The 144179-nt window shown below is 31.7% G+C and overlaps 10 protein-coding genes and 2 long non-coding RNA genes across 12 annotated transcripts; 4 read left to right on the forward strand and 8 right to left on the reverse strand.

The window, feature by feature from the left end:
- Positions 1-22261: 22261 nt before the first annotated feature.
- Positions 22262-22738, forward strand: LOC138342130 (uncharacterized). The gene has a single exon (XM_069294319.1). It carries the CDS (start codon positions 22262-22264, stop codon positions 22736-22738), a length of 477 nt encoding a protein of 158 aa, XP_069150420.1.
- Positions 22739-27344: 4606 nt separating this feature from the next.
- LOC138342301 (uncharacterized) lies at positions 27345-30634 on the reverse strand. Its single transcript, XR_011215152.1, has 4 exons — positions 30577-30634; positions 30227-30258; positions 28659-28751; positions 27345-28570 (listed from the first exon to the last, which is right to left on the reverse strand). It is a non-coding gene; the product is annotated as an uncharacterized lncRNA (long non-coding RNA).
- A 286-nt stretch (positions 30635-30920) lies between these two features.
- LOC138342131 (ubiquitin domain-containing protein DSK2b-like) lies at positions 30921-32815 on the reverse strand. The gene is made up of 4 exons (XM_069294320.1): positions 32518-32815; positions 31886-32073; positions 31647-31736; positions 30921-30953 (listed from the first exon to the last, which is right to left on the reverse strand). The coding sequence occupies exons 1-4, from the start codon at positions 32813-32815 to the stop codon at positions 30921-30923; spliced, it is 609 nt and encodes a 202-aa protein (XP_069150421.1).
- Positions 32816-52098: 19283 nt separating this feature from the next.
- Positions 52099-53419, reverse strand: LOC138342132 (ubiquitin domain-containing protein DSK2b-like). Its single transcript, XM_069294321.1, has 4 exons — positions 53026-53419; positions 52396-52583; positions 52158-52247; positions 52099-52107 (listed from the first exon to the last, which is right to left on the reverse strand). Exons 1-4 carry the CDS (start codon positions 53417-53419, stop codon positions 52099-52101), a joined length of 681 nt encoding a protein of 226 aa, XP_069150422.1.
- Positions 53391-55273, reverse strand: LOC138342133 (ubiquitin domain-containing protein DSK2b-like). The gene is made up of 2 exons (XM_069294322.1): positions 55027-55273; positions 53391-53749 (listed from the first exon to the last, which is right to left on the reverse strand). Exons 1-2 carry the CDS (start codon positions 55271-55273, stop codon positions 53460-53462), a joined length of 537 nt encoding a protein of 178 aa, XP_069150423.1. The 3' UTR covers positions 53391-53459.
- A 10200-nt stretch (positions 55274-65473) lies between these two features.
- Positions 65474-67789, reverse strand: LOC138342302 (ubiquitin domain-containing protein DSK2b-like). Its single transcript, XM_069294638.1, has 2 exons — positions 67182-67789; positions 65474-65920 (listed from the first exon to the last, which is right to left on the reverse strand). The coding sequence occupies exons 1-2, from the start codon at positions 67426-67428 to the stop codon at positions 65763-65765; spliced, it is 405 nt and encodes a 134-aa protein (XP_069150739.1). The 5' UTR covers positions 67429-67789; the 3' UTR covers positions 65474-65762.
- A 13581-nt stretch (positions 67790-81370) lies between these two features.
- LOC104644318 (ubiquitin domain-containing protein DSK2b-like) lies at positions 81371-88330 on the reverse strand. The gene is made up of 6 exons (XM_069294323.1): positions 88183-88330; positions 86087-86803; positions 85457-85644; positions 85219-85308; positions 83507-83562; positions 81371-81452 (listed from the first exon to the last, which is right to left on the reverse strand). The coding sequence occupies exons 1-6, from the start codon at positions 88328-88330 to the stop codon at positions 81371-81373; spliced, it is 1281 nt and encodes a 426-aa protein (XP_069150424.1).
- A 10154-nt stretch (positions 88331-98484) lies between these two features.
- On the forward strand, positions 98485-102275 carry LOC138342135 (G2/mitotic-specific cyclin-2-like). Its single transcript, XM_069294324.1, has 9 exons — positions 98485-98559; positions 100064-100147; positions 100244-100372; positions 100502-100565; positions 101156-101268; positions 101363-101584; positions 101659-101757; positions 101848-102026; positions 102134-102275. The coding sequence occupies exons 1-9, from the start codon at positions 98485-98487 to the stop codon at positions 102273-102275; spliced, it is 1107 nt and encodes a 368-aa protein (XP_069150425.1).
- Positions 102276-111650: 9375 nt separating this feature from the next.
- Positions 111651-118024, reverse strand: LOC112940981 (ubiquitin domain-containing protein DSK2b-like). Its single transcript, XM_069294325.1, has 8 exons — positions 117778-118024; positions 115789-116514; positions 115157-115344; positions 114919-115008; positions 113887-113942; positions 113537-113568; positions 111976-112068; positions 111651-111886 (listed from the first exon to the last, which is right to left on the reverse strand). The coding sequence occupies exons 1-8, from the start codon at positions 118022-118024 to the stop codon at positions 111822-111824; spliced, it is 1497 nt and encodes a 498-aa protein (XP_069150426.1). The 3' UTR covers positions 111651-111821.
- An 8190-nt stretch (positions 118025-126214) lies between these two features.
- LOC101258726 (ubiquitin domain-containing protein DSK2b-like) lies at positions 126215-127328 on the reverse strand. Its single transcript, XM_069294326.1, has 4 exons — positions 127154-127328; positions 126512-126609; positions 126274-126363; positions 126215-126223 (listed from the first exon to the last, which is right to left on the reverse strand). The coding sequence occupies exons 1-4, from the start codon at positions 127326-127328 to the stop codon at positions 126215-126217; spliced, it is 372 nt and encodes a 123-aa protein (XP_069150427.1).
- A 7808-nt stretch (positions 127329-135136) lies between these two features.
- On the forward strand, positions 135137-138611 carry LOC138341716 (uncharacterized). The gene is made up of 4 exons (XR_011214586.1): positions 135137-135247; positions 135611-138200; positions 138294-138377; positions 138474-138611. It is a non-coding gene; the product is annotated as an uncharacterized lncRNA (long non-coding RNA).
- A 798-nt stretch (positions 138612-139409) lies between these two features.
- Positions 139410-140791, forward strand: LOC138341715 (G2/mitotic-specific cyclin-1-like). Its single transcript, XM_069293342.1, has 5 exons — positions 139410-139502; positions 139606-139827; positions 139902-140000; positions 140091-140269; positions 140377-140791. Exons 1-5 carry the CDS (start codon positions 139440-139442, stop codon positions 140537-140539), a joined length of 726 nt encoding a protein of 241 aa, XP_069149443.1. The 5' UTR covers positions 139410-139439; the 3' UTR covers positions 140540-140791.
- The last annotated feature ends 3388 nt before the right edge of the window (positions 140792-144179 follow it).

The raw sequence follows: 144179 nt of genomic DNA on the forward strand, positions 1-144179 counted from the left end.
ATCCTCCTAAAAATTGAAAGTTGTGTGTCAAAACATATATATTTTATAGAGTATGCAACCCCAAAACATTAATAGTCTAATTCCAAAAAATGGATTAGAGGGAAAAAGAGTAATCCGTAGCGGCTTGAAAAAAATAGCCCGCAATATTTGGATTCAAGAAGTGCAAGAGTCATAATTGAGTTCAGGAAGCCAGAGGTGGATTTAGGAAGGTAGAAGGGGGTGTCACGTGACACTACTTCGCCAAAAAAAAAGGCTAAATCATATATACGGTTATGAAACAGAAGTAAAGACACAAGGTCTATTTAATAAAAGTGACACTAGTTGAACCAATAGAAGTGTGTAGCTCAGATGCTTTTCCTGCTGAAATTTATTATGCAAGCTTACATGTTCAATCCTACATAGCCATATTTTGTATGTTTTTTTCTTTGATCTTCTTTGTTTAGTAATTTTTTGGTATTTTATTTATATAAACAAAAAGTATAACTTACATAAATCCCATAATATAACTCTTAATTAACTTCTACCCCTATTAATTTTTTAATTACACAATTCCATGCTTTATAGGTATTTCGGATACATAATTAAGGATCAGGATACAGTATGTATCAATTTGTTGTACTTATTAAGGAAATAATATTGAAAAATTAAATTAAGATCTTATCCATCTGCTACACTAATTAAGGGAGGGGGGGGGGGGGGGGGGGGGAGTGGAAAATAATATTAAGTCCCATAAATTGTGTTATTTCCTTCCATATTGTCAAAAAATCAACCATAGAGTGTAACTATCCAAAAAATTCAAAAATTAAATTTCTTCTTGTTCCTCGTTTTCTCTGTTTCATAGAAAAATTTGTCGAAATTTTGGATAAGCAAGGTGAGTTATGAAGGATACAAAAGTGATGAAATTGTTGTTGGATAAACGATTTCTTTTGTGAATATTCAAGTTCATCTAATATCCTTTCGATTTTGATACAAGATTGCCAAAAATTTTGAGAATCAAAATTCTTCTCTGGTTCATTCAAGAACCTTTCAATTTTTATTAATAATTATCAAAAAAAATTAGGAGACACATCATGAAGATCCTCAAAATCAAGAGAAAATAAGTTGTAAAAATACTTAATTAGAAGGTTTGTCCAATAATTGAGGGAATTGACAGCAGGGACGTCTGTGTCTATGAAATTTAAAGAACGAAAAAATCTATATTTAGTTAATTTTTTTCCTGTTAAGAAATTTTGAAAAGAACCTATGTAGCAAAAAGCTCTTGTTTTTGCTGCAGACTTTGTTTTCTCAGTTTGTAGTCATGGGAAACACTTATTTCTTGATCATTTTTCTGTTAATTCTTTATTCGTATGTTTCACTTTCTTTGTACTGATTCAAATAAGTTTCGTATTTTTACTAGATACATTCACTACAACAAATTCGATTATTAAGAACAAATAATTTCATCATTAATAAATCATATTTCGTCACTAAAAATCTTGTGTAACGAAAAATAATTCGTCACTCAGTCGTCACTAAATGTGTGTCTCTAAAAGTATACAAAGACGATTTAGTGCTTTCGTCGCTGAAACTATTATATTAACTACAAAAAAAAAATCGTCTCCAAATTCTTAAACATTTGTGACAAATTTATTTATCGTAAAAAGTATATTTTTTGTAGTTAATAATATGATTTATCGCTAAAAGGTTATTAATACTGACAATTATATCGTCGCTAATTATTTTACTTCAATAAGTATCGAAATCAATTGTCTCTTCTAAAGTTCTATGTATTTCGTAGTTGGACAAAATCTAATTTCGTCACTAATGATTATATTTTATATACAAAAAATTATTTTGTTCTTAAATGTATATATGATAAAAAATTTCATTATAAAAATTATTTATATATATATATATATATATATATATATATAATGTATACATCTCTCCTATCTCAATTTTTATCAACCCTGACCAGGAGCTCGCACATTATGCTGCCTTGCGAAATTGAACTCACAATCTTAAGGCTCGAACTTTATTGGAAAACTACAAACTCAAAGAGTATTTGAACGTACTTTCGATAGTGACTTGATATTTATGCTTAAGGATTTCTAAAAAATATTTTTCGAGAATGAGTAGGCTAAAACATCTCCGACAGCATAATCACACCAACAGTTATAACAGAAAAACAATTATTGCGCGTTCTAAACAGCTATGTGACCCTTTTATGCCAAGGTTAGGCCTAGCGATTTGTGGAATGTATACGTCATTTGAAACATTGCATTGCCCCCAAAACTCAAATTTATACAAATTTTATGGATGATACTAAATGAGGATACATAATTAGGGAAAACAGGATACAAAATGATCAGTCCCACACAGGGGTACAATTCTAAACTATGTTTCCATGGAAGGTCCTTCGTTCTTCATCTCTTCTCATCTCCGGTTCCCACGTCTTAGGATGGACTAGTAACTTGTGAGCTCTTTCTTTGACTAGAATAAGCTACAATCTACTCCCAACCCCGAGGAAAATTATTTTCAAATGACTTATACATTCTCCAAATTTAAACAAATAAATATGATCACTCGTTCAGGCCGTTGACCTTTTTGGACTCAAGGTGGTCTCTCTAATCGGCCCAACACACCTTGGGTGTTGGGTCATCTTAGTCTAATACTTATATCTGGATTTGGTTTTGCTCTATCTTAGGTTGACTAGAATTGGTTTAGATGTGACGATTATCCGAGTCGGACAAACAAAAGGGTGAAGCTAATAAATGACATTGGATGACCGCAAGCCATCTATTCGTTTATTGCTTCCAAAGATTAGACATGTGTGTTTTTCTAAAGGAAATCATGGTAATCTACGTAACTATCTTTTCCTTATGTAAACTATTTGCCATTTGGCGGAGTTAGTGCCATGAAAAATGCAGCAATTCAATAATACAATAAAGAAAGCAAGTAAAGAATTATTTTACATAGCCAAATAAGTTTAGTTTTAAGGTTAGAATCCTTCAAATCCCCAGCAGAGTCATCATTTTGTTTTAACACGTTTTCTCAAAATATAAATTTTTATGGACTCTTGACTTTTTAGAATCGCCACTTAATTTTAAAAGAAAAATAAAAAAAACTATATTTTCAAAAGACTTAAACAGAAAATTGTTTTGAAAACTTAAAGGTGTTCGGAGATTCTTATTAACGTCTTATGAAGGTTTTGAAAGCACTTAAGACGTCCGCTTACTTGCGGTTATCCGATTACGAACTTGCTTGGCTAAATTTTGAAACTTAAGATTATTTTGAATTGAGAATTTGTTTAGAATTTGTTAAAAGTGAAGTATTAATTGTACTATCTAACCGAAATTTACAAATTTATTTTTTAAGTTTATTTATACTTGATTGATTAAAAGGTGGTTTTTTTATATAAAAAAAAACGAGATGGCGTCTTGCAGGGAATGCGAGTATTTTAAACCTTAAAAACTATCGACAGATATGTAAAGCAAATAAATATACGATGAAAATAAAGAGAGAGAGAGGGAGGAAGATGTTGGGTCCAAAGCCAGGTTCTGTCTGCCTGGACCGGTACTTGAACCCACCAGTTTTGGGTTTTTGACCCACTTCACTTATACCTGTTCAAGACTAAACAAATAATTAATACAACATAAATACAGAACTTCAGGTGTCCATTGGCAGTGCATTACAAGTCTAAATATCTATGATGTAGTACTTACTGATTTTCAATAGAAGATAGTGTTATATCTTTGTTGTTTCTATATTATTGTAGTTTTAAAAAATTAATTTCAATATTTTGCTAATTACCAATCCAATTATGGATATTACTTCTGTACTTCCTCTTCTGTTTAGTTTTAGCAGCAATAAGTTATGTACAACATTCTTGACTGTTACTCTTATTTCTCTCCCTTTAGATAGTTAATTACAGCTTAAGTGAAAGATAACACATTTCTTATTTTTATCTTTTTGAAAGTAGAATTAAAAACTCAATCCTTCTTACAAAATCAACTAACAAATTTTAAAATGTGCAAGTTAAATGTGAAATTAACGAATGTTTCTTTTACAGTTTGTTCCCTTTCTTTTATAGTAAAACCCCTAACAACAACAATCATAAATTAAATTTGTTGGCATTTCGAAAATAAAACTTATTAGAACCTATTAGAATTAAATTTTGATTTGTGATTTATAAGTCAAACCTTATAAGTTAGAACATTAGAGTTATGTATCTACCTTAAATACTAACATGATTCATTGCATACAACAAAGATTATTGTAACAGTGTATCAGATCAATGATAACACTAACAAAGACTAATTTAAGACTCAGAATAAATAAGATACATTAAAAATATGTATCTTTGACAGTGATAGCGTGCAATGGTCGATTAAACATTTTTTTTTGGATGTTTTCAATTCTAGATACATTAAAAGAAAATAAATATTTTTCAAAAAAAAGTTTCAACAACGATACGATTAACTAAAATGGCAAAGGTTTAATAAGATTTTAATGGGGGCGGGGAACAGAGATAATTTTATTTTTATTTTTTAAGATGAAAAAATTAAAAAATAATAATAAAAGAAATCGGAAATTGAAGAGATGGAAAGAAATCTTTTGAATAATTTGAAATCATTTGGAAACAAAAAGATTTAAAATTCAAAAATACATTAATTGATGTAATTATAGAGAGATTTGTGGTGTGAAAAAAGAAAAGAAAATCATGGGTATGAGATCTCAAGTTACATATCAGGTAAAGGAGATGATGAAAGAAAAAAAATGGATTTTTGATATTTTTTGAAATAGTAGGAAAAATAAAAAAATATGATGATAAATGATGTGTAATTAAGAAATTTTTCCTTACATAAAATTAGTATAATATTATCAAAGAAATTAATTTGAATACATTTCATTAAAAAAACTCATGAAAAAAAATATAATGTGATTTTTTATAAAAATTATAGCAACATACATGAACTGTGTTTTGTTTGTGTATTTTTTTTTAAAAAAATATGGTTTATATTTTTTTATTTATTTCTCATTTAGTGTTAAGTATGGACATACGTTATGTTAAATTATTAAAATTTAATATTTATGAAGGGTATAGTAATAGCTTGTTATAGCTTAATGGGTTATCAATTTACCTAATAATCCAAAACTAAAACCGATAACACAATATTTTTTTTATATAAAATCATTAAAACACCATTAACCCAATAAGCCAACAATAATGACCCAATAACATTATTTTTATTTTATTTTATTGATCATTTTGATTACTACACACCCCTAATTTTGAGAGATTGTTTTTAAAAATTATGTGTGTCTTACCCCACCATAGAGGTCCCATCTGTTATAGCGACAGTGCTGCAGTGGGCTCTCACTCTATAACATGAATTAAATCCACCGTCAGAGCAACATGTCACCTGCTATAGAGGCTTGCACAGGATAGAAACTTAAAAATCCTCTAAAATAGTTTACTTTGTAACGCACCTTCATACCTAGACGTTCCAAACCAAACCTTTCACGCCAAGATCGATATTGGCTCACTTCCAAAAAGTTCTACGAACTCCTTAGCATCTCAGAACCTAGAAAATTAGACTTTACCTAAGCATTTTCTACAATACTTTTCCCGAATTCGCTTAGACCTTGTCTCACTCAGATTTTATCAAGGTTTTAGCCTAACCTGAAATTTTTATTCACTACGCCAAAAGTTTCTCACTCATTTTCGATGAGGGAAGTCGCTATAATGACTATATTAGAATTTGAAATTTGACACATGGATATATGTGATCAATCATAAGTGACATAACTTTCTAAAACTAGAAAAAAAAAAGTTTGAGTTAGTTTTAGACTAACGGAGGATGTAGAATATCTATTATGATTTTCTATATGTTTGGAATATTTTTGTCTTCTTTTTCTTTGATTTAATGATAAATCTTATCTATATTTGAAATAAGGACGGATCCACGTGAGAATCAATGGTGATCAAAGACCATTGACTCTAACGTGGATTCTCTAATTTGTATAAACAATTAGTAAGTACTACGCTATAATTAACAAAAACTCAAAGTATGACAAGTTCTTTTAAAGAAAATTATCAAGCATAAAGAGTTGATAATATATATTTAATGTATTGGTAAATGTTTTATTTTGGTCCTTAAAATATTTTACGTGATTGAAATGGTCCATGGTCCATAGTATATAAAAAAAATATTCATTTTGGTCTGTCATATGTTTCATTTGATTGAAATGATCTTTAATGTATAACAAAGTGTATTCATTTAGGTTCTTTAACCTAAAACTAACATATTTATCGATAAAAAAGTGTCAAATTTAATTATGACCCTTAGTAGTTAGTAAAATTTACCATTATTGTCTTCTTTGTTAGCTCCAAAGAAAGAACTCCATAAAATCTAACAGTACTATCTCTACTTTCTTTAACAAAATTTAATTTTCTATTGCTTAAAATATTTTTGCACTAAGCATATAATTTTTTGAATCTTGAAGTAAATTTTGTTGGAGAAAAGTTGAGAAAATAGTGTTAGGTTTGATGAGTTCTTTCGTTTGGATTTAACAATTAAGAAGATAACAATGATAAATTTTGTGAGATTCATATAGTTAAATGTGACATCTTTTTGGAAAAATTTGTTAGTTTAGGGTAACAAAATCAAAATAAATACCTTTTGTTATATGTTAAAAATCAATTTGAATCAAGTTTATACTAAATTTTAATATACGTGATAACTTTGATATAAATTGTATATGAAAGAGATTGACGTTGATGATAAGACTAGTGACTAAGCTAAGAAAGTAACTAAGGTAATGCTAATATTCTGTGAAGGACTAATGTAAGAGGTAACATATGATTAAGAAGTCAAATGTGATATAATTGTATTGTTGTTTCCGTTGGTTTTATGATATTTTACGTGAATTTAATCTAGGTTGATTTATGATGTCTACTCTATACGTGTGACGTACTTACACTACTATTGTTACACCTTTTGGTGGTGTAAGTAAGTTTGTTTTAGATTGATTGAAGCGTGAGATGACAGTTATTCATCAACTTCTACATACTTTGTCCTCAAGTAAGAGTTGGGTCAATTTCTTGTGTATTTTTTTTACCGATCTAGACTAGGCCCTTGGAAGTTGTTAAAGATTTTATAATGTTGAGTGATTTTTTTTTATCGTTATGTTTTTTCAACCCAGATTCAACTCTTTAAATAAAATTTTCCATTTAATTAAGAATGTGTGATAAGAATTTGTCTACCTAACTAAAAATAGAGCAAATTTTTGTACGATCCCGTAATTTAAATTGTGACAAAGTGTACGTGGATTCTTCAATTTGTACAGACAATTCCTAGGTAATATATAATTAACAAAAAAAACAAAAAGTTAATGAAGCAATTTTCCTAATTAATTTACAAGATTTTCTCTAACCCAAAGTCAAAGAAGATTAAAAGTGAATATCCCAAACTAAAAAAAATCAAAAGTTCCATTTTTCCAATAACAAAAATTTCATTATTTGTAGTGCAAAAATCTACGGATGTACTATGATTAAGCTAGGTTGTACCTATTCTTTGATAACCAGAAATATTCAAAATTGGAAATTCTTAATATTTAAAATTAAGTAAAAATTACATTAATCAATTCCTTAAAGTACATCAGTTAACTACACTTATTGAATAGTGATATGTATTTATTTCAATAATCCATATAATATAACACAATTAAAAGTCATGACCATTCAAATATAATAGGCACCTTTTCATTTATCCTTTAAAAAATAAATTCTAAGAAACATTAATAAGTCTTTCTGTATAAAGATAATAGAAACTGTAATTAATCCTAGTCTAACTCTGATTGAAAATAATTTCACATGGATTTTTAAAAATTTAAAATCGGAAATTAATGGTCAATATCTCTGCACATTTTAATAGTATAAATTATGTAAGAAAACATTGTATGCTTAATTGAATCAGAAATTAATTCAAAGACAAAATTTGTTTGTCTAATTACCCAAATTCAATTAAAGATGTCAAACATTGTGCCAATTAATGAAAGAGTTTCATTTCAAAGGAGTAGTTAATAGATCTGAGAAAAAAATTATATATGGTCAAGAAATCTTAAATCCCTTGGTAAAAAAAACATTAATATTTCAGTAAATATAAAAGACAATAATATATAGATAGTTTTTTTTTTTTTAAAAAAAAAAAATAAAGAACCCTAAAATATAGGTGCGCCACAATTGTAAGAAAGTAAAAGATTTGACTTAAATTCAGCAAAGAAACTCAAAATGAAACATCAAATTCCAACAAAATCCAAATGAAAAATTAACATCCCAAACTAAAACATCATATATATGTTTGATCAGATGATTGGTAGCTAATTTTTTTTTTATCCTAACTGATCAATCCATATATCGATGAATTATTATTATTAAAAATAAAACAGACATAATTAAACGAAACAAAGATGAATCGGTTCATAATAAACACGATTCAGTACTACTCATCATCCACATCATCCTCGTCATCCTCGTCCTCATCCTCTTCTGGTGCTGGGAGATTCAAATCTGGCAACAGATACACCGGCTCCCTCGGAGCAGCAGGAACATCGGCATCAGCAGCACTAGCATCAGCATCAGCGGTCTCATCATCAACACTAATGTCACTGGAGTTGTCATCATCAGGTGATGCAATTGCTTCATATGGTGGTGTCCAGTTCGGAACCTGGTCCTGGTTCAAGTCAGGTACATAGGAAGTCTCCAGCACCTGATGGGTCTGCATGTGACGGAGAAATAATATCATGGTGTCAAACACCATATCACATGCAAAGCAGGTTCTTTCTAGCACGGGTGGTTCTGGTGCTGGAGCTGGAGCTGGTACTGGTGGTTCAACATTTGCCCTTTTGGCCCTGTCCTCCGACGTTCCTTCCCCTCCGTTCACCATGAGTCCCCTCTTTCGAGGAAGAGCACCGACTGAGGGGACCTCAGTTCCAGTTGGTGGTGTAGCCTCCTCGTCGCAAACTTGAGGAGGGGAGGGAGGAGGGGAAGAGAGAGGAGAGACATTCTCAAGAGAGTTGGCCATAGAGAGAAAAAGATAAATGAGGTTTTCTTTTCTGTGTGAATAAAATGGTTAAGAATAGTGTCGTATATATAGTGAAAAATTAGAAAAATTTAAGATTTAAAGTTTTTCATTTCCCACCTATGAAAAAGGGCATATATGGAATGTTTGTTAAAATTAATTGCCTATTTAGCCAATGTAATAAATATTTTTTTCCAAAATATATATTTTGATGCATTATGCATCCTTTTTTAGATTTCCTGAATCATCCTACTTTGACCATAATTTATGTTTTAGAAAGAGTTAAAAATATGTTTTATAATAGGCAAAATTGAATCAAAATATCATTAGTTAATACGTTTGGTCTAAATATATCTTTGTCAAACAATTTCATGTCTTGGCCTAGTTAGTCTAATAGTTGGATCGGGAAATGCACCTGTTAATTAATGAGTCAAAAAACCTTTTATTATTATAAGTATATTAGTTTTTTTTTAATAAATATATTTTATTTTAATAAAAGTATTACTTCTAGAAACTTATTTTTAGTTCTTTTCTTTTAAAATCACTTTACCTGATAAATAAATAGAAAATAATCTTTGTTTCTTCTTAAAATCATTTTAACAATCAAAATAGAATAAGTTATGTATTTAACTGATAATTAGGGTTGTTCATGATTATTATTTATAAATCAAATCGAACCGCGATCAGAAGCAAATCAATTAAAAAGATAGATATTTTAATTTGGCTTTGTTAGGTTTGGTTTTAAATTTTCATAATTGATAATATTTGGTCTGGTTTTTATTTTACTAAAGAAAATCGCAAGAATAACCAAACCGAACCAAGAAATTATATACTAGTATATACAATTTCTAATTCTTTGAAAATAAGATATAAATAATTCTTTTGTTTTAATTAACTTAAGGTTTTTAGTTTACCATTTTCTCAAGCATGACACTCAAATTTTAATCCAACGATTAAAATTCCAAGTCCAAGTTCATCAAAATTCATGACTTTAATTATTATCTACCATACATCACATTAGATAGCTACACTTTCTCTTAATTAAATCATTTTATTCGTGTAATAACATGTACTAGGTGCATGTGTCTATCAAGATATGTATGTCCTCAACAAATGTATTACGTTCAAATCAAATAATGCAAAAAAATCGAATAAAACTGAAAACAACCAAACCAACAATTATTTTTTCGTTTAATTTGGTTTTGAAAATTTAAAAAATGACTAAATTGGTTTTGATTTTAACTAATATCCAATCTAAATTGAACCATGGACACCCTAACTGATAATATGAGTCTCTCTCTCACACCCACATATATAGTAACCTCATCATTAATTTTCAATTATATATTGACAAAAAAATTCTAAAATATTATAAGCATTTTCTAATCATAATTAGGAAAAGAATGTGTTATATATATATAGAGAGAGAGAGGGGGGTATTGTGGATAAAACTATTCAACAACAACATTTTTGAATCAAATTATAAATTGAGGACATTTTATTCAATGTTACATAATTTACGGATTTTTAAAATTATTTTTTCGATTTCTTTTTTTGTGTGAATACAATGAAGATAAAAAATTGAAATAACATTTTTATAAGGTAGTTCAGATTAAAAGAGATTATTTACTCAGATATTGAATCACACAACTAAATAAACAACTTTTATGTAATAATCTTATAAATAGTTCTTATAAGATGGTCAAATTTTCTTGGGTACATGTGATGAAAAGAATATAAATTTTGAACCTAGTTTAGATGGATTTTAATACAGTATTCAACTTCCAAAGTACGAAATAAAACTAAATAAAATATATTTCCTATGTTAGCTAATCATGTTAGAAATAGATATACATGAACAAGATAAATAATACATTTTTGGTTTGTGAAAGAAATTGAGATGTCCTAAATGAAAGACAATAAATGAATTTGCAAAACTATATATAGATCATCATTTGGTAGATTTTGATGCTTTGAATCATAAATACAACCCCCCAAACACTTAAACCTTCTTATGCTGTTATCTTACGTAGTAATATAATACTTCGTTTACTCAACCATCATTTTTGTGCTATTTACCTTTTTTATGTTATAATATTATATTTTATGTTTAACCTAGGTGTATATGAATTTTTTAACTTTAGGATTAAGTAGAACGTTATTGAACAAAATATTATAAGTATATAATAATCCTTTTGTGATGTTGATTAAGTCCTTATAAGGAGGTTCTTTTGAGATATTAGGAGTTTAGAGGTGTCAGAAATAAAGGACAAGTGGAATGGAGTCAAGACTTGAGTTAGAATGGGTGAGGGTGATTTTGAACACTTCTCGATCGTGATTGGTTGTATCGGGGATCAATCATTACCTTTTTTTTCTTGGGAGATATATGAATTGACACGATATATTAAAAAAAGGTTTTACGGTGTATTTTATGTTATTTGCAAATGACATGACTTGAAGAGATGCGTTCGATGGAGTTAATGATAATAAGCTGGATGTTCGAAGACATACCTTGGAGTCTAAATGTTTTAGATTTAAGTAGAACTGAAGTCAAAAGTTTAGTGACGTAATATATGAAACGAAAGTATAAGTGAAGATTAACACAAAATTCATATTTAAGTTTATGGCTCCATATATAATTCAATATAACTGGAAAAGTAATGATGTCACACACCGTATTGAAGTGGGCGGATGAAATTGAGGCATACATTCTTTATTCTATGCGATAAAAATGTGTCCCTATAGATGATTAAATGTAAGTTATACATAGTGGTTGTGCTGGGGCTAATTAGATTAACATTATTGTTATAAGAGGCAAAGTGTTGTCCAATAAAGGCAACACATGCAAAAGATGAATGTAGCTAGCGTAGATGAGGACGACTAGGTAGATATATGAAACGGAGTTTATATATGACACATAAGATAAAGACGCAACATTGAGATAGTTCAAAAATATGAGAAGGAAATGTGTGAATGCGTTAGTAGGAAAGCGTAAGAAGTTGATTATAACAAAAGTTAGAAGAGGTAAAGATATAAGCCAAACAAGAACCGGAAGGAGGTGAATAAATACAAAGTGATATAGTATCAACTTACAAAGGACCTCACCTTAAATAAAAAAATTTGAAAATCGAAAATTAAAATAGAAAATTAACAGTAAATAGTTGAATGTTGTTGCATTTTTCGTAACTAAGATAATATTTTGATAATTCATTGCTTATAGATCCCTAAAAAGAATAAGCATCCATTTTTATTGTTTTACATTTTGTCAATAACTCATGTTTAATTTATACTGAAATAAAATAAAATAATATATATAAGAAAAAATTGAGAGTTTTCACTTGTTAGAATATGTGTAACAAATTAAAATAGTAATGACAATTCCTTTAGACATAAATAAGTTTAATGGGATAATGCCCAAGTACCCCCTCAACCTATGCCTGAAATCTCAGAGACACATTTATACTATACTAAGGTCCTATTACCCCCCTAAACTTATTTTATAAATAATTTTTTACCCCTTTTTGACCTACGTGGCACTATCTTGTGGGCCCAACAATGGTTGATTTTTTTTAAAAAACTAGTGCCACGTAGGATAAAAAGGGGTAGAAAATTACTTATAAAATAAGTTCAGGGGGGTAATAGGACCTTAGTATAGTATAAGTGTGTCTCTGGGATTTCAGACATAGGTTGAGGGGGTACTTGTGCATTTTCCCTAAGTTTAATAATAATTTTATAAGTGCTTACTTTTTGAAACTGTTGGAAAGGATTATTAATTAAATTAATAGGCATAATTAAATTAAATTTTGATACAATGTTGATGTTAAGATATTTTGTCAAATGGAATTTTTTAAAGATTTATATTTTGTCCTAAAATTGTTGTTTTAAGGATTTACTTCTTGTCCAAAATTGATATTTTAAGGATTTATTTTTTGTCCTAATTTTTTTTAAGGATTTATTTCTTGTATTAAATTGTTCTTTTAAAGATTTATTTCTTGTCTAAATTGTTTCCTTTTAAGGATTCATAAATCATGCCTTGTCCTAAATTGCTGTTTTTTAAGGATTTACATTTGTCCTAAAATGTAGTTTTAATAGGATTTATTTCTTGTCCTAAATTGTTGTTTAAAGGATTTATTTCTTGTCCTAATTTGTTGTTTTCAAGGATTTAATGTGCTGTCCTAAATTTCTGATTTTTTAAAGGATTGATTTCTTGTCCTAAATATATCAATGTAAATATTTTAACATTTTAGCACAATATAAGCGGGATAGTGCTTAAAAATAATAGTTAAATAATAATTTAAAACATGCAGTAAATTCTTAAGATTACTATAACTTCCCTGACCAAAATCAATTTACATAAACCAATTATAATTATTAAAATAACATAGTAGAATTTTGATGGCCGCTAAATTGTTAGAGGAGGCTTGGATTAAGTTAAAAGTTGAAAACTCATTTTTAAATACCGGCCTTTAATTTTAGAAAAATGTATATTGTTTTTATATCGTAGTATTTGATTATCTTAATTAATTTTATAGGATATTTGTTATCTTCCATCAACAATATGATATCATGTATTTTTTTTCCCCATTAATATTAGAAACAATTAGGGAAAAATAACCTATTATTTTTACTTTTATTGTATTTTAAAATTAAAATATCGTAATTCTCAACCCCCTTAATTTATTAATCACTAGACCACAACAAAATTCTCAATCCACACTCATTGATCATTTGACAATACAGCTTATCATATTTCTCTAAGGATAGCATGCATGCATGTAGCAAGTCCAGCATTAAAATTGACATTTCTTGAACCCTAAACATCAAGAGAAGCTCTTATAACACACCAAAATGGACAGTTCATTCATAAATGGACGAGCTATAACTATCATCTTTAATATTGATCATCCTTGTTAAATACAGATCCATGCAAAAAAAATATTTACAACCTTTAAAATAGGGGAACTATAATTTCTTTATATTATTTCCTTACTTTAATCTACATACTTTTCTTCCTCAAGTGAAGTTTTATTCCTTTCTTCAATAATAAATATGTATTATTTGCTCCACATTTTCTCATTCAGCTTTTACTTTTTTATACTGTATATATAGTTTAATTTTTTAAATTTAACAGTTATATTTTAATAATTCAAAAAGTCTAGATATTCAATTGAACTAGATGTTTGTAAAAGCAAAGAGTATTTTTACTGGATCTTGGATATTTACTGGTTTTCTTGTTTTATTATTTCAGGAAAATGGTGAATGCGATTATTTTTTTGGGATAAAACATGCTCATAAAAAAAACGAAGTCGTTTTGCCTTATTTAGTTGGTTTTAATTTTGCTAAAAGAATATAATAGAGTACGCCCGTATTTGAATGAACCGCAACATTTATTTTTTAAAAATTACTATAACTATTAGTATTACTAGTTTATTTCTATTAGTATTGTTAGTTTATTACTATTGCTGCAAGCAAATAATAGAAAATTTTATTTTATGAAAACAATGCTCAAGTTTTTTCATATTTTTATTATTGAAAAAACTTCATAATGCATTTAAAATTGAGAAAGATATAAAAAGAATTGTATGGCGCGGACTCCTTTGAAAGTTGACGTAATGTATTATATTGGATGAAGTGAGTGAGGGTTAATGGGAATGACACTGTTAAAGGATCATAGTTATAGTTACCTCATAAATGGGCGAACCTCTGTTTTGATGTATGTTTTTAGAGAGAATCCCTTTTGATGTTTAAGATTCATAAAGTGATTTTAAGAGTCGTTAAGTGTTTATTTTGGTATCGAACTCTGCCAGTAGCTGATCATATTTATAGTACAATTCAAAAATTAACAAAGTTCCAACAAAGTCTAAATAAAATTATTATGGACGAACTTGAACACAATGTTTTGAGAAGAAAATACGCGAGATGAGACGTTTTATGTAGAGTAGGTATAAACTTATTCAATCACAACAACAAAAATTAGAGATACAAAACAAGAGTACATACATAGCTCTAATTATAGAAGCTAGGTGAAATATTTTGCTCGATATTTTGTGCCTCCAATTCTTAATTAGACTAATTAGTATTAGTGAAGGTTCACCTCCTTATGTATCATCAAGTACCTACAATTTCTTAGAAATCCTTTGCAATCAAATATCAACTGTAATAATGCAATTGCCGGCCACAATTATAAAATATAAAAATCAAAATTAGCCAGGTTTTAAAACAAGACATATTTATTATTAATAACAATCTAAGAATTAAAAGGTGATGTAAATCTTTTTATCACTTTTGATTAATAGGAAAATTGAGGATTTGGACTATGGATATATAGATTGTTGAAGGAAAATTACTGAATTCTAGATACAACATTATTAATATTATAAAGGCATTTTTTAATCAAAAGGGGGGAGGGGAAGAGGAGTATATTTGCACCAAAAATAATGAGTAATTGACCGTATTTTTAGATAAAAATGTTTGTGAGGTTTTTTGGGTAGGTTAGAGGTATTTTTTACCCTTTTTCGAAGCATAGTCCTTGCATGGATACTCTACGATCAAATTGAATCCACCTAGCAAAGCAAAAACAAAATGCTACAGGAAAGTAGGCAATAAAATCATATAATAATGAACAATTTAACATAGCATGTACAATGAACTGAAGAACTAGTTCCTCCACCAATCTCCTTTTCTTCTGTCTACATCAACAATTTCATCTGGATTACTCTCTCTATATATATGTATAGTCATAAAAAGAGAATATACATACACTACTCTCCACTGTCTTCTTCAAGTTCCTCCACGGCAATAAGTGCTTTTTCACTGTCAAAGAATCCGATGTAGTCTAACGACCTGGAGAAACAGCATAGCATATAATTCCTCTGGGCCTACTGCAATAAGATGTCAACAGGAATATGAGCATCCGAGTTAAGTCCGAGATATATAGAGAGAGAATGAGAAAGACGAGAATAAACTAACAATTATTTAATCCGGGGAATTCATGCAAACTTGCTCTCTCTAGAGTACTATCAACCACGTTCCTCGCCACTTCCATTGCCCCGTTATGATATTCTGCAATTATTAAAGTCACCCACAGTTGATGTGAGTTAAAATCACCCACAATTATTAGATTCCCTAACTCTAAAAAATAAACACTAAGATTTTTGCCTAGAACTAGACTCTATTAATCCCGTTAGTCGAACAAACAAGTATCCAACAACAAAAAGAGATTCCTACCAAAGACTTGACCTGATAAAAGAGTAACTCATGTATAGATTCTTTGCTTCTATTGTATTATGATCTGACATTAAATTATGTCGAGATCTACAAGTCTCTCAAAAACAACTTTCTATCCCTCTCTTCTTTTATCACCTTCAATCATCATGTTTTCGCACATACTGACCAATGCAAGTGGAGGTCTAAATAGGACATAGAAAGCCAGACTCTCATCTTATCATGTGTTTTTTTGGGTCAGATGTGATAATTCTAATCTTAATGACCCCGTATGACTATATATCCACGCAATTTTTAGGAAATTTATCTTGTGGATACACATGGATTTACATTACTCGCAATCACTCCCATATAACATCTCTGATCTCGCTGCCGTTGCATACAACTTGTGTTTCACTTTGTTAAGCGTTCACGTATAACACAACTATCTTAGCACTCCTCCGTTTCCATAATCCTCTTTTAGCTTGTGTCACATCTTCATCAATCATATCATTCTCCTCAAATATGAGAGCAAATATTTCCACTCTCTACATTTGGGCACCACTATCTCATCTAGTGTTCTCATTCGAGTGATCTTATTATAACTTGCAGTGAACATAGTTTGTCAAATTTCTACTTTTTATAGGTAGTTTGTTTTATTTCTAATTAACCTAAATAAAAGGCTAAAACAAGAGTTCTTCGTCATAGTTCCAACCTCAGTTGACTTTCTCGCTAATTTAACCAATTAAAGAGTATCATCTAAAATAAGCATTCATCATCCAACCTTTATTCAGCTTATTCATAAGTGTAAAATAGTATTATACAGATCCCCACAATAAACCACCTTTTTCCGGATACAAATTTATATCTCATCTCGTTATTTTCATACTAATATCACTCTTTTGTACAGTTCATTTCTGACATTTATATATTTTATCTGAATTTGTGTCTTCTATATCCCCACCAAACCCGCATTCTCAACCTATAAATTTCAATCAATATCTTTAACAAAAAAATAAACTCCTACAGGTATAAATCCAAATCAGTTCTGTCGCCCTTGTAAAAACTCAAATTTCATATACCATGTAACAATCAAAGAAGTTGTCCATTTATATGAAACATCACAAATAATGTGCATCACAAAAATATAAAGTGTATTGTTCCTAAAAGGCCAGTTTTGCATTAAAATACTGGACTTAAGTAACATTTGGAAAATATTGTAAGAGTATTTATTTGCTCCTAAATCAAGAGATCATTCCCTCCAAACCTAAGGGTATATTTACAGTTACAAGGATATCAAATTGGGAAATATAGAGAATGAAATATTACCTGTTTCGTCAGAAGTGATAGACGCAAGGCAGAAAATTACCCCATTGATCCAAATAATCAGAGTAAAAATCTCGAGCCACTCACAAGTTTATCTTTTATCCGACCTAATTAGAAAGGCTTAGACTTTTTTTGTCAAGTGAAATATGAATCTAAGTAATATTTCTTTTTCCTTTGGTGACTTGTAGGACAAGAAACAATGAGTAATAATGAGACAAGGAGATGCATAGCATCATATCAGCTGAATCAGGAGGTGTGAGATTCTCCAGCCAAGTGAAATTCCATAGATATATGTCCAGACTTACTGGTTTGATTGCGGCTGATCAAGGTAAGGAAATAGCCCTTGTTGTACCAGATATTCCTAAAAAGAAAAAGAACGATTGTAAAAAAAAAAAGAAAGGAATGAAGGAAGAACATACCCGAAGAATTATGCACACATCATGCTCTATGTCCAGAAACATATGAATAAAATCAACGCGTCTTTTTGTTGAAGATGAATAAAACTGATTTTTTTTTTTCAAAAAAAAAACAATTATTTCCAGACACATATCAAAAGGATTCTCTTTTAAATCCGTGGTACCTCCAAATGGGCAATATAATGACTTTTAAATTATATAGATGAAAAATGTTCAATCCGGTATGTCTTATATTGTGCTCAGAAAACATGTTTGATGAATCAGTGACACTTAACAGTAATATCACATAAAAACATACATCATGTTCAAGAGAAATAAATAGACATATTAATATTCTAATATCTAATGAAATGATGATGAAAACAGTTTCAATGAACAATAAATTCTGTAGACACATAAATAATAAAATCTGAAGTATAGTTCTGTATTGAAATAATAAAATCTGAAGGACAGTGTCTATCATGTCATACTTGACACTAAAATCTGTAAAGTTTATTTTTGATAGATTAACATTGTCGGAGCTTAGCTTATTTAGATTAGTAAGAAAATGAATCTAAAAAAGTAATTGCAAGGGTTAAAAGTAGTTCAATGGTGTCCAATAAGAGAAACAAATAACAAATAGACAATATTTTTTTGTTTGATTTTTTCTGTTGCTATTTTCCCCTTTGTTTTTCATAGTAGATGTTTTTATTCTTTTTCCTTACAGATGCCCAGCATTAATATTTAGTGCCATTTCAGTAATCAGTACGACCACTAATGAGAATGGTTACACCAAGCCACTAAGACCGCATCTACATTTTAAACACATAGAGACACTACATTTATAATCTCAATTGATTAGCCTGTGACCTCTTGGTGCATCTTTGACAATCTCTCTAAAACAATCTGATTCAAGTTCTCACTAGATCAATCTGCAAAAGCTCTTTCTGCACCAATTCTACTAAGCAAATTTCTAATACTCCCTGAATTTCAATTTGTTTATCCTACTTTCTTTGTTAGTCTATTTAAAAAAGAATGTCTTTTTCATGTTATGACAACTCTTTTAGTTCTAACTTTTCACATGTTCAAGACCACAAGACCACAAGATTAAAGGATGTTATGAATTCTACCTATCTTTAGTTTAAGACCACACAAAGGTCTTCTTTACTTTCTACAACTTCATGCCAAGTCAAAACCAAACAAATAAATTGAAAATGGAAGGAGTCATACTTTTACCTTTTTAAGCTGTAATTTAACTTATTTACCTCTAGGTGTAAGTTTGCGACAAATCTACTAAGTGCCCGTTTGGATTGACTTATTTTAAGTATTTTTAAGTCAAAATATTTTTAAAGCACTTTTCTAGTATATGTGTAAAACAAAAAAGTGCTATTAAGTGGTGCATGCAGTGTGGCAAAAATAGTATGACTTTTGGCTTATAAGCTAAAAACCTAGAGCCAATCCAAACTGGCTCTAAACATATTTCTAACATAAATTTACCTCATTGAGTTCTACGTTATCATTAACCTTTATGTATCAAAAAGAGAGTGATACCCGATTTTCTAGATTTGCCACACTGCATGAACCACTTACACATTCTACAATTCCAACAAGCAAAACTTAAAGACAGCATGCAAAAATTCTTTACCTGCATCCTCTTAGAGGACATCAACTGATGAATTAATTCAGGATTTGGCATCATATCCCCACGATGAGAGTTGGGGTCGAGCCCCATAATCTAACCACCAAGATACTCAAGAAATGAGAAGCTTGACAAGAAATTCTCCATCACAAACAACAAAAAAAGAAAACCAGGAGAGAAAAGAATAAAACCTTAAACTCGATGACTGTTTGTAAGCTTTAGTACAAAATAAATAAATAAATAAATAAATACCTGGTTTATGTGCTGTATTATCTGCGAGATGGATGGGTATCCTATTAACTGATTTTCAGAAGAGGCTCCAGGTATGCCACCTAGCATTTGCTGTAAATCTGCTATGTCATCCAAACCACCAGGAGAGGGTCCCCAAATATTCCTAGAAGCATTTGATCTGGGAGTGGTATTCATTTGGGCACCTCCAACTGCAAAATAGAGTAAAAAGACAATACCCCGCTTATCAAAAGTAGTTGAAAAGGGGGTAAGGGGGGGAAGCAAGATAATGAATGCTACATACATAAGACATTAGCTGATATAGTTAAAAGTATAAAATTGTTTTAAGAAATCGTGACAAAATTATGCTAAACTTTGAAATATTTTTACCAGAGAAAAACAAAGAAAAAAAGTAGCTACAGAGAACAGGTGTTCAAATGTTCAAGTTGTACGCACAAATTGCATGAGTATGATGACTTCATGGCACCCAAGCAGTGAAGATGCATGAAAGCATCTCCAGAACGAGAAATAGGAAAGAGATAAAAAGTTTCTTTTAATATGCAGAAGAACCTGGTGAACAAGATAGGAGATGAAGTAACAAGGTTAAATCTAGCGGAAAATAGAATTAGATCCACAAACTTGCTAGAAACTTACAGTCAGGTGGTGCCCAAGGATCCGAAAGTGGGTTCGAGTTTGGAGCAGGAGGATTAGCAGTTGTGTCAGAACCAGTAGCTGGAGGGTTAGTTGACCGGTTTTTGCCTTGTTCCTGGTCTCCCAAAAGAGCCACTAACGGGTTTGTCCCTGAATCATTTCTTGTATCTCATACATGTGCCTTAGCATGTTAAATTCCTTAAGAGATGATTCAGTGTGTCTCAATGACCATTGAATAGTTCTTATCGTCTCATGCATGAGTTCATTACGTGCAGCCTCCCATGTCTGGAGAAATATAGCAGGGTCATTGAATATGTGTGGGAGCTCGGGATTAAGATTCACATACTCTCACATTTGAGGACTGTTCACGATAAAGTTGCAGATGATTTCTGGGTCATTCAGTAGATCCTGAACTAGAGGCATATTCAATATCTCTCATCATGTTGGAGTCATGTTGCTGGACCTGCTCAAAATCTGGAAGTCCAGCTCCAAACGAACCACCTCTACTTCCAAGTCCAGAAAAGAGTGGACCTCCACTGACTCTGACAAACAACCCCCCTGTAGTGGGAAAGCCAACCCTGGGAGCATCCTGATTAGCATTTGGATTTACAACATTGGTTGCACTAGCAGAAGTAGCTGCGACAGAACCTTGAATAAGATGAACTGTGTAGTCTGCCTCCAGACCTGCTCGCCACAAATATTAAAATTAAATTTACTGTGATTCTTATTCTGACAGCTGATAACATGCAACAAGAGAGCAGATAAAATAGAAGCTCCATGCATCTTGAAAGTATAAGATTCCAAAGCTCAATCCAGAATGTTATGTGGTTATAAGTAATCAATCATGAATCAGATCAACATAATTGGCATTAAGTAGCATCATGTTAAAGTCAAGAGAATAGATGCTAAATCAAATCTACGTAGTAAAATAGAAACTGAACTGCAACAAATATGCAGATTCTCTGCGATTGCAGATCCACATACACAGCTTCATACTCTAATAAATGCCCAATAAACCCCAATACCACTGCATCATTCCTATATATTACTTTTTTCCACTTATTGACCTTTACCTATTTCTTATCCCAAGACAAAACATGCCCGATTAGGGAGTATATTGTAACAAATAAGCAAGACTTTAAATCTATTAGAATCGAAATTTTGTCCTAATGCATTAACACACAACTTATCGATCATTTCCATCTATTTTGGAAAGAACACAAACAAAGAGGTTTAATTTGCACTTCTAAATCGAGAAATTAAGGAATATTTTGTCAACGTAATCCTACCTATCAAGATGGAGCGAATGAGCTCATGACGTCAATTATTGTACGTAGGAGTCGAATGTAGGCTTTCAGAAATTACTACTCCCTTCAATTGCAGGATATCTCCTTCACAACCGTCAAATAAGATACTTCTACATTTTAAGGGCCCGTTTGGCCATAAATTTTGCAAGTAAAACTTGGGAAAAAACTTGGCAAATTTTGTTTGTCCATACACTTTTTTATTATTTGGCAAATTTTTTTGGCAAGTTTTCCAAATTCCCAAATACTAGAAAAATCTAGTATTTGGGCCAAATTTCATTATTTGGAAAGTTTTAGAAATTCAATTTTTACCCTTAACTTTTTATTTTACAAAAATAATATATTTATTGACACCAACCAATTCAATTAGCTCCCTTCTACATGCATTCTTTTGATTTCATACATTCCTTTATTACAGTTAGTCTTAATGAACAAGCTACTAAATAAAACATGAATTGCATTTATTTTATTTTGGTAGATAAATATTACGTTGTTGATGCTGGTCTACGGATCACAAGAGGATTTTTAGCTCCATTTATTGGAATGCGCTATCATTTGCAGGACTACCGAGGAAGTGAAAGAGAGCCTAAGAATGGAAAAGAGCTATTTAACTATAGACATGCTTCTCTGCGCAATGTAATTGAAAGAAATTTTGGTGCATGGAAAAGTAGATTCAGAATACTAAGACAAGGCATGAACTATGAATGTGACATGCAGGTGAAAATAGTAATTGCTTGCGCTGTATTGCATAATTTTTTACGTGAACACCAAAGTAGTGATGGAATATTCAATGAATATGAAAATGATGATATGGTTGTTGATGAAAGTGACGAACTACTGGCTCAGGGTAACAACATCGCTTCATCTTCTCGATCATCTGATTCGAAAATGCAAGCTCATCGAGAAGAGATTGTTCATAAAATGTGAGAAGATAATACTAAAGAATAGGTTGAACTCTTTCAGATGAGAAAGCATAGGTTCTTCAGTGATTGCAATATTTATTTCCTTTTATTTTCTTCTCTTTTTTTTCCCGAATTTATATTAGTTGTATTTTCATTATCATGATTTGTACCAAAACCTTTTCACTATACGAATATTTACTGTAATGATTCTTGTTGATTTGTTGCGGAAGTCATAAATCTTGTTACGTGAGATTTCTATTGTGCTATGTAATACAAATTTATGGTTAATTTGATAGTTTTAAAAACTTATGGGTATAAATCATATTTCTTAAAAAACTGAAATATGTTTCTCAAATTCTATGGCCAAACGCATGGTAAAATTTCACCCAATTTTTCATCCAAATAATATTTGCCAAAAATATTTGAATATCTATGGCCAAACGCTAGCTAAGAATATCCACAATCTCAACACCAGCTAAAAGTTCCAATGAATTATTTTCCAAAAACAGATTCTCCTCCATTTCAGGAAACAACTTCTATATGCATTATTTCTTTTTCTTGTTAAAACAGTTCTCAATGCATTATTTTCCACAATGAACAAATAATTCAAATTACTCCTCAGAACAGGAGAATGCATTAGCATACAATCCCAAGCCAACCGAAGTACAGTTCTCTACATTCAGTAGTTAAAGCCCAAAAAAAATCTGAACTTTCAGATATTTAACATGCACCTCTATATAACATACAAGTTACAAAACATACAAATATTCTTTTAAATAATTATTTTTTAACAATGTTTTACAACATTAATATCACAAGCCCCAACAAGTTCGTAATTGAGGTACATTTGATTGATTGATCAGCAACATGAGTAATAAAAAGTAAACACAAATAATTCAGCATTACTAACAAAGTAGCAAAAAAATATTTAGATAAGAGAAATTAATTATTACCACAGCTTTTTAGGGTTTGATCATCCTTTAAGATCCGGCCGTTATAGATAACTTTCTACTCCTCAGCAGGGATATCAGTCGGCTGGGTAAGGATGGACTTGAATAATCCGACGGTGAAATCGAGGCTGGCTTGAACAGATAACTTAGAGTCGTTGACACATCGGATGTTGATGGTAACCGTTTCACCACCGCAGGCGATGTCGCCGGAATCGTCTTTCACCATTTGATAAGTATCACCTCCGTCCATACTGAAATTCTGTCTCCTCAGCAACAAGTATGAAAAATGTGGATTGAATCGGTGAGAATGAGTGTAGAAGAAATTGAAGAGGTAGCTTAGCTCAGTGCTTTTCACACTTAGGCGGAAAGAGCCAGAAGAGTGAAGTAACTGAAATTGTTTTGGTGTTTATATAAGAACAAAAACATTACACTACTTCCACGTGTTCATTTCATATGTCATATTTGTTTATTTTTTTTAATTAACTCACTTGATTATAGTTATTTTTTTTCTTTAAATCTCTTTATGACGGTCGATTATTTTTTAGAGTGATATTTTTTTTATAATGGACTGATTTTCTTCAAAAAGTAATTACTTTTTTATATTATTTATTTTTGTATAGTAACATTCAACCTATAACGACGATAGAATTCATTATAACAGTATATTCTTTATAAAATCATAGGTTGGATTGAAAATAATTAAACCTAATATGTTGATTTATCAAAATTATAAACCAAAATACACTAACATAAAATTGATTCTTCTATTTCAATTTTAATTAATTAGTTCTTTCTATTTTCTTAAAATTACACAATGATTGAAAAAGAGATCAAATATATTTTACTTTTTACCTAGGTCATAGGTTTGGAACTTGTAAATTATAAATGTTAACTAAATGTGAAGTCCACTACTCGAGGCTAGAAGGGCAGAATTTTTTCTACCTATTGCATATAAATAGGCTGAGATGACGAAGTGTATCATGATTAATATACTAACAAATACATTAAAAAAAAAGTATGTGTCTTAATTATTCATGCCTCTATAATGATAGATTACAAATAATAAGAAGAACGAAAAACATGTACATGGTTCTTTATAATAACCACAAATTGATACATAGATCTAAGAAGCCAACACATAGGCAGCAAACTTGTGATGTATCAACTTGTAACTAACAATGTTTAACACTTAAATATTCAAAAAGTAAAAAAAGAGTGTATTACAACACAATAATTCTGGTCACATACCCTTTGTTATCAGATATTATAACTCAAAAATTCAAGCTATGATCTATTTTGTATTTTGTCATTACAACCATTAAATCAGCTTTATCCATGTACATTTGCTTCACCTTCAGATTTAAATTGTTTGAATCAACTATATATATTGTTATTTGTATGTAACATGAATTATCAATTCTTGATTCAAGTATATACGTTAAGAGAATGGTCCCTTTTTCTATCTTCAACACACACAATTGCACACATCAAAACATTGTATCTCTTCATCACTTTGAAAGGTTTCTTCAACAAAGAAAAGGGAAGGAATTTGAATTTTAAATTTCTTTGTTTTGTTAGGATTAACATCTGTCTAATTGATAAAGAAGATACTTAAGCGTAATTTATGAAATTTAATTAGATTTTCAGATTTATTTTTGGTTTTAGCGCAACATATTGAAAAGAGTAGGGATATAATATAATTTTAATCTTATACTATAGGATTTATGTAAGTTATACTAATATTATATTATAATTACGTATGCTTGAAACTAGATATGTAATCCTTTAAGTATAATATGATCTTTATTGATATTTCACTTGCTTTTTTCTTATAGAGTGCAAGATATATTCAGACGATTGATATACAAGACCTCTTGAAGGAAGCGTGATCTTCAAATTCAAGGATGAACTACTTTTAAGGTTGTCATGGATTCTTCTGACATCTTCTTATCCATGTCTTAAGACACATACATTAAACTATTAGCTTGTGTTTTCTAGCTTTCGCGGTTGCATCCTCATTATTGACTAATTAAAGTTTTGTACTTCCACTTTCTGTTTCAAGTGCTTAAATTTTACAATGTTTTAACTATTGGTTGAGTTTATGAAAACTCAAACAAATTTTAAATTGCTTTTAGTTGTTTCTTTCATAATTTGATTTTCATAACTACTCATGACGGGTTAAGTTGAGTTAGTAGTTAGTCCTCCCATTGAAGAATTAGTATCGTGACATAAAATTTCTATTAAAATCAGTCCTCAACTGCCACGAAAGCTCACTGTGATACTCAAGGAGAAAGTGAAAAGTTCATACCATCTAAATTAGATCCTTAACTTCCGGCAATCAATAACCAGCAAGAGCATTGCATAATATGAAGTCAACAATTTTTCTTTGACAGAATTGATACAAATACTCTTTTAAGGAAAGTTGCAAATATCGTATATTTGATTATCTTGATTAATTTTATAGAATATTTGTTATCTTCCATCAACAATATGATATCATGTATTTTTTTCCCCATCAATATTAGGGACAATTAGGGAAAAATAACCTATTATTTTTACTTTTATTGTATTTTAAAATTAAGATATCGTACTTCTCGGCCCACTTAATTTATTAATCATTAGACCACAACAAAATTCTCAATTCACACTCATTGATCATTTGACAATACAGCTTATCATATTTCTCTAAGGATAGCATGCATGCATGTAGCAAGTCCAGCATTAAAATTGACATTTCTTGAACCCTAAACATCAAGAGAAACTCTTATAACACACCAAAATGGACGGTTCATTCATAAATGGACGAGCTATAACTATCATCTTTAATATTGATCATCCTTGTTAACTCCAGATCCATGCAAAAAAAATATTCACAACCTTTAAAATAGGGGAACTATAATTTCTTTATATTATTTCCTTACTTTAATCTACATATTTTTCTTCCTCATATGAAGTTTTATTCCTTTCTTCAATAATAAATATGCATTATTTGCTCCACATTTTCTCATTCAGCTTTTACTTTTTTATACTATATATATAGTTTAATTTTTTAAATTTAATAGTTATATTTTAACAATTCGAAAAGTCTATATATTCAATTGAACTAGATGTTTGTAAAAGCAAAGAGTATTTTGCAAAATGAAAACATTAAGGACTCCTAGAAATTATGGTCATAAGTTTTGGAGTTGTGCGCTTTCAAAGGTACAAAACATATTATCTTGTTCACTTCAAGTTCTTTGGATATTTACTGGTTTTCTTGTTTTATTATTTCAGGAAAATGATGAATTCAATTTTTTTTTGGGATAAAACGTGCTCATAAAAAAAACGAAGTCGTTTTGCCTTATTTAGTTGGTTTTAATTTTCCTAAAGAATATAATAGAGTACGCCCGTATTTGAATGAACCGCAACATTTTTTTTTTGAAAATTACTATAACTATTAGTATTACTAGTTTATTACTACTAGTATTGTTAGTTTATTACTATTGCTGCAAGCAAATAATAGAAAATTTTATTTTATGAAAACAATGCTCAGGTTTTTTCATATTTTTATTATTGAAAAAACTTCATAATGCATTTAAAATTGAGAAAGATATAAAAAGAATTGTATGGCACGGACTCCTTCTAAAGTTGACGTAATGTATTATTTTGGATGAAGTGAGTGAGGGTTAATGGGAATGACAGTGTTAAAGGATCACAGTTATAGTTACCTCATAAATGGGCGAACCTCCGTTTTGATGTATGTTTTTAGAGAGAATCCCTTTTGATGTTTAAGATTCATAAAGTGATGTTTAAGATTCGTAAAGTTTTTATTTTGGTATCGAACTCTGCCAGTAGCTGATCATATTTTTAGTACAATTCAAAAAGTAACAACGTTTCAACAAAGTCCAAATAAAATTATTATGGACGTACTTGAACACAATGTTTTGAGAGGTAATGCGCGAGATGAGACGTTTTATGTAGAGTAGGTATAAACTTATTCAATCACTACAACAAAAATTAGAGATACAAAACAAGAGTACATACATAGCTCTAATTATAGAAGCTAAGTGAAATATTTTGTTCGATATTTTGTGCCTCCAATTCTTAATTAGACTAATTAGTATTAGTGAAGGTTCACCACCTTATGTATCATCAAGTACCTACAATTTCTTAGAAATCCTATGCAACCAAATATCAACTGTAATAATGCAATTGCCGGCCACAATTATGAAATATAAGAATAAAAAATTAACCAGGTTTTAAAACAAGACATATTATTAATAACATTCTAAGAATTAAAAGGTGATGTAAATCTTTTTATCACTTTTGATTAATAGGAAAATTGAGGATTTGGACTATGGATATATAGATTGTTGAAGGAAAATTACTGAATTCTAGATACAACATTATTAATATTATAAAGGCATTTTTTAATCAAAGGGGGGAGGGCAAGAGGAGTATATTTGAACCAAAAATAATAGAGTAATTGACAGTATTTTTAGATAAAAATGTTTGTGAGGTTTTTTGGGTAGGTTAGAGGTATTTTTGACCCTTTTTCGATGCATAGTCCTTGCACGAATACTCTATGATCAAATTGAATCCACCTAGCAAAGCAAAAACAAAATGCTACTGGAAAGTAGGCAATAAAATCATAAGATAATGAACAATTTAACATAGCATGTACAATGAGCTGAAGAACTAGTTCCTCCACCAATCTCCTTTTCTTCTGTCTACATCAACAATTTCATTTGGATTTCTCTCTCTCTCTCTCTCTATATATATAGTCATAAAAAGAGAATATACATACACTACTCTCCACTGTCTTCTTCAAGTTCCTCCACGGCAATAAGTGCTTCTTCACTGTCAAAGAATCCGATGTAGTCTAACGACCTGGAGAAACAGCATAGCATATAATTCCTCTGGGCCTACTGCAATAAGATGTCAACAGGAATATGAGAATCCGAGTTAAGTACGAGATATATAGAGAGAGAATGAGAAAGACGAGAATAAACTAACAATTATTTAATCCGGGGAATTCATGCAAACTTGCCCTCTCTAGAGTACTATCAACCACGTTCCTCGCCACTTCCATTGCCCCGTTCTGATATTCTGCAATTATTAATGTCACCCACAGTTGATGTGGGTTAAAATCACCCACAATTATTAGATTCCCTAACTCTAAAAAATAAACACTAAGATTTTTGCCTAGAACTAGACTTTCTCTAAATCCCGTTAGTCGAACAAACAAGTATCCAACAACAAAAAGAGATTCCTACCAAAGACTTGACCTGATAAAAGAGTAACTCATGTATAGATTCTTTGCTTCTATTGTATTATGATCTGACATTAAATTCATATTGATGTCGAGATCTACAAGTCTCTCAAATACAACTTTCTATCCCTCTCTTCTTTTATCACCTTCAATCATCATGTTTTCGCACATACTGACCAATGCATGTGGAGGTCTACATAGGACATAGAAAGCCAGACTCTCATCTTCTCATGTGTTTTTTTGGGTCAGATGTGATAATTCTAATATTAATGACCCCGTATGACTATATATCCACGCAATTTTTAGGAAATTTATCTTGTGGATACACATGGATTTACATTACTCGCAATCACTCCCATATAACATCTCTGATCTCGCTGCCGTTGCATACAACTTGTGTTTAAGCGTTCACGTATAACAAAACTGTCTTAGCACTCCTCCGTTTCCACAATCCTCTTTTAGCTTGTGTCACATCTTCATCAATCATATCATTCTCCTCAAATATGAGAGCAAATATTTCCACTCTCTACATTTGGGCACCACTATCTCATCTAGTGATCTCATTCGAGTGATCTTATTATAACTTGCAGTGAACATACTTTGTCAAATTTCTACTTTTTATAGGTAGTTTGTTTTATTTCTAGTTAACCTATAAAAGGCTAAAACCAGAGTTCTTCGTCACAGTTCCAACTGTTCCAACCTCAGTTGACTTTCTCGCTAATTTCACCAATTAAAGAGTATCATCTAAAATAAGCATTCATCATCCAACCTTTCTTCAGCTTATTCATAAGTGTAAAATAGTATTATACATATCCCCACAATAAACCACCTTTTCCGGATACAAATTTATATCTCATCTCGTTATTCTCATACTAATACACTCTTTTGTACAGTTCATTTCTGACATTTATATATTTTATCTGAATTTGTGTCTTCTATATTCCCACCAAACCCGCATTCTCAACCTATAAATTTCAATCAATATTTTTAACAAAAAAATAAACTCCTAACAGGTATAAATCCAAATCAGTTCTGTCGCCCTTGTAAAATCTCAAATTTCATATACCATGTAACAATACAAAGAAGTTGTCCATTTATATGAAACATCACAATTAATGTGCATCACAAAAATATTAAGTGTATTGCTCCTAATAGGCTAGTTTTGCATTAAAATACTAGACTTAAGTAACATTTGTAAAATATTGTAAGAGGATTTATTTGCTCCTAAATCAAGAGATCATTCCCTCCAAACCTAAGGGTATATTTACAGTTACAAGGATATCAAATTGGGAAATATATAGAATGATATTACCTGTTTCGTCAGCTTCGTCCTGATCTTGTTCTCTGCATGCGGAAAAGATACTTTGTCAGAAGTGATAAACGCAAGGCAGAAAATTACCCCATTGATCCAAATAATCAGAGTAAAAATCTCGAGCCACTTACAAGTTTATCTTTTATCCAACCTAATTAGAAAGTCATAGACTATTTTTTGGCAAGTGAAATATGAATCTAAGTAATATTTCTTTTTCCTTTGGTGACTTATAGGACAAGAAACAATGAGTAATAATGAGACAAGGAGATGCATATCATCATATCAGCTGAATCAGGAGGTGTGAGATTCTCCAGCCAAGTGAAAATCCATAGATATATGTCCATACTTACTGGTTTGATTGCGGCTGATCAAGGTAAGGAAATGGCCCTTGTTGTACCTGATATTCCTAAAAGGAAAAAGAACGATTGTAAAAAATAGAAAGGAATGATGGAAGAACATACTCGAAGAATTATGCACACATCATGCTCTATGTCCAGAAACATATGAATAAAATCACGCGTCTTTTTGTTGAAGATGAATAAAACAATTTTTTTTTCAAAAAAAAAAACAATTATTTCCAGACACATATCAGAAGGATTCTCTTTTAAACCCTTGGTACCTCGGAATGGGCAATATAATGACTTTTTAATTATATAGATGAAAAATGTTCAATCCGGAATGTCTTATATTGTGCTCAGAAAACATGACAGTGACACTTAACAGTAATCTGACATAAAAACATACATCATGTTCAAGAGAAATAAATAGACATATTAATATTCTAATATTTAATGAAATGATGATGAAAACAGTTTCAATGAACAATAAAGTCTGTAGACACATAAATAATAAAATCTGAAGTATAGTTCTGTATTGAAATAATAAAATCTGAAGGACAATGTCTATCATGTCATACTTGACACTAAAATCTGTAAAGTTTATTTTTGATAAATTAACATTGTCGGAGCTTAGCTTCTTTAGATTAGTAAGAAAATGAATCTAAAAAAGTAATTGCAAGGGTTGAAAGTAGTTCAATGGTGTCCAATAAGAGAAACGAATAACAAATAGACAATATTTTTTGTTTGAATTTTTCTGTTGCTATTTTCCCCTTTGTTTTTCATAGTAAATTTTTTTATTCCTTTTCCTTACAGATGCCCAGCATTAATATTTAGTGCCATTTCAGTAATCAGTACGACCACTAATGAGAATGGTTACACTAAGCCCAGAGCCAATCCAAACAGGCTCTAAACATATTTCTAACATAACTTTTACCTCATTGAGTTCTTAGTTATCATTAACCTTTATGTATCAAAAAGAGAGTGATACTCGATTTTCTAGATTTGCCACACTGCATGCACCACTTACAGATTATACAATTCCAACAAGCAAAACTTAAAGACAGCAGGCAAAAATTCTTTACCTGCATTCTCTCTGAGGACATCAACTGATGAATTAATTCAGGATTTGGCATCATATCCCCAGGATCAGAGTTGGGGTCGAGCCCCATAATCTAACCACAAAGATACTCAAGAAATGAGATGCTTGACAAGAAATTCTCCATCACAAACAACAAAAAAAAGAAAACCAGGAGAGAAAAGAATAAAACCTTAAACTCGATTACTGTTTGTAAGCTTTAGTACAAATTAAATAAATAAATACCTGGTTTATGTGTTGCATTATCTGTGAGATGGATGGGTATCCTATTAACTGATTTTCAGAAGAGGCGCCAGGTATGCCACCTAGCATTCGCTGCAAATCTGCTATGTCATCCAAACCACCAGGAGAGGGTCCCCAAATATTCCTAGAAGCATTTGATCTGGGAGCGGTATTCATTTGGTCACCTCCAACTGCAAAATAGAGTAAAAAGACAATACCTCGCTTATCAAAAGTAGTTGAAAAAGGGGGAAGGGGGGGAAGCAAGATAATGAATGCTACATGCATAAGACATTAGCTGATATAGTTAAAAGTATAAAATTGTTTTTAAGAAATCCTGACAAAAATATGCTAAACTTTGAAATATTTTTACCAGAGAAAAACAAAGAAAAAAAAGTAGCTACAGAGAACAGGTGTTCAAATGTTCAAGTTCTAAGCACAAATTGCATTAGTATGATGACTTCATGGAACCCAAGCTGTAAAGATGCATGAAAGCATCTCCAGAACGAGAAATAGGAAAGAGATAAAAAGTTTCTTTTAAGATGCAGAAGACCCTGGTGAACAAGATAGGAGATGAAGTAACAAGGTTAAATCTAGCGGCAAATAGAATTAGATCCACAAACTTGCAAGTAACTTACAGTCAGCTGATGCCCAAGGATCCGAAAGTGGGTTCGAGTTTGGAGCATGAGGATTAGCAGTTGTGTCAGAACCATTAGCTGGAAGGTTAGTTGACCGGTTTCTACCTTGTTCCTGGGCTCCCAAAAGATCCACGAACGGGTTTGTCCCTGAATCATTTCTTGTATCTCCAGCCATGCTTGTTGCATTCAGAAATGGCTCTTCGACATTCTCATACATGTGCCTTAGCATGTTAAATTCCTCAGGAGACGATTCAGTGTGGCTCAATGACCATTGAATAGTTCTTATCGTCTCATGCATGAGTTCATTACGTGCAGCCTCCCATATCTGGAGAAATATAGCAGGGTCATTGAATATGTGTGGGAGCTCAGGATTAAGATTCACATACTCTCGCATTTGAGGACTGTTCACGATAAAGTTGCAGATGATTTCTGGGTCATTCACTAGATCCTGAACTAGAGGCATATTCAATATCTCTCTCATCATGTTGGAGTCATGTTGCTGGGCCTGCTCAAAATCTTGAAGTCCAGCTCCAAACGAACCACCTCTACTTCCAAGTCCAGAAAAGAGTGGACCTCCACTGACTCAGACAAACAGCCCCCCTGTAGTGGGAAAACCAACCCTGGGAGCATCCTGATTAGCATTTGGATTTACAACATTGGTTGCACTAGCAGAAGCAGCTGCGACAGAACCTCGAATAAGATGAACTGTATGGTCTGCCTCCAGACCTGCTCACCACAAATATTAAAATTAAATTTACTATGACTCTTATTCTGACAGTTGATAACATGCAACAAGAGAGCAGATAAAATAGAAGCTCCATGCATCTTGATAGTATAAGATTCCAAAGCTCGATGCAGAATCTTATGTGGTTATAAGTAATCAATCATGAATCAGATCAACATAATTGGCATTAAGTAGCATCATGTTAAAGACAAGAGAATACATGCTAAATCAAATCTACGTAGTAAAATGGAAACTGAACTGCAACAAATATGCCGATTTCCTGCTATTGCAGATCCAAGTACACAACTTCATACTCTAATAAAAGCAAAATAAATCCCAATACCACTGCTCATTCCTCTATATTACTTTTTTCCACTTATTGACCTTTACCTATTTCTTATCCTAAGAAAAAACATGCCAGATTAGGGAGTATATTGCAACAAATAAGCAAGACTTTAAATCTATTAGAATCGAAATTTGGTCCTAATGCATTAACACACAACTTATCGATTATTTCCATCTATTCTGGAAAGAACACAAACAAAGAGGTTAAATTTGCACACAGAGATTAAATTTGCACTTCTAAATCGAGAAATTAAGGAATATTTTGTCAACGTAATCCTACCTATAAAGATGGAGCGAATGAGCTCATGACGTCAAGTATTGTACGTAGGAGTCGAATGTAGGCTTTCAAAAATTACTACTCCCTTCAATTGCAGGATATCTCCTTCACAACCGTCAAAGAAGATACTTCTAAATTCTAAGAATATCCACAATCTCAACACCCACTAATAGTTCCAATGAATTATTTTCCAAAACCAGATTCTCCTCCATTTCAGGAAACAACTTCTATATGCATTATTTCTTTTTCTTGTTAAAACAATTCTCAATGCATTATTTCCACAATGAACAAATAATTCAAATTACTCCTCAGAACAGGAAAATGCATTAACATACAATCCTAAGCCAACCGAAGTACAGTTCTCTACATTCAGTAGTTAAAGCCCAAAAAAAATCTGAACTTTCAGATATTTAACATGCACCTCTATATAACATACAAGTTACAAAACATACAAATATTCTTTTAAATAATTATTTTTTAACAATGTTTACAACATTAATATCACAAACCCTAACAAGTTCGTAATTGAGGTACATTTGATTGATTGATCAGCAACATGAGTAATAAAAAGTAAACACAAATAATTCAACATTACTAATAAAGTAGCAAAAAAATATTTAGATAAGAGAAATTAATTATTACCACAGCTTTTTAGGGTTTGATCATCCTTTAAGATCCGGCCGTTATAGATAACTTTCTGCTCCTCAGCAGGGATATCAGTCGGCTGGGAAAGGATGGACTTGAATAATCCGACGGTGGAATCGAGGCTGACTTGAACAGATAATTTGGAGTCGTTGACACATCGGATTTTGATGGTGACCGTTTCACCACCGCCGGCGATGTCGCCGGAATCGTCTTTCACCGTTTGATAAGTATCACCTCCGTCCATACTGAAATTCCGTCTCCTCAGCAACAAGTATGAAAAATGTGGATTGAATCGGTGAGAATGAGAGTAGAAGAAATTGAAGAGGTAGCTTAGCTCAGTGCATTTCACACTTAGACGGAAAGAGCCAAAAGAGTGAAGTAACTGAAATTGTTTTGGTGTTTATATAAGAACAAAAACATTACACTACTTCCACGTGTTCATTTCATATGTCATATTTGTTTATTTATTTTAGTTAATTCACTTGATTAAAGTTATTTTAATTTATTTTTCTCTTTCTTTAAATCTTTCTATGAGGGTCGATTATTTTTTAAGGTGATTTTTTTAATAATGGACTGATTTTCTTCAAAAAGTAATATTTTTTTTATATTACTTATTTTCGTATAATAACATTTTACCTATAACATAAAATAGAATTCATTATAACAATATATTTTTTGTAAAATCACAGGTAGGAATGATTTGGTATTTCATTAAAAATAATTAAACCTTATATGTTGATTTATCAAAATTATAAACCAAAATACACTAAGATAAAATTGATTCTTCTATTTCAATTTTAATTAATTAGTTCTTTCGATTTTCTTAAAATTATACAATGATTGAAAAAGAGATCAAATATATTTTTACTTTTATCTAGGTCATAGCTTTGGAACTTGTAAATTATAAATGTTAACTAAATGTGAAGTCCACTATTCGAGGCTAGAAAGGCAGAATCTTTTCTACCTATTGCATATAAATAGGCTGAGATGACGAAGTGGATGCGCCTTGATTTCCCCAAATTCCTTACTTAATGCCGCAATGGAGTCTTCACCCCCGCCTTTAGAAGAGAAAGTCATCATATTGTATTTGATTTTCATGTGTTTAGCTAACCATCTTCAAATTGAGCGGTTAATTTTACATGAGTACAAAATATTTTTATTGAAATATCAATATATTCAATCTGATAAGATTCAAGGCTATAGTTATTTTGATGCAAATTAAGATATTTACAAAGTAAATTGATAAAATTTTCGACCTAATGTAACTGTGACTTCTGTTCGACTACAAAATAAAAAAATTCATAAATATTTACAAGTCCAAATCAAATAATATATTTAAATATTGAAAAGTATAAACTAATTTAAAATATAATAGCAACGAAGATAACAATTAAGAAAATTATGCATAAAAAGAATAAAATTATGGAAAAATTACATATATATACACACATTTTGTTTTCATAATTTTCAATATTCCCTACTATTTTAAAAAAATTTCAAAATCCCTTATTTTGAGCACAACAATTTCTAGATACATAATTCTCACTCCCCATATCCTCCATGTTTATCACATTCTAATTTCACTCGACAAATCTCTCTCATTTTTTAATTATTGTGATCTTTTCAATTAATTTCTCCATTATGTTTATCACTTCATCCTAATTTGAATTTAAAAGATTTATCTCTCCAGAAAATTAATTTTAAATTGTTTTATCATCTTTACTTTGTTGGGTTTTTTTCATCGTTTTTTCCATTTTTTCTGTTTTTTTTAAATTTGTCCATGGTACTTATTTTTCATCTATAAATTTTTGATAAATATATAAAAATTCTTTTAGTATTGAGATTGCTCAATATATTGAATATTGTATTTAATATTTAATCACTACAATATTTATTTTAAACACGTATTATCTTTATAACTTAATTCTTTTTTGTTGTGATACATTAATAACTACACTTTATCATATTTACACATAACACTTTGCGATCACTCTATATCAGATACATTATTATCAAACATAAAATCATACATTATATAAATAATGTATTTGAAACATAATAGCTTGTATCAAATTCTTAAAATTTTATATAATTTTACCATGTGAACAAATTATTACCATTTAGAAATATAGATAAAACTGAAAATTGTAACATTTCAATTTATTGTATCAGAAATTAATAAGCTAACAATACTTTGTAATGTATATATTTGTAACAGTGAAAAATTTATAAATTGAACGATTACAATTTGAAAATTATTAATCTGAAACATCACAATATTCTAAATGAAAACTTCCTCAACTATATTTCGAAAAAGAAAGTACAAGTTCTTCGATTGTGATCTTCTTATTTACAATGTCCACAACACTTTGTGTTAGCTTTTCATCTAAATTTTTCTTTCTTCTTTTTCTTGGTCGTCCAGACATCCTTTTACTTCTTTGTGGCAAGAAAATTTCTTCAAAAATGCATTCAGGAGCTTGTAAATCGTCCTTATCCGGCATTGATTCTTTTATGTTCAAGATTGTAGTACCTCAATTTGAATATATCCGATTTTTTTAACAGATGTCTTCAAGCTCCAAGAACAATCTTCAAAAAAATAAACTAATATATAGCTTTATGTGTACCATGTATAGTAAAAAGAAGCATTGTTTCATGTATCGTTTTCAATAAAAGAAAAAAAAAAGTTCAAGATACATTATTAACAGTATTCGTAATAGACCATAAATACAACCTAGGGTCTAACATATTATTGTTCACAACAAATCTTATGTGTCAGATATACATCAACTGACTTATATAAACTTTTCATATCTTTGTGACTTAATTACTTATGCATCTATAATGATACATTACAAAAAAAATAAGATGAACGAATTAATATATGCCTGATACTTTATAATAACCACACATTGATACATAGATCTAAAAAAATCGAACACATATGCGACAAACTAGTAACGTATCAAGTTGTAACTAACAATGTATTCAATGACAAATATATTAATAAACACACTCAAAAAAAGTGTATGACTTAATTGCACATGGCTCCATAATGATACATTACAAAAATATAAGAAGAGTGAATTGGCATATGTACATGATATTTTATAATAACCATAAATTGATACATAGATCTAAAATTCAACACATATGCGAAAAACTAGTAATGTATAAGGTTGTAACTAGAATGTATCATGAATAATATATTAATAAATATATTTATGAAACAAAAAAAATGTGTGCCTTAATTACTCATGCCTCTATAATGATGCATTGCAGAAAATAAGAAGAACAAATTAACATGTACTCGTTACTTATAATAACCACACATTGATACACAAATCTAAAAATCAACACAGTTGCGACAAACTCGTAATATATCAAGTTCTAAATAGAAGTGTATCATGATTAATATACTAACAAATACATTAAAAAAAAGTATGTGTCTTAATTATTCATGCCTCTATAATGATAGATTACAAATAATAAGAAGAACGAATAAACATGTACATGGTTCTTTATAATAACCACAATTGATACACAGATCTAAGAAGCCAACACATAGGCAGCAAACTAGTGATGTATCAACTTGTAACTAACAATGTTTAACACTTAAATATTCAAAAAGTAAAAAAAGAGTGTATTACAACACAATAATTCTGGTCACATACCTTTTGTTATCAAATATTATAACTCAAAAATTCAAGCTATGATCTATTTTGTATTTTGTCATTACAACCATTAAATTAGCTTTATCCATGTACATTTGCTTCACCTTCACATTTAAATTGTTTGAATCAACTATATATATTGTTATTTGTGTGTAACATGAATTATCAATTCTTGATTCAAGTATATACGTGTAACGACCTGTTTAGTCGTTTTGAGCAGCAGATTTTAATTCTGGAAAAACTGGCTGGAACGACGGATACCACGACGGACCGTCGTGGGCACGACGGACCGTCGAGGGTGTCTCGTTCCAAAACACTTAGAAATTCTGAAATTAGGTACTGAAAATCGACTCTCTGAACTTCGTGACGAAATGGCAGGACGGACCGTCACAGGCGTGATGGGCCATCGTGAGCTCTTGTTTCAAAACACTTAAACTCTTGAAAAGTTGGTACAGGGAACGATTCTCTGATCGTCGTGACGGAAGTACAGGACGGACCGTCATAGGCACGACGGGCCGTCACAGACTCTTTAAGAAAATTTAGTCCATGACGAACCTGCATGACGGACCGTCGCAGGCACGACGGACCGTCACAGGTTGCGTAATCCCAGTTGGAGTCGGATTTCTGGTTAAGTTTTTAAGGGACGTTTTGGACTATTCCTGCTATAATTATAAATTTCGTGGGTTAACATTAATAACTCAGTTTCTTGGGGGATAAAGAGGTAACTTGGAGTTAATTAGTGGACTACTATTTCCATCTTTTATACCTAATTATATGCTAATTAGGGTAAGATAAAGAGGGTTTTGAATAAAAAAAAAAGAGAAAGAACAAGAAGGGAGAGAGAGAAACGATCGAGAGAAGAGGAAAACAAAGCTTGGGAAATTCTTGCTTGATTCAATTCTTCGGTGGAGGTAGGTTATGGTTATTTTACGATATTCGTAGTAAACTCTTAATAGCGAATGATATGTATTGATAGTATTGTAAACTCCTCTATATGCTTAATTGTATGCTTGCATGAATATGATTATGTAATTGTGAATAAATAAGCATGATGAAGTTATGAATCCCAAATCTTGAAAAGAAACCCTAATCTACTTTGTTAATGATGATGCCTTGGTATAAAAGAAGGCTTGATGACGAAAGTGGTGAGATTAGGGGATCGAGTGCCACATTCCGGTACCAGGATAGAAATAGAGGATCGGGTGCCACGTTCCGGTACCAGGATAGAATGAGGATTGGAGTGTCACGTTCCGACACCAGGATAGTATATGGATCGGGTGCCACGTTCCGGTACCAGGATAGAATGAGGATCGAAGTGTCACGTTCCGACACCAGGATAGTATATGGATCGGGTGCCATGTTCCGGTACCAGGATGGAATGAGGATCGGAGTGTCACGTTCCGACACCAGGATAGTATATGGATCGGGTGCCACGTTCTAGTACCAGGATAGTATATGAGGATCGGAGTGCCACGTTCCGGCACCAGGATTGTATGAGGAGCGGAGTGTCACGTACCGACACGAGGGGAATAAAGATAATGAATCTTTAAATATGTTAATGAATTCAATCTAATGAACTTAATTCCCAAATGAGTATGATGAGGAGGCGTGAGTCCTCATTGATGTGCTTGGTGTTGTGACCAAGGGTTATGGTAATTGTAAATGCTGCATGCTAAGGATATTAGTTGATTTATGATGTTATCTCATATATATACTGTTTTCTATTTTGAGTTGGCCGATGATATCTACTCAGTACCCGTGTTTTATACTGACCCCTACTTTTATGTTTTCCTTTGTTATTTGTGGAGTGCAGCAAACGTGCCATCATCTTCGACTCAACCATAATTCAAGCCAGTCTTTATTACATCGGAAATTCAGGGTGAGCTAATGCTTCTAGCTTGGACTGGATCTTCTTCTTCAAGTCTTGATGCCTTGAACTTCCGGCATGGACTAACTTCTTATGTATTTTTTTTAGCTTCTTAGACATTTTTAGTTAGTAATTCGATCATAGATGTTCTTGTGATGATGACTTCCAGATTTTGGGGAATAATAGTTATTGAATTGGTTTTTATTAATAAGTTTAAGTCTTCCGCATTACTTTTTGTCGATATTGTATTGAAATGTTAAGGTTTAGATTTGTTGGTTCGCTCACATAGGAGGGTAAGTGTGGGTGCCATTCGCCACTCGGATTTGGGTCGTGACAAACTTGGTATCAGAGCATTAGGTTTGTTGGTCTCATCACACAAGAACAGGTCTAGTAGAGTCTTAAGGAACGGTAGGGGGACGCCTTTACTTTTCCTTGAGAGGCTATAAGACATTAGGAAAATTTCACTCTTTCATTCTTTCTTTCGTGCTACTACTTGAGTCCAATTGGTATCTAGGCGATACGAATTGGTATCTGACCATCTTCACTCTCTTTCGCAGATGGTTAGAACTAGAGCAATGACCGCGCCAAAAACAACACCGGCAAGACAAGAAACGTCTGAGCCAGCCACTGGGGCTGTGGCTCGAGGAAGAGCAGCGGCAAGAGGCCGTGGTAGAGGTCGTGGGAGGACGTCCTCTAGAGGAAGAGGACGAGCACCGAGCCCATCTGGTACTAGGGCGGTGACTCCTCCACCGACTGAGGAAGTGATAAGAGAGGGTGAGGAAACGGAGAGTGAACAAGTGCAAAATGAGGAATTGCCACCCCAACCTACCCCAGAGATGATCAATCAGGTTCTTGCTTATCTTAGCGGGTTATCTGATCAGGGTCAGGCACCTCCAGTGGTTTCTGCACCAACACCTCCGGTTTCAGAGATACGACATACGGCTACTATGGCTCCTCGTATGGATGCTTTATTGGAGATAGGCACGTTTCCACGTCTGATTACGGGGCCCATAATGACAAATGATCAACATGAACTTTTCAGTAAGTTCTTGAAATTGAAACCCCCAGTCTTCAAGGGTGCTGAATCTGAGGATGCTTATGATTTTCTGGTTGACTGTCATGAGCTACTACATAAGATGGGTATAGTGGAGCGGTTCGGTGTTGAGTTCGTGAGTTATCAGCTTCAAGGGAACGCCAAAATGTGGTGGCGGTCACATGTTGAGTGTCAACCAACAGAGGCACCGCCTATGACTTGGGCATCATTCTCTAGCTTGTTTATGGAGAAGTATATCCCAAGGACTTTGAGAGATAGAAAAAGAGATGAGTTCTTGATCTAGAGCAAGGTAGAATGTCGGTTAATGCATATGAGGCTAAGTTTCATGCATTATCCAGGTATGCCACTCAACTCTGTTTCAGTCCACAAGAGCGGATTCGCCGGTTTGTGAAGGGGTTGAGGTCAGAGTTGCGGATTTCGGCCTTACAGGTAGCGGCTACGGCAAAATCCTTCCAAGAGGTGGTAGACTTTGTGATAGAGGTGGAAGGAGTGAAGCCAGACGACTTCACCATGACATCGACATCAAAAAGGTTTTGAAAGGGAGGTGAGTTTAATGGTTCTTACACTAGAGGACAGGGTTCGGGAAGTTACTCAGTCCGACCAATTCAGTCTTCACTACAGACTGTAGTTGGGGGACCACCTCAGACTGGTCAACACTTCTCCGAGAGACCTATGCCTGACTCCATAGAGTGTTATGGATGTGGGGAGACTGGACATATTAGGAGAAATTGTCCAAAACAGAGTTACAGACCCCCAATAGTTAGAGGTAGAGGTGGTCATGGTAGAGGCCGTTTTTCTGGAGGACGTGGTGGTCGAGGAAATGGTGGTCACCAAAACGGCCGAGGTGATGGGCAAACTGGAGCCACTACATCACAACATGGTAGGGGCAACGGACAAACAAACGAAAGGGCCCATTGTTATGCTTTCCCTGGGAGATCTGAAGCGGAGACATTAGATGCTGTCATCACAGGTAATCTTTCGATTGTGATTGCATGGCTTCTGTATTGTTTGATCCTGGATCCACGTTTTCTTATGTATCTTCCTCATTTGCTAACGGTCTAAATTTACATTGTGAATTACTTGATATGCCTATTCGTGTTTCTACTCCGGTGGGTGAGTCTGTGGTAGTTGAAAAGGTATATAGGTCTTGTTTGGTGAACTTTGTGGGGAGCAACACTTATGTAGATTTGGTTATCTTAGAAATGGTTGATTTTGATGTAATTCTGGGTATGACTTGGCTTTCTCCGCAATTTGCGATCTTGGATTGTAATGCTAAAACGGTGACGTTAGCCAAGCCTGGGACAGATCCGTTAGTGTGGGAGGGTGACTACACTTCCAATCCGGTGCGCATCATCTCCTTTCTTCGTGCTAAGAAAATGGTTAGTAAAGGGTGTTTAGCTTTCTTGGCACATCTCAAGGATGACACTACCCAAGTACCTTCGATTGAGTCGGTTTTGATAGTCCGTGAGTTTTTGGATGTGTTCCCTGCAGATCTTCCTGGTATGCCACCAGATAGGGATATTGACTTCTGTATCGATCTTGAACCGGGCACACGCCCCATTTCTATACCCCCTTATAGAATGGCTCCCGCAGAGTTAAGAGAGTTAAAGGCCCAACTTCAAGAGTTGTTGAGCAAAGGTTTCATTAGACCAAGTGCATCTCCTTGGGGTGCTCCGGTTTTGTTTGTGAAGAAGAAGGATGGGAGTTTCCGGATGTGCATAGACTACCGGCAGTTGAACAAGGTAACTATTAAGAACAAGTATCCTCTGCCTCGTATTGATGACTTGTTCGATCAAGTACAAGGTGCTTGTGTCTTCTCGAAGATCGACTTGAGATCCGGTTACCATCAATTGAAAATACGGGCAACGGATGTGCCAAAGACTGATTTTCGAACGAGGTATGGACATTACGAATTTGTGGTGATGTCTTTTGGTCTTACGAACGCCCCTGCTGTGTTCATGAGCTTGATGAACGGGATTTTTAATCCATATTTGGACCTTTTCGTGATCGTATTTATTGATGATATATTGGTATACTCAAAGAGCAAGAAGGAACATGAAGAGCATTTGAGAATGGTATTGGAAATGTTGAGGGAGAAAAAGCTTTACGCCAAGTTCTCTAAGTGTGAGTTTTGGCTAGATGCAGTGTCCTTCTTGGGGCATGTGATTTCGAAGGATTGGGTGATGGTAGATCCTTCTAATTTTGAGACATTGATGAATTGGGCGAGACCCACTAATGTGTCAGAAATAAGAAGCTTTGTTGGGTTAGCTAGCTACTACCGCCGATTTGTCAAGGGATTCTCTTCTATTGCTTCCAATTGACGAACTTGACTAAGCAGAATGTTCCATTTGTATGGTCGGACGAGTGCGAGGAAAGCTTTCAGAAACTCAAGACTTTGTTGACTACCGCGCCTATCCTTACCTTGCCAGTGGAAGGTAAGAATTTCATTGTCTACTGTGATGCATCCTATTCGGGTTTGGGTGCAGAGCTAATGCAAGAAAACAATGTGATTGCTTATGCTTCAAGACAATTGAAAGTGCATGAACGTAACTATCCAACTCATGACTTGGAATTGGCCGCGGTAGTGTTTGCATTAAAGCAATCGAGGCACTATTTATATGGAGTTAAGTGGTCTACACGGATCATCGTAGCCTTCAGTATGTCTTTACTCAGAAAGATTTGAATTTGAGACAGAGGAGATGGATGGAACTACTGAAGGACTACGACATCACTATTTTGCATCATCCGGGGAAGGCGAATGTTGTGGCAGATGCTTTGAGTAGAAAGGCGGGAAGCATGGGAAGTCTAGATCATTTGCAAGCTTCTAGACGCCCATTGGCTAGAGAGGTTCAGACTCTGGCTAACGACTTGATGAGGTTAGAAGTAAATGAGAAGGGAGGATTGTTGGCTAGTGTGGAGTCAAGATCTTCTTTTCTTGACAAGATTAAGGGAAAACAGTTTGATGATGAGAAACTAAGGCGAATCCAAGATAAAGTATTGCGAGGAGAGGCTAAAGAAGCGACAATCGATGAGGAAGGTGTTTTGAGAATCAAGGGAAGGGTATGTGTACCCCGAGTTGATGATTTGATCAACACTATTCTGGCAGAGGCTCATAGTTCAAGGTATTCGATACATCCGGGTGCGACCAAGATGTACCGTGACCTAAAGCAACACTTTTGGTGGAGTAGAATGAAGCGTGATATTGTTGACTTTATTGCTAAATGTCCAAACTGTCAACATGTAAAGTATGAACACCAAAGGCCCGGAGGAACACTTCAGAGAATGCCCATTCCTGAATGGAAGTGGGAGAGGATTGCAATGGATTTTGTGGTTGGTCTTCCAAAGACAATGGGTAAGTATGACTCTATTTGGGTGATTGTGGATAGGTTAACTAAATCTGCTCATTTCATTCCGGTCAAGGTGACTTACAATGCCGAGAAGTTAGCCAAGATCTATATCTCAGAAATCGTCCGATTGCATGGGGTTCCACTCTCCATTATATCAGATAGAGGTACACAGTTCACCTCCAAGTTTTGGAAAACATTGCATGCGGAATTGGGTACTAGGTTGGACCTTAGTACTGCGTTCCATCCTCAGACCGATGGTCAGTCTGAGAGAACGATTTAAGTGTTGGAAGATATGCTTCGTGCATGTGTGATAGAGTTTGGTGGCCATTGGGATAGCTTCTTACCCTTAGCGGAGTTTTCATACAATAATAGCTATCACTCAAGCATTGATATGGCTCTATTTGAAGCATTGTATGGTAGGAGATGTAGGTCTCCCATTGGTTGGTTTGATGCATTTGAGGTTAGGCCTTGGGGTACTGACCTTTTGAGGGATTCGATAGAGAAAGTGAAGTCTATTCAAGAAAAGCTTCTAGCGGCGCAAAGTAGACAAAAAGAATATGCAGATCGAAAGGTTAGAGACTTAGAGTTCATGGAGGGTGAACAAGTCTTGTTGAAAGTTTCACCAATGAAAGGGGTGATGCGGTTTGGTAAAAGAGGTAAACTAAGCCCAAGGTATATTGGTCCCTTCGAAGTACTTAAGCGAGTAGGGGAGGTGGCTTATGAGTTAGCCTTGCCTCCAGGGCTGTCCAGAGTGCATCCGGTATTCCATGTGTCTATGTTGAAAAGATATCATGGGGATGGAAACTACATTATCCGTTGGGATTCAGTTTTGCTTGATGAGAACTTGTCTTATGAGGAGGAGCCTGTTGCTATTTTAGATAGAGAAGTTCGCTAGTTGAGGTCAAGGGAGATTGCATCCATCAAGGTGCAACGGAAGAATCGACCGATTGAAGAAGCCACTTGGGAGAAGGAGGCAAATATGCAAGAAAGATACCCACATCTGTTTAAGGATTCAGGTACTCCTTCTCGCCCTTGTTTTTCTTCTTGTGATCGTTCGGGGACGAACGATGGGTAAATTGGTATCTATTGTAACGACCTGTTTAGTCGTTTTGAGCAGCAGATTTTAATTCTGGAAAAACTGGCTGGAACGACGGATACCACGACGGACCGTCGTGGGCACGACGGACCGTCGAGGGTGTCTCGTTCCAAAACACTTAGAAATTCTGAAATTGGGTACTGAAAATCGACTCTCTGAACTTCGTGACGAAATGGCAGGGGCGGACCGTCACAGGCGTGACGGGCCGTCGTGAGCTCTCGTTTCAAAATACTTAAACTCTTGAAAAGTTGGTACAGGGAACGATTCTCTGATCGTCGTGACGGAAGTAAAGGACGGACCGTCGTAGGCACGACGGGCCGTCACAGACTCTTTAAGAAAATTTAGTCCATGACGAACCTGCGTGACAGACCGTCGCAGGCACGACGGACCGTCACAGGTTGCTTAATCCCAGTTGGAGTCGGATTTCTGGTTAAGTTTTTAAGGGACGTTTTGGACTATTCCTGCTATAATTATAAATTTCGTGGGTTAACATTAATAACTCAGTTTCTTGGGGGATAAAGAGGTAACTTGGAGTTAATTAGTGGACTACTATTTCCATCTTTTATACCTAATTATATGCTAATTAGGGTAAGAGAAAGAGGGTTTTGAATAAAAAAAAAGAGAAAGAACAAGAAGGGAGAGAGAGAAACGATCGAGAGAAGAGGAAAACAAAGCTTGGGAAATTCTTGCTTGATTCAATTCTTCGGTGGAGGTAGGTTATGGTTATTTTACGATATTCGTAGTAAACTCTTAATAGCGAATGATATGTATTGATAGTATTGTAAACTCCTCTATATGCTTAATTGTATGCTTGCATGAATATGATTATGTAATTGTGAATAAATAAGCATGATGAAGTTATGAATCCCAAATCTTGAAAAGAAACCCTAATCTACATTGTTAATGATGATGCCTTGGTATAAAAGAAGGCTTGATGATGAAAGTGGTGAGATTAGGGGATCGGGTGCCACGTTCCGGTACCAGGATAGAAATAGAGGATCGGGTGCCACGTTCCGGTACCAGGATAGAATGAGGATCGGAGTGTTACGTTCCGACACCAGGATAGTATATGAATCAGGTGCCACGTTCCGGTACCAGGATAGAATGAGGATCGGAGTGTCACGTTCCGACACCAGGATAGTATATGGATCGGGTGCCACGTTCCGGTACCAGGATGGAATGAGGATCGGAGTGTCACGTTCCGACACCAGGATAGTATATGGATCGGGTGCCACGTTCCGGTACCAGGATAGTATATAAGGATCGGAGTGCCACGTTTCGGCACCAGGATAGTATGAGGAGCGGAGTATCACGTACCGACACGAGGGGAATAAAGATAATGAATCTTGAAATATGTTAATGAATTCAATCTAATGAACTTAATTCCCAAATGAGTATGATGAGGAGGCATGAGTCCTCATTGATGTGCTTGGTGTTGTGACCAAGGGTTATGGTAATTGTAAATGCTGCATGCTAAGGATATTAGTTGATTTATGATGTTATCTCATATATATACTGTTTTCTATTTTGAGTTGGCCGATGATATCTACTCAGTACCCGTATTTTGTACTGACCCCTACTTTTATGTTTTCCTTTGTTATTTGTGGAGTACAGCAAACGTGCCGTCATCTTCGACTCAACCATAATTCAAGCCAGTCTTTATTACATCGGAAATTCAGGGTGAGCTAATGCTTCTAGCTTGGACTGGATCTTCTTCTTCAAGTCTTGATACCTTGAACTTCCGGCATGGACTAGCTTCTTATGTATTTTTTTTAGCTTCTTAGACATTTTTAGTAAGTAATTCGATCATAGATGTTCTTGTGATGATGACTTCCAGATTTTGGGGAATAATAGTTATTGAATTGGTTTTTATTAATAAGTTTAAGTCTTCCGCATTACTTTCTGTCGATACTGTATTGAAATGTTAAGGTTTAGATTGGTTGGTTTGCTCACATAGGAGGGTAAGTGTGGGTGCCAGTCGCGACTCGAATTTGGGTCGTGACAATACGTTAAGAGAATGGTCCCTTTTTCTATCTTCAACACACACAATTGCACACATCAAAACATTGTATCTCTTCATCACTTTGAAAGGTTTCTTTAACAAAGAAAAGGGAAGGAATTTGAATTTTAAATTTCTCCGTTTTGTTAGGATTAACATTTGTCTAATTGATAAAGAAGATACTTAAGCGTAATTTATGAAATATGATTAGATTTTCAGATTTATTTCCTGTTTTAGCGCAACATATTGAAAAGAGTAAGGATATAATATAATTTTAATCTTATAATATAGGATTTATGTAAGTTATACTAATATTATATTATAATTACGTATGCTTGAAACTAGATATGTAATCCTACAAGTATAATATGATCTTTATTGATATTTCACTTGCTTTTTTCTTATAGAGTGCAAGATATATTCAGACGATTGATACGAGACCTCACTTGAAGGAAACGTGATCTTCAAATTCAAGGATGAACTACTTTTAAGGTTGTCATGGATTCTTCTGACATCTTCTTATCCATATCTTAAGACACATACATTAAACTATTAGCTTGTGTTTTCTAGCTTTTGCGGTTGCATCCTCATTATTGACTAATTAAAGTTTTGTACTTCCACTTTCTGTTTCAAGTGCTTAAATTTTGCAATATTTTAACTATTGATTGAGTTTATGAAAACTCAACCAAATTTTAAATTGCTTTTAGTTGTTTCTTTCATAATTTGATATTCATAACAACTCATGACGGGTTAAGTTGAGTTAGTAGTTAGTCCTCCCATTGAAGAATTAGTATGGACGCCATTCACCGTCGAAGAATCCGATGTAGTCTAACGACCTGGAGAAACAACATGGCATATAATTCCTCTGGGCCTACTGCAATAAGATGTCAACAGGAATATGAGCATCCGAGTTAAGTCCGAGATATATAGAGAGAGAATGAGAACGATGAGAATAAACTAACAATTATTTAATCCGGGGAATTTATGCAAACTTGCCCTCTCTAGAGTACTACCAACCACGTTCCTCGCCACTTCCATTGCCCCGTTCTGATATTCTGCAATTATTAAAGTCACCCACAGTTGATGTGAGTTAAAATCACCCACAATTATTAGATTCCCTAACTCTAAAAAATAAACACTAAGATTTTTGCCTAGAACTATACTCTCTTAATCCCGTTAGTCGAACAAACAAGTATCCAACAACAAAAAGAGATTCCTACCAAAGACTTGACCTGATAAAAGAGTAACTCATGTATAGATTCTTTGATTCTATTGTATTATGATATGACATTAAATTCATATTGATGTCGAGATCTACAAGTCTCTCAAATACAACTTTCTATCCCTCTCTTCTTTTATCACCTTCAATCATCATGTTTTCGCACATACTGACCAATGCATGTGGAGGTCTACATAGGACATAGAAAGCCAGACTCTCATCTTATGATGTGTTTTTTTGGGTCAGATGTGATAATTCTAATCTTAATGTCCCCGTATGACTATATATCCATGCAATTTTTAGGAAATTTATCTTGTGGATACACATGGATTTACATTACTCGCAATCACTCCATATAACATCTCAGATCTCGCTGCCATTGCATACAACTTGTGTTTCACTTTGTTAAGCGTTCACGTATAACACAATTGTCTTAGCACTCCTCCGTTTCCACAATCCTCTTTTAGCTTGTGTCACATCTTCATCAATCATATCATTGTCCTCAAATATGAGAGCCAATATTTCCACTCTCTACATTTGGGCACCACTATCTCATTTGGTGATCTCATTCGAGTGATCTTATTATAACTTGCAGTGAACATAGTTTGTCAAATTTCTACTTTTTATAGGTAGTTTGTTTTATTTCTAATTAACCTAAATAAAAGGCTAAAACCAGAGTTCTTCGTCACAGTTCCAACCTCAGTTGACTTTCTCGCTAATTTAACCAAGAGTATCATCTAAAATAAGCATTCATCATCCAACCTTTCTTCAACTTATTCATAAGTGTAAAATAGTATTATACAGATCCCCACAATAAACCACCTTTTCCGGATACAAATTTATATCTCATCTCGTTATTTTCATACTAATATCACTCTTTTGTACAGTTCATTTCTGACATTTATATATTTTATCTGAATTTGTGTCTTCTATATCCCCACCAAACCCGCATCCTCAACCTATAAATTTCAATCAATATTTTTAACAAAAAAATAAACTCCTAACAGGTATAAATCCAAATCAGTTCTGTCGCCCTTGTAAAATCTCAAATTTCATACACCATGTAACAATACAAAGAAGTTGTCCATTTATATGAAACATCACAAATAATGTGCATCACAAAAATATAAAGTGTATTGCTCCTAATAGGCAAGTTTTGCATTAAAATACTAGACTTAAGTAACATTTGGAAAATATTGTAAGAGGATTTATTTGCTCCTAAATCAAGAGATCATTCCCTCCAAACCTAAGGGTATATTTACAGTTACAAGGATATCAAATTGGGAAATATATAGAATGATATTACCTGTTTCGTCAGCTTCGTCCTGATCTTGTTCTCTGCATGCGGAAAAGATACTTTGTTAGAAGTGATAGACGCAAGGCAGAAAATTACCCCATTGATCCAAATAATCAGAGTAAAAATCTCGAGCCACTCACAAGTTTATCTTTTATCCAACCTAATTATAAAGGCTTAGACTATTTTTTGGCAAGTGAAATATGAATCTAAGTAATATTTCTTTTTCCTTTGGTGACTTGTAGGACAAGAAAGAATGAGTAATAATGAGACAAGGAGATGCATATCATCATATCAGCTTAATCAGGAGTTGTAAGATTCTCCAGCCAAGTGAAAATCCATAGATATATGTCCATACATACTGGTTTGATTGCGACTGATCAAGGTAAGGAAATAGCCCTTGTTGTACTAGATATTCCTAAAAGGAAAAAGAACGATTGTAAAAAAATAGAAAGGAATGAAGGAAGAACATACCCGAAGAATTATGCACACATCATGATCTATGTCCAGAAACATATGAATAAAATCACGCGTCTTTTTGTTGAAGATGAATAAAACGCAATTTTTTTTCAAAAAAAAAACAATTATTTCCAGACACATATCAAAAGGATTCTCTTTTAAACCATTGGTACCTCCAAATGGGCAATATAATGACTTTTAATTTATATAGATGAAAAATGTTCAATCCGGAATGTCTTATATTGTGCTCAGAAAACATGTTTGATGAATCAGTGACACTTAACAGTAATCTGACATAAAAACATACATCATGTTTAAGAGAAATAAATAGACATATTAATATTCTAATATTTAATGAAATGATGATGAAAACAGTTTCAATGAACAATAAAGTCTGTAGACACATAAATAATAAAATCTGAAGTATAGTTCTGTATTGAAATAATAAAATCTGAAGGACAGTGTCTATCATGTCATACTTGACACTAAAATCTGTAAAGTTTATTTTTGATAAATTAACATTGTCGGAGCTTAGCTTATTTAGATTAGTAAGAAAATGAATCTAAAAAAGCAATTGCAAGGGTTGAAAGTAGTTCAATAGTGTCCAATAAGAGAAACGAATAACAAATAGACAATATTTTTTTGTTTGATTTTTTCTGTTGCTATTTTCCCCTTTGTTTTTCATAGTAAATGTTTTTATTCTTTTTCCTTACAGATGCCCAGCAATAATATTTAGTGTCATTTCAGTAATCAGTACGACCACTAATGAGAATGGTTACACTAAGCCACTAAGACCGCATCTACATTTTCAACACATAGAGACACTACATTTTATAAACTCAATTGATTAGCTTGTGACCTCTTGGTGCATCTTTGACAATCTCTCTAAAACAATCTGATTCAAGTTCTCACTAGATCAATTTGCAAAAGCTCTTTCTGCACCAATTCTACTAAGCAAATTTCTAATACTCCCTGAATTTCAATTTGTTTGTCCTACTTTCTTTGTTAGTCTATTTAAAAAAGAATGTCTTTTTCATGTTATGACAACTCTTTTAGTTCTAACTTTTCACATGTTCAAGACAACAAGACCACAAGATTAAAGGATGTTATGGAATTCTACCTATCTTTAGTTTAAGACCACACAAAGGTCTTCTTTACTTTCTATAAATTCATGCCAAGTCAAAACCAAACAAATAAATTAAAAAATGGTAGGAGTCATACTTTTACCTTTTTAATCTGTAATTTAACTTATTTACCTCTAGGTGTAAGTTTGCGACAAATCTACTAAGTGCCCGTTTGGATTGACTTATTTTAAGTATTTTTAAGCCAAAATATTTTTAAAGCACTTTTTTAGTATATGTGTAAAACAAAAAAGTGCTATTAAGTGGTGCATGTAGTGTGGCAAATCAAAAATAGTATGACTTTTGGCTTATAAGCTAAAAGCCCAGAGCCAATCCAAACAGGCTCTAAACATATTTCTAACATAACTTTTACCTCATTGAGTTCTAAGTTATCATTAAACTTTATGTATCAAAAAGAGAGTGATACCCGATTTTCTAGATTTTGCCACACTGCATGCACCACTTACACATTCTACAATTCCAACAAGCAAAACTTAAAGACAGCATGCAAAAATTCTTTACCTGCATCCTCTCAGAGGACATCAACTGATGAATTAATTCAGGATTTCGCATCATATCCCCAGGATGAGAGTTGGGGTCGAGCCCTATAATCTAACCACCAAGATACTCAAGAAATGAGAAGCTTGACAAGAAATTCTCCATCACAAACAACAAAAAAAGAAAACCAGGAGAAAAAAAGAATAAAACCTTAAACTCGATGACTGTTTGTAAGCTTTAGTACAAATTAATAAATAAATACCTGGTTTATGTGCTGCAATATCTGTGAGATGGATGGGTATCCTATTAACTGATTTTCAGAAGAGGCGCCAGGTATGCCACCGAGCATTCGCTGCAAATCTGCTATGTCATCCAAACCACCAGGAGAGGGTCCCCAAATATTCCTAGAAGCATTTGATCTGGGAGCGGTATTCATTTGGGCACCTCCAACTGCAAAATAGAGTAAAAAGACAATACCCCGCTTATCAAAAGTAGTTGAAAAAGGGGGAAGGGGGGAAGCAAGATAATGAATGCTACATACATAAGACATTAGCTGATACAGTTAAAAGTATAAAATTGTTTTTAAGAAATCCTGAAAAAATTATGCTAAACTTTGAAATATTTTTACCAGAGAAAAACAAAGAAAAAAAGTAGCTACAGAGAATAGGTGTTCAAATGTTCAAGTTCTAAGCACAAATTGCATGAGTATGATGACTTCATGGCACCCAAGCAGTGAAGATGCATGAAAGAATCTCCAGAACGAGAAATAGGAAAGAGATAAAAAGTTTCTTTTAAGATGCAGAAGACCCTGGTGAACAAGATAGGAGATGCAGTAACAAGGTTAAATCTAGCGGCAAATAGAATTAGATCCACAAACTTGCTAGAAACTTACAGTCAGCTGATGCCCAAGGATCCGAAACTGGGTTCGGGTCCGGACCAGGAGGATTAGCAGTTGTGTCAGAACCAGTAGCTGGAGGGTTAGTTGACCGGTTTCTGCCTTGTTCCTGGGCTCCCAAAAGAGCCACGAACGGGTTTGTCCCTGATTCATTTCTTGTATCTACAGCCATGCTTGTTGCATTCAGAAATGGCTCTTGGACATTCTCATACATGTGCCTTAGCATGTTAAATTCATCAGGAGACGATTCAGTGTGGCTCAATGACCATTGAATAGTTCTTATCGTCTCATGCATGAGTTCATTACGTGCAGCCTCCCATGTCTGGAGAAATATAGCAGGGTCATTGAAAATGTGTGGGAGCTCGGGATTAAGATTCACATACTCTCGCATTTGAGGACTGTTCACGATAAAATTGCAGATGATTTCTGGGTCATTCACTAGATCCTGAACTAGAGGCATATTCAATATCTCTCATCATGTTGGAGTCATGTTGCTGGACCTGCTCAAAATCTGGAAGTCCAGCTCCAAACGGACCACCTCTACTTCCAAGTCCAGAAAAGAGTGGACCTCCACCAACTCTGACAAACAGCCCCCCTGTAGTGGGAACAGCAACCGTGGGAGCATCCTGATTAGCATTTGGATTTACAACATTGGTTGCACTAGCAGAAGTAGTTGCGGCAGAACCTCGAATAAGATGAACTGTGTGGTCTGCCTCCAGACCTGCTCGCCAAAAATATTAAAATTAAATTTACTGTGATTCTTATTCTGACAGCTGATAACATGCAACAGGAGAGCAGATAAAATAGAAGCTCCATGCATCTTAATAGTATAAGATTCCAAAGCTCAATCCAGAATGTTATGTGGTTATAAGTAATCAATCATGAATCAGATCATCATAATTGGCATTAAGTAGCATCATGTTAAAGACAAGAGAATACATGCTAAATCAAATCTACGTAGTAAAATGGAAACTGAATTGCAACAAATATGCAGATTCCCTGCTAATGCAGATCCACGTACACAACTTCATACTCTAATAAAAGCCCAATAAACCCCAATACCACTGCATCATTCCTTTATATTACTTTTTTCCACTTATTGACCTTTACCTATTTCTTATCCCAAGACAAAACATGCCAGATTAGGGAGTATATTGTACCAAATAAGCAAGACTTTAAATCTTTTAGAATCGAAATTTGGTCCTAATGCATTAACACACAACTTATCGATTATTTCCATCTATTCTGGAAAGGACACAAACAAAGAGGTTAAATTTGCACACAGAGATTAAATTTGCACTTCTACATCGAGAAAATAAGGAATATTTTGTCAACGTAATCCTACTTATCAAGATGGAGCGAATGAGCTCATGACGTCAAGTATTGTACGTAGGAGTCGAATGTAGGCTTTCAAAAATTACTACTCCCTTCAATTGCAGGATATCTCCTTCACAACCGTCAAAGAAGATACTTCTACATTCTAAGAATATCCACAATCTGAACACCCGCTAATAGTTCCAACAAATTATTTTCCAAAACCAGATTCTCCTCCATTTCAGGAAACAACTTCTATATGCATTATTTCTTTTTCTTGTTAAAACAGTTCTCAATGCATTATTTTCCACAATGAACAAATAATTCAAATTACTCCTCAGAACAGGAAAATGCATTAGCATACAATCCCAAGCCAACTGAAGTACAGTTCTCTACATTCAGTAGTTAAAGCCCAAAAAAATCTGAACTTTCATATATTTAACATGCACCTCTATATAACATACAAGTTACAAAAAATACAAATATTATTTTAAATAATTATTTTTTAACTCCAAATAAAGAACAATGTTTACAACATTAATATCACAAACCCTAACAAGTTCGTAATTGAGGTACATTTGATTGACTGATCAGAAACATGAGTAATAAAAAGTAAACACAGATAATTCAGCATTACTAATAAAGTAGCACAAAAATATTTAGATAAGAGTAATTAATTATTACCACAGCTTTTTAGGGTTTGATCATCCTTTAAGATCCGGCCGTTATAGATAACTTTCTGCTCCTCAGCAGGGATACCAGTCGGCTGGGAAAGGATGGACTTGAATAATCCGACGGTGGAATCGAGGCTGACTTGAACATATAACTTAGAGTCGTTGACACATCGGATGTTGATGGTGACCGTTTCACCACCGCCGGTGATGTCGCCGGAATTGTCTTTCACCGTTTGAGTAGTATCACCTCCGTCCATACTGAAATTCCGTCTCCTCAGCAACAAGTATGAAAAATGTGGATTGAATCTGTGAGAATGAGAGTAGAAGAAATTGAAGAGGTAGCTTAGCTCAGTGCATTTCACACTTAGGCGGAAGAGCCAGAAGAGTGAAGTAACTGAAATTGTTTTGGTGTTTATATAAGAACAAAAACATTACACAACTTCCACGTGTTCATATCATATGTCATATTTATTTATTTATTTTAATCAACTCATTTAATTAAAGTTATTTTTATTTTTTAAAATCTCTTTATGACGGCGATTTTTTTTAGGGTGATATTTTTTTTTATAATGGACTGATTTTCTTCAAAAAGTAATTATTTTTTTATATTATTTATTTTTGTATAATAACATTCAACCTATAACAACGATAGAATTAATTATAACAGTATATTCTTTGTAAAATCATATGTTGGATTGATTTGGTATTTCATTAAAAATAATTAAACCTAATATGTTGGTTTATCAAATTTATAAACCAAAATACACTAAGATAAAATTGATTCTTCTATTTCAATTTCAGTTAATTAGTTTTTTCGATTTTCTTAAAATTACACAATAATTAAAAAAGAGATAAAATATATTTTTACTTTTACCTAGGTCACAGGTTTGAAAGTTGTAAATTATAAATGTTAACTAAATGTGAAGTCCACTACTCGAGGCTAGAAGGGCGGAATCTTTTCTACCTATTGCATATAAATAGGTTGAGATGACGAAGGATGCACCTTGATTTCCTCAAATTCCTTACTAAATGTCGCAATGGAGTCTTCACCCCTGCTTTTAGAAGAGAAAGCCATCATATTGTATTTGATTTTCATGTGTTAAGCTAACCATCTTCAAATTGCGCGGTTAATTTTATATTAGTATAAAATATTTTTATTGAAATATCAATATATTCAGTCTGATAAAATTCAAGCCTATAGTTATTTGGATACAAATTAAGATATTTATAAAGTAAATTGTTAAAATTTTTTACTTGGTGTAACTGTGACTTCCGTTCGACTACAAAATAAAAAAAATTCATATATGTTTAGAAGTCCAAATCAAATAATATATCTAAACATTGAAAATTATAAACTAATTTAAAATATATCAGCACCAAAGATAACAATTAAGAAATTTATGCATAGAAAGAATAAAATTATATATATAATTTTGTATGCTTGAAACTAAATATGTAATCCTACAAGTATAATATGGTCTTTATTAATATTGCACTTGTTTTTTCTTATAGAGTGCAAGACATATTCAGGCGATTGATGCGAGACTTGAAGAAAGTGTGATCTTCAAATTCAAGAATGAACTACTTTTAGGTTGTCATGGATTCTTCTACATCTTCTTGTCCATGTCTTAAGACACATACATTAAACTATTAGCTTGTGTTTTCTAGCTTTCACGGTTGCATCCTCATTATTGACTAATTAAAGTTTTGTACTTCCACTTTCCGTTTCAAGTGCTTAAATTTTGCAATGTTTTAACTATTGAATGAGTTTATGAAAATTCAAACAAATTTTAAATTGCTTTTAGCTGTTTCTTTCATAATTTGATTTTCACAACTACTCATGACGGGTTAAGTTGAGTTAGTAGTTAGTCCTCCCATTAAAGAATTACTGTGAGTGCCATTCATTATAATTTAAATCGTGATATAAAATTTCTATTAAAATCAGTCCTCAAACTGCCACGAAAGCTCACTGTGAAACTCAAGGAGAAAGTGAAAAGTTCATACCATCTAAATTAGATCCTTAACTTCCGGCAATCAATAACCAGCAAGAGCATTGCACAATATGAAATGAACATTTTTTCTTGACAGAATTGATACAAATACTCTTTTAAGGAAAGTTGCAAATATTAAAGCTTATAATCGAAAATTACAAGGAGATGGTGTTGAGGTTGCATTAAGCTTCTATATTTCACAGTTTTCACTTACCCCCGAACTCTGTTGTTATAAATAAAATGGAAAATGATCAAAATTGCCTCTGAATTATGTGAAATAGATTACTTATACTTTTTATTACATTTTGGGATTAAAAATACCACCGGCGTAATATTTGGAGACCTAAATACTCTCAAGAATTAACACCCCAATTTTTTAGTGACGTGGCAAGCCACATGAGCCTAAATACCTCCACCTAAGCGTTGCCAACTAAAATTCACTAAAAGAACTTTACCTTTGTCGTCACAAAATCTCAAAAAATTGATACTAAAAGTTATGAGTGATTTTTAGTGGCGACTAAGACTTCAACAATCATTCGCTAGTAAAACCATTTTTTTAACAAAAAAATATGATAATTAATTTTCAATTGTTTTCTAAAAATAAATAATTTGCAATATCAATATTAAAAACATCCAATATAATTACGAAAAATCATCAAAATTACTTCTCAATTTCATCTCCTACTATATAATGCATCATTGTACATTTTATACATTTACATATGACATAAAAACAAAACATACAGTGTCTTCAAACTCCAACTTAATCGATTTTGTTTTTTAAAAAATAATGAAAAAAACACAAAATTAGAATTTAATGTTAAAAACTTTTAGTGAAGATTTTCTGGGCTTTTATGGCGACTATTGTCGCCGCTAAAGGTCTAGTTCTTTTGTAGTAAATCCTAGTTGACAACACTTAGGTGGAAGGTTAGTCCCACATGACTTGTCACGTCAATAAAGATTTGGTGTGTTAACTCTCGAGGGTATTTGTGGTCTCTTAGGATAATAGTAGTGGCATTTTTTATCTCAAAATGTTACGAAGGGTATAAATAATCTATTTCAAATAGTTTAGAAGCAATTTTAATCCTTTTGCGTAAATAAAATTACATTGAAGTTTCACATTAAGCTTTTATAGTGGTTTAGGACTAATTTTAATAAAAGTTTTAGATAGAGAAGACGAGTTATGAAATTGAGATTGTTTAAAGGTGGGTCAACTGAGGAAATGAGTAAAATAAGTGAATTTTAAAGGAAATGAATATTTAAAATTAAAGTGAGTTATTTGTTCTTAAATTGATATGTGTTCCTCCGTTAAAAATAGGGACATGTATATGTATCAAAGTATAATAAAAGGTGTATATTTCAATTGAGAGTTTTACAAATGGTATATTTGACCATTCTTGGTACTTCCTATAGCAATCAGTACTTCCTATAGCAATCAGTACTTCCTATAGTGGTGTGCTGGGGCTAATTAGACTAACATTCTTGTTATAAGAGGCAGAGTGTTGTCCAATAAAGACAAACACATGCAAAAGATGAATGTAGCTAGCAGAGATGAGGACGACTAGGTAGATATATATTGACATACTAAGAGAAATGATTATGAAAAGGTGGAAGTGATTCCATGACACATAAGATAAAGACGCAACATTGAGATGGTTCGAAAATATGAGAAGGAAATGTGTGAATGCGTTAGTAGGGAAGCGTAAGAAGTTGATTATAACAAAAGTTTGAAGAGGTAAAGATATAAGCCAAACAAGAACCGGAAGGAGGTGAATAAATACAAAGTGATATAGTATCAACTTACAAAGGACCTCACCTTAAATAAAAAAAATTGAAAGTCGAAAATTAAAATAGAAAATTAACAGTAAATAGTTGAATGTTGTTGCATTTTTCGTAGCTAAGATAATATTTTGATAATTCATTGCTTATAGATCCCTAAAAAGAATAAGCATCCATTTTTATTGTTTTACATTTTGTCAATAACTCATGTTTAATTTATACTGAAATAAAATAAAATAATACATATAAGAAAAAATTGAGAGTTTTCACTTGTTAGAATATGTGTAACAAATTAAAATAGTAATGACAATTCCTTTGGACATTAATAAGTTTAATAATAATTTTATAAGTGCTTACTTTTCGAAACTATTGGAAAGGATTCCTTATTAATTAAATTGATAGCATAATCAAATAAAGTTTTGATACAATGTTGATGTTAAGATATTTTGTCAAATGGAATTTTTTAAGGATTTATATTTTGTCCTAAATTGTTGTTGTAAGGATTTACTTCTTGTCCAAAATTGATATTTTAAGGATTTATTTTTGTCTTAATTTTTTTAAGGATTTATTTCTTGTATTAAATTGTTCTTTTAAAGATTTATTTCTTGTCCTAAATTGTTTCTTTTAAGGATTCATATTTCATGCCTTGTCCTAAAGCCTGCAATTTAGAAAAATGTATATTGTTTTTATATCGTAGTATTTGATTATGTTGATTAATTTTATAGGATATTTGTTATCTTCCATCAACAATATGATATCATGTATTTTTCCCCCATCAATATTAGGGACAATTAGGGGAAAATAACCTATTATTTTTACTTTTATTGTATTTTAAATTAGGATATTGTAATTCTCAGCCCACTTAATTTAGTAATCATTAGACCACAACAAAATTCTCAATCCACACTCATTGATCATTTGAGAATACAGCTTATCATATTTCTCTAAGGATAGCATGCATGCATGTAGCAAGTCCAGCATTAAAATTAACATTTCTTGAACTCTAAACATCAAAAGAAACTCTTATAACACACACCAAAATGGACAATACATTCATAAATGGACGAGCTATAACTACCATCTTTAATATTGATCATCCTTGTTAACTCCGGATCCATGCAAAAAAATATTCACAAACTTTAAATAGGGGAACTATAATTTCTTTATGTTATTTCCTTACTTTAACCTACATATTTTTCTTCCTCATGTGAAGTTTTATTCCTTTCTTCAATAATAAATATGTATTATTTGCTCCACATTTTCTCATTCAGCTTTTACTTTTTTATACTATATATATAGTTTAATTTTTTTAAATTTAACATTTATATTTTAATAATTCGAAAAGTCTAGATATTCAATTGGATTAGATATTTGTAAAAGCAAAGAGTATTTTGCAAAATGAAAACATTAAGGACTCCAAGAAATTATGGCCATAAGTTTTGGAGTTGTGCACTTTCAAAGGTACAAAACATATTATGCTGTTCACCTCAAGTTCTTTGGATATTTACTGGTTTTCTTGTTTTATTAGTTCAGAAAAATAGTGAATGCGATTATTTTTTGTGGGGATAAAGCATATTCTCATTAAAAAAAACGAAGTCGTTTTGCCTTATTTAATTGGTTTTAATTATCCTAAAAAAATATAATAGAGTACGCCCGTATTTGAATGAACCGCAACATTTATTTTTTGAAAATTACTATAACTATTAGTATTACTATTAGTATTATTAGTTTATTACTACTGCTGCAAGCAAATAATAGAAAATTTTATTTTATGAAAACAAATGCTCAAGTTTTTTCATATTTTTATTATTGAAAAAAACAGTCATGATTTTATGTATTGAAAAAACTTCATAATGCATTTAAAATTGAGAAAGATATAAAAAGAATTGTAGAGCGCGGACTACTTTTAAGGTTGACATAATATATTATTTTGGATGAAGTGAGTGAGGGTTAATGAGAATGACAGTGTTAAAGGATCACAGTTATAGTTAGCTCATAATGCGCAAACGTCCGTTTTGACGTATGTTTTTAGAGAGAATCCGTTTTGATGTTTAAGATTCATAAAGTGTCTATTTTGGTAGCTGATCATATTTATAATACAATTCAAAAAGTAACAATGTTCCAACAAAGTCCAAATAAAATTATTATGGACGGAATTGAACACAATGTTTTGAGAGGCAAGTGCGCGAGATGAGATGTTTTATGTAGAGTAGGTTTAAACTTATTCAATCACAACAACAAAAATTAGAGATACAAAACAAGAGTACATACATAGCTCTATATTATAGAAGCTAAGTGATATTTTGCTCGATATTTTGTGCCTCCAATTCTTAATTAGACTAATTAGACTAATTAGTATTATAGAAGCTAAGTGATATTTTGCTCGATATTTTGTGCCTCCAATTCTTAATTAGACTAATTAGTATTAGTGAAGGTTCACCTCCTTATGTATCATCAAGTACCTACAATTTCTTAGAAATCCTATGCAACCAAATATCAATTGTAATAATGCAATTGCCGGCCACAATTATGAAATATAAGAATCAAAACTAACCAGGTTTTTAAAACAAGACATATTTAATATTAATGACAATCTAAGAATTAAAAGGTTATGTAAATCTTTTTATCACTTTTGATTAATAGGAAAATTGAGGATTTGGACTATGGATATATAGATTGTTGAAGGAAAATTACTGAATTCTAGATACAACATTATTAATATTATAAAGGTATTTTTTAATCAAAGGGGGGGAGGGAAAGAGGAGTATATTTGCACCAAAAATAATGAGTAATTGACAGTATTTTTAGATAAAAATGTTTGTGAGGTTTTTTGGGTAGGTTAGAGGTATTTTTGACCCTTTTTGGAAGCATAGTCGTTGCATGGAAACTCTATGATCAAATTGAATCCACCTAGCAAAGCAAAAACAAAATGCTACAGGAAAGTAGGCAATAAAATCATATGATAATGAACAATTTAACATAGCATGTACAATGAACTGAAGAACTAGTTCCTCCACCAATCTCCTTTTCTTCTGTCTACATAAACAATTTCATCTGGATCTCTCTCCCTCTATATATATATATAGTCATAAAAAGAGAATATACATACACTACTCTCCACTGTCTTCTTCAAGTTCCTCCACGGCAATAAGTGCTTCTTCACTGTCAAAGAATCCGATGTAGTCTAACGACCTGGAGAAACAGCATAGCATATAATTCCTCTGGGCCTACTGCAATAAGATGTCAACAGGAATATGAGCATCCGAGTTAAGTCCGAGATATATAGAGATAGAATGAGAAAGACGAAAAATAAACTAACAATTATTTAATCCGGGGAATTCATGCAAACTTGGCCTCTCTAGAGTACTATCAACCACGTTCCTCGCCACTTCCATTGCCCCGTTCTGATATTCTGCAATTATTAAAGTCACCCACAGTTGATGTGAGTTAAAATCACCCACAATTATTAGATTCCCTAACTCTAAAAAATAAACACTAAGATTTTTGCCTAGAACTAGACTTTCTCTAAATCCCGTTAGTCGAACAAACAAGTATCCAACAACAAAAAGAGATTCCTACCAAAGACTTGACCTGATAAAAGAGTAACTCATGTATAGATTCTTTGATTCTATTGTATTATGATCTGACATTAAATTCATATTGATGTCGAGATCTACAAGTCTCTCAAATACAACTTTCTATCCCTCTCTTCTTTTATCACCTTCAATCATCATGTTTTCGCACATACTGACCAATGCATGTGGAGGTCTATATAGGACATAGAAAGCCAGACTCTCATCTTATCATGTGTTTTTTTGGGTCAGATGTGATAATTCTAATCTTAATGACCCCGTATGGCTATATATCCACACAATTTTTAGGAAATTTATCTTGTGGATACACATGGATTTACATTACTCGCAATCACTCCCATATAACATCTCTGATCTCGCTGCCGTTGCATACAACTTGTGTTTAAGCGTTCACGTATATCACAACTGTCTTAGCACTCCTCCGTTTCCACAATCCTCTTTTAGATTGTGTCACATCTTCATCAATCATATCATTCCCCTCAAATATGAGAGCAAATATTTCCACTCTCTACATTTGGGCACCACTATCTCATCTAGTGATCTCATTCGAGTGATCTTATTATAACTTGCAGTGAACATAGTTTGTCAAATTTCTACTTTTTATAGGTAGTTTGTTTTATTTCTAATTAACCTAAATAAAAGGCTAAAACTAGAGTTCTTCGTCACAGTTCCAACTGTTCCAACCTCAGTTGACTTTCTCGCTAATTTCACCAATTAAAGAGTATCATCTAAAATAAGCATTCATCATACTAATATCACTCTTTTGTACAGTTCATTTCTGACATTTATATATTTTATCTGAATTTGTGTCTTCTATATTCCCACCAAACCCGCATTCTCAACCTATAAATTTCAATCAATATTTTTAACAAAAAAATAAACTCCTAACAGGTATAAATCCAAATCAGTTCTGTCGCCCTTGTAAAATCTCAAATTTCATATACCATGTAACAATACAAAGAAGTTGTCCATTTATATGAAACATCACAAATAATGTGCATCACAAAAATATTAAGTGTATTGCTCCTTATAGGCTAGTTTTGCATTAAAATACTAGACTTAAGTAACATTTGTAAAATATTGTAAGAGGATTTATTTGCTCCTAAATCAAGAGATCATTCCCTCCAAACCTAAGGGTATATTTACAGTTACAAGGATATCAAATTGGGAAATATATAGAATGATATTACCTGTTTCGTCAGCTTCGTCTTGATCTTGTTCTCTGCATGCGGAAAAGATACTTTGTCAGAAGTGATAGACGCAAGGCAGAAAATTACCCCATAATAATCAGAGTAAAAATCTCGAGCCACTCACAAGTTTATCTTTTATCCAACCTAATTAGAAAGGCTTAGACTATTTTTTGGCAAGTGAAATATGAATCTAAGTAATATTTCTTTTTCCTTTGGTGACTTGTAGGACAAGAAACAATGAGTAATAATGAGACAAGGAGATGCATATCATCATATCAGCTGAATCAGGAGTTGTGAGATTCTCTAGCCAAGTGAAAATCCATAGATATATGTCCATACTTACTGGTTTGATTGTGGATGATCAAGGTAAGGAAATAGCCCTTGTTGTACCAGATATTCCTAAAAGGAAAAAGAACGATTGTAAAAAAATAGAAAGGAATGATGGAAGAACATACCCGAAGAATTATGCACACATCATTCTCTATGTCCAGAAACATATGAATAAAATCACGCGTCTTTTTGTTGAAGATGAACAAAACGCAATTTATTTTTCAAAAAAAAAACAATTATTTCCAGACACATATCAAAAGGATTCTCTTTTAAACCCTTGGTACCTCTAAATGGGCAACATAATGACTTTTAAATTATATAGATGAAAAATGTTCAATCCGGAATGTCTTATATTGTGATCAGAAAACATGTCAGTGACACTTAACAGTAATCTGACATAAAAACATACATCATATTCAAGAGAAATAAATAGACATATTAATATTCTAATATTTAATGAAATGATGATGAAAACAGTTTCAATGAACAATAAAGTCTGTAGACATATAAATAATAAAATCTGAAGTATAGTTCTGTATTGAAATAATAAAATCTGAAGGACAATGTCTATCATGTCATACTTGACACTAAAATCTGTAAAGTTTTTTTTTGATAAATTAACATTGTCGGAGCTTAGCTTATTTAGATTAGTAAGAAAATGAATCTAAAAAAGTAATTGCAAGGGTTGAAAGTAGTTCAATGGTGTCCAATAAGAGAAACGAATAACAAATAGACAATATTTTTTTGTTTGATTTTTTCTGTTGCTATTTTCCCCTTGTCACGGCCTTTTTGATTCAGACAAGACTCCGTGCGGCACTTGATGGTTTGCTCACGATTCTTTCACGTATCTCGCAAACTCAAGTAAGCCTCTCACAATTTTGGATCGCTAAGAGAAATAAGAAAGAGATACAAAGGCAGATTTTGGAAGAAAGACTTGTATTCATATGTTGGTGGATGTATTACAAATACAATGACTACCTATTTATACTACTCTAAACACAAAGAGTAAATAAATCCTACACTATATACAAGCCCCTAAGTCCATGCCCTCAAGACATGCTTCTAAGTCTTCCAAAAAGAACTCCTAGCTGCTCCCTAGTTTGCCCCACGTTCCAGAGGCCCTGCACAAGCCTCTCCAAGGCTTGAAACTGCCGCCTCCCCACATGCTGTAACTTCTAAAACGGCCGTAACTGATGAAACGGCTGTAACTGCTGAAACTGCCTGTAACGGCTGAAACGCCTGACTCTTTGTCTGCTGCCTGCTTGGACGCCTGACCCTCTGCCTGCTGGCCGTTTTGGGCTGTCTGTCCCCTTGCACACGCTGCTGGCTGCCTAGACGGGTCGCGATCTGCCCGGGTATCAGGCGGGTCGTGACAGTAGACACATAAATAATAAAATCTGAAGTATAGTTCTGTATTGAAATAATAAAATCTGAAGGACAATGTCTATCATGTCATACTTGACACTAAAATCTGTAAAGTTTATTTTTGATAAATTAACATTGTCGGAGCTTAGCTTATTTATATTAGTAAGAAAATGAATCTAAAAAAGTAATTGGAAGGGTTGAAAGTAGTTCAATGGTGTCCAATAAGAAAAACGAATAACAAATAGACAATATTTTTTTGTTTGATTTTTTCTGTAGCTATTTTCCCCTTTGTTTTTCATAGTAAATGTTTTTATTCTTTTTCCTTACTGATGCCCAGCATTAATATTTAGTGCCATTTCAGTAATCAGTACGACCACTAATGAGAATGGTTACACTAAGCCACTAAGACCGCATCTACAGTTTCAACACATAGAGACACTACATTTATAAACTCAATTGATTAGCCTGTGACCTCTTGGTGAATCTTTGACAATCTCTCTAAAACAATCCGACTCTGACAAACAACCCCCCTGTAGTGGGAACAGCAACCCTGGGAGCATCCTGATTAGCATTTGGATTTACAACATTGGTTGCACTAGCAGAAGCAGCTGCGGCAGAACCTCGAATAAGATGAACTGTGTGGTCTGCCTCCAGACCTGCTCGCCACAAATATTAAAATTAAATTTACTATGATTCTTATTCTGACAGCTAATAACAAGCAACAAGAGAGCAGATAAAATAGAAGCTCCATGCATCTTGATAGTATAAGATTCCAAAGCTCAATGCAGAATGTTATGTGGTTATAAGTAATCAATCATGAATCAGATCAACATAATTGGCATTAAGTAGCATCATGTTAAAGACAGGAGAATACATGCTAAATCAAATCTACGTAGTAAAATGGAAACTGATCTGCAACAAATATGCAGATTCCCTACTATTGCAGATCCACGTACACAGCTTCATACTCTAATAAAAGCAAAATAAACCCCAATACCACTGCATCATTCCTCTATATTACTTTTTTCCACGTATTGACCTTTACCTATTTCTTATCTCAAGACAAAACATGCCAGATTAGGGAGCATATTGTAACAAATAAGCAAGACTTTAAATCTATTAGAATCAAAATTTGGTCCTAATGCATTAACACACAACTTATCGATTATTTCCATCTATTCTGGAAAGAACACAAACAAAGAGGTTAAATTTGCACACAGAGATTAAATTTGCACTTCTAAATCGAGAAATTAAGGAATATTTTGTCAACGTAATCCTACCTATCAAGATGGAGTGAATGAGCTCATGACGTCAAGTATTGTATGTAGGAGTCGAATGTAAGCTTTCAAAAATTACTACTCCCTTCAATTGCAGGATATCTCCTTCACAACCGTCAAAGAAGATACTTCTACATTCTAAGAATATCCACAATCTCAACACCCACTAATAGTTCCAATGAATTATTTTCTAAAACCAGATTCTCCTCCATTTCAGGAAACAACTTCTATATGCATTATTTCTTTTTCTTGTTAAAACAGTTCTCAATGCATTATTTTCCACAATGAACAAATAATTCAAATTACTCCTCAGAACAGGAAAATGCATTAGCATACAATCCCAAGCCAACCGAAGTACATTTCTCTACATTCAGTAGTTAAAGCCCAAAAAAAAATGAACTTTCAGTTATATAACATGCACCTCTATATAACATACAAGTTACAAAACATACAAATATTCTTTTAAATAATTTTTTTTAACAATGTTTACAACATTAATATCACAAACCCTAACAAGTTCGTAATTGAGGTACATTTGATTGATTGATCAGCAACATGAGTATAAAAAGTAAACACAAATAATTCAGCATTACTAATAGAGTAGCAAAAAAATATTTAGATAAGAGAAATTAATTATTACCACAGCTTTTTAGGGTTTGATCATCCTTTAAGATCCGGCCGTTATAGATAACTTTCTGCTCCTCAGCAGGGATATCAGTCGGCTGGGAAAGGATGGACTTGAATAATCCGACGGTGGAATCGAGGCTGACTTGAACAGATAACTTGGAGTCGTTAACACATCGGATATTTATGGTGACCGTTTCACCACCGCCGGCGATGTCGCCGGAATCGTCTTTCACCGTTTGATAAGTATCACCTCCGTCCATACTGAAATTGCGTCTCCTCAGCAACAAGTATGAAAAATGTGGATTGAATCGGTGAGAATGAGAGTAGAAGAAATTGAAGAGGTAGCTTAGCTCAGTGCATTTCACACTTAGACGGAAAGAGCCAAAAGAGTGAAGTAACTGAAATTGTTTTGGTGTTTATATAAGAACAAAAACATTACACTACTTCCATGTGTTCATTTCATATGTCATATTTGTTTATTTATTTTAGTTAACTCTCTTGATTAAAGTTATTTTAATTTATTTATCTCTTTCTTTAAATCTTTCTATGAGGGTCGATTATTTTTTAAGGTAATTTTTTTTATAATGGACTGATTTTCTTCAAAAAGTAATATTTTTTGTATATTATTTATTTTCGTATAATAACATTCTACCTATAACATAAAATAGAATTCATTATAACAATATATTTTTTGTAAAATCACAGGTTGGAATTATCTGGTATTTCATTAAAAATAATTAAACCTAATATGTTGATTTATCAAAATTATAAACCAAAATACACTAAGATAAAATTGATTCTTCTATTTCAATTTTAATTAATTAGCTCTTTCGATTTTCTTAAAATTACACAATGATTGAAAAAGAGATCAAATATATTTTTACTTTTACCTAGGTCATAGGTTTGGAACTTGTAAATTATAAATGTTAACTAAATGTGTAGTTCACTACTCGAGGCTAGAAGGGCAGAATTTTTTCTACCTATTGCATATAAATAGGCTGAGATGACGAAGTGGATGCGCCTTGATTTCCTCAAATTCCTTACTTAATGTCGCAATGGTGTCTTCACCCCTGCCTTTAGAAGAGAAAGTCATCATATTGTATTTGATTTTCATGTGTTTAGCAAACCATCTTCATATTAAGCGGTTAATTTTACATGAGTACAAAATATTTTTATTGAAATATCAATATATTCAGTCTGATAAGATTCAAGCCTATAGTTATTTGGATACAAATTAAAATATTTATAAAGTAAATTTTTAAAATTTTCGACCTGATGTAACTGTGACTTCTGTTCGACTACAAAATAAAAAAATTCATAAATATTTACAAATTCAAATCAAATAATATATCTAAACATTGAAAAGTATAAACTAATTTAAAATATATTAGCAACGAAGATAACAATAAAGAAAATTATGCATAGAAAGAATAAAATTATGGAAAAATTACATATATATACACACATTTTGTTTTCATAATTTTCATTATTCCCTACTATTTTGAAAAAAATTCAAAATCCCTTATTTTGAGCACAACAATTTCTGGATACATAATTCTCACTCCCCATATCCTCCATGTTTATCACATTCTAATTTCACTCCACAAATCTCTCTCATTTTTTATTATTGTGATCTTTTCAATTAATTTCTCCATTATGTTTATCACTTCATCCTAATTTGAATTTAAAAGATTTAACTCTCTAGAAAATTAATTTTAAATTGTTTTATTATCTTAACTTTGTTGTTTTTTTTTTCATCATTTTTTCCATTTTTTCTGATTTTTTTTTAAATTTGTCCATGGTACTTATTTTTCATCTATAAATTTTTTATAAATATATAAAAATTCTTTTAGTATTGAGATTGCTCAATATATTGAAAATTGTACTTAATATTTAATCACTACAATATTTATTTTAAACACGTATTATCTTTATAACTTAATTCTTTTTTGTTGTGATACCTTAATTTACTACACTTTATCATATTTACACATAACACTTTGCGATAACTCTATATCAGATACATTATTATCAAACATAAAATCATACATTATATAAATAATGTATTTGAAACACAATAGTTTGTATCAAATTCTTAAAATTTTATATCATTTTACCATGTGATCAAATTATTACCAATTAGAAATATAGATAAAACTGAAAATTGTAACATTTAAATTTATTGTATCAGAAATTAATAAGCTAACAATACTTTGTAATGTTGTAACAATGAAAATTTTATAAAATGAACTATTACAATTGAAAATTATTAATCTGAAACATCACAATATTCTAAATAAAAACTTCCTCAACTATATTTCGAAAAAGAAAGTACAAGTTCTTCGATTGTGATCTTCTTATTTACAATATCCACAACACTTTGTGTTTGTGGTTAGTTTTTCATCTGAATTTTTCTTTCTTCTTTTTCTTGGTCGTCCAGACATCCTTTTACATCTTTGTGGCAAGAAAATTTCTTCAAAAATGCATTCTGAAACTGATAAATCGTCCTTATCTGGCATTGATTCTTTTATGTTCACGATTGTAGTACCTCAATTTAAATATATCCGATTTTTTTTAACAGATGTCTTCAATCTCCAACAACAATCTTCAAAAAAATAAACTAATATATAGCTTTATGTGTACCATGTATAGTAAAAAGAAGCATTGTTTCATGTATCATTTTCAATAAAAAAAAAACAAAAAAAAAGTTCAAGATACATTATTAACAGTATTCGTAATAGACCATAAATACAACCTAGGGGCTAACATATTATTGTTCACAACAAATCTTATTTATCAGATATACATTAACTGACTTATATAAACTTTTCATATCTTTGTGACTTAATTACTCATGCATCTATAATGATACATTACAAAAAAAAATAAGATGAACGAATTAATATATACCTGATACTTTATAATAACCACACATTGATACATAGATCTAAAAAAATCGAACACATGCGACAAACTAGTAACGTATCAAGTTGTAACTAACAATGTATCATAACAAATATATTAATAAACACACTCAAAAAACAAACAAAAAAAAAGTGTATGACTTAATTACACATGGCTCCATAATGATACATTACAAAATATAAGAAGAATGAATTGGCATATGTACATGATATTTTATAATAACCATAAATTGATACATAGATCTAAAATTCAACACATATGCGAAAAAGTAGTAATGTATAAAGTTGTAACTAGAATGTATCATGATTAATATATTAATAAATATATTTAAAAAAACAAAAAAATGTGTGTCTTAATTACTCATGCCTCTATAATGATGCACTGCAGAAAATAAGAACAAATTAAAATGTACCTGTTACTTTATAATAACCACGCATTGATACACAAATCTAAAAATCAACACAGTTGCGACAAACTCGTAATATATCAAGTTCAAAATAGAAGTGTATCATGATTAATATACTAACAAATACATTTACAAAAAGTATGTGTCTTAATTATTCATGCCTCTATAATGATAGATTAAAAATAATAAGAAGAACGAATAAACATGTACATGGTTCTTTATAATAACCACAAATTGATACACAGATCTAAGAAGTCAACACATAAGCAGCAAACTAGTGATGTATCAACTTGTAACTAACAATGTTTAACACTTAAATATTCAAAAAGTAAAAAAAGAGTGTATTACAACACAATAATTCTGGTCACATACCTTTTGTTATCAGATATTTTAACTCAAAAATTCAAGCTATGATCTATTTTTTATTTTGTCATTACAGCCATTAAATTAGCTTTATCCATGTACATTTGCTTCACCATCACATCTGAATTGTTTGAATCAACTCTATATATTGTTTTTTGTATGTAACATGAATTATCAATTCTTGATTCAAGTATTACGTTAAGAGAATGGTCCCTTTTTCTATCTTCAACACACAAAATTGCACACATCAAAACATTGTATCTCTTCATCACTTTGAAAGGTTTCTTCAACAAAGAAAAGGGAAGGGATTTGAATTTTAAATTTCTTTGTTTTGCTAGCATTAGCATCTGTCTAATTGATAAAGAAGATACGTAAGCGTAATTTATGAAATTTGATTAGATTTTCAGATTTGTTTCCTTTTTTAGCGCGACATATTGAAAAGAGTAGGGATATAATGTAATTTTAATCTTATACTATATGACTTATGTAAGTTATACTAAAATTATATTATAATTATGTATGCTTGAAAGTAGATATGTAATCTCCTACAAGTATAATATGGTCTTTATTGATATTTCACTTGCTTTTTTCTTAGAGTGCAAGACATATTCAGACGATTGATACAAGACCTCACTTGAAGGAAGCGTGATCTTCAAATTCAAGGATGAACTACTTTTAAGGTTGTCATGGATTCTTCGACATCTTCTTGTCCATATCTTAAGACACATACATTAAACTATTAGCTTGTGTTTTCTAGATTTCGCGGTTGCATCCTCATTATTTACTAATTAAAGTTTTGTACTTCCACCTTTCCGTTTCAAGTGCTTAAATTTTACAATGTTTTAACTATTGATTGAGTTTATGAAAACTCAAACAAATTTTAAATTGCTTTTAGTTGTTTCTTTCATAATTTGATTTTCATAACTACCATGACGGGTTAAGTGGAGTTAGTAGTTAGTCCTCCCATTGAAGAATTAGTATGGACGCCATTCACGATAATTTAAATCGTGACATAAAATTTCTATTAAAATCAGTCCTCAAACTGCCACGAAAGCTCACTGTGAAACTCAAGGAGAAAGTGAAAAGTTCATACCATCTAAATTAGATCCTTAACTTCCGGCAATCAATAACCAGCAAGAGCATTGCACAATATGAAATGAGCAACTTTTCTTGACAGAATTGATACAAATACTCTTTTAAAGAAAGTTGCAAATATTAAAGCTTATAATCGAAAAATACAGTGAAAGGAGATGGTGTTGAGGTTGCAGTAAGCTTCTAAATTTCACTTACCCCCGAATTCTGTTGTTATAAATAAATGAAAAAGGGTTAAAATTGCCTCTGAATTATGTGAAATAAATGTCATAATTAAATTTTAATTTTCATAGCTAAAATTTATAATATTTAACTGCGAATTTTAATTTGTCAATATTATAACAACATGTTTTTTTAGATGAATTTTTTCAATCAAAATTTAATAAATTATAAGACAACATATGTTTTTATGAATTAGATACATTATTAGTGACAAAATAATGTGTCACAGATAACTTTAAATTCGTTACTAACACTATTAAACAAATGAAGTCAATAAATTTTTTGGTGGGAAATTTTAGTGGACAAAACTTTGCTATGAATTTTTATGTTTCGTCACTAAAAATATGTATCTCATATATTTAAGCATGAAAAGTAAACTTTTGTCACTAAAAACGAATAATTAGTGACGAATTTGATATCATAGCTAATAATTTCGTACTACATATCATATTTGTTATTGTGTAATTATATTAATCACTCTTAAATTTTATACAAAGCCATATAAATCAGATCATATTATCATTATCCAGTTGATTGAGTTATGTGAGAAAAAGAATAACAAAAAGAGCGTGAGCAATAAATGCTCTTTGATGAATTTGTTGCTACGTTTATTTGAATCGATAAGTAGCTAATCTAATATTATTTATTATAATATGCTCGTTAAATAAGAAAATAAAAAGGAGTGTGATGGTTTGTTTTGGAAGTTTTGGTGGGGATAAAATCTGAAAGTCGTCATTAATTGATGACCAAATTCCTTTCCATTTGAGAGGTTGAAATTTGAAAAAATAAAAAAATGCACAGGTGGTTTTTACGTATGTTTTTTACGGTTTCTCCATTCAATATATATTGTATGTAACTTAATAATAATTTGGGTCTTTCTTTTATTTTATTGTTATAATTATTTAACAAAATATCAAAGTGTAGGTGCTATTATTATTATTATTATTATTATATGCAATTAAATATTAATGATATTATATTATATGAAAATTATTACGTTGTATTATTTTGAAAAATTGGAACTTAACCCTAGACTTGAAATATGGAAAATATGATAATAATAATGTTAATTGACATCAAGATTTAGGAACTTAATTATAAATTTGGGTGAATTTTTGGTTCAAGGATAAATACAGTGTAATATGAGTGTTGTGAGTTTTGAAATCTTAATGTGACTATTTATTTGAATAGATTGCTTTGAGTTGGAAGTTAAAGGAAAGGGGAAGGCTCAAACTCCGAAGTGAATGTATGATTGATCAGGCAAGTGAATTTTCTAAACCCTTATTAAGTGTATGAAATTCACGTATTTCCTTGTGGTATGTGTTAGGGAAAAATAGGACTTGGTGAAGGGTTCACTTGTCCACCTTGATTAATTATAATGATGAAAAGGGATAATAAAGGTAACGCGATTAATTGTTTGTGTGTGATGGGTTGAAAATGGTCAAGTACCAATGTTATAAAGGCAAAGTTTACTACTATAGAATATGGATTGTAATACGAGAATGCCAAAGCATATGGGCATTAGCCGATATATTATTGACTTTATTTATTATGTGTGATTATATTTTTTTACTGAACACATCTTATTGTGATAATTGAGGTGATTATATCTCATAGCTGTTATTCTTACAATAGGCTGTATTTATAAGGTTAATAAACAGAAACAAAAATAAGATGAAGCAGAAAAAATATAAAATACAATAATTAATCCGAGTCCACAGAAACTACTGTGTGTCCTTAAGAAATTTAATCTCCTCACTGTACCCAAGGTTATGGATTAATTTCTCCCAAGATAAAACGGATTAAACCTGTTAAATAAATAGCGGTACCTCAAACTTCTTTAATTTCAACGAACTTAAGAACAGCAACAAGTCACACACACTCAGTCAATCGACACTTTGATTCTTATTTGAGTGAAAAATAAATGCAGAGAAAGAAAAAATTTTCAATGTTTGAAAAATCAAAAATTGACTTTCTTTTATAGCCATTTTCAGCAAGGAACATGTCTGTTGAGTGAAATCTGTTCAGACCCATTTTATCCAGAAAGTTGTGTCTTTTGGAAAAAATAACAACTTTTCAAAAAAATGTGTCTGTTAGGAAAATAACTACTTTTTGGAAAGTAACAACTTTTTGGAAAAGTAACGACTTTTCGGAATGTTACCGTTACCCGCAAATTTATAAGAGATAATATTAATAGGATTTATTTGATTAAATAAAAACTGATTAAATAAATTTTGTCCAAAAAATTTATCAATCAATCACATCATTTTCCAAATCCAAATCCAAAGCCAAAGCCAAAGCCAAAGCCAAAGCCGAGCGAGCGATGACGACGACGACGCGAGGGGGCATCTTCTTCTTAGCTCTTTTAAGAAGTAATGGAAGTGTTTCCTTCTATAAGGACAACAATTTCCATTTCTTTTGTCGATATGGGAGAAATGACTTTTCATTTGCACTTTGCAAATGACTTTTCATTTTCCCTCCAAAGTAGTTCCCTCACTTCTCATATTATCTTTTTTCTTTTCCCATTCACACTTGCTAAAACCCAACAATCCCCCACATGAATGGGGAAGGCTATTGTTAAAACATATGCATGAAAAAACTTGTGTGTCTTGTAGGTAAAGGTTAATCGCATCTGGATAAGTAGGTTTCCCTTTAAACTTTCCGTAGTGAACATATATCGGATATACTCGGTCAATCGGTAGATTTAATATCTTTGAACCGTCGAGCTTTGGTGTATACCTAGACAACATATATCACACAATCAACCCTTGAACTGTTCTTAGTTCTCATTGTTTTGTTCGTTTCAGCCATGAACACATCTTGGATAGTAAGTGCTTAAAGAACTTGCCTTATCGGATTCTCCTTGAAGCGGCTTACACTTCACACTTAGATAGGTGATTTCTAAATGTGTTATCCCATAGATACACCATTTGATATTCCCTGTATCAAACTTAGAAACCATTAAAAAGTCCTTATGTCTTTATCCTGGTTACTAAACATTGTCTCATCATGAGAATGAACCATCAAATAATAATAATAATTTTTTTCTTTTCTTTGACAATGTTGAACCATCATCAATGACTTTGTTTTATCTCCTTGAACCTAGATCTTGGGATCTCCATTCTTCTGGTAGAGTTACCGCCACGATGACTTCTTCTCGGCCATAGTCCCATTCCCGTCGATGATTTCTCAACTCCCTCTCTATTTAGGCCTTTTGTAAGTGGATCCGACACATTATCTTTTGACTTCACATAGTCAATTGTGATAATTCCACTAGAGAGTAGTTGTCTCACAGAGTTATGTCTTCGTCTTATGTGACGAGACTTGTCGTTATACATAATGCTTCCAGCCCTTCCTATTGCAGCTTGACTATCATAATGTATGCATATAGGGGCCATTGGTTTGGGCCAAAATGGAATATCTTCTAAGAAATTTCGGAGCCATTCAGCTTCTTCACCTGCCTTGTCTAAAGCAATGAATTCAGACTCCATTGTAGAGCGAGCTATACATGTTTGTTTGGATGATTTACAAGATATTGCTCCTCCACCAAAAACGTATCCACTTGTGAATTTTGTTTCAGTTGACCCAGTAATCCAATTTGCATCACTATATCCTTCAAGAACGACTGGATATCTATTGTAATATAAAGCATTGTTTTGAGTGTCATCTAAGTATCACAAAACTCTCTTCATTGACAACCAATGATTATGATTAAGATTACTTGTGTATCGACTCAGTTTACTGATAGTGCAAGCTATATCTGGTCGTGTACAATTCATGACATACATTAAGCTTCCCAATACGCTAGCATAGTCTAATTGAGACTGACTTTCACCTTTATTCTTTGAAAGATGAAGATTTACATCAAAAATTTGAATTTTTCAAGTATCTTTTGAATATAATGAGTTTGAGACAATGCTAGACCGTTAGGAGTTTTAAAAATTTTAATTCCGAATATCACATCAGCAACTCCTAAATCTTTCATATCAAACTTACTAGCAAGCATACGCTTTGTAGCTTTTATATTAGCAATGTCTTTGCTCATTATAAGCATATCATCTACATATAGGCATAAAATAACTTCCTGATTTGGAGTATCTTTAATGTAAACACATTTATCACATTCATTGATCTTAAATCCATTTGACAACATGATTTGATCAAACTTTGCATGCCATTGTTTTGGTGCTTATTTTAGCCCATAAAGTGACTTAATAAGTTTGCACACTTTCTTTTCTTTACCAGGAACTACAAAACCCTCAGGCTGTTCTATGTAAATTTCCTCTTCAATCTCTCCATTTAAGAAGGTTGTTTTCACATCCATTTGATGAATTTTAAGACCGTATACTGCAGCTAGTGCAATTAACATCCGAATTGATGTAATCCTAGTCACTGGCGAGTATGTGTCAAAATAATCAAGACCTTGTTTTTGTCTAAAACATCTGACAACAAGCCTTGCTTTATATTTGTCAATAGTTCCATCGTCTTTCATCTTCCTTTTTAAAGATCCATTTTGAACCCAAGGGTTTATTCCCTGGAGGAAAATCAACCAACTCCCAAGTATGATTGCTTAAGATTGATTCAATTTCACTATTAACAGCCTCCTTCCAAGAGGTTGAGTCGCTAGACAACATTGCTTCCTTGAATGTTTGAGGCTCACTTTCAAGAAGAAATGTTACAAAATCTGATCCAAATGAAGTAGATGTTTTTTGACGTTTACTGCGTCTTGGACTTTCTTCATTTTGTTCATTCTCTTTTGGTTCTTCTCTGGGTTGTTTAGATCCCCCACTAGATGACTCAAGTCTAGTTTTATACGGATATATATGTTCAAAAAATTCAGCACTATCTGATTCCATTACTATATTATCATGAATATCCTGATGTTCGGACTTATGAACCAAAAATCGACATGCCTTCCTGTTTGTGGCATATCCAATGAATATACAATCCACAGTCTTAGGTCCTATTTTTACTCTCTTAGGTATAGGAGCTTGGACTTTGGCTAGACATCCCCACACTTTGAAATATTTCAAATTGGGTTTTCTACCTTTCCATTTCTCATATGGATTTACATTTGTCTTTGAGTGAGGCACTCTGTTAAGTATCTGATTTGCTGTAAGGATAGCTTCCCCCCATAAGTTCTGTGGTAAACCTGAACTTATAAGTAATGCATTCATCATTTCTTTTAAAGTTTGATTTTTTCTTTCTGCAATTCCATTAGACTGAGGAGTGTAGGGAGCAGTAGTTTGATGGATTATTCCATTTTCTAAACATATTTCTGCAAATGGAGATTCATATTCTCCACCTCTATCACTTCTGATCATTTTGATCTTTTTATCTAACTAATTTTCAACTTCAGTTTTATATTGCCTAAATGCATCTATTGCTTCATCCTTACTATTTAGCAAATAGACATAACAATATCTAGTGCAATCGTCAATAAAAGTTATGAAATACTTTTTCCCACCACGTGATGGTGTTGACTTCATGTCACAAATATCAGTGTGAATCAATTCTAAAGGATTTGAATTCCTTTCAACGGATTTATAAGAATGCTTAGCATACTTAGATTCAACAGAAATTTGACATTTTGATTTATTGCACTCAAATTTTGGCAAAATATTTAGGTAAATCAGTTTTCGCAAGGTTTTGTTATTAACGTGTCCCAAACGTTCATGCCATAAACATTTAGACTCAAGCAAGTAAGAAGAAGAAAAATCTTTATTCATATCAACTGCAATTACATTGAGTTTGAAAAGGCCATCACTAAGGTAGCTTTTTCCTACATACATATCATTTTTGCTTACTACTACTTTATCAGAAACAAATACACATTTAAATCCATTCTTGATCAGAACTGGAATTGAAACTAAATTCTTTCTCAATTCTGGAACATATGAGACCCTATTCAAAGTCACCACCTTGCCTGATGTCATCTTTAATAGGACTTTGCAAGTTCCTTCCACCTTTGCAACAACGGAGTTTGCCATAAACAATTTTTCATTTGTAAGTGATGGAGTATATGATGAAAATAATTTTTTGTTGGCACAAACATGGCATGAGGCACCAGAATCTATCCACCATTCTCTTGGATTTCCAACCAAGTTACATTCTGAAAGCATTGCATAGAGATCGTCCATTTCTCCTTTGGATTTAGCCAAGTTTGCTTGATCCTTCTTTTTTTTGTCCTTCTTAGGACCCCGGCATTCATTAGCCCTATGACCGTGTTTACCACAATTAAAGCAGTTTCCATTGAATTTCTTCTTAGGAGGATTGCTTTTTGGACCAGATGCTTTCTTTCTTTTCTTTAATTTTATGGGATCTTCTTTAACAAAATTTACTCCAGATATTGCTTAATTACCACGTGACCTCTTTTCTGCAGCCTTATTATCCTCTTCGATTCTCAACCTTACTATGAGATCTTCAATAGTCATCTCCTTGCGTTTGTGTTTCAAGTAGTTTTTAAAGTCCTTCCACAATGGAGGTAACTTTTTAATAATTGCAGCCACTTGAAAAGCATCATTCACAATCAATCCTACATTAAAGGTTATGTGAGTATTAAGAGAAAACTTAATATTTCTAACATAGGCATTAAATAAATTTATACCTTCAGCAAGGAGATCATGGATTATGACCTGCAATTCTTGAACTTGGGTGACGACAGTCTTACTGTCTATCATCTTATAGTCCAGAAATTTTGCCACAGTGAATATCTTCATTCTGTCATCTTCTTTTTTGTACTTCTTTTTTAAAGCATCCCAGATTTCTTTTGAGGTTTTGGCATTGCTGTACACATGGTACAGATCATCTTGCAGACCACTCAAAATATAATTTTTACACAAAAAATCAGAGTGTGTCCATGCTTCTGTTACCAAGAATCGTTCATCAGCCGGAGTTTCATCTGACATAACAGGAACATTCTCATTGATGAACTTCTGCAGACTCAGCGTAGTGAGATAGAAGAACATCTTTTGCTGCCATCTCTTAAAGTCGACTCCGGAAAACTTTGCAGGTTTCTCAGCCGGTGCTAAGGCAACATTTGAACAATTATGTGCAACCGTTGTTATTGCAACACTTACTGTTCCAGCATTTGTTTGACTTGAATTAGTCATTTTTTTTCTGTCACAAATAGCAGATAAATTAAATATTTAAAATACTAACAGTAAAGAACAAATCTTTACACAAATTGTTTCTGATTTAACGATAAAGTTTTTATGTTCTTTTAATCGTTAATAGAATGAATTTTAAAAATTCAAGCAGAGTAGAAAACCATAAAGGTTTTAATCTCCAGAAACCTCAAATACAGAAACTGTTAAATTTCTTAAGATTGTTATCCTTACAATAACCTGTATTTATAAGGTTAATAAACAGAAACAGAAATAAGATGAAGCAGAAAAAATATAAAATACAAGAATTAATCCGAGTCCACAGAAACTACCGTGTGTCCTTAAGAAATTTAATCCCCTCACTGTACCCAAGGTTATGGATTAATTTCTCCCAAGATAAAACGGATTAAACCTGTTAAATAAATAGCGGTACCTCAAACTTCTTTAACTTCAACGAACTTAAGAACAGCAACAAGTCACACAGACTCAGTCGATCGACACTTTGATTTTTATTTGAGAGAAAAATAAATGCAGAGAAAGAAAAAATTTTCAATGTTTGAAAAATCAAAAAATTGACTTCCTTTTATAGCCATTTTCAGCAAGGAACATGTCTGTTGAGTGAAATCTGTTCAGACCCATTTTATCCAGAAAGTTGTGTCTTTTGGAAAAAATAACAACTTTTCAAAAAAATGTGTCTGTTAGGAAAATAACTACTTTTTGGAAAGTAACGACTTTTCGTAAAAGTAACGACTTTTTGGAATGTTACCGTTACCCGCAAATTTATAAGAGATAATATTAATAGGATTTATTTGATTTAACAAAAACTGATTAAATAAATTTTGTCCAAAAAAATTATCAATCAATCACATCATTTACCAAATCCAAATCCAAAGCCAAAGCCAAAGTCGAGCGAGCAATGACGACGACGCCGCGAGGGGGCATCTTCTTCTTAGCTCTTTTAAGAAGTAATGGAAGTGTTTCCTTCTATAAGGACAACAATTTACATTTCTTTTGCCGATATGGGAGAAATGACTTTTCATTTGCACTTTGCAAATGACTTTTCATTTTCCCTCCAAAGTAGTTCCCTCACTTTCATATTCTCTCTTTTCTTTTCACATTCACACTTGCTAAAACCCAACAATAGCAACATTTAATGTATTGAGATGTTTCATCATCACCTTTATTTGATATCATATTGTGCACATGCATTGACATGAGATTGAGTATGAGTAAAGGTCTAACACGTGGAGATCGTTCATGTTGAGATCGAGTTATGATTATTTGGCCACGTGGAGATCGTCTCTAAGATGGAGAAGTTATGATTATAATTTGAGCACGTGAAGATTGTCTGTGCGAAATTTATTTAATTTATGATAGTGCATTGAGATCGTCTGAACAAACATGTGGAGATCGTCCGTGTCGATATATGTATCTCGTGAGTCCTACAATTTCTTAGAAATCCTATGCAACCAAATATCAACTTTAATAATGCAATTGCCGGCCACAATTATGAAATATGAGAATCAAAATTAACCGGGTTTTAAAACAAGACATATTTAACATTAATAACAATCTAAGAATTAAAAGGCGATGTAAATCTTTGTATCACTTTTGATTAATAGGAAAATTGAGGATTAAGACTATGGATATATAGATTGTTGAAGGAAAATTACTGAATTCTAGATGCAACATTATTAATATTATAACAAAGTTGAAGGCAATTTTGAATCAAGGGGGGGGGGGGGAAGAGGAGTATATTTGCACCAAAAATAATGAGTAATTGACGGTATTTTTAGATAAAAATGTTTGTGAGTTTTTTGGGTAGGTTAGAGGTATTTTTGACCCTTTTTCGAAGCATAGTCGTAGCATGGAAACTCTATGATCAAATTGAATCCACCTAGAAAAGCAAAAACAAAATGCTACAGGAAAGTAGGCAATAAATCATATGATAATGAACAATTTAACATAGCGTGTACAATGAACTGAAGAACTAGTTCCTCCACCAATCTCCTTTTCTTCTGTCTACATCAACAGTTTCATCTTGATCTCTCTCTATATATATAGTCATAAAAAGAGAATATACAAACACTACTCTCCACTGTCTTCTTCAAGTTCCTCCACGGCAATAAGTGCTTCTTCACTGTCGAAGAATCCGATGTAGTCTAACGACCTGGAGAAACAGCATACCATATAATTCCTCTGGGCCTACTGCAATAAGATGTCAACAGGAATATGAGCATCCGAGTTAAGTCCAAGATATATAGAGAGAGAAAGAGAAAGACGAGAATAAACTAACAATTATTTAATCCGGGGAATTCATGCAAACTTGCCCTCTCTAGAGTACTATCAACCACGTTCCTCGCCACTTCCATTGCCCCGTTCTGATATTCTGCAATTATTAAAGTCACCCACCGTTGATGTGAGTTAAAATCACCCACAATTATTAGATTCCCTAAATCTAAAAAATAAACACTAAGATTTTTGCCTAGAACTAGACTCTCTTAATCCCGTTAGTCGAGCAAACAAGTATCCAACAACAAAAAGAGATTCCTACCAAAGACTTGACCTGATAAAAGAGTAACTCATGTATAGATTCTTTGCTTCTATTGTATTATGATCTGACATCAAATTCATATTGATGTCGAGATCTACAAGTCTCTCAAATACAACTTTCAATCTCTCTCTTCTTTTATTACCTTCAATCATCATGTTTTTGCACATACTGACCAATGCATGTGGAGGTCTACATAGAACATAGAAAGCCAGACTCTCATCTTATCATGTGTTTTTTTGGGTCAGATGTGATAATTCTAATCTTAATGACCCCGTATGACTATATATCCACGCAATTTTTAGGAAATTTATCTTGTGGATACACATGGATTAACATTACTCGCAATCACTCCCATATAACATCTCTGATCTCGCTGCCGTTGCATACAACTTGTGTTTGACTTTGTTAAGCATTCACATATAACACAACTGTCTTAGCACTCCTCCGTTTCCACAATCCTCTTTTAGCTTGTGTCACATCTTCATCAATCATATCATTCTCCTCAAATATGAGAGCAAATATTTCCACTCTCTACATTTGGGCACCACTATCTCATCTAGTGATCTCATTCGACTGTTCTTATTATAACTTGCAGTGAACATAGTTTGTCAAATTTCTACTTTTTATAGGTAGTTTGTTTTATTTCTAATTAACCTAAATAAAAGGCTAAAACCAGAATGCTTCGTCATAGTTCCAACTGTTCCAACCTCAGTTGACTTTCTCGCTAATTTCACCAATTAAAGAGTATCATCTAAAATAAGCATTCATCATCCAACCTTTCTTTAGCTTATTCATAAGTGTAAAATAGTATTATACAGGTCCCCATAATAAACCACCTTTTCCGGATACAAATTTATATCTCATCTCGTTATTTTCATACTAATATCACTCTTTTGTACAGTTCATTTCTGACATTCATATATTTTATCTGAATTTGTGTCTTCTATATCTCCACCAAACCCGCATTCTCAACCTATAAATTTCAATCGATATTTTTAACAAAAAAATAAACTCCTAACAGTTATAAATCCTAATCAGTTCTGTCGCCCTTGTAAAATCTCAAATTTCATATACGATGTAACAATACAGTGAAGTTTTCCATTGATATGAAACATCACAAATAATGTGCATCACAAAAATATGAAGTGTATTGTTCCTAATAGGCCAGTTTTGCATTAAAATACTAGACTTAAGTAACATTTGTAAAATATTGTAAGAGGATTTATTTGCTCCTAAATCAAGAGATCATTCCCTCCAAACCTTAGGGTATATTTACAGTTACAAGGATATCAAATTGGGAAATATAGAGAATGAAATATTACATGTTTCGTCAGCTTCGTCCTGATCATGTTCTCTGCATGCGGAAAAGATACTGTCAGAAGTGATAGACGCAAGGCAGAAAATTACCCCATTGATCCAAATAATCAGAGTAAAAATCTCGAGCCACTCACAAGTTTATCTTCTATCCCACCTAATTAGAAAGGCTTAGACTATTTTTTGGCAAGTGAAATATGAATCTAAGTAATATTTCTTTTTCCTTTGGTGACTTGTAGGACAAGAAACAATGACTAATAATGAGACAAGGAGATGCATATCATCATATCAGCTGAATCAGGAGGTGTGAGATTCTCCAGCCAAGTGAAAATCCATAAATATATGTCAAGACTTACTGGTTTGATTGCGGCTGATCAAGGTAAGGAAATAGCCCTTGTTGTACCAGATATTCCTAAAAGGAAAAAGAACGATTGTAAAAAAATAGAAAGGAATGAAGGAAGAACATACCCGAAGAACTATGCACACATCATGCTCTATGTCCAGAAACATATGAATAAAATCACGCGTCTTTTTGTTGAAGATGAATAAAACGCAATCTTTTTGTCAAAAAAAAAATTATTTCCAGACACATATCAAAAGGATTCTCTTTTAAACCCTTGGTACCTCCAAATGGGCAATATAATGACTTTTAAATTATATAGATGAAAAATGTTCAATCCGGAATGTCTTATATTGTGCTCAGAAAACATGTTTGATGAATCAGTGACACTTAACAATAATATGACATAAAAACATACATCATTTTCAAGAGAAATAAATAGACATATTAATATTCTAATATTTAATGAAATGATTATGAAAACAGTTTCAATGAACAATAAAGTCTGTAGACACATAACTAATAAAATATGAAGTATAGTTTTGTATTGAAATAATAAAATCTGAAGGACAGTGTCTATCATGTCATACTTGACACTAAAATCTGTGAAGTTTATTTTTGATAAATTAACATTGTCGGAGCTTAGCTTATTTAGATTAGTAAGAAAATGAATCTAAAAAGTAATTGCAAGGGTTGAAAGTAGCTCAATGGTGTCCAATAAGAGAAACGAATAACAAATAGACAATATTTTTTTGTTTGATTTTTTCTGTTGCTATTTTCTCCTTTGTTTTTCATAGTAAATGTTTTTATTCTTTTTCCTTACAGATGCCCAGCATTAATATTTAGTGCCATTTCAGTAATCAGTACGACCACTAATGAGAATGGTTATACTAAGCCACTAAGACCGCATCTACATTTTCAACACATAGAGACACTTATAAACTCAATTGATTAGCCTGTGACCTCTTGGTGCATCTTTGACAATCTCTCTAAAACAATCTGATTCAAGTTCTCACTATATCAATCTGCAAAAGCTCTTTCTGCACCAATTCTACTAAGCAAATTTCTAATACTCCCTGAATTTCAATTTGTTTGTCCTACTTTCTTTGTTAGTCTATTGAAAAAAGAATGTCTTTTTCATGTTATGACAACTCTTTTAGTTCTAACTTTTCACATGTTCAAGACCACAAGATTAAAGGATGTTATGGAATTCTACCTATCTTTAGTTTAAGACCACACAAAGTTCTTCCTTACTTTCTACAACTTCATGCCAAGTCAAAACTAAACAAATAAAAAATGGAAGGAGTCATACTTATACCTTTTTAAGCTGTAATTTAACTTATTTACCTCTAGGTGTAAGTTTGCGACAAATCTACTAAGTGTCCGTTTGGGTTGACTTATTTTAAGTATTTTTAAGCCAAAATACTTTTAAAGCACTTTTGTAGTATATGTGTAAAACAAAAAAGTGTTATTAAGTGGTGCATGCAGTGTGGCAAAAATAGTATGACTTTTGGCTTATAAGCTAAAAGCCCAGAGCCAATCCAAACAGGCTCTAAACATATTTTTAACAGAACTTTTACCTCATTGAGTTCAAAGTTATCATTAACCTTTATGTATCAAAAAGAGAGTGATACCCGATTTTCTAGATTTGCCACACTGCATGCACCACTTACACATTCTACAATTCCAACAAGCAAAACTTAAAGACAGCATGCAAAAATTCTTTACCTGCATCCTCTCAGAGGACATCAACTGATGAATTAATTCAGGATTTGGCATCATATCCCCAGGATGAGAGTTGGGGTCGAACCCCATAATCTAACCACCAAGATACTCAAGAAATGAGAAGCTTGACAAGAAATTCTCCATCACAAACAACAAAAAAAGAAAACCAGAAGAAAAAAGAATAAAACCTTAAACTCGATGACTGTTTGTAAGATTTAGTACAAATTAAATAAATAAATACCTGGTTTATGTGCTGCATTATCTGCGAGATGGATGGGTATCCTATTAACTGATTTTCAGAAGAGGCGCTAGGTATGCCACCTAGCATTCGCTGCAAATCTGCTATGTCATCCAAACCATCAGGAGAGGGTCCCCAAATATTCCTAGAAGCATTTGATCTGGGAGCGGTATTCATTTGGGCACCTCCAACTGCAAAATAGAGAAAAAAGACAATACCCCGCTTATCAAAAATAGTTGAAAAAGGGGGAAGGGGGGAATGAAGATAATGAATGCTACATACATAAGACATTAACTGATATAGTTAAAAGTATAAAACTGTTTTTAAGAAATCCTAACAAAATTGTGCTAAACTTTGAAATATTTTTACCAGAGAAAAACAAAGAAAAAAAGTAGCTACAGAGAACAGGTGTTCAAATGTTCAAGTTCTAAGCACAAATTGCATGAGTATGATGACTTCATGGCACCCAAGTAGTGAAGATGCATGAAAGCATCTCCAGAATGAGAAATATGAAAGAGATAAAAAGTTTCTTTTAATATGCAGAAGACCCTGGTGAACAAGATAGGAGATGAAGTAACAAGGTTAAATCTAGCGGCAAATAGAATTAGATCCACAAACTTGCTAGAAACTTACAGTCAGCTGATGCCCAAGGATCCGAAAGTGGGTTCGAGTTTGGAGCAGGAGGATTAGCAGTTGTGTCAGAACCAGTAGCTGGAGGGTTAGTTGACCGGTTTCTGCCTTGTTCCTGGGCTCCCAAAAGAGCCACGACCGGGTTTGTCCCTGAATAATTTCTTGTATCTCCAGCCATGCTTGTTGCATTCAGAAATGGCTCTTGGACATTCTCATACATGTGCCTTAGCATGTTAAATTCCTCAGGAGACGATTCAGTGTGGCTCAATGACCATTGAATAGTTCTTATCGTCTCATGCATGAGTTCATTACGTGCAGCCTCCCATGTCTGGAGAAATATAGCAGGGTCATTGAATATGTGTGGGATCTTGGGATTAAGATTCACATACTCTCGCATTTGAGGACTGTTCATGATAAAGTTGTAGATGATTTCTGGGTCATTCACTAGATCCTGAACTAGAGGCATATTCAATATCTCTCTCATCATGTTGGAGTCATGTTGTTGGACCTGCTCAAAATCTGGAAGTCCAGCTCCAAACGAACCACCTTTACTTCCAAGTCGTGGACCTCCACCGACTCTGACAAACAGCCCCCCTGTAGTGGGAACAGCAACCCTGGGAGCATCCTGATTAACATTTGGATTTACGACATTGGTTGCACTAGCAGAAGCAGCTGCGGCAGAATCTCGAATAAGATGAACTGTGTGGTCTGCCTCCAGACCTGCTCGCCACAAATATTAAAATTATATTTACTGTGATTCTTATTCTGACAGTTGATAACATGCAACAAGAGAGCAGATAAAATAGAAGCTCCATGCAACTTGATAGTATAAGATTCCAAAGCTCAATCCAGAATGTTATGTGGTTATAAGTAATCAATCATGAATAAGATCAACATAATTGGCATTAAGTAGCATCATGTTAAAGACAAGAGAATACATGCTAAATCAAATCTACGTAGTAAAATGGAAACTGAACTGCAACAAATATGCAGATTCCTTGCTATTGCAGATCCACGTACACAGCTTCATACTCTAATAAAAGCCTAATAAACCCCAATACCACTGCATCATCCTCTATATTACTTTTTTCCACTTATTGACCTTTACCTATTTCTTATCCCAAGACAAAACATGCCAGATTAGGGAGTATATTGTAACAAATAAGCAAGACTTTAAATCTATTAGAATCGAAATTTGGTCCTAATGCATTAACACACAACTTATCGATTATTTCCATCTATTCTGGAAAGAACACAAACAAAGAGGTTAAATTTGCACACAGAGATTAAATTTGCACTTCTAAATCGAGAAATTAAGGAATATTTTGTCAACGTAATCCTACCTATCAAGATGGAGCGAATGAGCTCATGACGTCAAGTATTGTACGTAGGAATCGAATGTAGGCTTTCAAAAATTACTACTCCCTTCAATTGCAGGATATCTCCTTCACAACCGTCAAAGAAGATACTTCTACATTCTAAGAATATCCACAATCTCAACACCCGCTAATAGTTCCAATGAATTATTTTCCAAAACCAGATTCTCCTCCATTTCAGGAAACTACTTCTATATGCATTTTTTCTTTTTCTTGTTAAAACAGTTCTCAATGCATTATTTTCCACAATGAACAAATAATTCAAATTACACCTCAGAACAAGAAAATGCATTAGCATACAATCCCAATCCAACCGAAGTATAGTTATGTTCTCTACATTCAGTAATTAAAGCCCAAAAAGAATCTGAACTTTCAGATATTTAACATGCACCTCTATATAACATACAAGTTACAAAACATACAAATATTCTTTTAAATAATTATTTTTTAACACCAATAAAGAACAATGTTTACAACATTAATATCACAAACCCTAACAAGTTCGTAATTGAGGTACATTTGATTGGTTGATCAGCAACATGAGTAATAAAAAGTAAACACAAAAAATTCAGCATTACTAATAAAGTAGCACAAAAATATTTAGATAAGAGTAATTAGATATTACCACAGCTTTTTAGGGTTTGATCATCCTTTAAGATCCGGCCGTTATAGATAACTTTCTGCTCCTCAGCAGGGATATCAGTCGGCTGGGAAAGGATGGACTTGAATAATCCAACGCTGGAATCAAGGCTGACTTGAACAGATAACTTGGAGTCCTTGACACATCGGATTTGATGGTGACCGTTTCACCACCGCCGGCGATGTCGCCGGAATCATCTTTCACCATTTGATAAGTATCACCTCCGTCCATTCTGAAATTCTGTCTCCTCAGCAACAAATATGAAAAATGTGGATTGAATCGGTGAGAATGAGAGTACAAGAAATTTAAGAGGTAGCTTAGCTCAGTGCATTTCACACTTAGGCGGAAAGAGCCAGAAGAGTGAAGTAACTGAAATTGTTTTGGTGTTTATATAAGAAAAAAAACATTACACTACTTCCACGTGTTCATATCATATGTCATATTTATTTATTTATTTTAATCAACTCATTTAATTAAAGTTATTTTTATTTTTGTAAATCTCTTTATGACGGTGATTTTTTTTAGGGTGATATTTTTTTTTATAATGGACTGATTTTCTTCAAAAAGTAATTATTTTTTTATATTATTTATTTTTGTATAATAACATTCAACCTATAAAAACGATAGAATTAATTATAACAGTATATTCTTTGTAAAATCATATGTTGGATTGATTTGGTATTTCATTAAAAATAATTAAACCTAATATGTTGGTTTATCAAATTTATAAACCAAAATACACTAAGATAAAATTGATTCTTCTATTTCAATTTCAATTAATTAGTTTTTTCAATTTTTTTAAAATTACACAATAATTAAAAAAGAGATCAAATATATTTTTACTTTTACCTAGATCACAGGTTTGAAAGTTGTAAATTATAAATGTTAATTAAATGTGAAGTCCACTACTCGAGGCTAGAAGGGCGGAATCTTTTCTACCTATTGCAAATAAATAGGTTGAGACGACGAAGTGGATGCGCATTGATTTCCTCAAATTCCTTACTTAATGCCGCAATGGTATCTTAACCCCTGCCTTTAGAAGAGAAAGCCATCATATTGTATTTGATTTTCATGTGTTAAGCTAACCATCTTAGAAATTGCGCGGTTAATTTTATATTAGTATAAAATATTTTTATTGAAATATCAATATATTCAGTCTGATAAAATTCAAGCCTGTAGTTATTTGGATACAAATTAAGATATTTATAAAGTAAATTGTTAAAATTTTTGACTTGGTGTAACTGTGACTTCCGTTCGACTACAAAATAAAAAAAAATCATATTTGTTTAGAAGTCCAAATCAAATAATATATCTAAACATTGAAAAGTATAAACTAATTTAAAATATATTAACAACGAAGATAACAATTAAGAAAATTATGCATAAAAAGAATAAAATTATATTAATTATGTATGCTTGAAACTAGATATGTAATCCTACAAGTATAATATGGTCTTTATTGATATTGTATTTGCTTTTTTCTTATAGAGTGCAAACATATTCAGACGATTGATACGAGACCTCACTTAAAGGAAGCATGATCTTCAAATTTAAGGATAAATTACTTTTAAGTTGCCATGGATTCTTCTGACATCTTCTTATCCATATCTTAAGACACATACAGTAAACTATTAGCTTGTGTTTTCTAGCTTTCGCAGTTGCATCCTCATTATTGACTAATTAAAGTTTTGTACTTCCACTTTCCGTTTCAAGTGCTTAAATTTTGCAATGTTTTAACTATTGATTGAGTTTATGAAAACTCAAACAAATTTTAAATTGCTTTTAGTTGTTTCTTTCATAATTTGATTTTCATAACTACTCATGACGGCTTAAGTTGAGTTAGTAGTTAGTCCTCCCATTAAAGAATTAGTGTGGGCGCCATTCATGATAATTTAGATCGTGATATAAAATTTCTATTAAAATCAGTCCTCAAACTGCCACGAAAGCTCACTGTGAAACTCAAGGAGAAACTGAAAAGTTCATACCATCTAAATTAGATCCTTAACTTCTGGCAATCAATAACCAGCAAGAGCATTGCACAATCGAAAATTACAGTTAAAGGAGATGGAAAAGGGTTAAAATTGCTTCTGAATTATGTGAAATAAATGTCATAATTAAATTTTAATTTTCATAGCTAAAATTTATAATATTTAACTGTGAATTCTAATTTGTCGATATTATAACAACATGTTTTTTTAGATGAATTTTTTCAATCAAAATTTAATAAATTATAAGATAACATATATTTTTCATGAATTAGATACATTATTAGTGACAAAATAATGTGTCATAGATAACTTTAAATTCGTTACTAACACTACCAAACAAATGAAGTCAATTAATTTTTTGGTGGGAAATTTTAGTGGACAAAATTTTACTATGAATTTTTATGTTTCGTCACTAAAAATATGTATGTCATATATTTAAGCATGAAAAGTAAATTTTTGTCACTAAAAACGAATAATTAGTGACGAATTTGATATCATAGCTAATAATTTCGTAACTACATATCATATTTGTTATTGTGTAATTATATTAATCACTCTTAAATCTTTATACTAAACCATATATATGAGATCATATTATCGTTATTCAGTTGATTGAGTTGTGTGAGAAAAAGAATAACAAAAAGAGCGTGAACAATAAATGCTTTTCGATGAGAATATATTGCTACGTTTATTTGAATCGATAATTAGCTAATCTAATATTATTTATTATAATATGCTCGTTAAATAAGGAAATCGGAAGGAGTGCGGTGGTTTGTTTTGGAAGTTTTAGTGGGGATAAAATCTGAAAGTCGTCATTAATTGACCAAATTCCTTTCCATTTGAGAGGTTGAAATTTGAAAAATTAAAAAAATGCACAGGTGGTTTTTATGTATGGAAAGGTGCCCAGGTGGTTTTTACGTATGTTTTTTACGTTTTCTCCATTCAATATATATTGTATGTAACTTAATAACTATTTGGGTCTTTCTATTATTTTATTGTTATAATTATTTAACAAAATATCAAAGTGTAGGTACTATTATTATTATTATTATTATTATTATTATTATTATTATTATTATTATTATTATTATTATATGCAATTAAATATTAGTGATATTATATTATATGAAAATTATTGCGTTGTATTATTTCGAAAAATTGGAACTTAATCCTAGATTTGAAATATGGAAAATATGATAATTAAAATGTTAATTGACATCAAGATTTAGGAACTTAATCATAAACTTGGGTGAATTTTTGGTTCAAGGATAAATATAGTGTAATATGAGTGTTGTGAGTTTTGAAATCTTATTGTGGCTATTTATTTGAATAGATTGCTTTTTGTTGGAAGTTCAACGAAAGGAGAAGGCTCAAGTTTCGAAGTGAATTCTTGATTGATCGAGGCAAGTGAATTTCTAAACCCTTATTAAGTGTATGAAATTTGCGTATTTCCTTGCGATATGTGTTTGGGAGTAATAGGACTTGGGTGAAGGGTTGACTTGTCCACCTTGATTAATTCTAATGATGAAAAGGGATAGTAAAGGTAACGCGATTAATTGTTTGTGTGTGATGGATTGAAAATGGTACAAGTATCAATCTTTTAAAGGCAAAGTTTATTACTATAGAATATGGATTGTAATACGAGAATGCCAAAGCATATGGGCATTAGCCGATATATTATTGACTTTATTTATTATGTGTGATTATATTCTTTACTGAACACATATTATTGTGATAATTGAGGTGATTATATCTCATTGCGACATTTAATGTATTGAGATGTTTCATCATCACCTTTATTTGATATCATATTCTGCACATGCATTGACATGAGATTGAGTATGAATAAAGATCTAACACGTCGAGATCATTCGTGTTGAGATCGAGTTATGATTATTTGGCCACGTGGAGATCGTCTCTGAGATGGAGAAGCTATGATTATAATTTGAGCACGTGAAGATTGTCCGTGCGAAATTTATTTAATTTATGATAGTACAGTAAAATCGTCCGCACAGACAAGTGGAGATCGTCCGTGTCAGTAGATGGATCTCGTGAGTCTCTCATGAGTCAGGAACTCTCAATATATACGATTGAGAGAGCACAATTGGTATTTTGAGGCATATCATTTCATGGTGTCATATTGGATTGCATCTCATGACATTTTTCATTCATTATGATTATATATTTTACTGATGGTTGGAAAGTACTTCATATTTAGTCACCTCTATTCAATGAACTTTGAAGAAACCTTACCCCTAGAACAAGAACCAGGTTCTTGTAATTTTTTCATAACACAATAAAACAAAGATTTATCGTGGAAACCTTACTAACTCAAGGAAGGGAAAAACCGCACCGAAGTTTTCTATTAATTCAAGATTTACAACTCAATTAATCAATGAATCTAACTCTAAACTTCTACCCTTTTCGATTAACTATAATCAAAAACTCTCCACTCAACAAGAAGTCAAACACGCTTCTTGTTTACAAAAGTTGTCAACTCTTGTTAACTCTAACCACCCAAGAAGTCAAACCCACTTCTTGTTTACAATTCTCACAACCTCTCTCCCAAGAAGTCAAACCCACTTCTTGTTACAATTCTCTCAAGATTCAACTCCCAAGAAGTCAAACCCACTTCTTGTTACAAATCTAGGAATTATTACAACTCAATAATAAACCTAGAACAAATCAATAAAGACTAATAACCCTAGACTTTAATTGATCAAACTTCAATATCCAATAGTTCTGAGTAGAACAGGTTTCGTGAACCTGGTCCTTATGTTGTTGTGATGAAGGTGAACCTGGTCCTTTCGTTTCTGTAACAAAGGCCTGCGTTTTTTCTCCAAAAAATACTGCTCTCAAGATGATATATTTCGTGAATAGGCAATATCTATCGTTCTGGCTTTGCTGGAAAAATTCTCTCGATTTTTGTGATTGCAAAGACATTTTTTCCTTCAACTTCTTGATCCTTTTATAGATTTTATTTGCCTTCAACTCCTACAAGGAAAGGAATTACAAATCCTTTTCCTTCTTGAACTTGTCTATATTTACTTCTTTCCTTATTTGACTTGAATTGTAATTTCTTTATTTCTTTCCTTTGGCTTGGATTGCTACTTTTTTATTTCTTTCCTTCTTTGACTTGAATTGATACTTTTTTATTTCTTTCTTTCCTTCTTTATTTATTTCTATATTTGTTTCCTTCTTTACAATTCTGCACTTTTTCTTCTTTGCCTCAATACTTTTTCTTCTTCGCCGCAATCTCTCATAATTGTACACATACGACACCATGCCTTCACTTTATCAATCATCAAAACTACTTTATTTGTTCTCCTACTTCCCAACATTTTCCCCCTTTTTGATGATGATAACCAATGATTTGTTACACATCAAGACTCTTTGTTAGTGATCAAAACTTCAATTCTTTGTCATCCATCAAAACTACAAACTTCATGTTTTCTCATTCCCCAACAATTTCCCCCTTTTTGATGATCACAAACTATGCATATGTCTATCAACATTATATAATTTCCCCTTTTTGGCATCATTGAAAACCAATAACCAAAGAACTCGAATAACATTCAATGAGTGCAATATCATTTTTAACTCATAGCCACTTGGGCAACACTTTCAAGTACAATTCTGCTAACAAAATGGTTAATTAATATGAGGATATTAGTCATCTTAAACTCATACACAATTAAGATCTTCAATGAGAAACGAAATAAACAAATATGTACCAGTTTATGCCCTTAATCAAAAACATATAATATCATGAGTATGAGACAGACATAAGCACATCAAAGAGTCAAAAGAGTCTAAAATTTGAGGATAAGGATTGGGACAAAGATTACTAAAGTGAGGAAGAAAGGGATGTTTACTGCCATTGATAATTTTTTTCAGTATGCCCATTGTGCACCAGCTTCTTTATTCTGATCAGTTTTCTTAGAATGTAAAATCTCATCAAGAGAAACATGAGATACATCATCACCTTTTTTTTTAACTCTACTCCGTAACATTTTCATTCCTCCATGATTTTTTATAGCCTTTTTCTTGATGACAACTTTGAAGGAGTACCAACTACCAGTAAGAGATTCATCACATTTTGGTGCACAAAGAGATGTGTTTATCAATAATGAAAGCAAGCAACAAATTATTTCTGTGAGAATTGTTCCCCCTGAGAGATAAACAAGTTATACACTTGGAATGGATGAAATATCAATTTGGAGTTTGTGAACCTGGTTCAGATGTGGGTGGTAAAGCAAGGTTCCCCCTAAATTAAAGCATGAGTGACTTCAATACTGAGATTTTCATCATTAGAGCAGTTTGAGATTGAACGATGCTTATTGTCAAAGAGGGTTCTTGGTGATCTTTAAGAAAGTTGAATTTTTGATGATCGACCAGGTTCATTAGTGCTTATGTTTGAACCAAACTCAGTAAATTAATGCATTGAAAAAGGATGGTACATACCTGAGTATTACAGAGAAACCAGGTTCCCTTTTTTTTGTATTTCTTCATAATTTACTTAATGGTGTTAGCAAAGAGAAGAGATAACATCCGCAGACTTTCTAAACATTGTTTGAGATGTGATTTGAGTGTGTACCTGTTACAGTACGAGGTTGAGTTAACAGATATTCATTGTATAATAACTCAAGCATAAGATTATTCGTTTACTAGCCATTTATTAAAGGAAATCATGATAATGCATCAACTTGTTTCGATAAGACCATGCTTTGAATGATTTTTCTCAAGTTTTTCATATTCAAGGCCTTCATGAGAATGTCGCATCATCATATTCTCCAAGATCAAACGAATCTCAAGCTGTCATAGAGAATCAACCCTTGTCAATTTTTAATACCTTCCAATGAACAACAAGGACCATGTTCACACAACAAAGTTCCCCCTAAAGGTGTAGCATACTCTTACTGTCCCGATTGCTCTATTATTCCCCCAATCTCCAGAACCATAGATTAGTAGTAATTCATGTTGCAGTTGCATCAATGATTGTTAAATGTGAACTAGGTTCATATGCAGTGTTCCCTAAATTTGCATCATTAAAGATGTTTGATATCATGTCACTTTCTTCAACTTTTTTTTTGACTCTTTCATTTTTCTCATCCTTTTCAAGGAATAAACTGCCTCCTTGAAAATCAAAGAGCGAGAGGAAATTTTCTACCATTTTTAGCACCTGTTTGGAGCATGCCCTATTCATGTACCAAGTTGGCCTTTTCCCTCTAACCTTCACCTGAAACACTAGTCAAAGATTAGTCTTGGGAACCCAGATTAGCTTGGGCCCCTTTATGTGAGTAAACTGATGAATAAGATTTCTTCTAGCCCATAAAGGAAAATAAGAAAACCTTTTATTTGGAGCATTTTTATTTCGAACCAGGTTCTTAGCCGTATCAGTCTTTTCTTTTTTGGTGACCTTAACATTTTTCTGAAAAGCCTCAAATAAAGCTTTACAATGATTCTTTAAATGACCTGAGTTTCCACAATGAGTGCATAAACTTTTATACATGTGAATAGTGTGTGACACAAGATTATTCTGTTTTTCAAAACCTATCCCACTTCGACTAGTGGTTTGCCTTTCTTGAATCTGAGTTAAAATTTCAGAGGACCTGGTCCATCTAAGATTTCTTTCCAGATCCAGTTTGGTATGATCAAGATTTTCTTGTAGCAACCTATTCCTTTCTGTTAAAGCTTGACATTTTATGGTTAACAATTTTATTTTTTCTTCTAGAGCTAATTGAAGTTCACTAGCAGAGTTTTTGCCCTTGAACTCTGAGATTTTAATCTGTTTTTTTAATTTATTTTGAAAAAGTGATTGTGTTTCTCAAGATTGTAATTGACTTCTCTTAAAGATTCATAGTTTTCCATCACTTGTTCTCTTTCAGAATTGACAGACTGATATGCATCTATAAGAGTACTCAATAAGGACTCTAGTTCCTTTTTAGAATATGATTCAATATTTACTTTGACGTGATGAAAACTTACCTTGCTTTGTTTGTCATCTTCAGCATCATCTTCAGAATGTGTTTCAGCAATGAGTGCAAGAAAATTATATTTATTTGATTGTTCTATTGCAAGTAGTGACTGATTTTCGAACCGTCCATCCTCAAATTCTTCTTCAGATAAGTCCCCCATAGCGGCAAAGACTCTTCTCGTTGAAAGATCCGCTTCTTGATTGGTCATTCTTCTGTTTGTGGGAATGTACTTATCATTCTTAATTTCCTTTTCTTTTTCTGAACTATTCCTCTTTTTCTCTAGAGCATTTAATGGACAAAACTTGACAAAGTGATCCGGACTTCCACACTTGTGACATACTTGATCTATTGGATTTTAAGTGATTTTTTTAGAGTTCCTTTTGTGGTACACCTGTCCCTTTTTTAACTTTCTTGAGAACCTTTTGGTCATTAACGCAATGTTTTCGTCCTCAAAATTTTCTAGTGTTGTGCCTGTAAGAACCAGGTTCTTCTCTTTTCTTTTGCCTCCAATTTCCTTTTCTTGATTTTTCTTGAGTTCATAGGTCATGATATTTCCAATGATTTCATCTATAGGTAACTTATCTAGATCACAGGCTTCAGTAACGGCTTCTACTTTACTTTCCCAAGATTCTGGAAGAACACTCAAAAGTTTTCTGACTGTTTTCCCATTGGGAATTATTTCACCTAGTGAGTAGATTTCATTAATGATAGCAGTGAACCTGGTGTGCATCTCTTGGATTGTTTCACCTTTTGTCATTCGAAACAGTTTGTATTGTCTGTTCAAGTTATCTATTTTAGACTTCTTTACCTTCATGCGCAGTTTGCAAAGTTTCCCATATTGCTTGCATCTTGACATGATGATATTCGATTGTATTCATCTGGACCTATTCCGCATATCAAGATCTTTTTTGCTTTACTATTGTTCTGAATTGCAAGTTTATCTGCAGCATTCCATTCTTTCCTATCTTTTGGTACTTGAGTGGTTCCATCAATTCCATTCTTCATGGGTATGGTTGGACCGTCCAACACGACTCCCCATAGGTCTGGATTTTCTCCTAGTAAATGATCCATCATGCGATTCTTCCACCATCCATAATACTTTCCATTAAACAGTGGTGGTCGAGTTTGTGAAGCTCCTTCCTGTGGTGTAGGTGGTGCAGCCATTGATCCTTTTCAAGATGTTTGTCTTTTAATGAAAAAACCTGCTCTGATACCAATTGAAGAAACCTTACCCCTAGAACAAGAACCAGGTTCTTGTAATTTTGTCGTAACACAATAAAACAAAGATTTATCGTGGAAACCTTCCTAACTCAAGGAAGGGAAAAACCACACCGAAGTTTTCTATTAATTCAAGATTTACAACTCAGTTAATCAATGAATCTAACTCTAAACTTCTACCCTTTTCGATTAACTGTAATCAAAAACTCTCAACTCAACAAGAAGTCAAACTCGCTTCTTGTTTACAAAAGCTGTCAACTCTTGCTAACTCTAACCACCCATGAAGTCAAACCAGCTTCTTACAATTCTCACAACCGCTCTCCCAAGAAGTCAAACCCACTTCTTGTTACAATTCTCTCAAGAATCAACTCCCAAGAAGTCAAACCCACTTCTTTTACAAATCTAGGAATTATTACAACTCAATAATAAACCTAGCACAAATCAATATAGACTAATAACCCTAGACTTTAATTGATCAAACTTCAATATCCAATAGTTCTGAGTAGAACAGGTTTCGTGAACCTGGTCTTTATGTTGCTGTGATGAAGGTGAACCTGGTCCTTGCGTTTCTGTAACAAAGGCCTGCATTTTTTCTCCAGAAAATACTGCTCTCAAGATGATATATTTCGTGAATAGGCAATATCTATCGTTCTGGCTTTGCTGGAAAAATTCTCTCAATTTTTGTGATTGCAAAGACAATTTTTTCCTTCAACTTCTTGATCCTTTTATAGATTTGATTTGCCTTCAACTTCTACAAGGAAAGGAATTACAATTCCTTTTCCTTCTTGAACTTGTCTATATTTACTTCTTTCCTTATTTGACTTGAATTGTAATTTCTTTATTTCTTTCCTTTGGCTTGGATTGCTACTTTTTTATTTTATTTCCTTCTTTGACGTGAATTGCTACTTTTTTATTTCTTTCCTTCTTTATTTATTTCCATATTTGTTTCATTCTTTTCCTTCTTTACAATTCTGCACTTTTTCTTCTTTGCCTCAATACTTTTTCTTCTTCGCCGCAATCTCTCATAATTGTACACATACGACACCATGCCTTCACTTTATCAATCATCAAAACTACTTTATTTGTTCTCCTACTTCCCAACAAACTTGATCTTGTGTGTTGCTGATATTGTGACTGCCTTTTTGTGGAGATTGTAATTGATAAATATTGAGCTTGTTGTTGAGAATATGTGATTGTTAGAATGTTGTTGAGATATGTGCTTGTATATGGTGAAATGTTAGATTGGGCTGGTTTTATGCAGGTTGTAGTTGTGGAGGTTCGTTTGGGGTGTAAGAATACCCACATTTTATCCCTTTAGTTTGTGTTCAGATGTTTACTTACTGAGTACCGTGTGATTTGGTACTCTTCTACAATTTTTTATAGGTTATTAGCATGGACCTTTGTGATATTTTTTCTTCTCCTTGTACGAGGCTTTTATGGAGATTTGTGAGGTGGTTGCTTGTCATTTTTGCAGACTTTCTTACTCATAATTATGATCTTGTTCTACTCTAGAAACAATGTCATATGAGACTTGTATTTTTCTTTTGATTCATTTGTATTGTACAACGTGACAACCAGGTTTTGGGGATTTAATCAAGTTGACCTTGTTTTTCGTAGTATTTTATAGTATAAGACTTTATTCATGTTTTAATTCCGCATTCACTATATTAGTTGGGTTTTAGACTGAATTGTCTTCATGGGATTTGTGACATATATGGTATAAATAATTAAGAAAATTATGTTTCATCATAGTATACTTTTTTTCATTTATTTTTATTTATAATTTTGATATATTTTTCCAACGGCTATGTATTACGTGAAGACTTTTGTGTAATTAGAATATAGATTATGCAGTGACTAGCGGTCAACTATACATTTAATTGCCTATAAATAGCAATTATAAATTTTTTTTTAAAAAAAAATAAAGCAAATATGACAAGTTAATTAAGTGACAATCTCATAGTATAGAATATATTTGACTCAAATCCAGTTAAATCAAGAAATTATAGAAAGTAATTTAGCAGTCTACATGTTTGTATTAATTTGTCACAACGGTCATATTTTTTTTTTCTTTGGGTAGTATACAAAGCGATGTCACATCTAATTATCTTTCACCAAGACATAATATACAAATACATTATTTTCTCCCTTCTCTTCTTTTCATTTGTTCAAGGTAACTATTTGGAATTTCGTTGTTCACTTTTTTATTTATTTGATTTTTGGTATACGAAATTTTTGTTTAATTAAAGATTAATTTTTTTTGATATATGAATGAAAGGTGGTAACGCACAAATTGTCAAGATTGGAGGGGAGAGGACACAAACTAGAAGAGCACTTAGTGTTATTAACCAGAATTTAGTCGGAGCTCATCGATATCCTTGCATTGTTAATAAGCGCGAATTATCACAGTAATCCTTGTTTCAATCTTTAAATTATTATTTTTTGATGTGTTTTCGTTTTATATAATTAATTTGGGGTTTTCTTTCTCTTGATTTTAGAACAAATGAGAGGTTAGACCATAAACGTCAAATTTAATTTTTTTTTTTAATTTTGTATATAGATTTTAGTAATGTCACTATTGCTTAATTATATTTTTGGTTAGTTAGCTGATACATAAAGCATAAATTTTTAAATGAAGGAAATTTGGTGCTACACAAATTGGTACCTTACACCAACATTACCTCGAGGTAAAAAAATTCGATCTCATATCACGTGAAAAATTAAAACATAAAAGTTGATTTCTTAAAATTTTTAAAGTGTACTCGAATGACTTTGAACAGGAAACCAAGAAACCAAAACCAGCTATTGGAGATTTTACGATATGGGAGGAACATGACACAAATGAATCATTATCAAATGACAAGGTCACACAAATTGTTAGAAAATTTATTTTTAATTTTACTTTCTAGTGGTATTAATTTGTGTTGATGATCTATACATATGCGCGATTACAAATTCAGGAGGTGGAGATTGAAATGGAGGATGTGTTTGAGGAGGCGTTAATAGACATTGACAATGATGATGCAAAAAACCCTCTTGCTGGAGTTGAATATGTGGGAGATTTGTATGCCTACTACAGGAAAATGGAGGTTAGTCTAGTTTCGTTAAAAGGATCTAAGTTATATATATAGCGCGAATAATGTTTACATGTTGTAAAGTTATACGTTATTGTTGGTCAACTTAATTTGATAGTATTATAAACATAAATATTTTGTTAGTGCGCAAAACTTTCTTCTGAAAATTTCAGCTTTGTTGAGGTAAATTTCATAAGTAATGAGGTAGGTATGTAGTCTTCATTCAATCATTTGATTGTTAATTGAGTTTCAACTGAAAAAATATTTTTTTTTTTCAAATCGAGAATTTTTTTTAGGGTTAGTGATGCAAGGTTTATTAGAAGCTTGGTGGATAATGGGGCCGCACCCTCAAAGTAAAATTTTTAGGTTTCAAACGTTACTACCTTTTATAACAAACTACAATAACTATTCTTTCACTATTGATGGATTGTTTAATTACAAGACTATATAAATTTATCATGTCTTCTTAAATTATCAACCTTATGGTTAGTTAAAACTTTTAATATCAATTACTTCCTTTCCTTGATTAACATAACACATACACATTAGATGTAATTTAATTAAGTACCTTACTAATATATCACTCAATTTGTTAGTCAAAATATCTTTTTTTCTTTTTTGACAATTCTTTAATTTCAACTTTTCACATAATATATTTAAAATCATGTAAATGACATTTTAAACATTCCATGTATATGACAAAGGAAGATTTATATTTTAATAAACTCTGTACCAAGTCAAAACAAATGGTGTAGAGTACCTTTCTCTACCTATTTTACTTTTTTCTGAAATTACAAGTAATATTGCCCAATGTATTTCAGGTTTATAGTTGTGTTTCACCAAACTATATGGAACAACAATCTGAGATCAATGGGAATATGAGAGGTGTACTCATAGACTGGATCATTGAGGTAATTATTAAATTGAATATTTGGAAATAATCAGAATTAATTAAAGGTATAATTGTTACTTAACTTTCTTATAATTATTCTACTAAACTAACAGGTACATGACAAGTTCGAGCTCAAGGAAGAGACATTATTTCTTACTGTTAATTTGTTAGACCGATTTTTAGAGAAACAAGTTGTTGCCAAAAACAAACTGCAGCTTGTTGGTCTCGTTGCCTTTCTAATAGCAGGCAAATACGAGGAGATTTTACCCCCTCTTGTGCAGGAATTGGTGATTATTTCGTATGAAAACTACAACAAAAAAGACGTTATTGAAATGGTAAAAATACTCATCGCAGTTATTTTCGATATTTCATAAATTAATTTTTAGATTCCTAATCAATTTTACTGCAGGAGAAATTGATGCTCAACACATTGCAGTACAATATGTCCTTTCCAACTGCATACGTTTTTATGAGAAGATTTCTCAAAGCTACTCAAGCTGATAAAAAGGTTAGATTTCGTATTTTATTTTATTCAATTTTCATATATAGTATGCATCTGCACAATTCTGAATTACTTTGTTGTAATAATATGTACCAGCTAGAGGAATTGTCTTTCTTTTTAATCGAGCTTTGTCTCGTGGAATATGAGATGTTGATGAATTCACCATCATTTATGGCTGCTGCGGCAATCTATACAGCTCAATGCACGCTCTATGGCGTCAAGCAATGGAGTACAACTTGTGAATGGCATACAGGGTATTCAGAAGAATCACTTATGTGAGTACATCGAGTATACTAATGAATTACTTCGTTTTTCTATATTGTAATTCTCTCTTTTACTACTTATTCTAATTATTTTGCTTCTTTGCAATTCTTTAATTTAGGGAATGCGCAAAATTGATAGTGAGGTATCACGAGAAGGCAAAAACAGGGGAACTAATAGGGGTGCATAATAAGTATAACGCATCCAAATTTGGGTATGTAGAAAAGTTGAGCCAGCATATTTTCTGGTCCAAGACTCATTAGGAACAAACTTTACGCGATAATATCATTAAACAATAGGATATATCTTGTGCAAGTTCGAGTTAATGAACCTGAAAGAAGTTACTAGTAACTGTTTGTTGCCCTAGTTGTGAATCTTGTTAGCACTATTTATTTTATTTTTCCTTGAAAAATTCATGAGGTTTTTTATTCACGTTCAATTTGGAAAATACCTGGTTATATTTTAATGAGGTTATGGAATTTATGGAAAAACTTTATCTGGTTATACCTGGTTCATTTGATATTTAAATTTTTAATTTGGTAGTATAAATATTCTTCATTTGATTGTCCCCACGTTTTTTCTTTGAAACATCTCAAAGATACATTTCAAACATTATGACTTATGTTTATTAAAGATATTTAAATCATGTTTTGATAATATTTTTGCAATCATGATGATCTCAAAAATGTTTTGTATTCAATATTCTAATATTCTGATTTTCAACAATTTCAATTGATATAATATCGGATTTGAATTTTTAAACTCACTTTAAAATATCAAGATTCGTTTAATAATAGTTAACTTTGACGTTTTATCTAAATTATAACAGTGAAGAAGAAGAAACGATTTGGAGGGTGTTGTAGGGCATTTGTGCAAATAAAAAGAAAGTATATATATAGACTATAGTGCTCCTTTTCAGAATTCAAAAAGTCTTTATAATAATCAATTGGTAGCATTCATGAAGGATTATTTCCAAGCAAAGCATGGTATGAGTTCTTATGTCATTACTTAATTGCTTTTTTTTCTTCTTTAATTTTATCGATACATCTTTCGTATTTGTTACGTCCTTTATTTTAATTTATTTGATTTAGAATATTTATGAAGAGATATCTCTTTATTTTTGATGCATTTTTCATAAGTCACACGATTTAAATATGCAAAGAAAAAAAACTTCATTCGTTTAGCACATTATTTCCCCATATTATATACTGTATGAGCATGTCCCTTGTCAACACGGGTCCAACACTTCATATTTTCAAGTAGTTAATGTTTTACATTGTTATTTAGTGATAAAAGATAAACTTATATACTAGTATCATTAGCTCTCAGTAAAAGATATATATATATATATATATATATATATATATATATATATATATATATATATATATATATATATATATATATATATATATATATAAATGATAAAGCTATATATGATAGATTATAGATACGTTTTCAAATATGTATATTGGCAGAATTAATCTTTACAATATTTTCAGTTCAATCAATTTTATTTTTTAAAATGATTAGCGACTAACTTTCCTAATTTTTTCCTTGCTCGTATATTTATTTGCTATACGATAAAGTACACTTCTACTACCTGTCATCTTAAAATAATTATGTGATGTAGTTCACATGTTTTTCTCTGCTAATTACTAATTAACGATGAAATTTAATTATGAAGCAATTTGATAAAATCAACAAATTATTTATTGCTTTGACAAATCTTGTTATAATAAATCTTAAAATAAATATGACTTTGTTACATACTTCACAATGTTATTAGATACATGTGATTAAATTTTTGATATATACGCCAAATACTAGTAAATGTTTTAATTACTTCATAGTATGTGTTGGAGGGCATTTCACCTACTTTCCACGAAGTCACCATTTTGAAAAGAAAATGACTAAAAGTTAAATTTATTTTTAAAAATATCATATTATCGTATCTCAATATTTTAAGCAAAAACTAAAATTCATTTATCCATATTTACATCATCAAATATTAAATTTATTTTTTTTAAATCATATTATTGCATCTCAATATTTTAAGCTAAAATTAAAATTCATTTACCCGTATTTACATCATCAAATATTTTCAACGTCTTTATTTTAATGACTTAGAGCTCATTTAATTTGGATTGATTTAAAAAGTAGCTTTTAAGTTAATAATAAAAAGACAAAATGAAATGATTTTTAAGTCAAAAATAGAAAGTAGGGCGAGACCTACTTTTGATTCTTGACTTATTTCAAGTCATTTTGAACTTATTTAAATAATTTTTGTCCTTGTCAAACACTTCCCGGATATTTTAAGTTTTTTTAATATATATTTGTCAAACACCTCCAAATGTTAAAAATTGACTTAAATTTCCATCTTTAAGTCGTTCAGTATCATGTCATCTCATAGCTACAGATGTTTTAGAACACATGAATGTCCTCTGAAGTCTAGGCTTTAAAGAAAAGTACCTTAAAACCTTTATTGGGATTTAATTGACCTTATTAGTTTAAGTCATTACGAATATTCTTCCATCTTGAAGCTCCACACACAGAGCAATTATCTAACTTTGCATTGTCATTCCAAAATAACATGCAATTTTTAGTGCAAGCATTAATTTTCTCATAATGAAGACCCAAATCTTTTATGACCTTTTTTGCCTTGTAAGAGGACTCGGGTATCTGAGCAAATGGAAATGCCTCTCTTATCAAGTCCAACAAATCTGAAAAAGGCCATATCAGTCAACTTGTGAATGCATTTAAACAAGTATAATCGGATGGTAAAACTCAACTTAGAAAAATTCTTACACCCCGGATACAACTCTTCTTTCTCTTCCTCCACTAATTTAAAAAATCTCATCGATGAATTATTATTATTAAACAACTCTTAAACAACTCTTTTTATCCTAACTGATCAATCCATATATCGATGAATTATTATTATTAAAAATAAAACATACATAATCAAACGAAACAAAGATGAATCGGTTCATAATAAACACAATTCAGTACTACTACTCATCACCATCATCATCCTCATCGTCATCCTCATCCTCTTCTGGTGCTGGGAGATTCAAATCTGGCAACAGATACACCGGCTCCCTCGGAGCAGCAGGAACATCAGCATCAGCACCAGCATCAGCATCAGCGTTCTCATCATCAACACTAATGTCACTGGAGTTCTCAAGAGAGTTGGCCATAGAGAGAAAAAGATAAATGAGGTTTTCTTTTCTGTGTGAATAAAATGGTTAAGAATAGTGTCGTATATATAGTGAAAAATTAGAAAAATTTAAGATTTAAAGTTTTTCATTTCCCACCTATGAAAAAGGGCATATATGGAATGTTCGTTAAAATTAATTGCCTATTTAGTCAATCTAATAAATCTTTTTTGCCAAAATATATATTTTGATGCATTATGCATCCTTTTTTAGATTTCCTGAATCATCCTACTTTGACCATATTTTATGTTTTAGAAAGAGTTAAAAATATGTTTTAAAATAGGCAAAATTGGATCAAAATATCATCAGTTAATACGTTTGGTCTAAATATATCTTTGTCAAACAATTTCATGTCTTGGCCTAGTTAGTCTAATAGTTGGATCGGGAAATGCACCTGTTAATTAATGAGTCAAAAACCCTTTTATTATTATAAGTATATTAGTTTTTTTTAATAAATATATTTTATTTTTAATTAAAGTATTACTTCTAGAAACTTATTTTTAGTTCTTTTCTTTTAAAATCACTTTACCTGATAAATAAATAGAAAATAATCTTTGTTTCTTCTTAAAATCATTTTAACAATCAAAATAGAATAAGTTATGTGTTTAACTGATAATTAGGGTTGTTCATGGTTATTATTTAAAAATCAAATCGAACCGCGATCAGAAGCAAATCAATTAAAAAGATAGATATTTTAATTTGGCTTTGTTAGGTTTGGTTTTAAATTTTCATAATTGATAATATTTGGTCTGGTTTTTATTTTACTAAAGAAAATCGCAAGAATAACCAAACCGAACCAAGAAATTATATACTAGTATATACAATTTCTAATTCTTTGAAAATAAGATATAAATAATTCTTTTGTTTTAATTAACTTAAGTTTTTAAATTTATCATTTCCTCAAGCCTGACACTCAAATTTTAATCCAACTATTAAAATCCTAAGTCCAAGTTCATCAAAATTCATGACTTTAATTTTTATCTACCATACATCACATTAAATAGTAGCACTTTCTCTTAATTGAATCATTTTATTCGTGTAATAACATGTACTAGGTGCATGTGTCTATCAAGATATGTATGTCCTCAACAAATATATTACTTTCAAATCAAATAATGCAAAAAAGTCGAATAAAACTGAAAACAACCAAACCAACAATTATTTTTTCGTTTGATTTGATTTTGAAAATTTAAAAAACGACTAAATTGATTTGATTTTAACTAATACCTAAATCGAACCATGAATACCCTAACTGATGATATGAGTCTCTCTCTCACACCCACATATATAGTAACCTCATCATTTATTTTCAATTATATATTGACAAAAAAATTCTGAAATATTATAAGCATTTTCTAATCATAATTAGGAAAAGAATGTGTTATATATATAGAGAGAGAGGTGTATTTTCGATAAAACTATTCAACATGAAAATATTTTAATCAAATTATGAATTGAGGACATTTTATTCAATCTCACATAATTTATGGATTTTTAAGATCATTTTTCGATTTTTTTTTTATGTGAATACAATGAAGATAAAAATTGAAATAACATTTTTATAAGCTAATTCCGATTAAAAGAGATTTTACTCAGATATTGAACTCACACAACTAAATAAACAACTTTTATGTAATAATCTTATAAATAGTACAGTCAAGAAAGATAAATAGTTCTTATAAGATAGTCAAATTTTCTTGGGTACATGTGATGAAAAGAACATAAATTTTGAACATAGTTTAGATGGATTTTAATACAGTATTCAACTTCTAAAGTACTAAAATAAAATTAAATAAAATATATTTTTTATATGTTAGTTAATCATGTGAGAAATAGATATACATGAACAAGATAAATAATACATTTTTGGTTTGTGAAAGAAATTGAGATGTCCTAAATGAAAAGATAATAAATGAATTTGCAAAACTATATATAGATCATCATTTGGTAGATTTTGATGCTTTGAATATAAATAAACCCCCCCCCCCCCCCCCAAAAAAAAAAAAAAAAAAACACAAACCATCTTATGCTGTTATCATACGTAGTAATATAAAATTTCGTTTACTCAACCATCATTTTTGTGCTATTTACCTTTTTTATGTTATAATATTATATTTTATGTTTAACTTTAGAATTAAGTAGAACGTTATTGAACAAAATATTATAAGTATATAATAATCCTTTTGTGATGTTGATAAAGTCCTTATAAGGAGGTTCTTTTGAGATATTAGGAGTTTAGAGGTGTCAGAAATAAAGGACAAGTGCAATGGAGTCAAGACTTGAGTTAGAATGGGTGAGGGTGATTTCGAACACTTCTCGATCGTGATTGGTTGTATTGGGAATCAATCATTTGTTTTTTTTTTTTGAGATGTATGAATTGACACGATATATTTTTTTTAAAAAAAAATGGTTTTGTGATGTATTTTATGTTATTTACAAATCACATGACTTGAAGGGATGCGTTCGATGGAGTTAATGATAGTAAGCTGGATGTTCGAAGACATACCTTGAAGTCTAAATATTTTAGATTTAAGTAGAACTGAAGTTAAAAGTTTAGTGACCGTAATACATGAAACGGAAGTAGAAGCGAAGACAAATACAAAATTCATATGTAAGTTTATGGGTCCATATATAATTCAATATAATTGAAAAAGTGATAAATGTCACACACCATATTGAAGTGGGTGGATGAAATTGAGGCATACATTCTTTATTCTATAAAAATGCGTCCCTATAGTGGTGTACTGGGGCTAATTAGACTAACATTGTTGTTATAAGAGGCAGAGTGTTGTCCAATAAAGACAAACACATGCAAAAGATGAATGTAGCTAGCGGAGATGAGGACGACTAGGTAGATATATATTGACATACTAAGAGAAATGATTAGAAACGGAGTTTATATCTGAAAAGGTGGAAGTGATTTCATGAAAGATAAGATAAAAACGCAACATTGAGATGGTTCAAAAATATTAGAAGGAAATGTGTGAATGCGTTAGTAGGGAAGCGTAAGAAATTGATTATAATAAAAGTTAGAAGAGGTAAAGATATAAGCCAAACAAGAATCGGAAGGAGGTGAATAAATACAAAGTGATATAGTATCAACTTACAAAGGACCTCACCTTAAATAAAAAAAAATTGAAAGTCGAAAATTAAAATAGAAAATTAACAGTAAATAGTTGAATGTTGTTGCATTTTTCGTAGCTAGGATAATATTTTGATAATTCATTGCTTATAGATCCCTAAAAAGAATAAGCATCCATTTTTATTGTTTTACATTTTGTCAATAACTCATGTTTAATTTATACTGAAATAGAATAAAATAATACATATAAGAAAAATTTGAGAGTTTTCACTTGTTTAATAAAATAAAATAATACATATAAGAAAAAATTGAGAGTTTTCACTTGTTTAATAAAATAAAATGATACATATAAGAAAAAATTGAGAGTTTTCACTCGTTAGAATATGTGTAACAAATTAAAATAGTAATGACAATTCCTCTAGACATAAATAAGTTTAATAATAATTTTATAAGTGCTTACTTTTCGAAACTGTTGGAAAGGATTCCTTATTAATTAAATTAATAGGCATAATTAAATTAAATTTTGATACAATGTTGATGTTAAGATATTTTGTCAAATGGAATTTTTTAAGGATTTATATTTTGTCCTAAAATTGTTGTTGTAAGGATTTACTTCTTGTCCAAAATTGATATTTTAAGGATTTATTTTTTGTCCTAATTTTTTTTAAGGATTTATTTCTTGTATTAAATTGTTCTTTTAAAAATTTATTTCTTGTCCTAAATTGTTTCTTTTAATGATTCATATTTCATGTCTTGTCCTAAATTGCTGTCTTTTAAGGATTTACATTTGTCCTTAATTGTAGTTTTAAGGATTTATTTCTTGTCCTAAATTGTTGTTTTCAAGGATTTAATGTGCTGTCCTAAATTGCTGACTTTTTAAAGGATTGATTTCTTGTAAATATTTTAACATTTTAGCACAATATAAGCGGGATAGTGCTTAAAAATAATAGTTAAATATTAATTTAAAATATGCAGTAAGTTCTTAAGATTACTATAACCTCCCTGACCAAAATCAATTTACATAAACCAATTATAATTATTAAAATAACATAGTAGAATTTTGATGGCCGCTAAATTGTTAGAGGAGGCTTGGATTAGGTTAAAAGTTGAAAACTCATTTTTAACTACCGGCCTTTAATTTTCAATCCTGACTTTAGAAAAATGTATATTGTTTTTATATAGGATTATCTTGATTAATTTTATAGGATATTTGTTATCTTCCATCAACAATATGATATCATGTATTTTTTTTCCCATCAATATTAGGGACAATTAGGGAAAAATAACCTATTATTTTTGCTTTTATTGTATTTTAAAATTAAGATATCGTAATTCTCAACCCCCTTAATTTATTAATCACTAGACCACAACAAAATTCTCAATGCACACTCATTGATCATTTGACAATACAGCTTAGCATATTTCTCTAAGGATAGCATGCATGCATGTAGCAAGTCCAGCAATAAAATTGACATTTCTTGAACCCTAAACATCAAGAGAAGCTCTTATAACACACCAAAATGGACAGTTCATTCATAAATGGACGAGCTATAACTATCATCTTTAATATTGATCATCCTTGTTAACTCCGGATCCATGCAAAAAAATATTCACAACCTTTAAAATAGGAGAACTATAATTTCTTTATATTATTTCCTTACTTTAACCTACATATTTTTCTTCCTCATGTGAAGATTTATTCCTCTCTTCAATAATAAATATGCATTATTTGCTCCACATTTTTCATTCAGCTTTTACTTTTTTATACTATATATATAGTTTAATTTTTTAAATTTAACAATTATATTTTAATAATTCGAAAAGTCTAGATATTCAATTGGATTAGATATTTGTAAAAGCAAAGAGTATTTTGCAAAATGAAAACATTAAGGACTCCAAGAAATTATGGCCATAAGTTTTGGAGTTGTTCACTTTCAAAGGTACAAAACATATTTTGTTGTTCACTTTAATTTCTTTGGATATTAACTGGTTTTCTTGTTTTATTATTTCAGGAAAATGGTGAATCGATTTTTTTTTTTGGGATAAAACATGCTCATAAAAAAAACGAAGTCGTTTTGCCTTATTTAGTTGGTTTTAATTATCCTAAAAGAATATAATAGAGTACGCCCGTATTTGAATGAACCGCAACATTTATTTTTTGAAAATTACTATAACTATTAGTATTACTAGTAGTATTGTTAGTTTATTACTACTGCTGCAAGCAAATAATAGAAAATTTTATTTTATGAAAACAAAGGCTCAAGTTTTTTCATATTTTTATTATTGAAAAAACTTCATAATGCATTTAAAATTGAGAAAGATATAAAAAGAATTGTAGGGCGCGGACTACTTTTAAAGTTGACGTAATATATTATTTTGGATGAAGTGAGTGAGGGTTAATGGGAATGACAGTGTTAAAGAATCACAGTTATAGTTAGCTCATAATGGGCAAACTTCCGTTTTGACGTATGTTTTTAGAGAGAATCCCCTTTGATGTTTAAGATTCATAAAGTGTCTATTTTGGTAGCTGATCATATTTATAATACAATTCAAAAAGTAAAATTATTATGGACGAACTTGAACACAATGTTTTGAGAGGCAAATGCGCGAGATGAGATGTTTTATGTAGAGTAGGTTTAAACTTATTCAATCACAACAACAAAAATTAGAGATACAAAACAAGAGTACATACATAGCTCTATATTATAGAAGCTAAGTGATATTTTGCTCGATATTTTGTGCCTCCAATTCTTAATTAGACTAATTAGTATTAGTGAAGGTTCACCTCCTTATGTATCATCAAGTACCTACAATTTCTTAGAAATCCTATGCAACCAAATATCAACTGTAATAATGCAATTGCCGGCCACAATTATGAAATATAAGAATCAAAATTAACCAGGTTTTTAAAACAAGACATATTTAATATTAATAACAATCTAAGAATTAAAAGGTTATGTAAATCTTTTTATCACTTTTGATTAATAGGAAAATTGAGGATTTGGACTATGGATATATAGATTGTTGAAGGAAAATTATTGAATTCTAGATACAACATTATTAATATTATAAAGGCATTTTTTAATCAAAGGGGGGGAGGGGAAGAGGGGTATATTTGCACCAAAAATAATGAGTAATTGACAGTATTTTTAGATAAAAATGTTTGTGAGGTTTTTTGGGTAGGTTAGAGGTATTTTTGACCCTTTTTCGAAGCATAGTCGTTGCATGGAAACTCTATGATCAAATTGAATCCACCTAGCAAAGCAAAAACAAAAATGCTACAGGAAAGTAGGCAATAAAATCATATGATAATAAACAATTTAACATAGCATGTACAATGAACTGAAGAACTAGTTCCTCCACCAATCTCCTTTTCTTCTGTCTACATCAACAATTTCATCTGGATCTCTCTCTCTATATATATATATAGTCATAAAAAGAGAATATACATACACTACTCTCCACTGTCTTCTTCAAGTTCCTCCACGGCAATAAGTGCTTCTTCACTGTCAAAGAATCCGATGTAGTCTAACGACCTGGAGAAACAACATAGCATATAATTCCTCTGGGCCTACTGCAATAAGATGTCAACAGGAATATGAGCATCCGAGTTAAGTCCGAGATATATAGAGAGAGAATGAGAAAGACGAAAAATAAACTAACAATTATTTAATCTGGGGAATTCATGCAAACTTGGCCTCTCTAGAGTACTATCAACCACGTTCCTCGCCACTTCCATTGCCCCGTTCTGATATTCTGCAATTATTAAAGTCACCCACAGTTGATGTGATTTAAAATCACCCACAATTATTCGATTCCCTAACTCTAAAAAATAAACACTAAGATTTTTGCCTAGAACTAGACTTTCTCTAAATCCCGTTAGTCGAACAAACAAGTATCCAACAACAAAAAGAGATTCCTACCAAAGACTTGACCTTATAAAAGAGTAACTCATGTATAGATTCTTTGCTTCTATTTATTATGATCTGACATTAAATTCATATTGATGTCGAGATCTACAAGTCTCTCAAATACAACTTTCTATCCCTCTCTTCTTTTATCACCTTCAATTATCATGTTTTCGCACATACTGACCAATGCATGTGGAGGTCTACATAGGACATAGAAAGCTAGACTCTCATCTTATCATGTGTTTTTTTGGGTCAGATGTGATAATTCTAATCTTAATGACCCCGTATGACTATATATCCACGCAATTTTTAGGAAATTTATCTTGTGGATACACATGGATTTACATTACTCGCAATCACTCCCATATAACATCTCTGATCTCGCTGCCGTTGCATACAACTTGTGTTTAAGCGTTCACGTATAACACAACTGTCTTAGCACTCCTCCGTTTCCACAATCCTCTTTTAGCTTGTGTCACATCTTCATCAATCATATCATTCTCCTCAAATATGAGAGCAAATATTTCCACTCTCTACATTTGGGCACCACTATCTCATCTAGTGATCTCATTCGAGTGATCTTATTATAACTTGCAGTGAACGTAGTTTGTAAAATTTCTACTTTTTATAGGTAGTTTGTTTTATTTCTAATTAACCTAAATAAAAGGCTAAAATCAGAGTTCTTCGTCACAGTTCCAACCTCAGTTGACTTTCTCGCTAATTTCACCAATTAAAGAGTATCATCTAAAATAAGCATTCATCATCCAACCTTTCTTCAGCTTATTCATAAGTGTAAAATAGTATTATACAGATCCCCACAATAAACCACCTTTTCCGGATACAAATTTATATCTCATCTCGTTATTTTCATACTAATATCACTCTTTTGTACAGTTCATTTCTGACATTTATATATTTTATCTGAATTTGTGTCTTCTATATCCCCACCAAACCCGCATTCTCAACCTATAAATTTCAATCAATATTTTTAACAAAAAAATAAACTCCTAATAGGTATAAATCCAAATCAGTTCTGTCGCCCTTGTAAAATCTCAAATTTCATATACCATGTAACAATACAAAGAAGTTGTCCATTTATATGAAACATCACAAATAATGTGCATCACAAAAATATTAAGTGTATTGCTCCTTATAGGCTAGTTTTGCATTAAAATACTAGACTTAAGTAACATTTATAAAATATTGTAAGAGGATTTATTTGCTCCTAAATCATGAGATCATTCCCTCCAAACCTAAGGGTATATTTACAGTTACAAGGATATCAAATTGGGAAATATATAGAGTGATATTACCTGTTTCGTCAGCTTCGTCCTGATCTTGTTCTCTGCATGCGGAAAAGTTACTTTGTCAGAAGTGATAGGCGCAAGGCAGAAAATTACCCCATTGATCCAAATAATCAGAGTAAAAATCTCGAGCCACTCACAAGTTTATCTTTTATCCAACCTAATTAGAAAGGCTTAGACTATTTTTTGGCAAATGAAATATGAATCTAAGTAATATTTCTTTTTCCTTTGGTGACTTGTAGGACAAGAAACAATGAGTAATAATGAGACAAGGAGATGCATATCATCATATCAGCTGAATCAGGAGGTGTGAGATTCTCCAGCCAAGTGAAAATCCATAGATATATGTCCATACTTACTGGTTTGATTGCGGATGATCAAGGTAAGGAAATAGCCCTTGTTGTACCAGATATTCCTAAAAGGAAAAAGAACGATTGTAAAAAAATAGAAAGGAATGATGGAAGAACATACCCGAAGAATTATGCACACATCATGCTCTATGTCCAGAAACATATGAATAAAATCACGCGTCTTTTTGCTGAAGATGAATAAAACACAATTTTTTTTTGTAAAAAAAAACAATTATTTCCAGACACATATCAAAAGGATTCTCTTTTAAACCCTTGGTACCTCCAAATGGGCAATATAATGACTTTTAAATTATATAGATGAAAAATTTTCAATCCGGAATGTCTTATATTGTGCTCAGAAAACATGTCAGTGACACTTAACAGTAATTTGACATAAAAACATACATCATGTTCAAGAGAAATAAATAGACATATTAATATTCTAATATTTAATTAAATGATGATGAAAACAGTTTCAATGAACAATAAAGTCTGTAGACACATAAATAATAAAATCTGAAGGACAGTGTCTATCATGTCATACTTGACACTAAAATCTATAAAGTTTATTTTTGATAAATTAACATTGTCGGAGCTTAGCTTATTTAGATTAGTAAGAAAATGAATCTAAAAAAGTAATTGCAAGGGTTGAAAGTAGTTCAATGGTGTCCAATAAGAGAAACAAATAACAAATAGACAATATTCTTTTGTTTGATTTTTTCTGTTGCTATTTTCCCCTTTGTTTTTCATAGTAAATGTTTTTATTCTTTTTCCTTACAGATGCCCAGCATTAATATTTAGTGCAATTTCAGTAATCAGTACGACCACTAATGAGAATGGTTACACTAAGCCCAGAGCCAATCCAAACAGGCTCTAAACATATTTCTAACATAACTTTTACCTCATTGAGTTCTAAGTTTTCATTAACCTTTATGTATCAGTGATACCCGATTTTCTAGATTTGCCACACTGCATGCACCACTTACAGATTCTACAATTCCAACAAGCAAAATTTTAAGACAGCATGCAAAAATTCTTTACCTGCATCCTCTCAGAGGACATCAACTGATGAATTAATTCAGGATTTGGCATCATATCCCCAGGATGAGAGTTGGGGTCGAGCCCCATAATCTAACCACAAAGATACTCAAGAAATGAGAAGCTTGACAAGAAATTCCCCATCACAAACAACAAAAAAAGAAAACCAGGAGAGAAAAGAATAAAACCTTAAACTCGATTACTGTTTGTAAGCTTTAGTACAAATTAAATAAATAAATACCTGGTTTATGTGCTGCATTATCTGTGAGATGGATGGGTATCCTATTAACTGATTTTCAGAAGAGGCGCCAGGTATGCCACCTAGCATTCGCTGCAAATCTGCTATGTCATCTAAACCACCAGGAGAGGGTCCCCAAATGTTCCTAGAAGCATTTGATCTGGGAGCGGTATTCATTTGGGCACCTCCAACTGCAAAATAGAGTAAAAAGACAATACCCCGCTTATCAAAAGTAGTTGAAAAGGGGGGAAGGGGGGGAAGCAAGATAATGAATGCTACATACATAAGACATTAGCTGATATAGTTAAAAGTATAAATATTTTTTTTAAGAAATCCTGACAAAATTATGCTAAACTTTGAAATTTTTTTACTAGAGAAAAACAAAGAAAAAAAGTAGCTACAGAAAACAGGTGTTCAAATGTTCAAGTTCTAAGCACAAATTGCATGAGTATGATGACTTCATGGTACCCAAACTGTGAAGATGCATGAAAGCATCTCCAGAACGAGAAATAGGAAAGAGATAAAAAGTTTGTTTTAATATGCAGAAAACCCTGGTGAACAAGATAGGAGATGAAGTAACAAGGTTAAATCTAGCGGCAAATAGAATTAGATCCACAAACTTGCAAGAAACTTACAGTCAGCTGATGCCCAAGGATCCGAAAGTGGGTTCGAGTTCGGAGCATGAGGATTAGCAGTTGTGTCAGAACCAGTAGTTGGAGGGTTAGTTGACCGGTTTCTACCTTGTTCCTGGGCTCCCAAAAGATCCACGAATGGGTTTGTCCCTGAATCATTTCTTGTATCTCCAACCATGCTTGTTGCATTCAGAAATGGCTCTTCGACATTCTCATACATGTGCCTTAGCATGTTAAATTCCTCAGGAGACGATTCAGTGTGTCTCAATGACCATTGAATAGTTCTTATCGTCTCATGCATGAGTTCATTACGTGCAGCCTCCCATATCTGGAGAAATATAGCAGGGTCATTGAATATGTGCGGGAGCTCAGGATTAAGATTCACATACTCTCGCATTTGAGGACTGTTCACGATAAAGTTGCAGATGATTTCTGGGTCATTCACTAGATCCTGAACTAGAGGCATATTCAATATCTCTCTCATCATGTTGGAGTCATGTTGCTGGACCTGCTCAAAATCTGGAAGTCCAGCTCCAAACGAACCACCTCTACTTCCAAGTCTAGAAAAGAGTGGACCTCCACCAACTCTGACAAACAGCCCCCCTATAGTGGGAACAACAACCCTGGGAGCATCCTGATTAGCATTTGGATTTACAACATTGGTTGCATTAGCAGAAGCAGCTGCGGCAGAACCTCGAATAAGATGAACTGTGTGGTCTGCCTTTAGACCTGCTCGCCACAAATATTAAAATTAAATTTACTATGATTCTTATTCTGACAGCTGATAACAAGCAACAAGAGAGCAGATAAAATAGAAGCTCCATGCATCTTGATAGTATAAGATTCCAAAGCTCAATGCAAAATTTTATGTGGTTTGAAGTAATCAATCATGAATCAGATCAACATAATTGGCATTAAGTAACATCATGTTAAAGACAAGAGAATACATGCTAAATCAAATCTACGTAGTAAAATGGAAACTGAATTGCAATAAATATGCAGATTCCCTGCTATTGTAGATCCACGTACACAGCTTCATACTCTAATAAAAGCAAAATAAACCCCAATACCACTGCATCATTCCTCTATATTACTTTTTTCCACTTATTGACCTTTACCTATTTCTTATCCCAAGACAAAACATGCCAGATTAGGGAGTATATTGTAACAAATAAGCAAGACGTTAAATCTATTAGAATCGAAATTTTGTCCTAATGCATTAACACACAACTTATCGATTATTTCCATCTATTCTGGAAAGAACACAAACAAAGAGGTTAAATTTGCACACTGAGATTAAATTTGCACTTCTAAATCGAGAAATTAAGGAATATTTTTTCAACGTAATCCTACCTATCAAGATGGAGCGAATGAGCTCATGACGTCAAGTATTGTACGTAAGAGTCGAATGAAGGCTTTCAGAAATTACTACTCCCTTCAATTGCAGGATATCTCCTTCACAACCGTCAAATAAGATACTTCTACATTCTAAGAATATCCACAATCTCAACACCAGCTAAAAGTTCCAATGAATTATTTTCCAAAAACAGATTCTCCTCCATTTCAGGAAAAAACTTCTATATGCATTATTTCTTTTTCTTGTTAAAACAGTTCTCAATGCATTATTTTCACAATGAACAAATAATTCAAATTACTCCTCAGAACAGGAAAATGCATTAGCATACAATCCCAAGCCAACCGAAGTACAGTTCTCTACATTCAGTAGTTAAAGCCCAAAAAAAATCTGAACTTTCAGATATTTAACATGCACCTCTATATAACATACAAGTTAAAAAACATACAAATATTCTTTTAAATAATTATTTTTTAACAATCTTTACAACATTAATATCACAAACCCTAACAAGTTCGTAATTGAGGTACATTTGCTTGATTGATCAGCAACATGAGTAATAAAAAGTAAACACAAATATTTCAGCATTACTAATAAAGTAGCAAAAAAATATTTAGATAAGAGAAATTAATTATTACCACAGCTTTTTAGGGTTTGATCATCCTTTAAGATCCGGCTGTTATAGATAACTTTCTGCTCCTCAGCAGGGATATCAGTCGGCTGGGAAAGGATGGACTTGAATAATCCGACGGTGGAATCGAGGCTGACTTGAACAGATAATTTGGAGTCGTTGACACATCGGATGTTGATGGTGACCGTTTCACCACCGCCGGCGATGTCGCCGGAATCGTCTTTCACCGTTTGATAGGTATCACCTCCGTCCATACTGAAATTCCGTCTCCTCAGCAACAAGTATGAAAAATGTGGATTGAATCGGTGAGAATGAGAGTAGAAGAAATTGAAGAGGTAGCTTAGCTCAGTGCATTTCACACTTTGACGGAAAGAGACAAAAGAGTGAAGTAACTGAAATTGTTTTGGTGTTTATATAAGAACAAAAACATTACACTACTTCCACGTGTTCATTTCATATGTCATATTTGTTTATTTATTTTAGTTAATTCACTTGATTAAAGTTATTTTAATTTATTTTTCTCTTTCTTTAAATCTTTCTATGAGGGTCGATTATTTTTTAAGGTGATTTTTTTTATAATGGACTTATTTTCTTCCAAAAGTAATTCTTTTATATTATTTATTTTCGTATAATAACATTTTACCTATAACATAAAATAGAATTCATTATAACAATATATTTTTTGTAAAATCACAGGTATGAATGATTTGGTATTTCATTAAAAATAATTAAACCTTATGTGTTGATTTATCAAAATTATAAACCAAAATACACTAAGATAAAATTGATTCTTCTATTTCAATTTTAATTAATTAGTTCTTTCGATTTTTTTAAAATTACACAATGATTGAAAAAGAGATCAAATATATTTTTACTTTTATCTAGGTCATAGGTTTGGAACTTGTAAATTATAAATGTTAACTAAATGTGAAGTCCACTACTCGAGGCTAGAAGGGCAGAATCTTTTCTACCTATTGCATATAAATAGGCTGAGATGACGAAGTGGATGCGCCTTGATTTCCTCAAATTCCTTACTTAATGCCGCAATGGAGTCTTCACCCCCGCCTTTAGAAGAGAAAGTCATCATATTGTATTTGATTTTCATGTGTTAAGCTAACCATCTTCAAATTGAGCGGTTAATTTTACATGAGTACAAAATATTTTTATTGAAATATCAATATATTCAATCTGATAAGATTCAAGGCTATAGTTATTTGGATGCAAATTAAGATATTTACAAAGTAAATTGATAAAATTTTCGACCTAATGTAACTGTGACTTCTGTTCGACTACAAAATAAAAAAATTCATAAATATTTACAAGTCCAAATCAAATAATATATCTAAACATTGAAAAGTATAAACTAATTTAAACTATATTAGCAACGAAGATAACAACTAAGAAAATTATGCATAAAAGAATAAAATTATGGAAAAATTACATATATATACACACATTTTGTTTTCATAATTTTCATTATTCCCTACTATTTTAAAAAAATTTCAAAATCACTTATTTTGAGCACACCAATTTCTAGATACATAATTCTCACTCCCCATATCCTCCATGTTTATCACATTCTAATTTCACTCCACAAATCTCTCTCATTTTTTTTATTATTGTGATCTTTTCAATTAATTTCTCCATTATGTTTATCACTTCATCCTAATTTGAATTTAAAAGATTTATCTCTCCAGAAAATTAATTTTAAATTGTTTTATCATCTTTACTTTGTTGGGTTTTTTTCATCGTTTTTTCCATTTTTTCTGATTTTTTTTTAATTTGTCCATGGTACTTATTTTTCATATATAAATTTTTGATAAATATATAAAAATTCTTTTAGTATTGAGATTGCTCAATATATTGAATATTGTATTTAATATTTAATCACTACAATATTTATTTTAAACGCGTATTATCTTTATAACTCAATTCTTTTTTGTTGTGATACATTAATAACTACACTTTATCACATTTTCACATAACACTTCGCGATCACTCTATATCAGATACATTATTATCAAACATAAAATCATACATTATATAAATAATGTATTTGAAACATAATAGCTTGTATCAAATTCTTAAAATTTTATATAATTTTACCATGTAAACAAATTATTACCATTAGAAATATAGATAAAACTGAAAATTGTAACATTTCAATTTATTGTATAAGAAATTAATAAGCTAACAATACTTTGTAATGTATATATTTGTAACAATGAAAAATTTATAAATTGAACGATTACAATTTGAAAATTATTAATCTGAAACATCACAATATTCTAAATAAAAACTTCCTCAACTATATTTCGAAAAAGAAAGTACAAGTTCTTCGATTGTGATCTTCTTATTTACAATGTCCACAACACTTTGTGTTAGCTTTTCATCTGAATTTTTCTTTCTTCTTTTTCTTGGTCGTCCAGACATCCTTTTACTTCTTTGTGGCAAGAAAATTTCTTCAAAAATGCATTCTGGAACTGGTAAATCGTCCTTATCGGCATTGATTCTTTTATGTTCACGATTGTAGTACCTCAATTTGAATATATCCGATTTTTTTAACCGATGTCTTCAATCTCCAAGAACAATCTTAAAAAAAAAATAAACTAATATATAGCTTTGTGTGTACCATGTATAGTAAAAAGAAGCATTGTTTCATGTATCGTTTTCAATAAAAGAAAAAGGAAAAAAAAGTTCAAGATATATTATTAACAGTATTCGTAATAGACCATAAATACAACCTAGGGTCTAACATATTATTGTTCACAACAAATCTTATGTGTCAGATATACATCAACTGACTTATATAAACTTTTCATATCTTTGTGACTTAATTACTCATGCATCTATAATGATACATTACAAAAAAAAAAATAAGATGAACGAATTAATATATACCTGATACTTTATAATAACCACACATTGATACATAGATCTAAAAAAGAATCGAACACTTATGCGACAAAATAGTAACGTATCAAGTTATAACTAACAATGTATCATGACAAATATATTAATAAACACACTCAAAAAAAAGTGTATGACTTAATTGCACATGGCTCCATAATGATACATTACAAAAATATAAGAAGAATGAATTGGCATATGTACATGATATTTTATAATAACCATAAATTGATACATAGATCTAAAATTCAACACATATGCGAAAAAGTAGTAATGTATAAGGTTGTAACTAGAATGTATCATGAATAATATATTAATAAATATATTTAAAAAATAAAAAAATGTGTGCCTTAATTACTCATGCCTCTATAATGATGCATTGCAGAAAATAAGAAGAACAAATTAACATGTACTCGTTACTTTATAATAACCACACATTGATACACAAATCTAAAAATCAACACAGTTGCGACGAACTCGTAATATATAAAGTTCTAACTAGAAGTGTATCATGATTAATATACTAACAAATACATTAAAAAAAAGTATGTGTCTTAATTATTCATGCCTCTATAATGATAGATTACAAATAATAAGAAGAACGAATAAACATGTACATGGTTCTTTATAATAACCACAATTGATACACAGATCGAAGAAGCCAACACATAGGCAGCAAACTAGTGATGTATCAACTTGTAACTAACAATCTTTAACACTTAAATATTCAAAAAGTAAAAAAAGAGTGTATTACAACACAATAATTCTGGTCACATACCTTTTGTTATCAGATATTATAACTCAAAAATTCAAGCTATGATCTATTTTGTATTTTGTCATTACAACCATTAAATTAGCTTTATCCATGTACATTTGCTTCACCTTCACATTTAAATTGTTTGAATGAACTATATATATTGTTATTTGTATGTAACATGAATTATCAATTCTTGATTCAAGTATATACGTTAAGAGAATGGTCCCCTTTTCTATCTTCAACACACACAATTGCACACATCAAAACATTGTATCTCTTCATCACTTTGAAAGGTTTCTTTAACAAAGAAAAGGGAAGGAATTTGAATTTTAAATTTCTCTGTTTTGTTAGGATTAACATCTGTCTAATTGATAAAGAAGATACGTAAGCGTAATTTATGAAATTTGATTAGATTTTCAGATTTATTTCCTGTTTTAGCGCAACATATTGAAAAGAGTAAGGATATAATATAATTTTAATCTTATAATATAGGATTTACGTAAGTTATACTAATATTATATTATAATTACGTATGCTTGAAACTAGATATGTAATCCTACAAGTATAATATGATCTTTATTGATATTTCCCTTGCTTTTTTCTTATAGAGTGTAAGATATGTTCAGACGATTGATACAAGACCTCACTTGAAGGAAGCGTGATCTTCAAATTCAAGGATGAACTACTTTTAAGGTTGTCATGGATTCTTCTAACATCTTCTTATCCATATCTTAAGACACATACATTAAACTATTAGCTTGTGTTTTCTAGCTTTCGCGGTTGCATCCTCATTATTGACTAATTAAAGTTTTGTACTTCCACTTTCCGTTTCAAGTGCTTAAATTTTGCAATATTTTAACTATTGATTGAGTTTATGAAAACTCAACCAAATTTTAAATTGCTTTTAGTTGTTTCTTTCATAATTTGATATTCATAACTACTCATGACGGGTTAAGTTGAGTTAGTAGTTAGTCCTCCCATTGAAGAATTAGTATGGACGCCATTCACTGTCGAAGAATCCGATGTAGTCTAACGACCTGGAGAAACAACATAGCATATAATTCCTCTGGGCCTACTGCAATAAGATGTCAACAGGAATATGAGCATCCGAGTTAAGTCCGAGATATATAGAGAGATAATGAGAAAGATGAGAATAAACTAACAATTATTTAATCCGGGGAATTCATGCAAGCTTGCCCTATCTAGAGTACTATCAACCACGTTCCTCACCACTTCCAGTGCCCCGTTCTCATATTCTGCAATTATTAAAGTCACCCACTGTTGATATGAGTTAAAATCACCCACAATTATTAGATTCCCTAACTCTAATAAATAAACACTAAGATTTTTGCCTAGTACTAGACTCTCTTAATCCCGTTAGTCGAACAAACAAGTATCCAACAACAAAAAGAGATTCCTACCAAAGACATGACCTGATAAAAGAGTAACTCATGTATAGATTCTTTGATTCTATTGTATTATGATATGACATTAAATTCATATTGATGTCGAGATCTACAAGTCTCTCAAATACAACTTTCTATCCCTCTCTTCTTTTATCACCTTCAATCATCATGTTTTCACACATACTGACCAATGCATGTGGAGGTCTACACAGGACATAAAAAGCCACACTCTCATCTTATCATGTGTTTTTTTGGGTCAGATGTGATAATTCTAATCTTAATGTCCCCGTATAGACTATATATCCATGCAATTTTTAGGAAATTTATCTTGTGGATACACATGGATTTACATTACTCGCAATCACTCCCATATAACATCTCTGATCTCGCTGCCATTGCATACAACTTGTGTTTCACTTTGTTAAGTGTTCACGTATAACACAACTGTCTTAGCACTCCTCCGTTTCAACAATCCTCTTTTAGCTTGTGTCACATCTTCATCAGTCATATCATTCTCCTCAAATATGAGAGCAAATATTTCCACTCTCTACATTTGGGCACCACTATCTCATCTAGTGATCTCATTCGAGTGATCTTATTATAATTTGCAGTGAACATAGTTTGTCAAATTTCTACTTTTTATAGGTAGTTTGTTTTATTTCTAATTAACCTAAATAAAAGGCTAAAACCAGAGTTCTTCGTCACTGTTCCAACTGTTCCAACCTCAGTTGACTTTCTCGCTAATTTAACCAATTAAAGAGTATCATCTAGAATAAGCTTTCATCATCCAACCTTTCTTCAGCTTATTCATAAGTGTAAAATAGTATTATACAGATCCCCACAATAAACCACCTTTTCCGGATACAAATTTATATCTCATCTCGTAATTTTCATACTAATATCACTCTTTTGTACAGTTCATTTCTTACATTTATATATTTTATCTGAATTTGTGTCTTCTATATCCCCACCAAACCCGCATCCTCAACCTATAAATTTCAATCAATATTTTTAACAAAAAAATAAACTCCTAACAGGTATAAATCCAAATCAGTTCTGTCGCCCTTATAAAATCTCAAATTTCATATACCATGTAACAATACAAAGAAGTTGTTCATTTATATAAAACATCACAAATAATGTGCATCACCAAAATATTAAGTGTATTGCTCCTAATAGGCAAGTTTTGCATTAAAATACTAGACTTAAGTAACATTTGAAAAATATTGTAAGAGGATTTTATTTGCTCCTAAATCAAGAGATCATTCCCTCCAAACCTAAGGGTATATTTACAGTTACAAAGATATCAAATTGGGAAATATATAGAATGATATTACCTGTTTCGTCAGCTTCTTCCTGATCTTATTCTTTGCATGCGGAAAAGATACTTTGTCAGAAGTGATAGACGCAAGGCAGAAAATTACCCCATTGATCCAAATAATCAGAGTAAAAATCTCGAGCCACTCACAAGTTTATCTTTTATCCAACCTAATTATAAAGGCTTAGACTATTTTTTGGCAAGTGAAATATGAATCTAAGTAATATTTCTTTTTCCTTTGGTGACTTGTAGGACAAGAAACAATGAGTAATAATGAGACAAGGAGATGCATATAATCATATCAGCTGAATCAGGAGGTGTGAGATTCTCCAGCCAAGTGAAAATCCATAGATATATGTCCATACTTACTGGTTTGATTGCGGCTGATCAAGGTAAGGAAATAGCCCTTGTTGTACTAGATATTCCTAAAAGGAAAAAGAACGATTGTAAAAAAATAGAAAGGAATGAAGGAAGAACATACCCGAAGAATTATGCACACATCATGATCTATGTCTAGAAATATATGAATAAAATCACGCGTCTTTTTGTTGAAGATGAATAAAATGCAATTTTTTTTCAAAAAAAAAAAACAATTATTTCCAGACACATATCAAAAGGATTCTCTTTTAAACCCTTGGTACCTCCAAATGGGCAATATAATGACTTTTAAATTATATAGATGAAAAATGTTCAATACGGAATGTCTTATATTGTGCTCAGAAAACATGTTTGATGAATCAGTGACACTTAACATTAATCTGACATAAAAACATACATCATGTTTAAGAGAAATAAATAAACATATTAATATTCTAATATATAATGAAATGATGATGAAAGCAGATTCAATGAACAATAAAGTCTGTAGACACATAAATAATAAAATCTGAAGTATAGTTCTGTATTGAAATAATAAAATCTGAAGGACAGTGTCTATCATGTCATACTTGACACTAAAATCTATAAAGTTTATTTTTGATAAATTAACATTGTCGGAGCTTAGCTTATTTAGATTAGTAAGAAAATGAATCTAAAAAAGCAATTGCAAGGGTTGAAAGTAGTTCAATGGTGTCCAATAAGAGAAACGAATAACAAATAGACAATATTTTTTTTGTTTGATTTTTTCTGTTGCTATTTTCCCCTTTGTTTTTCATAGTAAATGTTTTTATTCTTTTTCCTTACAGATGCCCAGCATTAATATTTAGTGTCATTTCAGTAATCAGTACGACCACTAATGAGAATGGTTACACTAAGCCACTACGACCGCATCAACATTTTCAACACATAGAGACACTACATTTTATAAACTCAATTGATTAGCCTGTGACCTCTTGGTGCATCTTTGACAATCTCTCTAAAACAATCTGATTCAAGTTCTCACTAGATCAATTTGCAAAAGCTTTTTCTGCACCAATTCTACTAAGCAAATTTCTAATACTCCCTGAATTTTAATTTGTTTGTCCTACTTTCTTTGTTAGTCTATTTAAAAAAGAATGTCTTTTTCTTGTTATGACAACTCTTTTAGTTCTAACTTTTCACATGTTCAAGACAACAAGACCACAAGATTAAAGGATGTTATGGAATTCTACCTATCTTTAGTTTAAGACCACGCAAAGGTCTTCTTTACTTTCTACAACTTCATGCCAAGTCAAAACCAAACAAAATAAATTGAAAAATGGTAGGAGTCATACTTTTACCTTTTTAATCTGTAATTCAACTTATTTACCTCTAGGTGTAAGTTTGCGACAAATCTACTAAGTGCCCGTTTGGATTGACTTATTTTAAGTATTTTTAAGCCAAACTATTTTTAAAGCACTTTTGTAGTATATGTGTAAAACAAAAAAGTGCTATTAAGTGGTGCATGCAGTGTGGCAAATCAAAAATAGTATGACTTTTGGCTTATAAGCTAAAAGCCCAGAGCCAATCCAAACAAGCTCTAAACATATTTCTAACATAACTTTTACCTCATTGAGTTCTTAAGTTATCATTAACCTTTATGTATCAAAAGAGAGTGATACCCGATTTTCTAGATTTGCCACACTACATGCACCACTTACACATTCTACAATTCCAACAAGCAAAACTTAAAGACAGCATGCAAAAATTCTTTACCTGCATCCTCTCAGATGACATCAACTGATGAATTAATTCAGGATTTGGCATCATATCCCCAAGATGAGAGTTGGGGTCGAGCCCCATAATCTAACCACCAAGATACTCAAGAAATGAGAAGCTTGACAAGAAATTCTCCATCACAAACAACAAAAAAAGAAAACCAGGAGAAAAAAGAATAAAAACTTAAACTCGATGACTGTTTGTAAGCTTTAATACAAATTAAATAAATAAATACCTGGTTTATGTGCTGCATTATCTGCGAGATGGATGGGTATCCTATTAACTGATTTTCAGAAGAGGCGCCAGGTATGCCACCTAGCATTCGCTGCAAATCTGATATGTCATCCAAACCACCAGGAGAGGGTCCCCAAATATTCCTAGAAGCATTTGATCAAGGAGCGGTATTCATTTGGGCACCTCCAACTGAAAAATAGAGAAAAAAAACAATACCCCGCTTATCAAAAGTAGTTGAAAAAGGGGGAAGGGGGGGGGGGGGGGGGGAAGCAAGATAATGAATGCTACATACATAAAACATTAGCTGATATAGTTAAAAGTATAAAATTGTTTTTAAGAAATCCTGACAAAATTATGCTAAACTTTGAAATATTTTTACCAGAGAAAAACAAAGAAAAAAAGTAGCTACAGAGAACAGGTGTTCAAATGTTCAAGTTCTAAGCACAAATTGCATGAGTATGATGACTTCATGGCACCCAAGCAGTTAAGATGCATGAAAGCATCTCCAAAATGAGAAATAGGAAAGAGATAAAAAGTTTCTTTTAATATGCAGAAGACCCTGGTGAACAAGATAGGAGATGAAGTAACAAGGTTAAATCTAGTGGCAAATAGAATTAGATCCACAAACTTGCTAGAAACTTACAGTCAGCTGATGCCCAAGGATCCGAAAGTGGATTCGTGTTTGGAGCAGGAGGATTAGCAGTTGCGTCAGAACCAGTAGCTGGAGGGTTAGTTGACCGGTTTCTGCCTTGTTCCTGGGCTCCCAAAAGAGCCACGAACGGGTTTGTCCCTGAATTATTTCTTGTATCTCCAGCCATGCTTGTTACATTCAGAAATGGCTCTTGGACATTCTCATACATGTGCCTTAGCATGTTAAATTCCTCAGGAAACGATTTAGTGTGGCTCAATGACTATTGAATAGTTCTTATCGTCTCATGCATGAGTTCATTACGTGCAGCCTCCCATGTCTGGAGAAATATAGCAGGGTCATTGAATATGTGTGGGAGCTCAGGATTAAGATTCACATACTCTCGCATTTGAGGACTGTTCACGATAAAGTTGAATATGATTTCTGGGTCATTCCTTAGATCCTGAACTAGAGGCATATTCAATATCTCTCTCATCATGTTGGAGTCATGTTGCTGGACCTGCTCAAAATCTGGAAGTCCAGCTCCAAACGAACCACCTCTACTTCCAAGTCCAGAAAAGAGTGGACCTCCACCGACTCTAACAAACAGCCCCCTATAGTGGGAACAGCAACCCTGGGAGCATCCTGATTAGCATTTGGATTTTTAACATTGGTTGCACTAGCAGAAGCAGCTGCGGCAGAACCTCGAATAAGATGAACTGTGTGGTCTGCCTCCAGACCTGCTCGCCATAAATAATAAAATTAAATTTACTATGATTCTTATTCTGACAGCTGATAACAAGCAACAAGAGAGCAGATAAAATAGAAGCTCCATGCATCTTGATAGTATAAGATTCCAAAGCTCAATGCAGAATGTTATGTGGTTATAAGTAATCAATCATGAATCAGATCAACATAATTGGCATTAAGTAGCATCATGTTAAAGACAAGAGAATACATGCTAAATCAAATATTTGTAGTAAAATGGAAACTGAACTGCAACAAATATGCAGATTCCCTGCTATTGCAGATCCACGTACACAACTTCATACTCTAATAAAAGCAAAATAAACCCAATACTACTGCATCATTCCTCTATATTACTTTTTTCCACTTTTTGACCTTTACCTATTTCTTATCCCAAGACAAAACATGCCAGATTAGGGAGCATACTGTAACAAATAAGCAAGACTTTAAATCTATTAGAATCGAAATTTGGTCCAAATGCATTAACACACAACTTATCGATTATTTCCATCTATTCTGGAAAGAACACAAACAAAGAGGTTAAATTTGCACACAGAGATTAAATTTGCACTTCTTAATCGAGAAATTAAGTAATATTTTGTCAACGTAATCCTACCTATCAAGATGGAGAGAATGAGCTCATGACGTCAAGTATTGTACGTAGGAGTCGAATGTAAGCTTTCAAAAATTACTACTCCCTTCAATTGCAGGATATCTCCTTCACAACCGTCAAAGAAGATACTTCTACATTCTAAGAATATCCACAATCTCAACACCCACTAATAGTTCCAATGAATTATTTTCTAAAACCAGATTCTCCTCCATTTTAGGAAACAACTTCTATATGCATTATTTTTTTTCTTGTTAAAACAGTTCTCAATGCATTATTTTCCACAATGAACAAATAATTTAAATTACTCCTCAGAACAGGAAAATGCATTAGCATACAATCCCAAGCCAACCGAAGTACAGTTCTCTACATTCAGTAGTTAAAGCCCAAAAAAATATGAACTTTCAGATATTTAACATGCACCTCTATATAACATACAAGTTACAAAACATACAAATATTCTTTTAAATAATTATTTTTTAACAATGTTTACAACATTAATATCACAAACCCAAAAAAGTTCGTAATTGAGGTACATTTGATTGATTGATCAACAACATGAGTAATAAAAAGTAAACACAAATAATTCAGCATTACTAATAAAGTAGCAAAAAAATATTTAGATAAGCGAAATTAATTATTACCACATTTTTTTAGGGTTTGATCATCCTTTTAGATCCGGCCGTTATAGATATCTTTCTGCTCCTCAGCAGGGATATCAGTCGGCTGGGAAAGGATGGACTTGAATAATCCGACGGTGGAATCGAGGCTGACTTGAACAGATAACTTGGAGTCGTTGACACATCGGATGTTTATGGTGACCGTTTCACCACCGCCGGCGATGTCGCTGGAATCGTCTTTCACCGTTTGATAAGAATCACCTCCGTCCATACTGAAATTCCGTCTCCTCAGCAACAAGTATGAAAAATGTGGATTGAATCGGTGAGAATGAGAGTAGAAGAAATTGAAGAGGTAGCTTAGCTCAGTGCATTTCACACTTAGACGGAAAGAGCCAAAAGAGTGAAGTAACTGAAATTGTTTTGGTGTTTATATAAGAACAAAAACATTACACTACTTCCACGTGTTCATTTCATATGTCATATTTGTTTATTTATTTTAGTTAATTCACTTGATTAAAGTTATTTTAATTTATTTCTCTCTTTCTTTAAATCTTTCTATGAGGGTCGATTATTTTTTAAGGTGATTTTTTTTATAATGGACCGATTTTCTTCAAAAAGTAATATTTTTTTTATATTATTTATTTTCGTATAATAACATTCTACCTATAACATAAAATAGAATTCATTATCACAATATATTTTTTGTAAAATCACAGGTTGGAATGATTTGGTATTTCATTAAAAATAATTAAACCTAATATGTTGATTTATCAAAATTATAAACCAAAATACACTAAGATAAAATTGATTCTTCTATTTCAATTTTAATTAATTAGTTCTTTCGATTTTCTTAAAATTACACAATGATTGAAAAAGAGATCAAATATATTTTTACTTTTACCTAGGTCAAAGGTTTGGAACTTGTAAATTATAAAAGTTAACTAAATGTGTAGTTCACTACTCGAGGCTAGAAGGGCAGAATCTTTACTACCTATTGCATATAAATAGGCTGAGATGACGAAGTGGATGCGCCTTGATTTCCTCAAATTCCTTACTTAATGTCGCAATGGAGTCTTCACCCCTGCCTTTAGAAGAGAAAGTCATCATATTGTATTTGATTTTCATGTGTTTAGCTAACCATCTTCATATTAAGCGGTTAATTTTACATGAGTACAAAATAATTTTATTGAAATATCAATATATTCAGTCTGATAAGATTCAAGCCTATAGTTATTTGGATACAAATTAAAATATTTATAAAGTAAATTGTTAAAATTTTCGACCTGATGTAACTGTGACTTCTGTTCGACTACAAAATAAAAAAATTCATAAATATTTCCAAATTCAAATCAAATAATATATCTAAACATTGAAAAGTACAAACTAATTTAAAATATATTAGCAACGAAGATAACAATAAAGAAAATTATGCATAGAAAGAATAAAATTATGGAAAAATTACATATATATACACGCATTTTGTTTTCATAATTTTCATTATTCCCTACTATTTAAAAAAAAATTCAAAATCCCTTATTTTGAGCACAACAATTTCTGGATACATAATTCTCACTCCCCATATCCTCCATGTTTATCACATTCTAATTTCACTCCACAAATCTCTCTCATTTTTTATTATTGTGATCTTTTCAATTAATTTCTCCATTATGTTTATCACTTCATCCTAATTTGAATTTAAAAGATTTATCTCTCCAGAAAATTAATTTTAAATTGTTTTATCATCTTTACTTTGTTGGGTTTTTTTCATCGTTTTTTCCATTTTTTCTGATTTTTTTTTTAATTTGTCCATGGTACTTATTTTTCATATATAAATTTTTGATAAATATATAAAAATTCTTTTAGTATTGAGATTGCTCAATATATTGAATATTGTATTTAATATTTAATCACTACAATATTTATTTTAAACGCGTATTATCTTTATAACTCAATTCTTTTTTGTTGTGATACATTAATAACTACACTTTATCACATTTTCACATAACACTTTGCGATCACTCTATATCAGATACATTATTATCAAACATAAAATCATACATTATATAAATAATGTATTTGAAACATAATAGCTTGTATCAAATTCTTAAAATTTTATATCATTTTACCATGTGAACAAATTATTACCAATTAGAAATATAGATAAAACTGAAAATTGTAACATTTCAATTTACTGTATCAGAAATTAATAAGCTAACAGTACTTTTTAATGTTGTAACAATGAAAAATTTATAAATTGAACTATTACAATTGAAAATTATTAATCTGAAACATCACAATATTCTAAATAAAAACTTCCTCAACTATATTTCGAAAAAGAAAGTACAAGTTCTTCGATTGTGATCTTATTTACAATATCCACAACACTTTGTGTTTGTGGTTAGCTTTTCATCTGAATTTTTCTTTCTTCTTTTTCTTGGTCGTCCAGACATCCTTTTACATCTTTGTGGCAAGAAAATTTCTTCAAAAATGCATTCTGGAACTGATAAATCGTCCTTATCTGGCATTGATTCTTTTATGTTCATGATATTAGTACCTCAATTTAAATATATCCGATTTTTTTTAACAGATGTCCTCAATCTCCAACAACAATCTTCAAAAAAATAAACTAATATATAGCTTTATGTGTACCATGTATAGTAAAAAGAAGCATTGTTTCATGTATCATTTTCAATAAAAAAAAATAAAAAAAAAGTTCAAGATACATTATTAACAGTATTCGTAATAGACCATAAATACAACCTAGGGGCTAACATATTATTGTTCACAACAAATCTTATTTGTCAGATACACATCAACTGACTTATATAAACTTTTCATATCTTTGTGACTTAATTACTCATGCATCTATAATGATACATTACAAAAAAAAATAAGATGAACGAATTAATATATACCTGATACTTTATAATAACCATACATTGATACATAGATCTAAAAAAATTGAACACATGCGACAAACTAGTAACGTATCAAGTTGTAACTAACAATGTATCATGACAAGTATATTAATAAACACACTCAAAAAACAAACAAAAAAAAAGTGTATGACTTAATTACACATGGCTCCATAATGATACATTACAAAAATAGAAGAAGAATGAATTGGCATATGTACATGATATTTTATAATAACCATAAATTGATACATAGATCTAAAATTCAACACATATGCGAAAAAGTAGTAATGTATAAAGTTGTAACTAGAATGTATCATGATTAATATATTAATAAATATATTTAAAAAAACAAAAAATGTGTGTCTTAATTACTCATGCCTCTATAATGATGCATTGCAGAAAATAAGAAGAACAAATTGACATGTACCTGTTACTTTATAATAACCACACATTGATACACAAATCTAAAAATCAACACAGTTGCGACAAACTCGTAATATATCAAGTTCTAAATAGAAGTGTATCATGATTAGTATACTAACAAATACATTAAAAAAAAGTATGTGTCTTAATTATTCATGCCTCTATAATGATAGATTACAAATAATAAGAAGAACGAATAAACATGTACATGGTTCTTTATAATAACCACAAATTGATACACAGATCTAAGAAGTCAACACATAAGCAGCAAACTAGTGATGTATCAACTTGTAACTAACAATGTTTAAAACTTAAATATTCAAAAAGTAAAAAAAGAGTGTATTACAACACAATAATTCTGGTCACATACCTTTTGTTATCAGATATTATAACTCAAAAATTCAAGCTATGATCTATTTTGTATTTTATCATTACAACCATTAAATTAGCTTTATCCATGTACATTTGTTTCACCTTCACATTTAAATTGTTTGAATCAACTATATATATTGTTTTTTGTATGTAACATGAATTATCAATTCTTGATTCAAGTATTACGTTAAGAGAATGGTCCCTTTTTCTATCTTCAACACACAAAATTGCACACATCAAAACATGGTATCTCTTCATCACTTTGAAAGGTTTCTTCAACAAAGAAAAGGGAACGGATTTGAATTTTAAATTTCTTTGTTTTGCTAGCATTAGCATCTGTCTAATTGATAAAGAAGATACGTAAGCGCAATTTATGAAATTTGATTAGATTTTCAGATTTGTTTCCTTTTTTAGCGCGACATATTTAAAAGAGTAGGGATATAATGTAATTTTAATCTTATACTATATGATTTATGTAAGTTATACTAAAATTATATTATAATTATGTATGCTTGAAAGTAGATATGTAATCTCCTACAAGTATAATATGGTCTTTATTGATATTTGGAATAATGCCCAAGTACCCCCTCAACCTATGCCCAAAATCTCAGAGACACACTTATACTATACTAAGGTCCTATTACCCCCCCTAAACTTATTTTATTAATAATTTTTTACCCCTTTTCGACCTACGTGTCACTATCTTGTGGGCCCAACGAAGGTTGACTTTTTTTTTTCAAACTAGTGCCACGTAGGCTAAAAAGGGGTAGAAAATTACTTATAAAATAAGTTCAGGGGGGTAATAGGACCTTAGTATAGTATAAGTGTGTCTCTGGGATTTCGGGCATAGGTTGAAGGGGTACTTGTGCATTATCCCTTGATATTTCACTTGCTTTTTTCTTAGAGTGCAAGACATATTCAGACGATTGATACAAGACCTCACTTGAAGGAAGCGTGATCTTCAAATTCAAGGATGAACTACTTTTAAGGTTGTCATGGATTCTTCGACATCTTCTTGTCCATATCTTAAGACACATACATTAAACTATTAGCTTGTGTTTTCTAGCTTTCGCGGTTGCATCCTCATTATTGACTAATTAAAGTTTTGTACTTCCACTTTCCGTTTCAAGTGCTTAAATTTTACAATGTTTTAACTATTGATTGAGTTTATGAAAACTCAAACAAATTTTAAATTGCTTTTAGTTGTTTCTTTCATAATTTGATTTCATAACTACCATGACGGGTTAAGTGGAGTTAGTAGTTAGTCCTCCCATTGAAGAATTAGTATGGACGCCATTCACGATAATTTAAATCGTGACATAAAATTTCTATTAAAATCAGTCCTCAAAATGCCACGAAAGCTCACTGTGAAACTCAAGGAGAAAGTGAAAAGTTCATACCATCTAAATTAGATCCTTAACTTCCGGCAATCAATAACCAGCAAGAGCATTGCACAATATGAAATGAGCAACTTTTCTTGACAGAATTGATACAAATACTCTTTTAAAGGAGATGGTGTTGAGGTTGCATTAAGCTTCTAAATTTCACTTACCCCCGAATTCTGTTGTTATAAATAAATGGAAAAGTGTTAAAATTGCTTCGGAATTATGTGAAATAAATGTCATAATTAAATTTTATTTTTCATAGCTAAAATTTATAATATTTAACTGCAAATTCTAATTTGTCGATATTATAGCAACATGTTTTTTTAGATGAATTTTTTCAATCAAAATTTAATAAATTATAAGACAACATATTTTTTATGAATTAGATACATTATTAGTGATTAAATAATGTGTCACAGATTACTTTAAATTCGTTATTAACACTACCAAACAAATGAAGTCAATTAATTTTTTTGGTGGAAAATTTTAGTGGACAAAACTTTGCTATGTATTTTTATGTTTGGTCATTAAAAGTATGTTTCTCATATATTTAAGCACGAAAAGTAAACTTTTATCACTAAAACGAATAATTAGTGACGAATTTGATATCATAGCTAATAATTTCGTTTATATATCATATTTATTGTAATGTAATTATATTAATCACTTTTAAATCTTTATACTAAACCATATAAATGACATCATATTATCGTTATCCAGTTGATTGAGTTGTGTGAGAAAAAGAATAACAAAAAGAGCGTGAGCAATAAATGCTCTTCGATAAGAATTTGTTGCTATGTCTATTTAAATTGATAAGTAGCTAATCTAATATTATTTATTATAATATGCTCGTTAAATAAGGAAATCGGAAAGAGTGTGGTGGTTTGTTTTGGAAGTTTGGGTGGGGATAAAATCTGAAAGTCGTCATTAGTTGATGATCAAATTCCTTTCACATTTGAGAGGTTGAAATTTGAAGAAATAAAAAAATTCACAGGTGGTTTTTATGTATGGAAAGGTGCCCAGGTGGTTTTTACGTATGTTTTTTACGTTTTCTCCATTCAATATATATTGTATGTAACTTAATAATAATTTGGGTCTTTCTTTTATTTTATTGTTATAATTATTTAACAAAATATCAAGTGTAGGTATTATTATTATTATTATATGCAATTAAATATTAGTGATATTATATTATATGGAAACTATTACGATGTATATTTAGAAAAATTGGAACTTAACCACTTGAAGTATGAAAAATATGGTAGTTGAAATGTTAATTGACATCAAGATTTAGGAACTTAATCATAAACTTGGGTGTATTTTTTGGTCAAGGATAAACACATAGTAATATGAGTGTTGTGAGTTTTGAATCTTATTGTTGCTATTTATTTGAATAGATTGCTTTGAGTTGGAAGTTAACCAAAAGGGAAAGGCTCAAGTTTCGGAGTGAATTTATGATTGATCGGGCAAGTGAATTTTCTAAACCCTTATTAAGTGTATGAAATTCGCGTATTTCTTGTGGTATGTGTTTGGGAAAAATAGGATTTGATGAAGGGTTGACTTGTCCACCTTGATTAATTCTAATGATGAAAAGGGATGATAAAGGTAACGTGATTAATTGTTTGTGTGTGATGGATTGAGAATGGTACGAGTACCAATGTTATAAATGCAAAGTTTATTACTATAGAATGTGGATTGTAATCCGAGAATGCCAACGCATATGGGCATTAGTCGATATATTATTGACTTTATTTATTATGTGTGATTATATTCTTTACTGAACACATATTATTGTGATAATTGAGATGATTATATGTCATAGCGACATTTAATGTATTGAGATGTTTCATCACCATCTTTATTTGATATCATATTGTGCACATGCATTGACATGATATTGAATATGAGTAAAGGTCTGACACGTGAAAATCGTTCGTGTTGAGATCGAGTTATGATTATTTTGCTACGTGGAGATCGTCTCTGAGACGGAGAAGTTATGATTATAATTTGGGCACGTGAATATTGTCTGTGCGAAAGTTATTTAATTTATGATAGTGCGTTGAGATTGTCAGCACAGACACGTGGAGATCGTCCGTGTGGGTATATGGATCTCGCGAGTTCCCCATAAGTCATGAACTCTCAATATGTTTTCGAGGAGTATCATGTATATACAATTAAGAGAGTACAATTGGTATTTTTAGGCATATCATTTCATGGTGTCATATTGGATTGCATCCCATAACATCCTTCATTTTTTATGATTATATATTTTACTGGTGGTTGGAAAGTACTTGATATATGGTTACCTCTATTCAATGAACTTGATCTGTGTATTGCTAAAATTGTGAGTGCCTTTTTGTGGAGGTTGTAATTGATGAATATTGAGCTTGTTGTTGAGAATATGTGATTGTTAGAATGTTGTTGAGATATGTGCTTGTAAATGGTGAAATGTTAGGTTGAGTTGGTTTATGCAAGTTGTAGTTGTGGAGGTTCGTTTGGGGTGTAAGAGTACCTGTATTTTATCCTTTTAGCTTGTGTTCGGATGTTTACTTGCTGAGTATCGTATGATTTGGTAATCTTCTACAATTTTTTATAGGTTATTAGCATGAACAGTTGTACGTGATATTTTCTCTTCTCCTTGTACGAGACTTTTATGGAGATTTATGAGGTGGTTGCTTGTCATTTATGCGGACCTTCTTACCCATATTTATGATCTTGTTGTACTCTAGAAACAATGTCATATGAGACTTGTATTTTTCTTTTGATTCATTTGTAATACTTCAGAGGTTTGTACACGTGACAATCAGGTTTTGGAAGTTTAATCAAGTTGACCTTATTTTTCACAGTATTTTATAGTATTAGATTTTTATTCATGTTTTAATTCCGCATTCACTATATTAGTTGGGTTTTAGATTGACTTGTCTCCATGAGATAAGATAAATGTAATTACGTCCATTTTTGAGTCGTGTGACATATAATATGATATAAATAATTAAGAAAATTATGTTTCATCATAGGATATTTTTTTAAATTTATTTTTATTTATAATTTTGATATATTTTTCCAACGGCTATATATTACGTGAAGGCTTTTGTGTAATTAGAATATAGATTATGCAGTGACTAGCGGTCAACTATACATTTAATTGCCTATAAATAGCAATTATAATTTTTTTTTAAAAAAAAAATAAAGCAAATATGACAAGTTAATTAAGTGACAATCTCATAGTATAGAATATATGACTCAAATCCAGTTAAATCAAGAAATTATAGAAAGTAATTTAGCAGTCTACATGTTTGTATTAATTTGTCACAACGGTCATATTTTATTTTTTTTTGGTAGTATATAAAGCGATGTCACATCTAATTATCTTTCACCAAGACATAATATACAAATACATTATTTTCTCCCTTCTCTTCTTTTCATTTGTTCAACAACAAAAATGGACCAGAATTAATTCACAAATGTGCACGGTAACTATTTGGAATTTCGTTGTTCACTTTTTTTTTATATTTGATTTTTGGTATACAAATTTTTTGTTTAATTAAAGATTAATTTTTTTTGATATATGAATGAAAGGTGGTAACGCACAAATTGTCAAGATTGGAGGGGAGAGGACACAAACTAGAAGAGCACTTAGTGTTATTAACCAGAATTTAGTCGGAGCTCATCGATATCCTTGCATTGTTAATAAGCGCGAATTATCACAGTAATCCTTGTTTCAATCTTTAAATTATTATTTTTTGATGTGTTTTCGTTTTATATAATTAATTTGGGGTTTTCTTTCTCTTGATTTTAGAACAAATGAGAGGTTAGACCATAAACGTCAAATTTAATTTTTTTTTTAATTTTGTATATAGATTTTAGTAATGTCACTATTGCTTAATTATATTTTTGGTTAGTTAGCTGATACATAAAGCATAAATTTTTAAATGAAGGAAATTTGGTGCTACACAAATTGGTACCTTACACCAACATTACCTCGAGGTAAAAAAATTCGATCTCATATCACGTGAAAAATTAAAACATAAAAGTTGATTTCTTAAAATTTTTAAAGTGTACTCGAATGACTTTGAACAGGAAACCAAGAAACCAAAACCAGCTATTGGAGATTTTACAATATGGGAGGAACATGACACAAATGAATCATTATCAAATGACAAGGTCACACAAATTGTTAGAAAATTTATTTTTAATTTTACTTTCTAGTGGTATTAATTTGTGTTGATGATCTATACATATGCGCGATTACAAATTCAGGAGGTGGAGATTGAAATGGAGGATGTGTTTGAGGAGGCGTTAATAGACATTGACAATGATGATGCAAAAAACCCTCTTGCTGGAGTTGAATATGTGGGAGATTTGTATGCCTACTACAGGAAAATGGAGGTTAGTCTAGTTTCGTTAAAAGGATCTAAGTTATATATAGCGCGAATAATGTTTACATGTTGTAAAGTTATACGTTATTGTTGGTCAACTTAATTTGATAGTATTATAAACATAAATATTTTGTTAGTGCGCAAAACTTTCTTCTGAAAATTTCAGCTTTGTTGAGGTAAATTTCATAAGTAATGAGGTAGGTATGTAGTCTTCATTCAATCATTTGATTGTTAATTGAGTTTCAACTGAAAAAATATTTTTTTTTTCAAATCGAGAATTTTTTTTAGGGTTAGTGATGCAAGGTTTATTAGAAGCTTGGTGGATAATTGGGCCGCACCCTCAAAGTAAAATTTTTAGGTTTCAAACGTTACTACCTTTTATAACAAACTACAATAACTATTCTTTCACTATTGATGGATTGTTTAATTACAAGACTATATAAATTTATCATGTCTTCTTAAATTATCAACCTTATGGTTAGTTAAAACTTTTAATATCAATTACTTCCTTTCCTTGATTAACATAACACATACACGTTAGATGTAATTTAATTAAGTACCTTACTAATATATCACTCAATTTGTTAGTCAAAATATCTTTTTTTCTTTTTTGACAAATCTTTAATTTCAACTTTTCACATAATATATTTAAAATTTAAAATCATGTAAATGACATTTTAAACATTCCATGTATATGATAAAGGAAGATTTATATTTTAATAAACTCTGTACCAAGTCAAAACAAATGGTGTAGAGTACCTTTCTCTACCTATTTTACTTTTTTCTGAAATTACATGTAATATTGCCCAATGTATTTCAGGTTTATAGTTGTGTTTCACCAAACTATATGGAACAACAATCTGAGATCAATGGGAATATGAGAGGTGTACTCATAGACTGGATCATTGAGGTAATTAAATTGAATATTTGGAAATAATCAGAATTAATTAAAGGTATACATACCATTAAAACGTTAATTAACTTTTTTTATAATTATTCTCATAAACTAACAGGTACATGACAAGTTCGAGCTCAAGGAAGAGACATTATTTCTTACTGTTAATTTGTTAGACCGATTTTTAGAGAAACAAGTTGTTGCCAAAAACAAACTGCAGCTTGTTGGTCTCGTTGCCTTTCTAATAGCAGGCAAATACGAGGAGATTTTACCCCCTCTTGTGCAGGAATTGGTGATTATTTCGTATGAAAACTACAACAAAAAAGACGTTATTGAAATGGTAAAAATAATCATCGCAGTTATTTTCGATATTTCATAAATTAATTTTTAGATTCCTAATCAATTTTACTGCAGGAGAAATTGATGCTCAACACATTGCAGTACAATATGTCCTTTCCAACTGCATACGTTTTTATGAGAAGATTTCTCAAAGCTACTCAAGCTGATAAAAAGGTTAGATTTCGTATTTTATTTAATTCAATTTTCATATATAGTATGCATCTGCACAATTCTGAATTACTTTGTTGTAATAATATGTACCAGCTAGAGGAATTGTCTTTCTTTTTAATCGAGCTTTGTCTCGTGGAATATGAGATGTTGATGAATTCACCATCATTTATGGCTGCTGCGGCAATCTATACAGCTCAATGCACGCTCTATGGCGTCAAGCAATGGAGTACAACTTGTGAATGGCATACAGGGTATTCAGAAGAATCACTTATGTGAGTACATCGAGTATACTAATGAATTACTTCGTTTTTCTATATTGTAATTCTCTCTTTTACTACTTATTCTAATTATTTTGCTTCTTTGCAATTCTTTAATTTAGGGAATGCGCAAAATTGATAGTGAGGTATCACGAGAAGGCAAAAACAGGGGAACTAATAGGGGTGCATAATAAGTATAACGCATCCAAATTTGGGTATGTAGCAAAAGTTGAGCCAGCATATTTTCTGGTCCAAGACTCACTAGGAACAAACTTTACGCGATAATATCATTAAACAATAGGATATATCTTGTGCAAGTTCGAGTTAATGAGCCTGAAAGAAGTTACTAGTAACTGTTTGTTGCCCTAGTTGTGAATCTTGTTAGCACTATTTATTTTATTTTTCCTTGAAAAATTCATGAGGTTTTTTATTCACGTTCAATTTGGAAACATACCTGGTTATATTTTAATGAGGTTATGGAATTTATGGAAAAACTTTATCTGGTTATACCTGGTTCATTTGATATTTAAATTTTTAATTTGGTAGTATAAATATTCTTCATTTGATTGTCCCCACGTTTTTTCTTTGAAACATCTCAAAGATACATTTCAAACATTATGACTTATGTCTATTAAAGATATTTAAATCATGTTTTGATAATATTTTAGCAATCATGATGATCTCAAAAATGTTTTGTATTCAATATTCTAATATTCTGATTTTCAACAATTTCAATTGATATAATATCGGATTTGAAATTTTATTCAACAACACTCACACTTTTATGTGTTTAATCTTAACCTAGAAATTCATCCAAAATTTCTAATCAAGTTTGTAATTCTTGATGTCAATTAACATTTCAACTATCATATTTTTCGTCAAATTTCAAGTCTAGAATTTAATTCATATTCATCCAATATTATAAATCTAATAATATTCACATAATATCCTCTACCTAATATTTAATTACTTGCTATAATATGCCAACATATAAAAACTATCTCCAAAAATCAAAGTAACATAGGAATGGGACAAATAATGAACAACATAGGTCTGCAGATTTTTTTTAATTATTATTATTTTATTTTTTTCCAATTGAATTGTGAATCTTTTTCCTAAATTCAAATCATCAATCCCAAGGATTAACAAGGATCATTTTCCAATGATCACAGTGGCCATCCAATTTTTTTTTTTTTAAATACAAAGAAAAACGGTACTGCATATATGCTAATTTGCATATTTATATGCAATTAAAAATTAACTCCTTTCTATTTCAAAACATTACAATAATAATAAACTAATATATATATATATATATATATATATATATATGTCGATAGCATGCCTTGCTCTTTACCTGGACGTGTTGAAGTGGTGTCGACGCCAGCCGCCACTCACAGGTAATTTCTGCTTTCCTTTCTATCTTCTTTTCTTTTAAATTACTTATGTTATTAAAAGTAGCACTCCTTATTAACCTATATTAATATTTCAGACTTGACCCATTATTATTAAAAATAACTAAATTACCCCCAAATTAATTAATATAGTTAAATGACTATTCAAAATTATCAAAAAAAAAAACTTTTTCGGGTCCGAGTCATTACATTATCCACCACTAAAAAATCATGTTCGTCCTCGAACATAAAGTAGGAGAAGGAAGAATAACTAACACGACCAAAAAAAAACTTGAGGTATTATTTTCAAAGTCGTTTTCATCTCTTCAAGTGATCAATTCATCTTTAGCACATTCCATTAATTATCTACTACCAAAAACTGAAGTTTTGAATGAAACTTCGGAAGATTTACATATCACGCCATAAACCAACCAATGAACCCAATCTAAACTGAAACCCACTGGAACATAACACAATCATCAACAAATCTTTTCTTATATAACAAAGATAACGTTCTGAATCCATACCCACTACAATCTGAAGTGAACCTAGATTAATGATCACATACACCTATTACACAAACCATCGTAGACCTTATCAAGATTCCCTTGTCACAACCTAATCTTTTCATGAGCTTAAACTATGAAAATCTGATCTTTAGACATCGAATACTCATCAAGGGATAATCAAACATATCTAATCCAATGAACAGCAAGATCAAGCAAGCACCCTACAAATGGTACACGCTAGGATGCAGAACCTTTTACAACACTGTCGGATAACCATAACTATTCATGAAAGTTCTTTTGTAAGTTCCCATAAGCAAGGTTGTGCTATAAAAATAGTGATATATTTCTAATTTTTCGAACAACATCAAATATGTTATAACTGAAGTGAACAAGTCTAACCAAGGATCCTACCCTATCAAGAAGACATAAGAGGATCGGTACATCCGATCCACCACTAGAAATTCACTCATAGATGTAAAAAAACGTGGGCATATGCAATAAATCATACTCCAAATCATGTCCGAAACGAAGTAGGTGGCCAACTTAAGAATATACGGAATCAAGGTCGAATAACACTAGATACTTTCTCCATAATTCCCATATCAATATTTTCATTCATCTGACTACATCCCTCAATTTATTTATTCTTTTTATTTAATTTTTTTTTCCACCCAAAATCAACCAGTCTGATCTCCATTACAATTTTACACATGCTGGATTTGCCAAACCCCACATACTTCTCACAGTACTCCATCAAAGCCAACACTATTAATATTAACAAATATCATAACCACACCAACCATTTACCTTACTTTCACACCGTCAGTAGTATCACATTCTCCTTAGCAAGCACATTGTAGTCTCCAAGACTTTGAACTATGGTTTCTTATCTTTCCATTTAAGCGCCCCATGATAGATATAAGTCACACCCAAGACCGATAGCACTAATTTCAAATCTATATTTCTCCTTTAGGCTAAAATAATTAAGTCACACTTAATGTCAACTTCACCTAAACTTTCACATACCCTTTTCAACCACCATCTGTGCCATCATTTACCTCATGCGATAACTCAAAGAAACCCTTGATCACTCCAATATTTATGTATACTATAAACTCATAACCTCTACTCACCATAAAATGCCTATGTAACACATTATAACAATCTATTTTGTCTCGTCAACAAAATAATCTTAATCCCCTTCAATCCTCATTAATCATGTAAAACTGTAGGTCCATACTATTTAACATCCATTTGTTACTTAATCACATTCTGAACAATCTAGCTCGACATAACCATGTATAATCTTCCTTACGTCATTTATTGTAACCAAATAAACTTAATATTTAGAAAAGTTAATAATAAACCCATAGTAAGTAGGTGCCGAACTAGTTCACATCTGATAGTCATATCTAAACTCAAAGGTGAAATCACTACAACCATCACCTCCGAATCCAATGTTTGTACAAGAGGTCTTATTGTTCCTTTGCCTTTCTTAAAATCTTTCCACAACGGAAATTTCAAATAACTTGAACTCTTCAATACACCATAATTTTTCTCCTTTTTGCTAACTCACTTACAAGTTTTTTTTTTTTTTGGGCCAACAATATGGGAAACCTTAGGTATAACAATCAAAAGTAACCAAATGTACTACTCAATCTTAAGTCCTTCTAAATGCTTTATACTCAATGTTATCGATCATTTCTTACCTTACCATTTCATACCTTGACAAGATACACTATCACAAATCTAAACTTGCCATGTAAACTTGAAGTTTTGATCCCAACCATGTAACACAATCCAATTATCTTACAACATTAGCTCATAAAAAAAATTTACTTAACGTATTTTACTTATCGTTGATCGCTTCTTCATTGACCCTACCATATCTTTTTCTAAAAATCTTATCGTACTCCTTACCAAATCAAAACCACAAAAGAACTAATCATCATACTCGAGTTGAACGTCGGTACACTCCTTTCTCAAGTTTTATCCAATATTTTTTTTTAATCAATCTATTGA

Source organism: Solanum lycopersicum, chromosome 2, assembly GCF_036512215.1.
Source record: "Solanum lycopersicum chromosome 2, SLM_r2.1".
NCBI lineage: Eukaryota > Viridiplantae > Streptophyta > Magnoliopsida > Solanales > Solanaceae > Solanum > Solanum lycopersicum.

Excerpts from the sequence above, each read along its gene's own strand:
- LOC138342130 (XM_069294319.1), top strand. The coding sequence starts at position 22,262 with ATGAATTGCATTTATTTTATTTTGGTAGATAAATATTACGTTGTTGAT.
- LOC138342132 (XM_069294321.1), bottom strand. The coding sequence starts at position 53,419 with ATGCGAGAGTATGTGAATCTTAATCCCGAGCTCCCACACATTTTCAAT. Across the intron at positions 52,584-53,025 it reads TCCTTGGGCATCAGCTGACT|TTGGAGGTGCCCAAATGAAT; the intron begins GTAAGTTTCTAG and ends TCTATTTTGCAG. Across the intron at positions 52,248-52,395 it reads TATTGCAGCACATAAACCAG|ATTATAGGGCTCGACCCCAA; the intron begins GTATTTATTTAT and ends CTTGGTGGTTAG.
- LOC138342131 (XM_069294320.1), bottom strand. The coding sequence starts at position 32,815 with ATGCATGAGACGATAAGAACTATTCAATGGTCATTGAGCCACACTGAA. Across the intron at positions 32,074-32,517 it reads TCCTTGGGCATCAGCTGACT|TTGGAGGTGACCAAATGAAT; the intron begins GTAAGTTACTTG and ends TCTATTTTGCAG. Across the intron at positions 31,737-31,885 it reads TAATGCAACACATAAACCAG|ATTATGGGGCTCGACCCCAA; the intron begins GTATTTATTTAT and ends CTTTGTGGTTAG.
- LOC101258726 (XM_069294326.1), bottom strand. The coding sequence starts at position 127,328 with ATGGCTGGAGATACAAGAAATAATTCAGGGACAAACCCGTTCGTGGCT. Across the intron at positions 126,610-127,153 it reads TCCTTGGGCATCAGCTGACT|ATTTGCAGCGAATGCTAGGT; the intron begins GTAAGTTTCTAG and ends ATGACATATCAG. Across the intron at positions 126,364-126,511 it reads TAATGCAGCACATAAACCAG|ATTATGGGGCTCGACCCCAA; the intron begins GTATTTATTTAT and ends CTTGGTGGTTAG.
- LOC112940981 (XM_069294325.1), bottom strand. The coding sequence starts at position 118,024 with ATGGACGGAGGTGATACCTATCAAACGGTGAAAGACGATTCCGGCGAC. Across the intron at positions 112,069-113,536 it reads GGACGAAGCTGACGAAACAG|AATATCAGAACGGGGCAATG; the intron begins GTAATATCACTC and ends TAATAATTGCAG. Across the intron at positions 111,887-111,975 it reads ATTCCCCAGATTAAATAATT|TAGGCCCAGAGGAATTATAT; the intron begins GTTAGTTTATTT and ends ATCTTATTGCAG.
- LOC138342302 (XM_069294638.1), bottom strand. The coding sequence starts at position 67,428 with ATGGACGGAGGTGATACTTATCAAACGGTGAAAGACGATTCCGGCGAC. Across the intron at positions 65,921-67,181 it reads TCAAACCCTAAAAAGCTGTG|GTCTGGAGGCAGACCACACA; the intron begins GTAATAATTAAT and ends TGTGGCGAGCAG.
- LOC138341715 (XM_069293342.1), top strand. The coding sequence starts at position 139,440 with ATGGAACAACAATCTGAGATCAATGGGAATATGAGAGGTGTACTCATA. Across the intron at positions 139,828-139,901 it reads AAAAAGACGTTATTGAAATG|GAGAAATTGATGCTCAACAC; the intron begins GTAAAAATAATC and ends ATTTTACTGCAG. Across the intron at positions 140,270-140,376 it reads TATTCAGAAGAATCACTTAT|GGAATGCGCAAAATTGATAG; the intron begins GTGAGTACATCG and ends TCTTTAATTTAG.
- LOC138342135 (XM_069294324.1), top strand. The coding sequence starts at position 98,485 with ATGTTGTTGAGATATGTGCTTGTATATGGTGAAATGTTAGATTGGGCT. Across the intron at positions 100,373-100,501 it reads CCTACTACAGGAAAATGGAG|TGCGCAAAACTTTCTTCTGA; the intron begins GTTAGTCTAGTT and ends ATATTTTGTTAG. Across the intron at positions 100,566-101,155 it reads TTTCATAAGTAATGAGGTAG|TAATATTGCCCAATGTATTT; the intron begins GTATGTAGTCTT and ends TGAAATTACAAG.
- LOC138342133 (XM_069294322.1), bottom strand. The coding sequence starts at position 55,273 with ATGGACGGAGGTGATACTACTCAAACGGTGAAAGACAATTCCGGCGAC. Across the intron at positions 53,750-55,026 it reads TCAAACCCTAAAAAGCTGTG|GTCTGGAGGCAGACCACACA; the intron begins GTAATAATTAAT and ends TTTGGCGAGCAG.
- LOC104644318 (XM_069294323.1), bottom strand. The coding sequence starts at position 88,330 with ATGGACGGAGGTGATACTTATCAAATGGTGAAAGATGATTCCGGCGAC. Across the intron at positions 85,645-86,086 it reads TCCTTGGGCATCAGCTGACT|TTGGAGGTGCCCAAATGAAT; the intron begins GTAAGTTTCTAG and ends TCTATTTTGCAG. Across the intron at positions 81,453-83,506 it reads GATCAGCCGCAATCAAACCA|GTCGTTAGACTACATCGGAT; the intron begins GTAAGTCTTGAC and ends CTGTTTCTCCAG.